Source organism: Oryctolagus cuniculus, chromosome 13, assembly GCF_964237555.1.
Source record: "Oryctolagus cuniculus chromosome 13, mOryCun1.1, whole genome shotgun sequence".
NCBI lineage: Eukaryota > Metazoa > Chordata > Mammalia > Lagomorpha > Leporidae > Oryctolagus > Oryctolagus cuniculus.
The window spans coordinates 17,118,760-17,239,823 of record NC_091444.1 but is presented as its reverse complement, the minus strand read 5'-3'; the positions used below and the strand labels follow the sequence as shown (position 1 = coordinate 17,239,823).

The 121,064-nt window shown below is 60.1% G+C and overlaps 3 protein-coding genes across 4 annotated transcripts; all 3 read left to right on the top strand.

Annotated features, from left to right (window-relative positions):
• Positions 1–25,036: 25,036 nt before the first annotated feature.
• Positions 25,037–41,166, top strand: TMEM9 (transmembrane protein 9). Of its 2 annotated transcripts, XM_070054930.1 has the most exons (7): positions 25,037–25,175; positions 25,566–25,671; positions 26,317–26,408; positions 31,218–31,326; positions 32,017–32,173; positions 33,080–33,211; positions 40,318–41,166. In XM_070054930.1, exons 2-6 carry the CDS (start codon positions 25,606–25,608, stop codon positions 33,181–33,183), a joined length of 528 nt encoding a protein of 175 aa, XP_069911031.1. In that variant the 5' UTR covers positions 25,037–25,175; positions 25,566–25,605; the 3' UTR covers positions 33,184–33,211; positions 40,318–41,166. The 2 variants fall into 2 exon arrangements, with proteins under 2 accessions (XP_069911031.1, XP_051677065.2); XM_051821105.2 differs by lacking the exon at positions 32,017–32,173.
• Positions 41,167–55,223: 14,057 nt separating this feature from the next.
• On the top strand, positions 55,224–55,951 carry ASCL5 (achaete-scute family bHLH transcription factor 5). Its single transcript, XM_008268746.4, has one exon. The coding sequence runs from the start codon at positions 55,378–55,380 to the stop codon at positions 55,894–55,896; it is 519 nt and encodes a 172-aa protein (XP_008266968.2). The 5' UTR covers positions 55,224–55,377; the 3' UTR covers positions 55,897–55,951.
• A 1,050-nt stretch (positions 55,952–57,001) lies between these two features.
• Positions 57,002–116,871, top strand: CACNA1S (calcium voltage-gated channel subunit alpha1 S; the record flags this gene model as incomplete). Its single annotated transcript, NM_001101720.1, is given in 44 exon segments — positions 57,002–57,364; positions 58,915–59,020; positions 71,720–71,859; positions 75,682–75,824; positions 75,983–76,135; positions 77,014–77,219; positions 78,604–78,707; positions 80,184–80,329; positions 81,360–81,441; positions 83,559–83,719; positions 86,363–86,588; positions 87,204–87,411; positions 87,666–87,786; positions 88,328–88,442; positions 89,424–89,517; positions 90,203–90,272; positions 91,936–92,068; positions 92,649–92,778; positions 94,881–94,940; positions 96,316–96,422; positions 96,756–96,843; positions 97,103–97,210; positions 98,304–98,356; positions 98,583–98,729; positions 99,059–99,260; positions 99,575–99,733; positions 101,250–101,360; positions 101,891–101,974; positions 105,262–105,318; positions 106,081–106,209; positions 106,371–106,436; positions 106,748–106,839; positions 107,366–107,525; positions 108,496–108,623; positions 109,726–109,822; positions 110,059–110,161; positions 110,907–111,008; positions 111,293–111,417; positions 112,925–113,053; positions 113,748–113,998; positions 115,107–115,192; positions 115,814–115,905; positions 116,132–116,275; positions 116,383–116,871. Coding segments are annotated over 44 exon segments (5,622 nt in total). The 3' UTR covers positions 116,635–116,871.
• Between the last annotated feature and the right edge of the window lie 4,193 nt (positions 116,872–121,064).

Below are 121,064 nucleotides of genomic sequence, written 5' to 3'. Positions count from 1 at the left end.
CATCACGTAGAGGCCCGCAGAGCCACAGGTGCGGCCTTCATGCAGTAACATCAGCTCCCACCAGGGGCGCCTCTGCTGTCGCCCCCGAATCGTACTTGGATCCCTGTCCCTGCGAGGAGACGGACATTTCATGCCTCCCAGAAACTGAGATGGGTCAAATGTTTTTCAGCCACACTTTATCCTCGATCAAATGTCACGCCCAGTAATATTTAGCCATTCCCGGCTGCCCAGCCATGAGCAGGAAGGTGAGAGTCTACAGCCGCGTGGAGGGCCTGTCCCACACACGGGTGGTGTTTCCCGGGACTGGCAGTTGGTAGGAAAGGGGGCGACAGCCCGGGCCCAGTCCCTTCTGGGACTTTCCCGGTTACCCTCAGGCCATGGAGCGTTCCGACTCTTCCCCACTGATCCGTCCCAGTGCACAGGTTTCAGCCAGCGGTGAAACGTCTCACTTCTCCCCACGGGAGAGCCTCTGTGTCGCGTCTCCCGATAGCAAGTCCCTGCTGTCACGGCTCAGGGAAACATTCAACTCACAAGGGCTCCGGGCAGGGGATTCGTGTCTATCATTCAGCCTCCCCATGCCCTGCAGAGAGAGCTCAGGGACTTTGGGTAGGGAAATGGCCACACTGCATTAACAGCTTCCTGTCCCCGCAGAGGGGACTGTATGGAGTGGCAGGTGCCAAGAGGCCCGGGTCTCAGAAGGGCCTCCCTCCTAGGGGCTTCTTGCTCCCGGTGGTGTGAGTTGGAACAGACAATCTTTGAGATCCTGGCCAGCTGTAGCATCCTGCGGACCCTGTGGGCTTGACAAATAGGGCAATACCATGAGACTCATGGGAGAGTTTGAGTTCAGGCGTGGGCTACCGCTGCCCCCGTGCCTTGGGGTAGAGGCGGTTCTGCCTCAGCTGGACAAGCCTCTGAAGATGTTCTCCAGGGGCCAGTGTCCTCCGTCTCCCCACTGGGGCCCAGGCAGATGGGTGGGGACAGCACGGTTCTAAGCAGAGACCTGTAGACACACACACACACAAACACACACACACACACACACACAACACTGCCAGCAACAAAGCTGGACTAGATTCAATGGCAGAAGCCCCCCTGTGGAGATGGCTTCAGGGGTCGGGGCCCATTCTTGGGCCTGGGGCTAGGGCTACAGACTTTACCCAGGGTGCTGCAGCTGTGAGCGCTGGGGACAGAAAACACCCTCCCTAGGGTCTCCCCACCGAGGTCCTCCTGGGCCACCACCAGGGCCATGTTCCCCTGGGCCTGCTCTCTTGAGCCGTGCACCCAACCTGGCCTGTCACCTCCTGTCTCCAGTCCAGCGTGTGGTCGTGTCTTTCTCTCCTCGCCTGCAGTGTAATGAGCCCCTGTAGCCTGGTGGGCGTGAAGAGACTTGGGAGACCCCAAGAACAATGTCATGCTTGCAAAGCTGGCTTTCAGGAACAGAGGGACCAGAGTTGGGGGTCAGCCCCCCAGTTCAGCAGGGCCCAGTGCAGCAGGCACAGCTGGCCTGAGGGCCTGAAGGGGTCCACTGGACCCATGGGGAGGAGAGGCTGCCGAGGCGTCTCCGCTCGTTTCCAAGAGAGATTAGGCCACCACAGGTGTCAATTTGTTGGGACCGTATAGACCCTCCTGGAAAGATCCGAGCTGGACAGGATCTTTAAGGTCATCTAACAACAGCACCAATAAAATTAGAACCACATACTTGACCTTTAGAGAGCTCTTGCTATGTGCTAGCCACTCTTCAGAGTCTTTAGCTGTTTCAACTCATTGAATGCCTCCCAAGAAAACCTTAACGTAGCATCCATCGCTGACCCTGTCTTGCAGAAGGGAAAATGGATTCGCAGAGAGGATCCACCTTGCCCAAGGTCACACGGTGAGCAGGTGGCAGAGCCAGGATGGAGACCAAAACCGTCTTCCCGCCCAGCGTTCTCGGGGTCTCGCGCGCCTCCTTTCCCCAGCAGCCTGCAGAAAGCACACGGGGGAGAGATGCGTCTCCTGGGCTCACCCCCCTGGCAAAGGTGTGCACCAGATCCCACATCATTCCGGGAAGCTGCGCCCGTCTGCAGGAGTCTGTCGGCTGCTGAGGGGGTGAACTAGCCACTCCTGCGACCCAAGGCGCAAGCCCTCTGTGCTGGCGAGGGCTGGTGCCCCGAGGTTGATGTGCCAAGGAGCACGCTCGTCCCACTGAACACGTTCCAGGCCCCAGGCCACCGTGCCACCCTGGGCTGCTTCATTTCGCCCACACAACACGCTGGGGAGTAGAAATTCATTATCTTTCCCCGACAGAGAAGGAAGCGAGGCAGCCATCAGACAAGGTCCCCGCTGTCCCCAGCTGGTACAGGGGAGGGCGGGACAGCAACGGGCAGCCGGAGTCCCTGCACTGCTGCCTGCTGGTCCAGAGACTCCCGAGTTTTTCAGAGCAGGCAGAGCCCAACACCAGGAAGCCTTTGCGGCTGTCTTCCTTTGGCCATGAACGTGAACCTTACCCCCAGAAGGAGAGGGCCTGGCAGAGGTTAGGAGTGCAGTTTTTCAGACTCCTTTTTTTTTGTTTGTTTGTTTTAATGAAGAAGAGAGGAGACAGGGCTAAGAAGTAGGTGATGGGTTTTCACTGGGGTTTCAACCACGCGCACATTGAAACTTTGCAATGTCATCGTGCAGCCCGGGACTACTGCAGGACTGGCCGGCGAGCCTCTGGTGCCCGCCCAGGAGCGTGATACGGGGACGGGCACTCTTGGTGGCTCAGGGCGGGAGACGAGGCTCCTCAGCTTTCGTGTCCAACAGGGGTTTTGCTCTGTGCGTGTGGATCACTCATTTGGAGATGACGTTGAGGCCCCTCGGCTCCCTCCCCACTCCAGGAGCGTCCAGAGGAGTCCAGAGGGGGCTCTGCCTCACCCCTCGCCAGACCCCACAGTCTCAGCCCAGGCGTCCTAGCTCGCCTTGTCCTTGGAAGCCTGGCCAGTGACAGCGTGGAGGGCGGAGGGAGGAGGTGGCAAGTCGACTGGAAGGAAAGCGCTTCCTATACACCTCGCCCAAGAACGGTGATGGGGGTTGGCGTGGTCCCCCCCCCCAACCATCTGAAGTAGCCACACTGTGTGCCCTCAGCCACTGTGGCGCTGCCACTACCACTGGTGGCACGGGCCTCCCCACGTGCAGTCCTCACCCATCTGCAGCTCAGTCACCACCCTGATGACTCTGGGAACCCGAGGCTGACAGCTGTCTTCTCGGCCGGGCAAGCCGCAGTGAGGCAGTCTGGAGGCGCTGGGAGAACTTTAGGGGACCCTGAAGCAGCCTGGGGTGGGGGAGCCAGGAGCCCCGAGTCCTGGGACTGGGCCTGGAAGCGCCAGCAGGCCGCCTGACTCTGACTCTCGTATTGGAAACTGACACCACCAGGGCTGGGCTCGCTGTGGAATCAGCTTCTGCCCGTGCAAGGAGGCTGCTTGCAACAAATTCAAAGTCTTCGTGGCACCCAAGCCGTCCCCCCAACCAACACCCCTCCCACCTGACTCCCCGCAGGTCCCCTGTGGCCCAGGCAAGCTGGCCTCTGTCCCCACTTCTTGCGCCTCCTGCCTGCAGTGCCCACCCTCCCACCCTCCAAGGATGCCCGCGTTAGGTAGCATCTCCGTGGGACGGCGTCCATTCCCCCTGGGTTTTTCCGTCTCCTTCCGAGTCCTGGGGATTTCCTAAGGGGAGAACGTGCCCCTCCTCCCGCCACACCTTCCCCCAGGCCGAGGTGCCCCAGGGCGGGGCTCTGCCGCGCCGGGCACAGCCTCATCACAGGGCAGCTTGGAAGCCGCTCAGAGGCCCTACCTATCCCTTCCCTGCCCCGCCCTGCAAGGAAGAGGCAAGCAAGGGGATCCTGGCTCAACACCTGCTCAGCAGGGACGCACACAGGGGCCTCACGCAGGCCATGTTCCCCGACGTGATGGGAGAGGGCCCTTCCCCAACAGCCTGCGGGCCTCCCAGGCATTTTTTGTGCCTTGGCCCAGAGTTTGGTGCTGATTTCGGAGTGGACGAGGGGGCGTGGGAGGTGTACACGTAGAGAAACAGCGTGTTTTTGCTGTGGAAGGAATCCTGGGGTGTTGCACAGTGGTTACACTGGAGTTGAAAGCAACATCTGAAGCTGAGACTTGTCTCCCCTATTTGACTGGCAGGCCCAAAGGGAGGGGCTGTGTCTCCCACATCAGACTGGGGGGCTCTCAACCTGTGTGCCTGAGCCCAGACGCACACGTGAGAAAAGCCAGGTGTTTGTGCTCTGATCCGTCTGAGTGGAGACTGAAGCCCAGGTGGGGCCCCGAAACATCCCTGGGAGCCCCCTCTCCCGCAGCCAGCCGCGCCCAGGACCCTGGGGCAGCGACCCTGTGATGCAACTCCCCTGTCTCCGCATGGCTCCTTCCCTGAGATCAGCTGTCCTCCCTCTGGCACCAACTTTGCAAATTCCCAGCAGCCTGGCCACATGCGGCTGGTGGTAAAGATCAGCCTGAAACCCCATCCCTGACCAGCGCCTGGCCCCGGGACGTGGTGCCAGTGCCGGGCACTGCACAGAGGGGCCAGTCACTGGCTGGGCAGGGAGCGGCCTGGGCCTGCCCCTCAGAAAGCCCAGCCATGGGAAGAAAGGTCTTTGCCTAAAACCGCAGGGGACAGGACCCTGCGCAGGGGGGAGAGGAGACAGTTCCTGCCCTCTGTGAAGGGGACACAGACTCCGCCTTCCATGTGCAAGGGCAGAGCAGGGAGCTCGTGTCTGATGGAGGGGCCGTAACCACACAACCTCCACGGTCAGGCCAACAGAAATGGAAACTGGCACTGCCATGGTCAGCTCGGGCAGCCATTCTGTCCAGGACAAGTGGAGGTGGAAACCAACATGTACCAAACATCGATAGTGGGCAGCTGTGCAAGGCACTGGGTATCGCTATCAACCTCCTTTCAGTCTCCGTGGACTTCAGGGGGAGGCTGGTGCACACCACAGCCCAACTGACTCATGTTCAGATTGGCTCAGGTTGGCCTTTGATGACCCAATGTGAAGTAACCAGCCCTTAGCGCCATCAAAGTTATCCTAATCCATCCTCAGGACATGGGTTTGTTTACTAACTCTCTCCCCCACTTCAATTTTTATTTATTTATTTGAAAGGCAGAAAGACAGAATGAGATGTAAAGAGAAGAGAGTGAGCTAGCTCCCGTCCACTGCTTTACTCCCCAATGCCCAAAGCAGCTGGGGCAGGCTAAAGTCAGGATCCCAGAACCCAGTCTGGGTCTCCCGCATGGGTAGCAGGGACCCAACTCCCTGAGTCATCACTTGCTGCCTCCCAGGGTCCCCACTGGCAGGAACCTGCACCGGTAGTGCTGGGACTTGAAGTAGGTATGAGATGCGGGTGTCCCAAGCGGCATCTTGACCTCTGCACCAAACGCCTGGCCCTGACCTTTGCCCTTGACCGGTCCACTTTTGCTTTGACAAGACCCCTTCCAGTTTTTCCTGGCCATGGCTTTGACTGTGCCCTGTCTTCAGGATCAGACGGATAAAGCCACGTTTCAACTCCGGTTAGAATTCTTGGAAGAAATGCTTCGAGATCTTGATGCCCTTGTTTAACATTCCCATTGCAAGCGCTGCTCTTGTCTGCAGCTGATCTGAGTGCAAAGGTTTTGGCATCCGTGGCGTCAAAGTTGGCTCAACATTAACGGTTCAGGCAGGCTCGTGTAAGCTGAACTGATTGAGATGTCCGTGTGCTGCTGTTGCTTCTGCCATTAGCAGCCGTCCTCTCCAATGGGGGAACGAACAAGGTGAACCTTTCTCTGGCAAACTGAAGAGATGGTGTGCGGCTGTGAGCTCCATCCTCGGCACCATCTCAATCTTTCCTAAAATGAGCTGCTGATTTGCAAACTGCTGATTTCTTTGGGGCACTGACCCATAAGCTTCCCACAAATGGTCATGATTCCACCATTCTCACACCCACACTTCACCATAGATGTGGAATTTGTTCTTGCTTCAATATGAGCAGAAGTCCTGTTGCTCCTGTGGGGCTGTACTCAAACTGAGGTCTTTTCTTTCCTAGTGCCTCCTCGGGAAAATGGAGAATCATGTTTTCCAATGACCATTTCATGCTGGTCGTAGACTTGTCCTTCCCGGTATCATTAAAAACAGAACATTCCATGGCACCTTCACAGGCCTGTTGCAAAACAGACCTCACTCATGCAGCCACACTCGGCACTGGGCTGGAGCAGGACAGACAGGAGGACGGGGTCCCCCAGGGCCCCCGGGGCCGGCCCCCTCTTCCCTCTCCATTTCAAACACGAGCCTGTGGGAAAGAGACGTTCTGACTCCTCTCTGACATGAGATAAGTGCTTGGCATTCATCGGTTGAATGAATAGCGACTGCGAGAATCTATTAATAGTTTAACCGGCACTCACTAGGTGGGGAAAGAACCATTTCTGCTACTTGACTTCAAGTCTGGGGGCGTTGGAGCCTCAGCTCCAGCTGGGATGTCAGCAAGGGAAGAAGGCGCCGTCACAGCTGTAGGGAACACCACTGGGAGGTTTACAGACAGAAATGGAGTTTCCAGTTACGCGGGAACACGGAGATGCCGAGAGGGAATGGGATTTGGGGGGATTTCACTCCTGGAACGCCAAGTCCTAGTTGAGAGCACAGTCAGTTGGTTGTAGCCACCAGGCCCGGGCTGGGGGTCAGAGGTCAGGCTGTAGGATTAACGGAGCACCTCTTTCTCACTCAGCCCTTTCTTTGCTTTACCAAAGAGTTGCACAGTCACCGACTGGCTGAGCAAAACCACACCTCCCAATTCCTGAGCGAAAGCGGAGAACCGGTTAACAAGCGAAAACCCAAAGGGAGCCATGACAGAGTTGAACCAACTTCTCTCCTTTTTGGTTTTGTTAGGTTTTTCTTTAAAAAAAAAAAAAAGATTTACTTATTTGAAAGGCAGAGTGATAGAGAAAGAGGGAGAGACTGAGAGAGAAAGAGATCTTCCATCCACTGGTTCACTCCCCAAATAGCTACAGTGGCCAGGGCTGGGCAATGACAAAGCCAGGAGCCTGGAACACCAACACGGGTGGTAGGGGTCCAAGTACTTGGGCCATCGTCTGGTTGCCTACCAGGGGGCATTAGCAGGGAGCTGATCAGAAATGGAGCAGCAGGGACTGGAACCAGCACTCCGATGTGGGATGCTGGTGTTACGAGGGGCGGCGTGAGGCCCTGCACCACAGTGCGGGCCCCTCTTTAGATCTGGGTTCAGAAACGGCAAGCAGGATGCAAGCCCCCAGCCAAAACTCTACCAAATCTTTCAAGATTCCTGGGCACGGATATCAAGTGGCAGAGGAATGCTGGGGGGCGGGCATCAGTCACTATGGAGCAGCAATGGGAATTCTGGGTGTGTTTGGTGCCACACACACATCGGAGTCCATGCAGGGAGGAGAGGCAAGCCCTGTGAGCTCTTATTGTCCTAAATCAGATCTTTTCATTGATTGCCCAAATATTCTCTTTCATTTAATTTCACAACCATGGCTCCACGTTTGGAATTTCTTTTCCAGGAATTAAGCCCAATGTTCCAGGAGGTATTTGCCGCTGCCAGAGCCCAGCGAATGCCAGAGAGGTCAAGTGCACATGAAGACCTCTGTGGGGACAGTGGCTTCAGGGTCACACTAGACTCTACAGCTATGGGCACCGTGTGAGGTGGGAATCCTGTGCCCATTCTGTAGATGGGAAGCCTGAGGCATTTGAGACGATCTGAGTGGGGGTGACAGAGCGGGCCCTGATGGACGCAGAGGCAAAGCCAGGAGGAAGCCAGACAGACACGTCTCTGCCTCTCCAGACTCGGGCCTCTCCATGCACCAAAGAAACGAGATCCGGACCTGCTGGACGGCAACCCTGCTCAGGTTCCCCAAGAATCAGGACAGAGAGCAGAGAAGTGGGGGAAGGAGGGAGGGAGGAGGAGAAGGAGGACGAGAGGGAGGGGCCCTGAGAGACAGGAGGAGGAGGAGAATTCCACGGAGGAATACTATTAGTGCCAGCCCGGGGTCCGTGTGTTTAGCTCTGCGAACCCTTTGGTGCAAACGCCCAGCCATCATCAGAAAATGACCTTGGGCACCCAGAGGGCACTGCTTCCCTGCTGTCCTTGCCTCCCACTTCCTAAAACTCCCGAGCCTCCCGCTCTCCCTGCAGTTAGTTTTGGAAAACACTCCAGGCAGTCCCTGGCTCACTCAGCGCACATCCCAGGGGGCCACCTGTCAGCCTAGGTCGTTAGATACTTGCTCCTGGGAGATTGACGGCAGCCGGCTGGATTGCATTAAGGCCTCAGCGGAAAAGGGCTTTGCTGCCTGGTGACTGATTGGCGCCCTGGGGGGACACGAGCGGAACCGCCTGACCACGTGCTAGCGCTGCAGCTTCGTGGACCTAAGCACCTGATGTCCATTCTTGGCCCAGCCTGTGTCTCTCCTGCAGCTAGAAACCCCAGTGGTGATCTCCAGGCTGGATCTCCCAGAGTTCTCTGGGGCCCTTGTTTCATGTGAGTGGAGGGACAGGGGAATAGTGCCCTGAGCCTCTTGGTCCTCCCAGTGCTGCCTTGTCCTCTGTGCGCCCCTGTGAGACCCCTCGTGGCACAATGAAGCCTTCTGTTGGCTTCTCCTGAGCTTGCAGGAGGCTGGGAGCAGACCCACCCCCTCCCCGGCTGCCACCCTCAACTGCGTTTACAGAAATTGTGGGCAGGAAAAAGCATCCTCTTGAGAATTTAAAGCAAGAGGAATGTGCCTTCCTGGTGGACTTTTTTTTTTTTTTTTTTTTTTTTTTTTTTTTTTGACAGGCAGAGTAGACAGTGAGAGAGAGAGAGACAGAGAGAAAGGTCTTCCTTTGCCGTTGGTTCACCCTCCAATGGCCGCCGTGGCCAGCGCGCTGCGACCAGCGCACCGCGCTGATCCGATGGCAGGAGCCAGGTGCTTATCCTGGTTTCCCATGGGGTGCAGGGCCCAAGCACATGGCCATCCTCCACTGCACTCCCGGGCCACAGCAGAGAGCTGGCCTGGAAGAGGGGCAACCGGGACAGAATCCGGCGCCCCGACCGGGACTAGAACCCGGTGTGCCGGCGCCGCAAGGCAGAGGATTAGCCTAGTGAGCCGCGGCGCCAGCGGTGGACTTTCTGAGATCAGTTTCAAGCAAACTTAGGACAAAGAAGAGCAAGACCACAAGCTAAGTGGAAATGAAGACTGAGGGTCTTGGGGGGTGGGGCGGAGAGTGACTGGAGCTGTCCACCTGCCTGGACATGGTCTGGAGAGACAACAGCCACAGCTCTTTGCAGAACGGCAGCCCTTGTCCTCTACCAGTGTCCCCCCAAGGCCTCCGTCCATTCACAGCCCCCCGGGGTGGGGGCAGGTGCCCCTGCTTCGCACGTCCAGCCAGCGGTATTACAGGAAGTGCCCACCCAGCCCACCCGGACTACCCGCCCGCAGGAGCCCTCAGGCCAGGTGGGGTCCACTTGTTTTCCTAAGCGAAGTTGTCTTGGGAACAGCCTGCGGCTTCAGGGATGTGGCAGCAGTGGCTGCTTGGGGGTCGCCCAGCGGAACTGAGTGCGGCTGGTGGAGAACGGTCAGTCTGACCGCAGGAGGAAACGTTGCAGACCCCCGGGGTGGGATGAAGGTGCGCTTTCACTGCCTGTAGGGATAGTCTACGAAAAAGCTGCCCCTAGAAACCCCAGCCCCCCAAATTCCGGGGTCCTGGAAACCGAGCGCTGAGAGCCTTCTGCGGGGATGCTCAGGAACAGCTCTGAGAAACGCCGCTCAGACACCGCGTCCCACATCCGGGCACCTGGGCTCAGGCCTGCACTCTGCTCCTGGCTCCAGCCTCCCGCTCATGCACACCCTGGGAGGCAGCAGGTGATGGCCCAAGTCCTTGGGTCCCTGCCACCCATGTGGGAGACCTGGATGGAGTTGCAGGCCCCAGCTGTTGTGGGCATTTGGGAAGCGAACCCGTCTATGAAAGCTCTTGGTCTGTGTGTGTGTGTGTCTTCAAATCAAATAAAAATAATTAAGTGTTTTTTTCCATGGAGGCCGCAGCTGGGCCCCGCGGAGGGAAGCGGACTCCGCCTCCTTGGCCTCTGTGCCAGCTGGCACGGACCGCGGAGGGAAGACTTGGAGGGGCTGGTGAAAGGCTGTGAGAACGTGCAGGCTCCCAGGACAGGGCCAGGTGGGCAAAGAAGGGCTGGGGCGCTGCGGGCGGAGCAGGAAGAGGGTGCCCGGCTGGGCCCTTGTGACTCGTGAAATGGAGAGGGCCTGTCCCGTGACCCTGTTTGCTGATGGCTGTCTCAGTGACATCCTTAATCCTGCAGGGTTTGCATACCCCTGCCTGCTCCCGCAGCGACAGCTGAGCTCAGTCGAGGAGGCCAGAGCGGCCCGTTGGGCGGCACAGAAGGAGAAGCAAGTTTAGTCTGATGGGGGAGGGGGCCCCCTCCCACCCCGGGGCCTCCTGCCCTCATCCTGAGCACCCCTTCTCAGGGAGGGCGGCACACCTCTGGCTGGCGGGGTCGGGGGGAGGGGGAAGTTCTTCCCGGGGGCCCGGTCCTTTCTGGGGGGCACAGGGTATGGACTTCGGAGGCAGATGGCCCCGGGATGAAACCGCCCTGCTCCTTTTTTCAGTCGGGTACTTGAACCCCTCTGCCTGCCTGTAAATGGGCACAGAAGGGGATCCACCCCGCAGGAGGCGAACGCTGGAGGAATGTGAAGAGTAGCAGGCAGATGGCAAATTCCCCACGCATGATCGCTGGTGACTCATTCAGATACCACATCCTTGCCCCTAACTTGGACTCACTTGCTCTTTTTTTTTTTTTAAAAAAAGTCACTGTCGCTCCCCGTCTTCGTGGAGGAACGACACAGGACCCTGCGCTGTTCTTTCGTCTGCTCGGCCCTCCCCGGGTTTGCTGCTGGTTCTTCCCGGGTTGGCTACCGTCCCTTCCACCTCCGTGGAAGGGCGGTTCCCCCTGCCACTTTCCCCACTTCCGCGGGGGAGCGGCACACCGCCGGCCGGCTCTCTCGGGGGCTGCACAGGTGTTCCTCTTAGATGTTCCCCTTAGATGTTCCTGGTGCATGTTGTCTCTCTCCTCCTTTATAGTCCTCTTCCGCCAATCCCAACTCTGCTACCCACACCCCGAGTACGCTGCTCTCCTCCAATCAGGAGCAGGTCCTGCAGCTTGTCAAGTTGGTGAGAGGCAGCTGGGTAGAAGCTGTTTGCTCCTCTCCCAGCGCCATATTGTGGGAGAGCAGATGTATAGAATAAGTCTTAATTCCAGTAACTTAGTCTAGTCCGAGTTGCCCCCAGTTGCTCCCCACAAGTCACCCTCTTTTTTTAAAAGAAAAAAATATTTATTATTTGAAAGGCAGAGCTACAGAGAGGCAGAGAGAGAGAGAGACAGAAAGAGAGAGAGAGAGAGAGAGAGAGAGAGAGAGAGAGAGAGAGAGGTCTTCCATCCACTGATTTACTCCCCAGATGGCCACAACGGCCAGAGTTGCTCTGATCCAAAGCCAGGAGCCAGGAGCTTTCTCCGGGTCTCCCACACAGGTGCAGGGGCCCAAGGGCTTGGCCATCTTCCACTGCTTTCCTAGGCCATCGCAGAGAGCTGGATCGGAAGTGGAGCAGCCGGGACTTGAGCTGGTGCCTGTAGGAGATGCCGGCACTGCAGACAGGGGCTTTCATCCACAGTGCTGGCCCCATGACGCACTGGCTCTCGCTCTAGGCTCACGGTCAACACTCACATAAGCAGTCAGCAGCAGACAACAGACACTTGTGTAGTTGGGACCTCAAGGGGCCAGACAGCATGTTGGGCCATGGTGGCTTGGTGTTTGGCTGTGAGGCTCTAACTGTGGCAGGTGGAACCTTCTAGACAGAGGGGCAGGCCTTCCTACCTCCTACCACATGGCCAGGATTTGCAAGGGTAGACGACCAGAGTCCTGGTCTTGATCCTATGAGATCCAAAAGGATCCAGGGTCTCCAGGTTGAGACACCGTGGACGAACAAGACTCAGAGCCCCGTGGAGCCCATCGGAGGCCACAGACAGAGCAGCAAGCTCTCAGAGGCAAAGCCAACATCTTGAGCCACAGACACGGCTACCGTGCCCACTGACCCACGCAGGGAAAGACTTGTCCCGGTGCCCAGTGCCAGCTTCCACAGCCTTGGGGCTGGGTCACACAGGCACTAGAAACCACCAAAACCCTCCCCTCCCTCCCAGCTGCTGTTTGGGTAAATATTCGCCAGACATTTAATGAATGTGGCCAGGCACTATAGTTGGCATTTTACTCACATTGGGACATCAGAGCGGGCTCAGTGGAGTGAACGAGGCACCAATGACATGCGCCAGCGTCCCTGTGTTGGGAGCCGCCCCTCCTGGGACTGACTGTCAGGCGTCAGGGGTAATTGTAGGAGGCCCCTCCCTGGGACGGCAGGGCCATCCCTGTCCAGGATCGAGCCAGCTGCAGTTGGCCGTGATTAATGGTCTCTATTAACAGCAAGCTGTAAACTGAGCAAGCACCGGAGCCCATGAAGGTCTCACCTCTGCTGAGCCCCACACAGCGGATCCACTTTAACCCCTGAAGCCCCTGCCTCCCTGGTCTGAGACACGCAGAATGGACTGGGGCATCCGCCCTGTTCACTCCCTAGGGAAAGGCTCTGCATCCAGGGCATGCGATGGGGAGGGGCCGAGCCTGGGGGTTGGGGGGGGGCTGGTTTCAACAACCTCTTGGGCCTCGGTCTCCTCCGCTGTTGAGAGAGGCTTGGCTGGAAGGGCTCGCAGCCTCCTGCTCCACTCAGCCGATTCACAACCGGCCCAGGTCACAGAGAAGTTCACCGAGTCACCGGGGGGCTGTGGGCCTCCCTCGCCTGCATCGCCCCCCCCAGCTGCACACAGAATCCCTGCAAATGAGCAGCCATTCCCCACACTGCACCCCCACCCCTCCACCTCCTGCCCTGATCTGACCAAGCCATTAGGTCAATGTCAGTACACGCTTTGTCCTCACTGAAATCCACAGTCCTGGGGGAGCAAACACACTGCCCCAGGACCTCTGCAGGCCTCTGTGGACTCTTGGCAGTCTCTCTCTTTTATCCTGAAAAGGCAGTGGGATGCACAGAGTCTCGCTGAACCCATTGAACAGGTGGGAAAACTGAGGGCCAGAAAGACGCCAGGAGAGACAGTGGGGAGGCGGGAACCCACTGGCTGTGAGGGCAGTCCCAACGCTCCTGGGAACATAAGCCTGTAAAACCGACAGATTCCTGCAGCCAGCGCCATTTCAGGTCGGTAATCTCTCCGTGTGAAGTGATTAAGTGTAAAAACAGCGGATTAGTGTCTCGGGGCTGCCCTGTCTCCTGGGATCAGCAGGAGGCACGCAGCACCCTCAGGGTGCAGTGAGCCGCCAGCCACTGCCTGCGACCTCGGTTGGTGCTCTCCGGGCCGGGGGCGGGAGGGTGGGCGGCCCGCATGAGGACGGATGCTCCGGGAGTTTTGTCACATATTTTCCCGGGGTTAATGACTTCGGGGAGGGAATCCGAGCTGCGCTTGTCTCGGGCACAACAAGCCTTGTCGCCTGGTGGGACAGGCTCAATCTTTCTTAGTGACAGCTGCTGGCCTCGGACAGAGCTGTCCTCACTCTGGGCTTCCACCTGCTCCACGCGGCCGTCCGGGCGCGGGGTGGAGCTTCCGCAGGGGATGGACTGGCCGGCTGCCCTGTGGGCGCGGGGGCCCTCGTGGGTGGGGCGAGGGTGGGCCCCAGCCCGCTGGGAGTCCCTCCGCGGCCAGCCCCACCCTGTTTGACCCCGACGCCGGGCGCTTGCCCTTTGCGTCCCGGCGGGGCAGATATTTAACCTTTCCATTTTGGCCCGGGCTTAGTGAGTCTCGGTGTCCGGCACAGGGCCTGGACCGGAGTGGGCACCCGATACCTGTTTGTTGAGTCCGTCGTCCTGTCTGTCGCCTAGCAGGTCGGGTTCTCAGGCTCGTGTGCGTTCCGGCGCGCAGCCATGTGGGGCCGTGCTGCTGCTGCTGCAAGCCGAGCACCCACAAGGGTCCTTTACTTGTCAGGGCAAATCCGAATGCTTTGAGGGCTACTTGTACCGCAGTGCAGCTCCCGCTGGGAGCTGAGGGGCTATCCTGGGGGTAGGGGGGCAGCGATGGGGGGGGGCGGCCCAGCTTGCTTGGCCCCTTCTAGTCATAGGAGGGGACTTAAAAAATCACAGAATGAAAAGGTATTACGTGCAAAATAGGTTCAAATCCACCCCCGGCTTGTTCATAAAATGCATTTTCCATGAACTTTCAGAAGTACACTCCCAACTCCTGGTTTAATCTCGGGACATGACCCGGAGCCAGCAGGTGGGTGTGAGACCAAGTGTGGTCATGGGCCTGCCTGTCTCTCCTGGACCCTGAAGGCTGAGACACGCCTTAAGGATGAGGGGACAGGCCAGCCATGCCACCCACACCACCCGAGGGGGCGCTCCAGCGTCTGCGTCAGTCTTCAGGTGCTTCTCAGGCTGTGTGAGGTCCCCACGACTTCCCAGCGAACCCCCATTTGCCTTGGGTTACAAGTCAGTCTGTTGCTTATCACCAAAGCCCCCCGCCTGCGAGCATCCCCGGGTTCGGCCGAGGCTGCTCACGGAGTCACATTCAACGTCAAAGCATCCGTGCGCACCTGCTCCTGTGGAGCATGGATGCGGTCCCAAGAAGTGAAGTGACTCTGTGAACTCACACAGCCAGACTCCCAGCATCTCAGAGGTAAAAGAGAACAAATCTTAAATCTTTCATCTGGTGCTTAAGTTTCCTTGCTTCAGCAAGTGTCCAGCCAAGAGGTGCGTGGACACCTCTGATGACCACACCAAGTCTCCCTGGGCAGCTCCTTCCTTCTTTGGACAACCTGGTTGAACATTCTTCTCGTCACAAACTGGAGTCCTCCCTCCCTGTGCACGTCGGCCTCTTGGACGCACGCCCTCCAGCTGCCGACCCTCTCTCTCAGGCCGCCAGTGCTGACCGCAGTGACACTTCCGACGCTCCTTTCCCGGGACAGGCTCTCGTGTCCTCGTGGGGCAGGGGTTGGAGGCCCTCACCGTCCTGCCCGCTGTCCTCTGGATGCATTCCTGGCTGTGCCCTCTGTGGTCTGTGTCCCCAGATGGAACGCAGCACCCAGCTGGGAGCTGCCCTGATTCTGGGTGGACTGAGTTCTGAGGTTCCGACATCTGCTAATTCAGTCTGCGGTCAAATTCGCGTGTTTGTTCAGGACAGTCACATGACACTGAGCTATCCACTAACATGTCCTCTGTCACCTTTGCTTATCCCGTCCCTCCCCCCACCCCCGTTTCTGATTTGTGTGAGTGGGAAGCCTGCATTCAGCCTCGTTACAACCTTGCGAGATCCCCTTGGATCCTGGCATTCCCTAGTCCTGCACGCTCCTCCACTCCCCGCCTCTTACACACACACAGCTTTGTGGGAGCCGCGATTTGCTAAACAGGCGCCCTGTCTCCATCTACGTCGGTCACCCAGATCTGTGCCCCCTAAGACCCTGCCTTCTACAGGAGGTTTGCCAGGACACTAAAAACCCCCTTTTTAGGCAGAAAATTCCTGCGAGAGTCTGAAAAGGTTCTGTTTCTCTCCCCCAAATGCACCTCGTGTATTCAGACAAGACTGCGTTATGAGAGCGCCGAGTACCCAGTAACTCAGCCGGTCCGTGCCCAGCCGTGAACCAGAGAGAGGAGTTAGCTGCTGTGTCCACGGCAGCCCACGCTGGAAGCAACCCAAACAGCCACCGGCAACAGAACCAGAACGGAGAAGCAAACCGTGATCCGCTCCCGCGATGCAATGCGCGATGTGGCAATGCCCGTGAACCAGCGACTGTTACGTGCAACAACGCACTGATTGAGTAGACAGTCCATGGCTGCCCCACGTGCCGTCAAGAAGAGGAAACAATCCATCTATGCTGATAAAACTCAGGGTGGTGCCACAGCTCTGGTTAGCTCTGGCCTTTCCTGGCCCCCCACCCCCCCCATGAAAAACAAGACCACAATAAGCAGAATCATTTGCAGATTGGCTACTTCTGCCTTATCTGTCTATCTGTTTATCTACTTACCTACCATCTATCTGCCTGCTTAACTGGCAGAGCAGCATCTGTCAGTTTGCCTACTTGGTCCGCCATTGGTCCTAATAGGGGTTAATGAGGGTGTCCCGCCTCCCTACAGAGGCTAGCCAATCAGAGTTACTTCCCAGCCTGGTTGAGGGATCATCATGTAACTCAAGCAAAGCCGGAGTCTTCTCTAAGATTGGTCACGCGGATGCTGTGAGAGACACAGAGTCACTTTTTCTTTGTTGTTGAGGTCGTTAGCAGCATCTTCCCACAAGTATGAAATGATCCTGTTTGAAAATCAAATCAATTCACCAGAGCCAAGAGACGGAGAGAATGAAAGCTCTCATGGGGCCGGCGCCGTGGCATAGCGGGTGAAGCCACCGCCTGCAGTGCCGACATCCTGTATGGGCACAGGTTCAAGTCCTGGCTGCTCCAGTTCCAATCCAGCTCTCTGCTGTGGCCTGGGAAAGCAGTGGTGGATGGCCCAAGTCCCTGGGCCCCTGCACCTACTTGGGAGACCCAGAAGAGGCTCCTGGCTCCCCGCTTCGGATTGGCACAGCTCTGGCCAGTGGATGAAAGACTCTCTCTCTCTCTCTAACTCTGACTTTCAAATAAACAAGCAAACAAACAAACAAAAAAAGCCCTGAGCTTGTACCATTTGATTCATGGGATCCAATGTGCCTGAAGCTCACTCTTTTCCCATTTTTTAAAGATTTATTTATTTATCTATTTTATTTGAGTTACAGAGAGAGTGGGAGAGACAGAGAGAGAGAGAGAGAGAGACTTCCATCTGCTGGTTCACTCCCCGAGATGACTGGGGGAGTGGCTGGGGCTGGGGCTGGGCCAGGCCAAAGTCAGGAGCCAAGAACTCCATCCAGATGTCCCATGTGAGTAGCAGGGGCCCAAGTACTTGGGCCATCTTCCACTGCTTTCCCAGCTGCACCAGGAGGGAGCTGGATCGGAAGTGGAGTAGCCAGGACTCGAACCAGTGCCCATACAGAATGCCAGCATCACAGGCAGCTGCTTAACCGGCTGTACCAGAACGCCGGCCCTAGGAAACTTGTTCTACAGTTGAGTTTCCCACTTATGTGAGCTATATATTCCCATTGCGTTAGGTTGAACTGTATGAAATCAGCATTTGGTAAGTCAAAAATAGTCAAATATGGACAATTCTATATGAGTCAGCCTAATTATTAAAGCAAATTTGAGTTGGACTTTGATTCTGGTAGGTTTTCAAAAACTAAGGATTTTAGTTTAAGATAGTCATAGGTTCACGTGTAGCTGTAAGACATAATATACAAGGATAACATCTGATAAAAAAAAATTGTAGGGTAGTAAAAGCAGGATATCCACATCTCCGTCACTACAAGGATCCCTGTGCCGCATTTTTTTTTAAGATTTATTTATTTATTTGAAAGTCAGAGTTACAGAGAGAGAAGGAGGCAGAGGGAGAGAGAGGTCTTCCATCTGCTGGTTCACTCCCCAAATGGCTGCATTTTCCACTACTTTCCCAGGCCATAGCAGAGAGCTGGACCGGAAATGGGACAGCCAGGACTTGAACCAGTGCCCATATGGGATGCCGGCACTGCAGCCGGTGGCTTTACCCGCTATACCACAGCACTGGCCCCTGCCACCATTTTTAGTCATATCTGCTGCCTCCACTCTGCCCCACAAACACCAGGAGACCACTAGTGTGCTCTCCATTTCTGTAACTTTGCCATTTCAAGACGGTTCCGTAGAGGGAATCCGACAGTGGGCAGCTGGGTGTGACTGTCGCTCAACCTTACCCTGTAGCAATGCATCAGGGTTGTTTCGTGTCCCTTCTGATCCCTGGGGACAGTCCGTGGTGTGGCTGTGCCAACGTTTGTTCAGGACATTTCCTATTTCTTGGCAATTCTGAATGAAGCACTACAAACATGCAAGGTCTAGGGCAACCGCAGGGTCCATCGCTGTAGGTTAAACGCCCAGCAGTGCGGTCGGCTACGGTAGCGTGGTATTTCCAGGTTTTGTTTTTGAAGAACCTGCCAAATTATTTTCCAGAGACACTGTACCATTGTACGTCTCCACTCGCTGTGGGTGAGTGATCTGATTGCTTCACACCCTCGCCGGTGTTTGGTGTTGTCAGTTCCTCTTCGTAACCATCCTGATTGGTGTGTGTCCTCTTCAGGAGCTGTCTCTCCTTGACTTTTGTCTACTCTCCGCATTGTTTTTACTCTTGAGTTGGGGACGTTCTTCATGTATTCCACCTACTAGTCCTCTGTCAGATACGTGGTTTGCAAATGTTTCCTATTCATCCTCTGATCAAGGTCCTTTGGGGAGCAAAAAGCTTTAATTTTGATGAAATCCAAATCATCCTTTAATGGATTGTGCTCCTGATGCCGCGGGTGAGACTTCTTGCCGGGGCCAGCATTGTGGCACAGCAGGTAAATACGCTGCTTGCAGCACCAGCATCCCATATGGGCACTGATTCGAGTCCCAGCTGCTCCGCTTCTGATCCAGCTCCCTGCTAATGCACCTGGGAAAGTAGCAGAAGCTGTCCCTAGTGCTTGGGCCCCTGCTACCCTCATGGGAGACCTGAATGAGGCTCCTGGCTTTGGCCTGGCCCAGTGCTGGATGTTTCGACCATCAGGAGAGTGAGCCAACAGGTGGAAGACCTCTCACTGTCTCTCCTTCTCTCTCTGTAACTCTGCCTTTCAATTAACTAACTAAATAAATCTATATAAAAAAAGAATTCTTGCCTCACCTAAGATTCCAATAATTTTCTTTTAAACTTTTAAAAGTAAAGTTTATAGTTTTAGCTTTTCCATGTAAGTCCCTGGCTCTTTTCTCAGCTACACATTTTATAAGATGGGAGACTTCAGTGGAGGTAATTTTTTTTTTTTTTTTTTTTTTTTTTGCCCATGGATGTCCAGTTGCTCCAGCACCACTTGTTAGAAAGGCCATGTCTATCATCCTTTTCATTGCTGTTGCATTTTTGTCAAAAATTGGCTGGTGTACATCCGTGTTGCTATCCCTGGGTTTTCTGTTCTGTTCCGTTGACTGATGCATCTCTGTCTCCACCAACACCACACACGCTTGATGACTGCACTTTTTTAAAAGCTTCCTGGCACGCAGTAGGTGCTCAACATATGGTAATTAGTATGCATTGCTTCAGATACATATATATCTAACCTGACTGCAGTTCTTATTTTTCTACTCAATTTTTAGCAAGCTGCAACTTATCCAGAGGCCAAACTGAGGTTCCTGTAGCCCTGAAATGACCATCATAAAGTCTGCATAAAATAATCCAAAATCATGCATGCAGAGCTTTAGGGAAAAGCTGACTTCGAATGATAGAATCTGCTATCGCTCAGGTGGAGACCCTAGGAGTCACGGGAACAGCAGTTTCTAAAGCACACTCCTTGGCACACTGGCCTTGAAATCTGGTCTTCGACAGAGAGTTTGTGGTCAAGACTGGGAAAACACCATACACAGGATGTATTGTAAGGGATTCACAGCGAATGTCGTCACACGGAGGCATCTGAAAGTCCTGCCCTAACATACGCCCTACTGGATTGTACTTTGATCTAAGGATCCCCAAACTGATGCATTCACAGACCCATATCCGGCAACACCCCGGGTCCTTATTCCTGGGAGCACACAACCTGAAGTGGGTTTTGAAAGCCACAAACATAGATAATCTCAGTAAGACCACAGAACGCCAAGATCTGGCACAAATTGTAGGGACTTCCAAACAGTTCTGAAGCCTGCCCTGAGAACCCCGCGGGTCCCCAAGACGCTCTCAGTAAATTCAGGAGAGTCCAGCCACGTTCCCAGCAACACTCAGATGCGCTTGCCTTTTCACTCCCATTCTCCCGCAAGCTCCTAGTGGGATTTTTCCAAAGGCAAGATGACATGTGATAGCACAGGGCAGAGGCAGGAGAATCCAGCTGTGAGAACCCAGCTGTCCTCTACTCAACCAGACATTAAGGGAATTTACCAAAAAATGTAAAACTGATGCCACTTTTCTTACGACATTTTTCCTTTTGGAAAATATAGAAAATGCCCGTGCATGCCATGGGGTTGTTGTGCAAATCTGTTCAAGCTGTTTTCTCAGTTTGAATTGTAATGCTGCACAAATGGATAGAACCCACATAAGTGAAAGCTCTCTGGGGCCCTCAGTAAGTTTTCAGGACGCCCAATCGTAACGTCTACAAGCTGCTATTCTAAACCAGCCTCTCCAGGGGAAAAGCGAGGCCCCTCCAAGGCCGGTGCTCTGTCGGGAGAGAGTTCCAACCAGATCCCAGCTCCTGTGAAATCTGGTCTCGGGAACTTCCTGCAACCCCACCCTGTAACACGCACTGCTCATTACCAGGAGCTGAGAAACAAACAAAACCCAAGGCATTTGATGTGGGTAAGAAAGCTGAAACCAAAAAGTGAGCTGTCATCCTAGACTCAGGCAGCTCCGTCCAGTCTGTGCCCAGAAGCACAAGTGCGAGGCAAGAAACACAGGGGAGGGAGCTCTGGCACCTGAGCACCTAGGGGTGCCTGGCACCCAGCGGAACCAGGATTTATTTATTTTTATATTTTTAAAGATTTTATTTATTTATTTGAGAGGTAGAGTTACAGACAGTGAGAGGGAGAGACAGAGAGAAAGGTCTTCCCTCCATTGACTCACTCCCCAGACGACCACAATGGGCAGAGCTGCGCCGATCCGAAGCCAGGAGCCAGGTGCCTCTTCCCGGTCTCCCTTGGGTGCAGAGGCCCAAGCACTTGGGCCACCCTCCACTGCCTTCCAGGCCACAGCAGAGAGCTGGACTGGAAGAGGGGCAGCCGGGACTAGAACCAGTGTCCATATGGTTTGCTGGCACCACAGGCGGAGGATTAACCTACTGCACCACGGAGCCGGCCCCTGGGCCCAGTATTTAAATTTAAACGTGTGTGCTACAGAAGTCTGTACCTGTAGACTCATGTACAAACAACTTAAAGCTAAGTTTCTTTTGGTGCAAAAAATGGCTGAAACCCATGCATAGTTTTTCCATGCTACGCATTTTCCATGAACATAAATGTGGAGGCCCCTGGTATGCATGGATTACATAGCTTTTGCATGACTAAGCCTGACTCCTAATTCCACTTCCCACAAATATTTTGATGCATTCATTCATATATGTATATATACACACATATCCGAGGCTGGGCAGATTTTATGTCATTTGTTAAACTTTAGATGGAAGGTATTAAACTTTTACTCCAAGTTCCGTCCAATAAAAATAGGACCCTTCTTTGGCTAAGTGTTGCTCGGCCCGTTGCGGGTGGGAGAGCAGTGGCTGCGAAAAGGCAAGGACAGAAAAGCGGTGACTCTGCAGGCCACGAGGGGACGGCGCTGTGTGGCCGGCACCGCAGCCCGCAGCCCAGTGGCCCGGTCCCCGCTGCCTGGGAAATCCTGCCGTGAACACTTCCCATGCTCAGGGTATCTGAGGACAGAGCCCTCCCCCACGCACCTGTGCGCACAGCAGCACCCTCCTCTACGAGGTGGGTCAAGGGCTCCTCTGGGTGCCAAGGTACTGCCCTTGAGAGTGTTACAAGTGTCGAGTGCTGTCAATGGGGCTTCTGGCTCTGATGAGGCTGGACAAGCTAAGGCATGGCAGCTGATGCAGGAATTCAGACGCGAAGCCTCTCCGAGGTGCCTGAGGCTACGACACACCGGGCAGATAAGCTCTGCTGGGGCCTCGAGGACAGGGCAGGGGCACAGGGTCGGTGCCCGGAGAGCAGGCTCCGTTTGGGGATGATGACCAACGTCCAGCCCTGGCACGGATGCCAAGTCCTGGCCTCATATGGCCAAACTGCTGTTAGGGTTTGTGGGGTGAAAGCAGGCCCAAGAGAGGGGAGCCATGGGCACAAGTTGGTCTCAGACCCACAACCTTAACCTTGGAACTAGACAGCAGGCGGACAGAATGAAGACTGATGACCCTGCCAGGAAAGAACAGAGGTGCCAGCAGAAAGGGCCTCATTCGGCCCCCTGGGCTGCAGAGGGCACATTCCCGCGGTTGCCTGGCCCCTGTCCCATCTGTGAGCCCCACGCCGGGGGCCCTGGCTCATTCCCTGGCTCACGTTCGACCGTGATGTCACCAGGGTCGGCCCCGGCTTGTCCTCCTGCTTCTTCCCAATCGCTCACCCTGGGTTCCAGCCAAGCAGAGCTGTCTGTTCTCCCCACACGCATTTCCTTGTATCTTCCCAGGGCTGTCTCTCTCTCCCCTCGAATGCCTTCCTCATCAGCGCCCTGAATTCTAGCCCAAATCTTGCCCACCCCTCTGTGGCTGCTGGAACAAATGGCCACAACCTTAGTGACTCAAACACTGTATTCTCTTACAGCACCGTGGCTCTGAAGGCTGACGCGGGTGTCAAGGTGACCGCAGGCTGTGCTCTGTTCAGAAGCTCTGGGGTGGGGGGACCCAGGCCCTTGCCCCACCAGCTGCTGGAGGCTCCCAGGTTCCTGGGCCGGTCCCCCTGCCTGTGCCCTCAAGGTTAGCCAGGAAGCATCTCTCTGACGCTGTGTCCATGGCAACAGCTCTTTCTCCGAGCCCAGCCAGAGAAGGCCCCCATCTGATTATACTGGGACCCCCTAGATGATGCAAGACAATCCCCCCCATTCCAAGGGCCTGCATTTAATCACATCCGAGAATCTTCCGCTATGTAAGACAACACACTCCGCGGGTTCCAGGGCCTCGAACATGGATCTCTGGGGATGGTAGCTTTGTGAGCCGCAAGGAGGGAAGGCCTACACTTCCGGGAATGGAGAGTCCCTACCTGTACTTCCAGGGAAGAAAAGTCCTTGTCAAGGTCCCAGCGGATGCCTAAAGGTCAACCAATGAGGATCAGAGCTGCCCCAACCTTTAACCCCCACGCCCTGTATCTATAAAAGAAGCCCTCCCAGCCTCTGACATGAGACTTCCCTGCCCCCCCCCCCCCACTCAGTTGGGACCGGGGAACCTCACCGGGGAGTGGAATCCCAATAAAAGCTTGTGAATTAATTGATTCGTCTGCCTGGGAAGATTTGTTATGCGCTGGACACCTTGCGGGGAGAGGGGGGACTGTCCTGTCTACCACACTGGCCCAGCTCAAGCAACCCCTCACTACCCTCACAGCCACCTCGCCACCACTCCGGGCTCCCCTGGCCCTTGGGTCAGCTGCCCCGAGAGCCTCTGCTGTCTCGCCCAGGCATAGCTCTTGCCACCTTGAATCCAGCTTGTGGACTGGTCGATTTCCTGCCATCCGCGTCAGGTTCTATAAGAGCAGGGACATGGACTGTCTTGTTCACCGATGCACCTCCATCATGCTCAGAAAATATTTATGGGGGAGGGAGGCTCCTCTGTGACACCGCACCGCCTACATTAAATTATATTCCGGGTGCATGGCTGGGCCTCTGCTATATGCCTTTGCACTTCTGGAAAGCAAGGCCTCGGACAGCCCTGGGGCACCCGGCTCGCCTTGGGAAACTGAACTGAACGAAGAGGTGCAGACTTCTCACTCCCTGGGCGCTGGGGGACCGTGGGGGCAAGCTGCACTGGGGCAGGTGGGGATACTTGGGAGAATCTCTCTGAAGGCAGACTTGAGAGGGATGACGGGTACCGATCGGCAGGTCTGAGGGGTGACAATATCCGACCAAGGACTGGTGCAAGCGGTCAGCGTGGGGACAGCAGGTGACGAGACTGGGCGGGGAGGGCGGCAGTGGTGGCCAGGGCTCGGATGTCCCGTGGCGGGGTCTGGAGTTGAAGCAGGGTTGCATCCGGGATTGTGCTGCACACAGGACGAGGGGTAGAGAGGTCGGGACTGGGAAGCCAGGGGAAGGAGTGTATTTGAAAACAGAGTGCTGGCTGTGGCTGGGCACAGGCAGGGCTGTGACAGCTGTCCCCGGGACCCCCAGAGGCAACAGGAGAGAGGGGAGCCAAAGATAATCTGACGCCACAGCCTGGGACCTGAGATGCAGGATGACACTGCTCTGAGAAAACTGGGGGGTCTTGCTTCTGCTTCACGGGGGACACGGGGACTCAGCCCTGGGTGTCTTCAGCCCGAGCTGCCCCCCCAAGCCACCCCTCTGACCCCCAGTTTCCGCAAGGAGCCCCCAGTTCGTGCCCGATGTTGTTCTGGGTGCTTTGCATGTACGGAATCATCATAGGCACACTGGAAGTCCTCCAGTGTGACCCCCATCTCGCCGATGTGACGACCAAGGCTCCCCAAAGGATAAACCAGCTACCCAAACTCACACAAGCAGGAAGGGGGTCCCGGGGCCCGTGCCCTGGACCCTCAGAGCCCCTGAGCGGGGCGTCACACCAGGTGCCTCTGGCCCCCTCCCCGACCAGGTTTAATCTGATTCTCAAGCACCCAGCAGGTGTCGGGGCCTGTGTCAGGAGGTGAGGCCACAAAGGCCCCAAGGGTGGACCACAGTCCACCTCCACTGAGACGGGCTTGAGCCCACCTGGGTGCAGCCCATCTGCTGGGTCTCTGAGCCTGGCGTCCTGGGCTCAGGCACTGTTGTCTCCTGCACAGCCCCTGAGAAGCTCACAACCGGCTGTTAGCATCACCGGACCCCTCTGCACCCCGCAGCCTGGACTTGCGCACCCTGTCAGGCGGGGGCAGGGCGCCCCCTGGCCCAATCCCCGCCGCTGCCGACCCTGGCTTCCTGCCGCTGAGGGATGCGGGCGGGCGGGGGGTGGACGCAGGGCCTACAAACCCGTCTGTGGCCCAAACGTGGGCCCCCGCACATTTCCGGGAGCGAGCCTCTGGCTCTCTTTGTATTCGTGCAGCGGCGGCTGGGTCTCGGCTTGCAAAGTGTGAAACAGCGGGGGGCGCTCAGGAGTTCTCCAGTACAGGGAAGGGCCGCTGGCCGCACCGAGGCCGGTCCCGCCGCGCTCCCCTTCGGCCAGGCTGACGGTCCCTTTTCTTGTTGGATCGAGTTTGAGAAATGCCCGCCCCTCCCTTGCGCGCGAGCCACCGCGCTGAGGCTAAGGCGGGTCCTGTTGCTAAGGCGACAGCGAGGTTGGGCTGAGTGGCTGCTGCAGCAACCAATACCGTCCTGCTTGGGGCGGAGCCGGCTGGGTCTTGTGCAGCTGCGGCGGGGCGTGCAGGTTTGTGGACGCGGCGTTGGGGGAGGGGCGCGGGGGTCGTGGGGGGCACTGGGGAGCGCTGGAGCCCTCGGAGCGGTGGGCGCCGGCCTTCGCCGGCGGATCAGACCGCTTAGACTCTGCCCCCGAAGTTCCCGGCGGGCCTGAGCGGGGAGGTGCGGCGGGGCGAGGGTCACCGCCCGGCCTCGCCTGGGGACCTGCGGGCCCCTCCAGGCCGTGGGCCCTGGACGCCCCCGCTGCCGGCTGCAGCACGTGATCCGTGGGGAGCCGGGAGGCCCTGGAACCGCAGCCCACCGCCCAGCCGCGAGCCCTGGTCCCGGCGCGAGTTTAAGGGGCCGCGCGAGCTGGCCGTGCCGCGGCCGCCCCCTGTCCCCGACTCCGTGTCTTTTCCAGGCGCCGGGACGCGCTGGCCTGGCAGGCAGGTGTGATAAGCATGAAGGTCTTGTCCTTGGTGGCCGTGGTCGTCTGCTTGCTGGCGCCCCCGGCTCAGGCCAACAAGGTGAGGGGGCCGAGCCCGCCCGCCCCTCAGCACGCACCCCGGGCTGTCCTCTGCGGGGTGTCGCCGCCGGCAGGCCCGAGGGAGGCGGGAGGGGCCGGACTTCCAGCAAGCAGGTGCAGGGCAGGTGCGTAAGTTCCTTCCCCGGTTCCTCGCACCTGCCCTTGCTCCGGGGTAAGACAGTGGCGGCGTCTGCCACCCCTCTAGGGGAAATCCACACGTGCCCTGCAAGTAAAGTCTGTGCAACTCGGGCTTTCTGTTAGTGACCGGGACCCCCGTGAAGTGGGGGTCCCAGTCCTGTAGGGGCGGGTGACCTGGGGTGTAGGTATCCACTTTCCCAAGTTAACCCCGCCTTTCCTCCCCCCTGGTCCTAGCCCAGGAGGTTGGAGGTGGAATTAGCCTAGTGCACAAAGGTGCACCCCACGTGGGGCCCCAGGCAGGGGGCTGCTGCCCGTCCTGCCACTTGTCCCCAGCGTCACCACACACGGAATGGCCACCCCCGGTAGCCCTCTGTGAGTGCTGCTGCCGTGGGGACCTGAAGCAGTCCTTGCTGGGCCTGGGGCTGGGGCGGGGCGCAGGAGTCAGGGCCTGGCGTGAGCCTGCCCCCAGGCGGGGCCCTGCCTGTTCCCTACGGCCCTTGTCTTGCAGAGTTCTGAAGATATCCGGTGCAAATGCATCTGCCCACCGTACAGAAACATCAGTGGGCACATTTACAACCAGAATGTGTCGCAGAAGGACTGGTAAGGCTCCGCGTGGGCTGGCCCTGCTGAGGGGCCCCGTTAGGGTTGTTGGACCTCTGGAGGGGAAGCCTGCTCTCCCAGTCCCTGGCGGAGCCTCGCGCAGAAATGACTGTCCTGGACCAGTTGTGGCTGTAACCCAGGTGTCTTGAATTCCAGCAAGGGGCGGGGGGGGGGGGGTCCTGGTCAGAGGCGTGGATTCTGTCGTCGGCTTTGAATTTGGGGCTTTATGGATGTGTGTGGTGTGCACAATGGCAGTGGAGAAGGTGGGAGAGGCAGGTGTGCTGGCCGCCTCCCGCGGGGTGCTCGGCGTTTCGGCGGAGCCGTGACGGCTGTCATTCTGTGCACGTCTCTGCACAGCCTTGTTAGTGGGTGGACGGGTAGTGTTCCCATTTCACACTTGTGGAGACTGAGGCCCAGAGAAGGAACGTAAATTGTTCTCCCAGTGTCTTGTATCCACTTCTGGGAGCCCCACTTTTCAAAGCAGAGAGATTTTCAGGAGTTTGTTCCGCTCGGTGAAGGGAAGCTGTGACGCGTGGTCCTGCAGGGAATGGCTGAAGGCAGTAGAGACGGCCTGAGAGGGCAGCACCCGGGTCACGCGGTGCCTGGCGAGCTGCAGCCCCTGGGAGCCGGGCTTGTGGGCTTCTGTTACGTTCTTTTTTTTTTTTTTTAAATAAAAGATTATTTATTTATTTATTTGAGAGGTAGAGTTACAGACAGTGAGAGTGAGAGACAGAAAAGTCTTCCTTCTGCTGGTTCACTCCCCAAATGGCTGCAACGGCTGGAGCTGTGCTGATCCAAAGCCAGGAGCTTCTTCCAGGTCTCCCACACGGGTGCAGGGACCCAAGGACTTGGCCCATCCACCACTGCTTTCCCAGGCAATAGCAGAGAGCTGGATTGGAACTGGAACAGCCGGGACTTGAACCTGCGCCCATATGGGATGCTGGCACTGCAGGTGGAGGATTAACCTGTGTGGTTTTGGGGCTGGTGGATGATGCTGCGTGGGCCGAGGGAGCTGGGAAGCCCCATGCTCGCAGGGGCAGACGTGTGAGGTCGTTGTCAAAAGGATTAGCTTCCAGTGGCAGATCTGGGTCAGCACTGTGGTTGCTCAGCCTGTGTTAGACAGCCAGGCATGCTCTGGGGAAGTACCACCCGGCCCCATGTTCTGATTCAGCAGGCCTGGGGCAGCGGGGCAGTAGCCTGTTAGAAAGTTCCTTAGGTGCCAATGAAGCCCTTAACCCAGCACAGCATCTGGGAGCTTTGAAGCCAGCGGAACGCGTCCAGCTCTGGGAAATGGTGATGCAGGCAGGGCCTCCGGAGCCAGCCTTCCTGGCCGCGGGTCGGGCTTTGCCGCCGGTCACTGTGTGAGCGGCTTGATAGCCAGTGTGCTCTGAGCTCCTTATGTGGGGGAGGGCAGCAGGATTCTGAGCATGCGTGTTTGTGCCTGTGCGCACGCATGGAAGCAAATGCGCATGCTCTCCGGCTTCCAGTGAGGTTGTGGCCCCTGGGCCTCTTACAGCCTGGATGTGTCGTTCGCTGAAAATGCGGTGGACACGCGTAACCCGCACTGCACCCTGCTTAGCGGGGCAGCCAGCACCTGGCGGCCTGTGAGTTGCTCGCCCTCACCCTGGCGGGGCTGCCTGGGAGCCGTGGCTCCCGCCCCTGCCCTCCCGCGGGAGAGACGGTCACGGGGCATGTTGCTAGTCTGGAGAAAGCTCAAAGTTCAAAACTGGAAATATACTTCTGCGTGGTCATAAAGATGGGAAATCAAAAGTCAAACCAAGCAAGTCCAGGCCGTGTGCACGGCACCTGACACATCGTGAGTGCTGCACAAACACCAGCCACTGTGTTACTACAGCCTGTCAGCGGGCGACGGCACAGTCATTGTAAGCTCACCCCAGGGCCCAGGAAAGCAGCGGCTGCTCCCAGAGCACCAGGCGGGTTCCCGCTGCTTCTGTCTGTCCTGGGGGACTCACGGTGCACGGAGACCTGAAGGCCTGGGCGCCTGGCGGCTCCCTGGGGCTCGTGGGGAATGGCTGGAAGGGCTGGCATGTCCCACTCCCCCGTGCATGCACCTGTGGCTGTCATAGCATTGTCTCTGGCTTGGAGAGAGGCTGGCCTGAAACCCCAGCGTGGTGGCCGCACCCTGTGTATCTCTTCCAGGCCGGACCTCATCCCCTGCTTCCCCTTAGAGGCCCGAATGTGGGGGCTGCCTGGTGGACAGGCCCACATCAGGAACCTCAAGACGGTCCCACTAGGGGTGATGATGGGTGGTGAGGCTTCAAGATTCCCGGAGCCAGCAGGGCTCCCCAGGCCTGGGAGTCCTCCCCCTGCTTGCCTAGGGCCCCTTAGGGGTAGGTGGGGCCTCCATACTGATCTTAGCATCTCAGTGCCAGGGCCACTGGGCCTCTTTGGGTTTTCAGGTCATGGCCACGTTGTCACTCCGGTGAGACATTTGGTCCCCTGCAAGACAGCACCGGCCCCTTCCCCCTGGGAGTATGGAGTGAAACCAGAAGCTGCATAGCCACAGTCCTGGGGAGCAGCGGCCAAGCCCCTGGTGGCCCTGTGTTGCTGGTGTCCTGCCATCTAGTGTTGGGAATTTATAACTACAGGTGTGGAGGAAGACAAACTGCTGCTTTTGCCCAGTTGTGGGCCTGGAGAGACACATGTTAGAGACAGTCCCAGCACGGGAAGGAGCTTTATAATTTGACAGTTCATCGCATTTCTAGCTTGTTAAAGTCGACCCCACCATGGGGCTGGCATTGTGGCACAGCAGGTTAAGCCGCCACTTGCAACGCCAGCATGCCATATAAGACCCATTCAAATCCTGGCTGCTCTGCTTCCGATCCAGCTCCCTGCTAATGTGACTGGGAAAGCAGCAGAAGACGACCCAAGTGCTTGGGCCCCTGCACCCACACGGGAGACCTGGAGGGGGTTCCAGGCTCCTGGCTTCAGCCTGGCCCAGCTCCAGCCGTTGTGGCCATTTGGGGAGTGAACCAGCAGATGGAGGATCTCTCTGTCTCTGGGTCACTCTGCCTTTGGAATAAATACATTTTTTTTTAAAAAGTTCATATTTGAAAGGCTGTTGGGATACAGCTTGGCGTGACGGCAGCCGTCTTGCCCCTGGGTGACCTGGAAGTCACCAGGCACTGTGGGGAAACCACACCTCGAAGAGAACCTACGGGCACCCTCTGAAGCACTTACCCGAGTGTGTCTTAGGAAAGTTACGGTTTCCTGGAAAAGTCCAAGGGATTTTTTCTTTAAATATTTATTTTATACATTTGAAAGGCAGTGTAACAGAGAGAGAGGGAAAGACAGATCTTCCACTGGCTGGTTTACTCACTAAATGGCCGCAACAGCCAGCGCTGGGCCAGGTCAAAGCCAGGGGTCTGGAGCTCTGTCCAGGTCCCCTTCGCGGGTGCAGGGGCCCAAGGACTTGGGCCATCTTGTGCTGCTTTCCCAGGCCACAGCGGTGAGCTGGATGGGAAGTGGAGCAGCCGGGACCAGAAATGAGCACTCCTGTGGGATGGCGGCATCACAGGTGGCAGCTTCACCTGCTGTGCCACAGACCTGGCCTCTAAATATTAAAGATGAAATAAAATGGACTCCTCTACAAACAGAATCTGCAGAGGAAACACAGACGTGCGAAAGACAAAACCGGATTCCCTCCCCCCACCCTCCTGCACGGGGGCCCGTGCCACCCCGCAGGGCACCTACCGCTTGAAAAGCGTGGAGCAAGGTCGGCCTGTGGGGTTCAATGCCTGTGGGGTTCAATGCGTGCCCTGCATTCAGAGTAGGAGGAGGGACCCGGAATTGACCAGCTCGTGTTTCTCTTTAGCCGCCTCCCTTCCTGTCTGCCCCTCCCGCCTTGGGACAACACTGATCCCCAGAGCCAGTGAAGGGAGACCCCCGGGAGGGTCCCACTGGCTCCTGGGAGAGCCGGAGACTCAGAAATGTTTCCGCTCCATCTTCCTGTCTCCTGACCCCGGGGAGCTTTCCCCTGGGAGAAACGGAACAGAAGAATGGGTTGGCGCTTCCCAGCTGGCCCACCACCATCCTCACACTGTGGCCTGGTGGGGAGTCTGCTGGCCCCCCTCCCCTCCTGCCCCAGCACCTGCCTGCATCACCTTCCAATCCTAGGGCCCGCTGGGGCTGGGGCGTGGCTGGAGGGGTCAGGAGTGCCGTGAGGGAGGTGGCAGGAAGAGCAGGTCAGTTCACCTGCCGGTTAGAGCTGGGGACTGATGGGACCAGGCTTCTGCGTCGGTGAGGTCCCTTGGCTGCCGTGTGCAGGTGGCATTGGCTGGGGGCAAACCGGAGGTGGGCGAGTGGCAGGAGGCTGGGTCGGCTGTCCCCAGGGAGAGCTGGTGCGGGCCTCCACTGAGATTGTGGGTGAGAGGCGTCCCTGGGTTTGACCGGTCAGCAGAGGGGTGCTCTGCCCTTGGGGACCCAGCCGCTGAGACTGCGGGACTAGGGACTGGATGGTGACGGGGGTGGGCACGGGGTTTGTGTTCCCTTTGGAACCCTCAGGTTGGACCCCGCAGGCCACTGGACTTATGTGAGGGTCAGCTCAGGAGGGCAGAGGGGCCTGGCAAGATTGTGAGCTGAGCCCCGCCCGCCTCTGAGCTGGAGCTCCAGGCGCCCACTGGCGAAAGCTTGGCGGGAGGGGAGCTGGTGGCCGGGGTCGGGGGTTGGACTGTGGGCTTCTGTGTGGCGCTTTGGAACCCCCTGCCCTCCCCGGAAGCAGCCTCACCTGGGCCGGCCCCTGCCCCGGCTCCCTGCTGCCCGCCCCATGGCCCTGTCTCTGTGTTGCAGCAACTGCCTGCACGTGGTGGAACCCATGCCGGTGCCGGGCCATGACGTGGAGGCCTACTGCCTGCTGTGCGAGTGCAAGTACGAGGAGCGCAGCACCACCACCATCAAGGTAGCCCCGGGCCCTGGCCTGCACCCCCACCCCAGCCCTGGCCTGCACCTCCCACCCTGCACCGGGGTCATGCTTTCTTCTGGAACGTTCCCAGACTGCTCTGCGTGGCTTCCAGGCTGGTCTGATACAGACACAGGGACCCACTTCCTGCACCCGGAGCTGACTCCCTCCGTGCAGTGAGCGCTGAGAGCCTGGGGGTAGGGGAGGGGGCTCCCTCTTCCCACCATCCCTTCCGCCCCCTCTTTTGGGTGCCTGGGCATGGCGAGGCCAGCCTCCGCCGCCCCCACCCCGAGCTCCCCATTTAATCCAGCTGCTGAGAGGAGGCTGATCTGCCCCTGGCGAAGCTGCTGAGTTGTGGACTGGGCCTGCCGGGGCCGGGGGCTAGGGGCCAGGGGCCAGGGGCCCGGCCCCGGCCCAGGGCACCAACACAGGTGCTTCCTTCTGTGTTCTCTCGAACTTTCTTCTCATGGATCCTTTGGGTGAATTCAGGAGAGCAGCAACAGGCAGGCTGACCACAAGCTCCTCGTCCATTCCTCCGCCTCTCACGGAGGCCATGACCTTGCCCTAGCAGAGGGTCAGGCTGCCCTGGCGCCCTGCGGTGCCTCTGTCCGGTGTCAGGTGCTGCCTGCTGGTTTCTGACACAAGCCCTTTCTCCGTTTGTTCGCTGCTTTCTGCTTGCTCTGGGAGTAGCATCAGAAAGTAACTCGTGAGCGGGGACGCGCAGCCATCGGCTTGTCCTCTGGAGGCCTGTGGCCGAGAGCTGGTCTTCCCTGCTGTCCCGCCCTGCCTGCTCCAGGGAGCCACGCCCCCTGCCCCGGCTGTCGCCTGCCCTGTATTCTCCACACAGGTGGGGAGCAGCTGCGTGTCCCCTGCCCTGCGCCCTGCCGCCTCCCCCACGCCTGCAGCTGTCTGTCCACTCTGAACTTGGTCCAGCAGCCCCACCCTCGGTGGCCAGACGCCAGAGCCCTTCAATTCAGTTCACAGACAGATGTCACCTCTCCCTGCTGGGCAGGGAAGCGGCTTCCTAATTGCCCAGGCCTCCCTCTCCCCCCAGCGCAGCCCCGTGCACCTGGGGTACACACTGAGCTCTGATAGTTCACCCTGCCCTAACCAAGGAGGAAGTTGGTCCAGTTGAACTTGGCTCTCGGCCAGCTGGGCACCTGTACCTTCTCAGTTAGGTGAATACGGCCCCTTCCCCCAGGGGCTCGTGGAGTGGTTCCACAACCGGGGTGCAGCACCGACGCCATCACACACACAGCCGATTGCTCAGAGGGCCCCTGCGATGCCCAGAGCACCTCAGGCATTGAACTTGGCCCGTTGGGTGGGTCTTTGCTGTAAGGCAGCCTGCGGGGCGCTGTGCGCACGAGAGGTGGGGATGTCCTGCTGCTGTGGCCTCAGCCGTCACGCGCCGTCTCTTGTTCAGCCTGGCAGCTGCCCTCCCACGGGCCGTGGGCCTGCGAGCCCAGACCCCCACTTCCTGGCCCATGTTTCCCCAGCTGCTTCCTCCCGCTCTGTCCTGGTTCCTGATGGCTTCCCCCGGGCTATCGGGCTGCGGGCTTCTTCCTTTGCCATCTTCCTGTTGCCCTGGGGGCTGCCATGTGCTCGCTGTTCTTGGGGACCCCCCCCTCCACCAGGCACCCTTCCCCTCCAGGCCCACGTCGCCTGCCAGTCCTTCCTCAGGGCGGCACTGGGGTCGCTGCCAGCAGGACACAGGTGGCATGCGCTGGAAAGGATTCCCGGGTCTCCTCCCCAGGTCATCATCGTCATCTACCTGTCCGTGGTGGGAGCCCTGCTGCTCTACATGGCCTTCCTGATGCTGGTGGACCCTCTGATCCGAAAGCCGGACGCGTACACTGAGCAGCTGCGCAACGAGGAGGAGAACGAGGTACCGTGGTGCCCCGGGCTGCAGCCCGTGGGCCACCCCTGTAGGCCCGGGTCCCCCACGTCACCCCAGCTCAGCTGGCTCTGAGTTTTCTGGATGGCCGGCGGCAGGCAGTAGCACTGCACAAACAGGGAGCCGTGTCTTCCTGTTAGGCGGCCACACACGCAGGGTGTCCTGCCTGCTCAGACCCCGGGGGCAGGTGGTGGTGGACTTCCGGTTGTGGGTTCAGTGATTGCACAAACATTGCGCTCCTGCTCGAGGCAAACACAGCCTTGGGGTCTTGAGGGCTAAGGAGGAGCCAGGTAAGTGTTGGGGGGGACTGGGGGGGCATCACCATGGGAACGTCCAGACTTCTGAGCATTGCACGGCTTGGGCAGGTGAGCAGGAGTAGTGATGGACGGAGCTGGCCAGTGAGCTCATCAGAGGCCTCGGATGTCGAGCCCCAGGCTTCTGGCTTTGTTGCATAAAGAAGGGAGAGACCTGCTGACTACAGACAGCCTGCAGGCCCCGCTGGAGTGCAGACGAGGCCGGGCAGCTGGTGGGGCTCACCCCGGGGCCCAGCACAACTCACGTTGCTTCCCACCCTCCACCACCATCCTGCTCAACAGTTGTGGTCGGTGCGGCCAGGATCCCCAAGCTGGGGCAGGAGGAGGGCCCCGGCGGAGTCCTTTGTGGCCGGGGAGGGCTGCGAGGGGCAGCATGCCCTCAGATGCCTGGGGGCCCCGGACAGTGGCGGCCTCCCAGCCCCCCATGCCCCCACCCTCCTGCTCACAGCAGCTGGCTGGGCACGTGAGACAGCCTCGGGGCGGGTCTGAGGCAGGGCGGGCTCACCTCCGCACCCGCCTTGGGGGACACACTGTGTCCCTGGGCTCTGTCCCAAGGGCCCCACCGCTGGAGGAAGCAGAGAGCAAGCTCGCGTGTGTCCAGGGTTTTGTAGGGGAGAGCCTGGCCTCACGGGGACCAGCAGAACCCATGGTAGGTGTCAAGGGGAGAGACTTCCTGCCGACAGTGCAGTCTGATGGTGGAGGGTAAACTCACGTGTGAGGTGGTGAGCTGGCCATCGCTAGAGGTAAGCAGGCCTAGGCTGCGCTGGCCCTGGGCAGTCAGAGTTCAGATCTTTAGTGGAGGTGAGAAAGGGCATGTGCCCCACCATAGAGGACCCAGGGGCTCAGGCCTGTGTGCATGTGCACACGCGTGTGTATGTGTGTGTGTGCACCCATATGCAGCCTCCGTGTGTCTGTGTATGTGTGTGCATGTGTGCACGCATATGAAGCTGCCATGTGTGGGCCGGCGGGAGCAGGGGCCAAGGACAGGGGAGGGAGGGAGGCCCTGCTGCCTCCCTGGGAGCGTGCCTGGGCCCTTCCCTGTCTGTCCCCAGCCTCCTGCGGACATCAGTTCGGCCAAGAGGTAGAGCAGAGGGTGTGAGCCGGGCCTTGGAGGCGGTGGCATTGGCAGTTGGGTGGTCTGCATGTGAGAGGGAAGCTCGCCTGCTACCTGGTTATTAATGTGGAGTAATAGCAGCTCAGATAGGGGAGGGGCGTCGGGAACAAGCGCGCGGCGATTAGGGCGCTGTGCTAATTGCAGCCCTGGCTGGGGGCTTCATTGAGAGCGATGATTACAAGCCCATGCTGCCATTTCGCTGGAATGCGTGGCTCTTGGGCACGGCCTCGTGGCTCCTGGCGTCCTGGGTGTGGAGCCAGCGGGAGGGCAGTCTGTCGTCTCCGCGGCTCAGCCTGAGCCTCCCGTCCCCTCGCGGGGCCTGGGGTGCTCCCCACCTGGAGTCTGACTGTGGAGGGGCCCTGGGGGAGAAAGGAGGGGTTGGATGCGCAGGCAGAAGCAGAAACAGAGGGTTTGGCTCAGTAGGTGGGAGGGTTATGGGGTGAGGGCACTGTCCAGCCACGCAGTGGGTGCCTGTGAGGGCGTGGGCCATCCCGGCAGACCCGAGCAGCACTGGCGACCCCAGGCTCCGTGCTCAGACACCCTCACCTCCCACCCCGGGGGCATGAAATGTCTCTTGGAGACCCTGACCCGACATGCAGCCAGCCCTGGAGGGTCCCACGCTTGTATGGGGCCAGAGGAAGGGCTGTCTGGGTCTCACCTGTCCACCGCTGGTCCCCAGGGTTCTGTCTGGGCTACAGGGCTTGTGTGTGGACGTGACACAGACTTTGCTGGGCTTCAGCCCCGAGTCAGCTGTCCATCACGCAGGGACCTCGGGGTCCTTCCTGTGTTAGCCTGATGGGCGAGGTTTCCTGGCAGGGGCGACTTCAGAGCGGTGCCTGCCAGCTGGCTGTCAGGAGGGTGGACAGGCCCTGGTCTTTTGTTTGTTTGTTTGTTTTTTAATATAAAGACTTATTTATTTGAAATAGTTAAACAGAGAGAAGGAAAGAGAGAGAGGTCATCCATCTGCTGGCTCACTCCCCAGATGGCCGCAACAGAGCCAGGAGCTTCTTCTGGGTCTCCCACGTGGGTGCAGGGAACCAAGCACTTGGGCCATCTTTTGCTGCTTTTCCCAGGCACATTAGCAGGGAGCTGGATTGGAAGTAGAGCAGCCGGGACTCGATCTGGTGCCCATATGGGATGCAGGCATTGTGGGCGGCTGCTTGACCCACTATACCACAGCGCCGGCCCCAGGCCCTGATCTTTACAAAACGCATGACCCCAGTTGGCAGGCGAGCAACAGTCTACTGGCCCACCCCTCTGAGCATGCACGGGAAAGGGGGCCTTGGGGAAGGGACAAGGACACCTGGGCTGGCAGGATTCAGCCTGCACCCCAAGAGGAAGAAAGGACGTGGCCTCCCAGGCTTCCCCGGGGCTCAGCCAGGCCTGTACTACTTGCCAACCTTAAGAGAACCCAGGGTCGGCGTTGCTGTGCAGTGGGTAAAGCCGCCGCCTGCGATGCCGGCCTCCCATACCGGAGCGTCTGTTTGAGTCCCGGCTGCTCCGCTTCTGATCCAGCTTCCTGCTAATGCATCTGGGAAGGCAACAGAGGGTGACCCGAGTGCTTGGGTCCCTGCACCCACGTGGGAGGCCCAGATGGAGTTCCAGACTCCTGGCTTTGGCCTGGCCCAGCACTGGCTGTTGTGGCCATTTGGGGAATGAACCAGCAGATGGAAGACCTCTGTCTCTGTCACTCTGCCTTTTAAGTCATCTCTTTTGTAAAAGAGAGAGCCCTGTAGGCTCCCAGGCTTCCAGGCCTGGCCCCTCTCCGCTCTCCGCTGGGACCAGGCCCAGTGGGATGCAGACGTCAGAGCACCTCTGGGCTTGCGGGCCTCCTGGCCCCAGCCCCCAGCCCCCAGCCCCTAAAGCCAAGAGCTGCCCTGCCCCAGGGCTGGAGGCCTGGAAGAGGAAGGGGCGGCCGCCCCGCCGCCTGAGCGGGGTCCGTGGCGGGGGATGAAAGCGTGCCGCGTTCGCTTTGAACGGCCTGGCAGCGCCTCCGTGGGCCTGGCTGCAGGCGCGGCCTCCTGGGATTCCAGCGGCATTAGGCCTAATCCCCGGGCTCAGACGCCCTTTGAAAGGAGGAAGCGGGCCTGTTTGCGAGGACAGAAACAGCAAACAGAGCTGTGTCAGATGTGCAGGGCTGGCCCTCTTTGAAGAGACGAGCAAGGGTTCCTGTGAGCCTCTGTGCGCCTCAGCTGCTCCCAGCGCGGCCCCTGGCCTCGGAAGGGGTCCTCGGGTTCTCAGCCCAGCTGGCCCCGCGGGGGAGGGGCGAGCAGGGCATCGAGCAGGGCGGTGATGGCGACGGGGGTGGGCAGTAGTGGGATTGGGGGAAGGAGCCATCCCCAGCCACCGGGGATGGGCAGGCAGCTGTGTACCAGGCACCAGCGGTGACACATGGAGAGGGCTCAGGACCATGAGGGCAGCCAGGTGGCCTCCATCCCCTGAGGACAGGCGTGGGAGTCAACATCCTTAGGGGCAGCCACTCCCGGTCGTCGAGATCGGGGCTTGGGACCCCTCCTGCTGCGTCAGGGGCCCAGCTCAGTCCCTCACCAGCCCGGGAGCTAAGCTTGTGCTTGGCCCGTCTCACTCCGGAGTAGACGGAACGGCTGCGTGAGCACCCCCCAGCGCATGTTCATCCCTCACCGTCTGGCCTGAGCGCGTGAGGGTGGCGGTTGCTGGAGGGAGGCTGTGGGCCCCATTGCAGAGCCCTGGAGAGCAGCCGCCGCTGGGGGTGGGGGGTGCTGAGCCCTGCACTGCAGCCCAGCCTCTAGGCCCCGGAGTGCCTGCTGACGAGTGCTGCACCTGTGGTCACCAGGCCAGGCTCTGGAGCAGCGTGATCTGATCTGGCAGGGAGGTGACTGACGGCGGCCCTGCACGCCACACACAGGTGCAGCGGCGAGGGTTGGGGTGAGCCCTGGGAAATGGAGAGTGGCTGTGCATGAGGGCCATCGCCTGCCCGCCTGGCTCTGCTCCCCTGCCCTGGATTGGAGAAGGTGGGGGAGGGGAAGCGAAAGAGGGACACCTCCGTCTACTTGTCCTCAGAACCCCGGCTCTGGCGGGCTGGCTGCAGAGGGTCCGCTTGGGCTGCTTTGATGGGCTCAGGCTTGGCCACACAGGTGTTGGGGCCCTCCCAGGGCTGGGGAGGAGGCTGCGCCTGGGGCCACAGTCCCTGGTCCCTCCCAGGCACTTTGCTCTCTCTCAGACCTGGGGGCAGTCCTGGCCCACTTGCTTTGTTTGGCCCTGTTGGCTCCCGCCTGGGTGAAACCAGCCAGCAGAGGGCGCTACAGAGCAGACGGGTGCGCATCCCGCTCTGCCCCGCGCTGCTGCATGGCCTTGGCCCGCGAGACCCCTGATCTGGCAGAGCGTCGGTTCCCTCATCTGTGAGATGAGAATGAAGCCGCCCACGTGCTGGAACAGAGAGCCAGGTGTGACCCGCACAGCGCCCAGCAGAGGGCCCGCCCCACGGCACCGCTAGTCGGCTCCTCGGGGGCCTCCTCCTCTCCTGTCCCCTGCACCACCCGAAGACCCAGCCTCAGCGGGGGTGGGGGATCGGGATCGGGAGTGGAGTCGGCGCTGAGGGGCCAGCACAGCTGGGCCGTCTCTGGGACAGAGCCGTCTCCGGCAGCAGCCTCCGGCTCAGGGCTGTGCGTGAGGGGAACAGCCGAGGCTGTGCCGTGGAGTGGGTTCCGCCTGCCCCTTAGTGCCTGCCCTTGGTTCCCCCCAGCTCCACTCTGCAAGACGCCGTCCCAGGGTACAGAGGGCTCGTGGAGGGAACGCCTGGCACCTGCACCCCTCACTGAGGCCCCAGAATCAGCACTGGCGCCGAGGGGCCCCCGTGGCCCTCAGAGCCGGGATGGCTGGGCCTCGAGGGCCCACCCGCAGCACTGCACACATCCAGGTGGCCCTGCGGGACTCGGGGGTGGGCTCGGGAGGTGGTGCCGCTGCCATGGACATTTTCCCAAGGCAGTGCGGCAGCCTGCCGCCTTCCTGACCCGGCCGGGGCCTGATGGTCGTTGGCGCTGCCGTGACCAGGTGCTGGGCGTGCCGGACCCTTCCCGCTCTGTGTCCCGTAAAGGAGTCGCTGTTTCCGCCTCCATCTCGGGATAGGGAAGTGGGTTCCGGGAAGGTGGCGACTGGCCCGGGGTCCCCTGTCCAGCAGGGGCAGAGCCAGGGTTGCTGACCCCAACCTCGTCTCAACTACTGTGCTGAGCTGCCTGGGGCGGGGGGTGGGGGGAGCAAGCGTCTCTCAAGCTCCTGCCCCCTGATGGCCGACGTACGGGGGCTCCGGGGCATCTGAGAAGTGGAACTGAGAGAGGTTTATCCTGGTGCAGAGAAGTTGGCAATCCTGTGTTTCCAGAGGTTGTGTCTCGTGAGCCTTCTGCCCATTCGTTAAACAATCAGCAGCCCGTGTTTTTTGGATTACAGCCCGTTAGGTCCTGAAATGAATTTTCTGAGTCAGGATCAGGGTGTTTAAAAAGTGACTTGGAAGAGAGCGCAGGACAGGAGGCTGCCTCGTGCCGTGTGTGTGTGTGTGTGTGTGTGTGTGTGTGTGTGTGCCGGGGGTGGGGGAGGGACTGGGTATTGGGGTGCGTGTCATCCTGCTGACTGCATTTATGAAGCTCAGTTTGAGGAGATGAAGTGCCTTGGCGAGTGCCGCACAGCGGAGGGGCTGAGGCCTAGCCTCCTTCCAGCTCCCACGGTGGGCCTGCGGGTACCACGCGCGGGCCCGGGGAGTCTGAGGCCGCAAGGGGCAGGCGCTCCCCTCGTCCCGGCGTAGAACCCAGGAGTCCTGCTGCGGGCTCGGTGCGCCCCCTGCCTGACGCTGCCGGCACCTGCCTCTGCAGCATTGCCCGATCCCGCAGCCTGGCAGAGGCCGCCTCAGGGGCCCTGGGCTTCCCCATCTCCCTCACCCTGGAGGTGAGCGGTCACAGGAGAATTACCTGGCGTTCCCCGCCGCCTCGCCTCTGGCCACCTCCGCAGCGCCAGCTCGCTCTGTGTCCTCCCTCCCCTCCCCCACGCGCCCCTCCCGGCCGCGCAGCCTGGCAGGTGTGTGGCGACAGAAGCTGCGCCAGCTCGGGGCATTAGAAGCAAAGTTGCATTTACTGGGCGGCTCCGGGCTTAGAGGGGCATGCTAATCCCTTAAGAGACGTATGGCAGGAGATGAGAGGCAGGGAGAGCCAGGGAGGAAATCCCCACGGGGGTGGGCCTGGCCCTCGGCTCTAATTCCCCCCAAAGATCAGGTTCGGGTCCTGCAGGAAACGCAGGTGCTAATTAGGGGGGATGCCTTTGACAACGACAGAAGCAGGTCTGAGAGCAAAGGGGAAGCGGGGAGCCTCTGCTGGGAGGCGGTGGGGTGGGGGGAAGGGGCCGAGCCAGACCGGGCCCTAAAATGCAAGTGCCGAGGTCCAGCTCCCTGCCAGACCCCCTGAGCAAGTGCCCCCCACCGGAGCAGGTCCTGTAGCCCCTCCCCCCTGGGCAGTGGCAGGCAGGGCCGTTCCCCAGCCCTGGGGGCCACGAGGGTGCATCTGCCAATGGCCAGTGGCACGGAGTCCGTTGCTGTCAGGTGGAAGTAGGCGTGCAGCCTGCGGGCCGGGGCCTGGCTGTGCCGTAGGAACAGGGCCTCTCCTGACCCTCGGCCAGGCCCTCAGGGGACCCCTTCTTTCCCGCTGCAGGACGCTCGCTCGCCGGCTGCAGTGGCCGCGTCCCTCGGGGGCCCCCGGGCGAACACGGTGCTGGAGCGCGTGGAGGGGGCCCAGCAGCGCTGGAAGCTGCAGGTGCAGGAGCAGCGGAAGACGGTGTTCGATCGGCACAAGATGCTCAGCTAGGAGGGCCGCCGGCGGCTCCGGGACGTGAGGCCGTGCTGTCCGCTGCTGCGGCCGCCGCCCAGACCGGTCCTCCCGGGCTTCCCTCCGCCAGCCCGCGGCGTTCTCCTCCTCCTCCCTCTCTTTAGAAATGTGGTGCTCAGCCGTCTCGACTGGGGTCTCCTCGGGTCTTCGGGGTTGAGGGGAGGGGGCAGGCAGGCCGGAAGCGCGTGGACACCTTGGCGCTGGCCTCGGGCTGGATGGACGTGCTCCTCGCCACCCTTCCAGCTCTGAGTCCTGGGAATGCGACGGCTTCAGAAGGCACGGGGGCGGCCAGGCCTCAGGGCTGGAGGAAGGTGGCCCGCATTCCGCCAGCACTCCCTCCTGCCCAGTCCCATCTCTCCCTCCCTCGCAGCCCTCAGGAGTGGCCCTGACCCCGCTGGCGTCTCCAGGGCACTCCTAGGGGCTTGGGCCCCCTCCCCCATGCCGCTCTTGCACGGTGCACGGCAGTGCCCATGTATTCCTGCCCAGTCTGCCACCTGCCCCCACCTGTCCCCAGTGCCTGCCCTGGCCGAGCCACACGGTTGCTGGGACCACGGGGCACAGGAGACTCACGTCCCTGAGTTGTACTGGACCAATGCATGGAGAGAGAGGTCTGTCTCTCACTGTCTTGGAGCTGTCTGTGAATGAAGGAAGCCATCATTAAAGCGTTGATCTCTCTCTCTCTGTGGAGAGGCACCCTGGGAAGGGTGGCGTCGGGAGGGGGCGGGAGAGCAGGGGCCCTGCCTGCCGGTGCTGCTGTTGAAGGTTCTTGACTGCGTGGAGCAGGCGGTGAGCGGGGGTTAGTCCTGTTTCCCCCCAGCAGGAGACGCCTCGAGACTCCACAGGTGCCTGACGTGCCCCTGCCGTCCCACAGACACGGGCAGTGGTGCTCACTGCACAACCCACGGGAAGCCAGCTGCCCGGGAGCCCAGTGCCGAGTGGGCTCCGCCCCAGGGTGTGCCGGGTGGGGCCGCATCCAGACCCCTCCAGAAACGAGGCTCTGATCTGTCCTTAAGGGTCAGCCAGATAAACGCACCGAGAAACCTCCTGCGGCTCCCCCGCGGGGGCCGTGGGCACCGCGTGGTAGCGTGGGTCTCAGCTTGCAGGGTTTCTGAAGTTCCAGGTGGAGGCTTGGGAACCAGCCTTGGCAGTGAGTGAGGGACACAGCCGAGAGGGAGCTGAGCTGACGGCGGGACCCCGGGCACGAGCGCATGGCCGCTGGGGCTGTGTGGTGGGGTCCCCAGGGGCTCATGGGTCGTTAGGTGCAGGGCGGGGATGGAGGGCCCTGTGTGACGCGACACCCAGTGGGGCCACGCGCTGCTCTGGGAGCCACTTGAGGGCTGTTTGTTTCTTTCACGCCGGGGGTGCTCAGGATGGAAGAGGCAGGTGCAGGAGGACTTGGCGATGGTGAGCAGGCGAGTAACCCACGAGAGCAACGGAGCCAGAAACGCAGCCGGCATGGCCAGGTCTGCCTGAGACCACACTGCCCGGGACACCTCTGAGTCCCGGGCGAGACCCGCACACCACCCGGCATGGCTCTGGTACTCCTGGGGCTCTGGTCCGAGTGGAACAACCACCGCTAACTCTAAACAAGCCCAGCGTATGGGAAGTCACTGTTTTACATAAGGATCCAACCTGCAACCAAGTGTCTGAGTGGTCTCGGCTTCGCACACTAAAACCCTGATGTCCAGATGCTTCCAGAATGCACTGGCCCCAGCCAGGGGCAAGGGAGCGGCCTGGTGGGTCAGCAGCGTCCGTCCCGCCTCCCGTGCTGTGGAAGGAGCAGGGTTTCCGTGCGGCTCGGCTGTCCCCCTCGCCCCCAGCCAGAGCAATGCCTGGTGGGTGTGGCCCTGGGCACAGCCAGAGAGGGGCACCTGTTCTTCAGTGGCCCAGTGGAGGGAGTAAGCCCGCCTCCTCGTGGCCCCGTCATTCCTCACCCAGGTGAGCTCCCTTGCACTGTTTCCTGGCGTCCATCCTCACCCGTCCGCCCACAAACCCCATCCCAGCCCTGCTTCCCTGCTCCCCCAGGGCCAGGGCAGGCAGCCACAGAGGCCGTGCAGGGCCTCCTCCCCCTTCCCCATGGGGGCCCGTGGCCCTTTCTGGAGGCTCCCTCTCGGGGCCACCCAGGAGCCTCACACTGACTGATTGGAGAAACCTGAGGCCAGCAGGTGCGACCTCGCGTCCCTTAGCCCCCTGCTGCCGAGCCGCATTTGCTTATGTCCACCTGGCACACCTTGGCTGTGGTACTGGGGGCAGCGTGTCGCTGCTCCTCCAAGCCAAGCCATCAGCCCCGCCTCCGAGAGCGCCATCATCTCCACCCTCACCCCATTCCCTGCCCCTCCTCAGCCTGTTGACCGGTCACCTCTCCTACCCTGAGAAGAACCTTCCAGAAGCTTTGTGCCCTGTCTGTGCCCTGTGCTGTCCACTCCTGGCCACTGGCCACTGGCCTTGTGCCCCATGCAGACCCACCCCACCCCATCTGCTTCACTGGAATAGTTCTCGCCGGGTCACAGGTGGCTCGGAACCTGCCAGGCCCAGGGGACGTCTTTGGCCCCGGCCTTTCTGAGCCTCTCTGCGGCACCTGACCCTGCTGACCCTGCAGAAAATCTCTGCTCGGCTTCTGGGGCCCGGCCCCGCTGCTCAGCCGACGGCCCCATCTGAACTGCCCCACCCGAGGACGCTCCCTGAAAGCTGGTTCTCTTCCATGGTTTCGTGGCTGACCCCTGAGCTCCACGCCTGCCCGCTTGGCCCTGCGACACTGGACCGTTCCCCACGGGTCTCAGATCCAGCTCAAGACCAGCGAGTCCAAGATTAACCCCTGTGTGTTCCAGGTTGGCCCCATCTGTTTATCGTACACGCGGTACCCACGCCCCACCCGGTTCAAGATTCCTGCCCTGTCTTGAGTCGCTCAAGGTTCCACCAGCTTTACCTCCTGAGAGTTCTGGAGTCTGGCCCCTCCCCGCCCCTCCTGCCGCTTTCCCAGGTCAAGCTCCCGTCAGCTCCCGTGAGACAGAGCGGTTCTTCCTAGGAGCCACCAGGACTGCATCACTTCCCTCCTGCACAGCCTCCTAAGACAAGCCCGGAACCAACTGGCAGGAGTACCTGGGCGGGCTCCGGCCAGCCCTTGGAAGTCCCATGGATCAGCGCTCGCCTGGGTGGCTCCCAGGCAGGCTAGTGGTCCCCAGCTGCCCTGCAAGACTGTGTCCTGGGCAGGGACTGTCCCAGGCTTCCCAGGGAGGAGCCGGGCTTGAAGAAGCGACTGCAGGGGTAGGAGAGGGGGGCCCACCCCGGCCGGCCGTGCTATCATCCCTGCATTGCAGCCGCCTGCTGCTCAGCCAGCTCCTCCCAAGCCCCAGGGGGACGGCAGGTGGAGCAGACACAGATTCCAGGCTGGGAGCCCAGCGCCCTGGCCCTGGCCTTGGCCCTGCTGCTGCTGCTTGCTGTGTGAGCTCGGGCAGGGCGGGCCTCCTCTCCGAGCCTCTGCTGGTCCAGGCACTGAGGCCGGTGAGGCCGGTGACTCTCCCACAGTGCCACGCACATGCGCCAGGCGATCTCAGGTAGTGCCGGAAGGCTACATTACTCGTGTCGTGTAATTATTTCAGTGTAGATCAGGGAAAACATAATTAGCACATACACTTCAGGGCTCGGTGGGTATTGATGCTAAGGACAAGAAAGGGGGTGGGGAATGAGCACGGGAGCTGTCAGCGGCGGAAGTTTTGGAGGCACTGTGAGCTGGTGCGGCTGGTTTGGGCCCCCGAGCCAGTGACAGCTGCGGTGCCTGCGGCGCTCCTGTCCAGGGCCTGCTTTGTCTCCTGCACTTCAGCCCCCCCCAGGGACGGAATGTGCTGGAAGAGTGCAGGTGCCAGGGAGGGTGTGAGCACAGCGCAAGCCCCGGATGGGTCCACACCTGTGGCCGCTGGACCCCTCCCCAGCCCGGAAGGGCCCTGTGGTACGGTGGCCAGGAGTGAGGGCACCAGAGGCAGACTGGGTTCTAACCCTAGCACGGGGCAGCTCCTTCTGTCTTCACTTCCTCGGCTAAGCAGCAGGAAGGGCTCAGTGGGGACACGCGGCTGTTTTGTGCAGCACACCTGTCCCTGTGGCAGGAAGGCTGGCTCCCGCTGGTGCCCAGAGAGGCCCCTGTCGACACCTCAGCCAGCGCCCCAGGCCCCTGCCTGTAGGGGACCAGCGTCGAAAGCCGTGTGGGGTTGAGGCTAGAACACAGCTCCGGCGGCTTGCTGCGTAAGCTCCTGCCCAGGGCAGCCACTCTCACCAGGCAGAGCTGGGCAGAAGCCTAGACCTGCTGGCTGTGTGTCTCTGGGCAAACCTCGTCCCTCTCTGGGCTCCGTTTGCTCAGCTAACCCCCGAGGCGGGTGGCCTGGGTGACGTCCACGGGCCCCTGCCGCTCTGGTTTTGGGCAGTTGCACAGATGGGCTGCCTGGCACCTTCCCAGCCCCTGCACCGTGTCCCCGGGAGCCACTGCTGTCCTTTTGGCTTCAGGAGGGCCCACTGACCACCCAACAGCCTCCAAGCCCCTAGCCATAGCGACTTCCGGCAGAGACTGGCGCGTGTTCCTGGCTCTCGCCCTGGACACTCACAAAGCCTTCCTGGGCTCTACCTCAAGTGCCTCCTGCAGTACAGATGTTCACTTGTGGGACTCTGAGTGGCCCTGCCCACGGTGCCATGTGCGTGGTCCCTGCCTTGACCCTGCACTGGTTAGGCCCGGAGGACAGCATCTCCCTCGTGCCTCGGCTCCAGCCCGAGGGAGCCGCCCGGGGTGCCTGTGGCCGGGACTCAGGGCAGCCAATCACAGGCAGCCAGGAGTGGCCCTGTCTCCTACTGGGAGCAGATCCCAGATCAGAGGAGCCCCCCACCCCTTCCCTCCCCTTCTGGGTGTGTCGCCGCTGTTTGAAGCTTAATCAGGTAAAGTGTACCTGGCTCCTGGTGCTGGCCGTGGCAGGGAAGCCGGGCCAGAAGCTGCCGGAGATACCCGGGGCAGACCACGCAGCAGCTGGATCCGAACGCCCCCCGAGAGGCCCGCGAGGCAGTGCCGGGACCGCAGCGCTGGAGCAGCCAAGGCCGGGACAGGTAACAGTGCAAAGTTGGCGGCTGAGAGGGGCGCATCCAAGCTCAGTGTTGAAACGGTGACGGCCCCAGCCGGCCTGGAGGGGGAGGCCCCCCTTCCCTGCCCAGAGGAAAGCCCAGCAGAGCCGGCCACCTGCTGGCAGTGGGCGCAGCCCCGCCTCGGAGGGGAGCAGGGGAGCTGAGCGGTGCTGCCAAGGGCGCTGCTCCGAGCCGGGGTTTCTCCGTGGACGGCAGAGCTCTCTGCCCCTGGGTCTGGCCCGGTGCCTGCAGCGTCTGCAGACGAAACTGTGGATGTTCGGGTTGAGACCAGCTCGGGGAGGCTTCCTGGGAAGAGAGCTCAAATGCAAAGGGTGTGGGCAGGAGAGAGCCTGAGCGTGGGAGGCAGTGGGCTGGAGCGGGTGTGGGGCAGGGTGCCGGGGTGCGGAGGCTTGTTCCTGCTGGGGGCCGTGTCGGGGTCTGTAACAGTATTCACAGGCCGTGCCAAACAACCACATTAAAAATGAGCCTGCTGTAGACTTAGGCACCTCAAGTCCCACCTGCGGTTCCCTTGGCAAGGCCAAACCACGTGATTTAGTGGGCTTCATACAGCCCACGGGCGGCACATTCCCCACCCCTGGATAAGGGCACCACCTCCGGAGCAGACTGCGCGGGCTCACGTTCTAGCTCCGTCACCGAGGTACTGTGTGACCACAGGACATTTGCTTCTCTGGGTCTCTATTCTATCAGCTGTCAATGGATTGATAACAACTTCTGCCTTACAGCTCTGTTGTGAGAATCAAATGAGCAAAGTATGTAGCTTAGATGCTGGCTATAAAGCTATTTTTGTTCTTAATCCTGCTGTTTATTAGAAATATAGATCTCCCTTAGGCTCACTCAAGTTCTCAGAGCTTCAGTTCACACATCTGGAAAATGGGATTGGGCCGGCGCTGTGGCTCACTAGGCTAATCCTCTGCCTTGCGGCGCCGGCACACCGGGTTCTAGTCCTGGTTGGGGTGCCGGATTATGTCCCGGTTGCTCCTCTTCCAGGCCAGCTCTCTGCTGTGGCCAGGGAGTACAGTGGAGGATGGCCCAGGTGCTTGGGCCCCTGCACCCCATGGGAGACCAGGAAAAGCACCTGGCTCCTGGCTTAGGATCGGCGCAGTGCGTCGGCCGTAGCAACCATTTGGGGGGTGAACCAATGGAAGGAAGACCTTTCTCTCTGTCTCTCTCTCTCACTAACTCTGCCTGTCAAATAAGTAAAAAAAAGAAAAGAAAGAAAGAAAATGGGATTGAAAGTCGAGGGGGATTGATCAGTTGATGGCACGTGGTAGGGTCACTCTCCCTGCGGCATGCGCCGAGTCTCTGCCCCTCCTGGAGACAACACACGCATTTCCTCCCGCTCATGCCTGCTCGCTCCACCCTGTTCCCAGAGGAAGCTGCTCGGATGGAGGAGTTTCATGCGTTCAGGTCCAGAGCCCCTGCCTTGTTGCTGCTGTGCCACAGGCGCTAGACAAGCTAAACGTGGCTGTGGGGACGCCTGCTTTGCCACGGCGAGGTACGGATCAGGGACAGGTGGGACCCGGTGGGTGCCGCTGGCTCCCTTGCACTTTAGGCTTCGTCCTGGGCACCTCCTGTGTCAGGCTCAGCGCCAGCCCTGAGATCCCTTAAGAAACTCTTTTTGCCTTGGGCAAGAGCAGGACACAAGTGTGCAGCCAGATGCCTGGCAAGGCGGGAGGACGGCCGGAGAGTGCCCTGCACCCTTCACAGTTAATGAGGCACCTCACGCCCCGGCTGCAAGGAGGGGAGAGGAGCAGGAGAGGGCGGAGAAGACTCCGCGGACACCGAGAGGCCCGCAGGCTCCGGGGGGGGGGGGAGGGGACCTGGGTGGGAGGAAGGGTGAGGGGCTGTGCTCCCGGCACAGTGCTCCATGCAAAGGCGGGAGCCGGGGCAGGATGGCAGACTGCTGGGGACCAAGCAGGCCAGGCGGGGGCCGCGGGCTGCGCAGAGCTGTCTGTTACCTATCTGGGCAGCGACAGGATTGAAGCAATGTTTTAGGGTCATGGACAGCCAGAGAATGAGGTGCGGGGGAGGGCAGGGCCACGGCGGAAACCAGCGCGCATCCCCAGCAACCGCACCTGCTGGCTGCCCAGCGCCGGCCCCACCCGGGGCAGGCGGCTCCTGGAGAGGTGTTCGGCCCCAAGCTCCTTGAACTTCGGAGTCACCCAGGCAGCAGCTGCTTTTGCTGTCTCCGTCCAGCAGAGGAGGACATGACTAAGGGGCATGCTGAGAAGTGGCAAAGCCAGCAGCCAGCCATCGAGGGCTGGCCCCAGCGTCCTGGGGCTTCCTCCCATGGAGTGTCTGCAGTCCCCTGCCTCGCCGGGACCCCGAGGGGGCAGACAAGGTCCTGCACTCCCCGCCCCGTCACGGCAGGCCAGGCAGGGAGCCACCAATCCGTTGCATCTGCGATGGAAGGCTGGCTGGTTCATCTTTTTGGAGAAACCTTGGACTTCTGTCGTGGCTCCCTGTGAAATGCCCGAGGACTCTTCCTTTTCCCTCTGCTCCCCTGCACTGGGACCCAGGGCAGGAGGCCCAGGGGCCGACAGCCACAGGGACAGGCAGGTAGCACCCTCGGGGCAGCCTCCCCTGGCTGCCTGGGGGGCTCAGCTTGAAGTCCTTCCCCGGGTCACCTGGTCCAGTCTGACCATGCCTACCTACGTGGTGTCTGTGGGGTGACCTCCCTTCCTTCGTCGGCCGTGGGTCGCAGGCACTGGAGCTCTGAGCATCTGCTCTGGGCAGGCAGCGGGCAGGACCGGGGTCACCGCGCGGGACAGCAGAACCCGAGCTCCAGCACAGGCTCCCAGGCGGGATTTCGGCCAGGGCCTGCCCTTTCCCTTCCGACCCCCAAACCTGCCCGCATGGAGGCTGGGGCTGCTCTCGGAAAGGCAGGGTATGGAGCGGTTTTGCCTTAGGGTAAGAGCTGGCCACTGAGGCACAGTAGCACTCACTGGTAGCTTTGAGACAGGAGTCCAGACACATGGGCTGGCTGCTAAGGCATGCCCCCCGCCCCCCCCCCCACCGCCAGCAGGTACAGCTCACGGCAGGGGGGAAAGGTGGAGTAGCGTATGGAGACAGGGAGACAGCCCCTCTCGCTCTCCTATTCCGGACAAGATGACGATACCCAGTGTATGCCGGTTTCTCCTGAATCCCAGCTTCAACTTCTGTCAGCTGTGTGGGCTTGCTGTGTCTCCTGCCTGTAAAACCTGTGTCATAGTGGGAATTCAGTGTGTGCCATCCTCTGCAATAGTGGCTGGTGTGGGAGGCAGCTTCCATCGGGGTTAGCTCCAATGCCGAGCGCTGGGTGCTGCTGAGCCCGCGGGTCAGGGTTGCTGAGGATAGACCCCTTAGTGATAAACAAGAAAGAAACTTTCCTGGCCAGCGCCTCTGTGGCTCACTAGGCTAATCCTCCGCCTTCGGTGCCAGCACCCCGGGTTCTAGTCCCGGTTGGGGTGCCAGATTCTGTCCTGGTTGCTACTCTTCCAGTCCAGCTCTCTGCTGTGGCCAGGGAGTGCAGTGGAGGATGGTCCAAGTGCTTGGGCCCTGCACCCCATGGGAGACCAGGAGGAAGCACCTGGCTCCTGACTTTAGATCGGCGCAGTGCGCCAGCTGTAGCAGCCATTTGGGGGATGAACCAACGGAAAAAGGAAGACCTGTCTCTCTCTCACTGTCTAACTCTGCCTGCCACAGTTCACTGCGGCTCAAATGGCTGATTGAAGAACTGTCCGATATTTTCTTTTCTTTTTTTTTAAATAATTATTTTATTTATTTGAGAGGCAGAGTTATAGAAAGAGAGAGGGAGAGAACGAGACAGAGAGAGAGAGAGATGTCTTCCATCTGCTGGTTCACTCCCCAAATGGCTGCAACTGCCAGAGCTGAGCCGATCTGAAGCCAGGAGCCAGGAGCCTCTTCCGGGTCTCCCACGCGGGTGCAGGGCCCCAGCACCCAGGGCATCCTCCATTGCCTTCTCGGGTGCGTCAGCAGAGAGCTGGATCAGAAATGGAGCCCCTGGGATTTGAACTGACACCCATATGGGATGCAGCCCCACAGGCGGAGGCCGAAGCCACTACGCCACAGCACCAGCCCCCCAGTATTTTCTATTTTCACTCTTCAAGAACGGAGGGAAGACAGCACCTGATGCGTGGCTGCTGCTTTTTAAATGGCTGAGAAATGAGGCTTTAATGCATAGAGTTCTTTAGGTTTCTGCCAGGGCAGGTGTGATGGCAGACCCTACTGGCTGTGGGCATCAGTGCTGTGTCCAGCTGCACTGGCTGGGGGTCGGGTGGGGGATTTGCAAAGCCACACCCAGGAGCCTTAGGGTTCCAGGAGCTCTTCCCAAGGTCACCCCTGCCTCCCTGGGCACTACCATTAATTCAGGTCCTACCGGGTGCCACACAGCACCTAATCTTCAGTAACCTGTAAGTAACCTGCATTATCGCCCCATTTTACAGATGAGAAAACAGAGGCTTATAAAAGCCAGTGACCAGGCTGAGGCTACTCAACCAGTGAAGGTGGAGCAAGGGTTCACCTGGCCCAGTTTTGCCCTAAAGCCCATGTTCTCCTGCAGGCCAGGCTGCGTGTCACCCGGGGCCTCCTGGGGACCTGAGGGGCTCTGTGGTCTTCCACCGGGCGTCCTGGGGAGGAGGGGGAGGCAGAGCCCGCCGTTCTTCCTGGAGAGGCGGCGGCTGCCTCCAGGAACGTGGTCCTGTGACTGCCAGCATTGCAAACACCAGGCTAAAGGCAGGGACCCAGGAAAGACCAAGGCCCTCCGCCCAGCCTGGCCTCCCAGGGGTCCTGGAACGATCATGACTCCCAGAAAAAAAAATCACGAGAACCCTGACCAGCCCAGAAGGTCGCTCTGAACCAACCCAGCCAGATCCTGGAGAGCTGGAACCGAGCTGTGCGCCCCTGGGCAGCCCTCTGAGGCCCCCACACCTCCACTTCCTCACCTGAGAGCGGAAACAGGGACACCCCCTCCTGTCAGCGGTGGGCAGGGCTGAGGGCGGCGGGGCACCACGCAAAGCACCTGCAGCGGCTTGCCTGCCTCTCTGCACCTCTCCCTCCAGATTCTCTGCAAAGCCGTGGGAGGGCGTGGCTCAGCCAGCCCCCCCCCCCGCCAGGGCTCAGCCACGCTTTTCTCCGGGTGAAAGGGGTTTCTGAAACCCGAGGCAGGAAGGAGGCGTGGAGGGCATGCGGGGGCTGAGCCCGAGGGTGGCGCTGCCTGCATCCGCAGGCCACGGGGCACATGAGGCTGACGTGCGAGGTGCATGAGCCCCGCAGCCACCCCAGGGAGGGAGCACCAGGGGCCACGTGGCTCATGGGGCCTGGCTGCCGCTTCTCCTTACTCCCGTCTCGTGGATGCAGATGCTGTCTCGCTGCAGGATTCTACGACAGCTGCTGAGGTCCGATCTGTATGCGGCAGGAGTGGCAAGGGTATCCGTCTAGACGTCTAGAAATGTTTGCAGGGCGAGAGGGGGAGAAGCCCCGCCCCAAGGGAGAGAGTGACAGCTCTTATGAAAAGTAAGTCTTGGGGCCTTAAAGGCAGAGTTTCCTGAAGCGTATTCTATGTTCTGAGGCTGGAAGCTAACGTGTAACACGCGCTCTGTGCTCCATCTGGGACTTGGTTTCCACGCGGGCTTCTCTCCTGTAGGGTGTGCTCTGGGACCTCCAAGGAGGCACACAGCACTGCAGACCTCAAACTATTTGGCCACGGAGTGCTTTTATTGGTGGCCTCCTTGCCCGGAGGCAGCGGATGGGGGAGAGGACGCCACAAGGCCAGGGGAACGGTCATGTTGAGTCTTCGATCTCCTTACAGATCTTGCACTTTTTGATGGGCAGGCTCTGGGCACAGCCTCCATGCTGCCATGAAAAAGCTCCGGCGTGGCCCCATGGAGTTCCCGGAAACTCTCAGAGCAGGCAAAGCAGCGGCTGAGAACTCCCCGTCCCCCCAGCCGCCCCAGAGCCCCCAGCTCCCTTTTGGACAGGACACGTCCTGCAGATCTGAGACCCTCCCCCCTTCTCCACCCCCAGCTCTGGCCACAGTTCTGGTGATGATGGTGGGAGGAGCCAGAGGGGGGCGCTCTGCTTCTGCCACTCCAGCCTGTGTGAGGCTCACAGCTGCCACCACTGTCAATCAACAAACATTTACTGAGCCTGTGCACTGTGTTTCAGAGATGGAGTGTCAGACGGGAGTTCTCACACTGGCAGTTTACAACCTGGCCCCGGGGGACAGGACCCTCAGGCTCCCTGTGGGCCACCAAGAGTCCATGGCCAGGAGAAAGGAGGGAGGGAGCCCTGCGAACACTGGCTCTGGGGAGAGAGCTGGGACAGGACAGGCAGCAGGGCAAATGGCCCCTGGGCAGCCAGGTTTGGGAATGCGCCATCCCAGGTGGGTGGATGGAGCGGCTGGCAGCACGGGACAGCAAGGGGCTGATGTGGGGCAAACTCTACCTGGTGCCGTTGGAAGCAGCAAGGCACCGGGGGGTATAGTGGGGAGACTATGGAGACCTCCACTGGCGACTTACCCTGTGGGTTGGAGGGTGACAGAGCTCTTTGCACAACATGGGGGGACAGTGGGACCTCCACAATGAGTGTTCAGGGCACGACTGTGAATGTATCCCCGACTCCAGGTAGCTTTAGGGAGGAAGTCCCGGTGCCTCTCGCCCAGCACATCCCCAGAGCCAATTAAGCTACAGTAGGGTGGGGCTGGTGAGGATGGGGCATGGCGGGGGGCGGGGCAAACAAGGACTTCCCCCAGGGCCCCTGCCAAAGGTGGACCCAGCTGCCTAGGGGCAGGAGGCCATGGCTCCCCAGGGCATGCGCCCTGACACCCTCAGGTGGGCACTTGCAGAGGGACAGCTGTTACGTACTGAGAGGACCTCATTTTTCCCAGTAAGTTTACTGATGCGATGTGCTGGCTGCTTTTGATGCAAAACGAATCACACGTCTAATTGTATGTATTTTACTCATCTATATTTGTAAGAAAGTTTAAGGAATGTGAATTCATTCAACAGTCTCGGGGATCCAAAACGATGTTGACAGACAGCCAGTAACTCTTCCTCTGGGTTCTCCTTGACCCTGAACTTCCTCCAAAGCCTTGGGGAGGGCAACAGGGAGTTGCAACTTCTACACCCTTGGGGTCAGAACTCGAAAGTCCCCATTGGCTCCTGCACTGCTTCTCACCACCACACTGTGGCACTGTTGACAACAGCTTCTGCCAGGTCCCTTGGGCTGGGCCCAGGGCAGATTTTCTGCGGTGGACAGATCCTTCCCCCCAGGGGCGTTTGCTCCACAGGTGCTTCCGTGGGGACTTAGCTGTGGTTTTCTTGGTTCAGGCAAAGACGCCCCTCGGGGACTCAGGGACTCAGGAGTCTTCCCAACAATACACTCCAAAGACCGCCCTCCCCAGTACATGCTCAGGGGACTGCCGCCTTGCCAAGGACGGCCGGTGGCCACAGTTCCTCTCTCCAGGGCAGGAGCTGCCTAGCAGCGCCGTGAGTGTAACCTGTGGGGGGAAGGAACCCCGGTGTAATGGGATCCTTTTATGACATCCACGCAAACCTCCCTGATTCTTTGGCCGGATGCAGAATACTGGGGGGCGGGCGTGGGAAGCTGGGGTGGCTGCTGAGTATTTATCTGCTTATGATTCCTGTCCGTGGGACCCTGGGCAAGCGACTTAATTAATCCTTTATGCACCTCAGGGCCGCACCTGCAGGGCTGGGTAACAGGAACAGCCGGGGCCGCACCTGCAGGGCTGGGTAACTGGAGCAGCCGGCTCACAGGCAGGGTGTGAGGACAAGGGACGCCGTGCCCCACACAGCAAAAGGAAGGCGCGACGGCCGGGATCCTCCCAAGGATTCCACGGCGTGGGTCTGCAGCCCTATCCCAGCCCCCCCAGGCTGAAGGCCCTCCGCGAACACAAGCTTTCCTTGAGCAGCTGTGGTGCCGCTTGATGACAGCGTGCCGCACCCTGGCAAGGCACAGGGGACTCAAACCGGACGCAAGTGCACGGGCAGGTGTGTTCCCTCCAATGCTGGACTAGAAGTTCTAGTCTCCAAGAAATTGAATAACTAAATAGGAATAGGTAGGAATCTTGAGACGGAGTAGTTTGGATGCCACACTGTTACAAAACAAGAGGTCTGTGAGGGAGAGATTTTCTAGAACGTTCAGGGCCCATGGAGAAGGGGAGGAGCAGGTGCATTTGCCCGGATGTCCTACAGGTCTGCTGCCCCTGGAGAGCGTGCCCAAGTCTCCGTGATGTCTACAGCCACTGATGATTGTTCTTGGCTCTCGTGGAGGACAAAGGCAGCTGGGAGCAGGGTCGGGGGCTGCATAAGGACAGAGCGAGAGGGTGCAGGGGGAGACACGCCTGGGACTGCCCCCGGCCAGGAGGGAGCCGGCCCTGGCTGCCCTCCTGTGGGCCACAGCGCCCTGCTCACTCACTCAGTGCACCTGAGCACCTTCCTTGGCGGGAACAGCGCTGGAGCCCTGAGTGCTGAGGTGTGGACCGCAGGAAGGGGGGCGTGGGGCAAGGGGACACCTACCTCGGCGTGATAACTGCTTGGTGGCACTTGGCTCAGCTCAAACCACTCATTTCTGAAATAACAGCTTCCGCGAGCCCGGGAAAGGCTCCGTGTAATTAAGTCCCACCCCAACGAGCCCAGCCTTCTGCCTAATCCTCCCTGTTATTTCACGGCGATCTGAGTGGCACCTCTCGCCTGCCAGGGGTGGGCTCCGGCTCTGGGCACACAGAAGGGAAGGAGTGAAAGTGCCATGCAGGAGAAACCCGGCACCCTCCACCCCATCCCGGGAGAGCGCAGATCCAGGACCACGATGGGCCAGGCCAGGCCTCCGCGGGCGTCTCTCCGCCAGGCGGCGCCCTGTGGCAGTTGGTAGCCCTCCCCAGCGCTATCCCCCTCAGGTGCTGCCGGGCGCTGACCTGGGGGCTCCTGAACCCCTTTGGAGGTCAGCCCCCGAGGATCCCCCGTTCTCAAAGGAAATGAATCGCCGGTCTTTTGTGAGCCTGCGGGAGGTGTTTGGGGCTGTTTCCACCTGATTCTCGTATGTAATTCACCTGCTGTGTAGGATGCTTTCCTGAGGGTCACCAAAGTAGCAAAGGGTGAAGGCACGATTCGAACCCCGATCTTGGCCTCTCCGGCAGTCACAGGGCCTCGGTCAGATGCTTCCAGCCCCACGGGGCAAGGGGGTAGCCCCTAGAAGCCCCTACTGTCCACCCTTCCTAACTGACATGTTCACTCTCCCCTCCTCCTCAGACACACCGGCCCTCCCCGGACGCTCTGTGCTGAGCCCCTGCCCTCGCGAGAGAAGAGCAGCCGCCAGCTCGTGACCCCTGGACAGCCTGGGGACCCCGAAAGCCTTGAGGATCAAGAACCTGCACTGGGGGAGAAGAGGCTGGGGGGACTCGGGGTTAGTGCCTGTAGAGGCGCCCGCGCCCCAGGAGGCAGGCAGCGTCGCGGGTCAGTCGCCTGCCCATGGGCGCCGAGGGCGAGGGCGCGGGCCCTCAGAGCTGCGCAGTGCTCCGTGCGGGATTGAAGAGGGGACCCGCTGAGCCCCCGTGCGGGGCCACACGCGTGCTGAGCCATGGCTCGCCTTAGGGAGTCCTGGGGAGCCTCCCCAAAGGGCGGGAAGAGGCATTAGCAAGCTCTGGGAGTGGCTGCTGACGATGTGACTGGTCCCCGTGGCCAGGACCCGGCAGAGCCCCAGCAGGTGCAGCCTGGTGAGGGTGTCACTCTGGGCCCCGCTCCACGCGGCACCATGAACAACAACTTCTGCCACGCCCTGGTGGACCGGAGGCCCATGGGGGCCCCCACCTGCATGCAGCTGGGCGTCGTGCCCCCGCCCCCGCAGGCGCCCCTGCCCCCCGCTGAGCCCCTGGGCCCCGCGCCTTTCCTGCTGTACCCGGGCCCCGCGGAGCCGCCCTATTGCGACGCCTACGCGGGGGTGTTCCCCTACGTGCCCTTCCCCGGGGCCTTCGGGGTCTACGACTACCCCTTCGAGCCCGCCTTCATCCAGAAGCGCAATGAGCGCGAGCGGCAGCGGGTCAAGTGCGTCAATGAGGGTTACGCGCGCCTGCGCGGGCACCTGCCGGGCGCCCTGGCCGAGAAGCGGCTGAGCAAGGTGGAGACACTGCGCGCCGCCATCCGCTACATCAAGCACCTGCAGGAGCTGCTGAGCGCCGCGCCCGACGGCCCGGCCTGCGCGCCGCCCCAGCCGGCCGACGCCTCCCGCTTCTCCTCCTCGCCTTTCTTAGAGAACGAGGAATCCAGCCAGTGACCCGGCCCGAGGCCGCAGACCCCGCCCGTGGCCACGACAGCCTCCCAACCCACCAGCTCCGGGCGGAGGGGCCGGGGCGGGGGGCGGCCAGCGCCGTAGAGACGGGAGGAGCCCCAAGGTCCCGGGAGGCGCCGGTGCGCGCTGTGCCGCCTCCACGATGCAGCGTGGCCACTAGGGACCCGCAGCGCCGCGTCCGGCTCCACCTCCGCTTCTGCCTCGGCCCGGGCTTGGGGAAGATCGGAGCCCAGCTGGCCCCGGTGGCTCTGTCCTCCGTGGCCGCAGGCCGCTCAGGCTCGCCCAGGCGAGCCGGAGTCTCGGAAGGGCCATGCCACCGCTCTCCACGGATGGCCTCAAATATTAGCGACCCCGCGAGAGAGGACCTCAGAGGGAGGGCGGGGCGGCCCAGGTGTGACTGACCGGCGTGGGAAGAGGCGAGGTGTGCGCGCTGGCGGCTGCGCTGGCTGCCTCCGAAGTCCTGCTCCTCCCACCCCGTCCTGAGGGCCTGTCCTGGTGCCCAGGTTGGATAAGGACTGCGGGTTTTGCCCGGAGACCGTAAGCGTCGGGGGACACACTGGTACCGTGTTTGCACCCAATAAAAGGACTGCTGAATTTGCGATTTCTGGGTCCCCCCTACCCTCACCGGCCCTGGTGCCCACACGTGGCCCCAAGAGCGCTAGGAGTGTGTGTGGGCGTCTCCTGTTGGTTCTAGCGTTCTCCTACTAGCTGCAAAGAGTTTAGCATATGCCAGGGAGTGTGCAGGAAGGGCCCCAGGGCCCAGAGATGAGACACTCAGCCCCTGCGCAGGTGGCGCAGTGCGTCACCGCAGTGTGCAGGCTCCAGGATGTCCCAGGAGCCTTCCTTCCACCCCATGGGAAGAGGGTCACCATGACCTCATGGGGGGCATGCATGGGTTGGGGTGAGCCTGGGCAGGCCTGAGATGGGTTAGGCCACCCAGCACCTGCCCTGCCTTGCACGCCCCCCCCCCCCCCAGGTTCTCACTGCCCCTGTCCATCTCAGGCTGTATGCGAGTTCCCCTCCCAACCCCCACCCCTCCCAGGGGCAGATTGGGATGTCACTGGCTGGGCTGGAAGGAGTGACAGCTGCCTGGCCTGGACAGCAGGGAGCCGAGGGGAGGCTAATTTTACTGCTGGGAGCAGCTAGCATAATCCTCCCGCCCCCACCCCGCTGGCTCAGCAGGGCAGGCTTCGCCCGGCAAGCTCAGCGGCCCAGTCCCCAAGGCGGGGAACACTGGGGACGCAGGGAAGAGAGGGCCGCGGGGTGGGGGAGCAGCAGGAAGCGCCGTGGCCAGGGAAGCCATGGAGCCATCCTCACCCCAGGATGAGGGCCTGAGGAAGAAACAGCCCAAGAAGCCCCTGCCTGAGGTCCTGCCCAGGCCGCCCCGGGCTCTGTTCTGCCTGACCCTGCAGAACCCGCTGAGGAAGGCGTGCATCAGCATCGTGGAATGGAAGTATCCTTCAGCCGGGCCCTGGGCAGCTCGTGCTACCGGGGAGGGGCATGGAGCGCACTCCGAGGGCCCCAGGGCACTGCCCGGGCTTACTTGGCGGAGTGGTGGGGGGAGGGAGAGGAGGAAGAATTGGTGGGATATCCTGGGGCCCCAGTGGGCAGCCCTAGTCCTGGGTGACAGCCCTGACCGTCGATGGCTGGGCCTGTTTCACAGGGACGCTTGCCAGCTGTGCCCAAATCTGCAGGACCGGGGGCACCACGGAGGTCTTGGCAGCAGCGGTTTCTTGGGGAGTGGAAAGGGGGCAGGAAAGGGAAGTGATGGCCTCTTGAGAAACCCCCCCCATCGAGGGGGTCTGATGGTGAAGGGGGTGGCACTGGGATGGCTGGAGGCCTGGGTTGTGGGGAGTTCCGCCCCCCACGGCTCCACGACGCAGGCCCAGCAAGCCGGGCTGATCTGGCTGAGACCCCACCCCGGGCAGGGACTGCAGATCCCCTTCGGTGTTTGCATGAGCTCCGGGGTGGTGGGGAGAGAATGATGAAAATGCCCAGGGTTATTTGGGGGGAGGGGTAAGGCGCTCCAGAGAGGAGGGGAGGCCTGTGCAGGGTGGGTGCTGAGGGCGCGTCAGGGGTATTTGAAATATTTCTGAAGGGCTCTGGAAGGCTGGGCTGCCACCAGCTGCTCCCTGGAAGAAAGGCAAATGCAGGGAGAGGGCCGAGATAGCAGAGGAGAGAGACAGCGTGGGGCCAGGGTCCACCCCGCTCCTGCAGCGCACAAGCCCGGAACCTCAGCACACTCACCTGGGCTCCCGGTCCTCCCCCTGCCTCCTGCCTTCCTGCTGCTCCTCTCTTGGCCTCCGCCCTGACTCTCCTCTCGGCTGCTGGAGGCTGCTGGAACAGAAGGGGCTTTTCCAATCCCACCCTGTGCAGGGTCTGCCTGCTGGCCGCTTCCCCAGACTGCACCCCAGCCACTCACACTCCCCCTCCCCTAACTTCTCCGGCACCTGCGCTGGCTGTCTAAGTCCAGAAAGCAGAATGGCAGGGCCGGGGGTGCCATGGCGGGGCAGGGGGTGCGATGTGTGAATGTGTGGCTGGGTGGGAGTATACACACCCCACCCGCCTCTGGGAACCAGCCTTTATCTGGCCATCCCCTCCCTTTCCCAGCCCTGCGTGTGGGTGCTGAGCCTGGGGCCTGCCTGTTTCTCTGGGGGAGCTCGTGCGGGTACGCTGGCCAGAATCCCAGAGTCATAGCTCCAAAGAGGAAGAGGAGGCGGCGGGACCAAGTGCGTGCACCTGGCGCGGAGCAGTGTTAGGGCCTCCGGCCCTGAAGGCAGTTAACCCAGAGCTGGGCACAGGGCCATTGCAGGCCCAGAGAGACGAAGAGGAAGTTCCCTGTTTCTGAGGAGTGGGGGTGGGCTGCAGAGTAGGGAGGGGGCAGTGGGAGGAGAGTCCCCAGGCGCTGCCCATAGCCTGGCACCGCCGTCCTGGTCCGCACGGACCTAACGCTCTCCCCGCCTCAACCCCGCAAACACCATGCCTCCTTAACCCCGACGCCAGACCCTTCGAGACCATCATCCTGCTCACCATCTTTGCCAACTGTGTGGCCCTGGCCGTGTACCTGCCCATGCCCGAGGATGACAACAACTCCCTGAACCTGGGCCTGGTAAGACGGGGCCTGCAGCCCCAGGCGGGGAGGCCCCCAGGGGCCCTGCTGGGCCGGGGGTGCAGCTGAGATGCACACAGACCTTGTCTTCCCAGTGGCCTGCAGGGCACAACGCCACCTGTGCGGGATCCTGGATTGTCACCAGCCAGCGCCCAGCGGCTGCCCCGGGGCCCAGGCACCTTCTAAGCACCTGTAGGAGTCAACTCATTTAATCTGCACAGCTTCCCTGGAAAGTAGCCCCTTTGACAGATGTGAAACTGAGGCTGATTGAGGCCTGCTGGCGAGCCACGCAGATCGAAGCCCGATTCCCCCTCCCTGGCTGTGCCCCAGGAAGCGCTCCTTCAGGGCGGAGGGTGATCTGGGGACGGAGGGAAGATTCTGGAATGTGTATAATACACGTATACATCTCCCCTCCCCACCAAACGTGCCTGAAAGCATGCAAGGCCAAAGTTGTAGGGACGTTCAAGCTGGGTTGTCCAACCTCCTCCTCACCTGAGAGAGGAACAGGCCCACACTCACCCAACAGCTGGATGGTAACGTAATGGTCAGCATTTATGATGCTGGTTCATAAGCATCAGGCTCTGTGCTAAATAGTTTACTGCATGACGTGAGCCCCGGGATTACTCCTGGGGGTAAGTTAACACTCTGGGAGGTGACATCATCAGGCCCATTTCAAAGATGAGGAGACTGAGGTCAGGGACCCTCGGTCCCTTTCCCAAGGCCCCTCACATCTTGTCTGTGGGAGGGTCTCACTCAGGTCTCAGCACCCCGTGCGACCAAGGGAAGCCCTCGGTGGGCTGGGAACGGCGGCGCCACCGTCACAGCAGGGCCTTGCCTGCCTACTGAACCTGCAGGCGCGAGGGAGGCCGGGAGCCTGCGCCCGGGCCCAGCACAGGGCGTTTGACTCTGCCTGTCTGTGTGCGGGTCTCTGTGCGGTCTGTCTCTGCGATTCTGAATGTGTGCTCGCTGTGAGCTCCAGCACAGGCAGGCAGAGCGGGGCTGACCAGGGCAGGGCCATGGCGCCCCCCCCCCCACCAGGCCCTCCTCACCCTGCACGGAGTCCCCCTTTCAAGGCCTCAGACCCAGGAGTTGAGGACTGGGACAAGTGGCCCAGGCCTCCGCGAAGGGTATCGGATTACACCTTAGCGGTTCCGCTTCTGGAGACAAAATGGCTGCCAGGGTGTGCCGGTGGCCCTGTGTGTGGCCCTCCAGGTTGTGGGCTGCAGTTGCCGTACCTCGGGTTAGGTCTAGAGCTCACAGACATGGGCCAAGGGTTTTCCGGAAGAGGGGACGTGCAGTTCGGTGGGACATGGTGACAAGGAGGGGCCGGGGCAGCACCGCCAGCCCCTCCCTGAGGCCCCTGCCAGCCAGTTGCTCATGGCGTGTTCTCTCCATAAAACTCCTAAGAGGGCAGGGGGAGGAGGGAGGACGGGAAGCGGGGAGCCCCCTTCCTCCGACCCGGGGGCTGCCTGGCGGGTTCTGAGAAAGGCTGGGGGTTTCCAAAGGAACCGTAGGTTTTAGGAAGCGAGGCCCTGGTGCTAACTCTGCACTGCCTTTCTCCGGCCTTTAGCAGATGCGTATCAAGTGCCCGTCGTAGCTTTGGCACCCACTGGGCACAGAACTCAGAACAAAGGCGACCTAGTCCCTGTCTTCACGCGACTTCGTCAAACCCACTGTCTAGGGAGTGACGGTCAAGCCGACTGATGAGAGGGACATGGGTGAGGCTGGGGGACACCGAGCAATCCTGGGCGAGCACCCAGGCTGGTCCTGGGGCCGGGGCGGGATGTCGAAGCTGAGACCTGGAGGAGGACAGGCCCCGTGCAGTGCCACAGAGCCCCGAGCTCGGGAGGGCCCACACTTGGGGTTGATGCTCCGTGGGCAGCGCGTTGAGATGTGACGTTCGTTTGGTCTTGGAAGCTCCGTTTTGTGAGTGAGGTCCATGGGACGGTGGCATCCACGCCGGGAGCTGGCCCGTGCGGCTCACCCGTGGTCCTGGCTTGCTACCGCATCCCTGCCTCAAAGGGTGGCGTCTCGGCTCGACTCCTGGCCCCCTGGCTCCCCGGGGTGCCTGGCAGGGGCCTGAAGGCGGGAGTAGGGCGGCTCGGGTGGGGTCTGTGGCCTTTGGTGTCTCAGCTGTCCGGGGGAAGGGCTTGTCCCTGAGTAGGCCGTGTCCCTACCACGGGCAAGGCTGCGCCTCCAGGCCTGACCCCACGTAGGTGCTCGGCGTCTCAGCTGTTGCCTTTCTGTGGTGGAGGTAGGCAGCGGGTCTGCGGGACGGGGGATGCCAGGGCCCAGGGTGTCAAGCTGTCAGAGGGGTAGGGGTGTGTGTGTGGGGGCGGGGCTGGGATGGTATGTATCTGTCTCCCACAACACTAAATCGCAGCCAAAAAACCCACCGTGACGGGCAGGGAACCAGTGTGAGCAGCCTTGCATTTTAGTACATTGATCAACACTTGTTCCCTATTTTTCGAAGGGAGTCCCGTGTGTTTATTTGCACTGTCCTCTCTCCTGCACAACTGTTGTGGGCCTCTCTAGGGAAAGGGGTCGGGGTGGGCCGGGCAGGAAGAGCAGGCAAGGGAGGGAGCCACCTGGGCCGGAGTCTGCAGGCCAGAGTCAGAGAGAAAAGTGTGACAGCCCAGGGCGAGAGGGGTGGAGGGAACAGGCAGTGAGAGAGAGACTGGCCCAGGCGGTCCAGATGGACGGGAGGCGGGGCTGAGGGAGGTCACAGGCAGGAGTGGAGGGGACAGGTTCCTGACTGCAGGCCCCGGACAGAAGCAGGGGACAGGAGAAGGCAAGGCTGACACCCCGGTTGCGGAGCGGGGGACCAAAGCCGAAGCGGTGTCGCTTCCCGAGGCGGCAGCACAGAGCCCTCAGGGAGAACGCTCAGCAGGTGTCTGGAGGGTCTGGCATCAGAAAACCTCCCCGTGGCTCAGGGCACAATGGCGGGGGCAGAGGTGGGCACACAAGGCTTCCTGCAGATACCGTGCGGTGCAAGCCAAGGTGGGGACATGGGCACCCTTGGTGGTGGGCGGGGCCCTGCTGCTGTGGGAGGGGCTTCCCTGCGAGGTCCCTCCGGGAGCCCCCGCCTGCCTGTCCACCCAGCAGCATTTTCTGGGGGTGAAGGACCTGCAGCCCTGGTTTCCCGGGGGCCCCAGGCACCCCCGAGTCTGCCTGTCCTGTGTCAACGGAAAAGCTTGGGGTCCTCCTGGAACACAGGAGGGCACTGAGGCCCAGAGGGGGCAAGGACACAGGGTCCCCCAGGCAGGATGGAGGCTCTGGCTGCTGGTGCCCTGGCCAGCTGCGTGGATCAGGGAGTGGGCTCTGAGCTCAGCGGGACGGGCGAGGCAGTGTGGCACGGTGGTTAGGAGAACGGGTTCTACAGCCCAGATGTGTGCTTTCCAGCTGGGGCCCACTCACGCACCAGCTGTGTGATCTCGGACAGTTATCTGACCTCTCTGGTTCCTCATTCATAGAGTAGGAGTGATGTATTCTTTAAAAAAAAAAAAAGATTTATTCATTTATTTTAAAGGGAGAGAGAAAGAGAGAGAGAGAGAGATCTTCCATCTGCTGGTTTACTCCCCAAATGGCCACAATGGCCAAGAGTGGTCCAGGCTGAAGCCAGGAGCCTGGAACTCCATCCTGGTCTCCCACATCGGTGACTGGGGCCCAAACACTTGGGCCATCTCCTGCTGCTTTCCCAGGCTTGCTTATTTATTTATTTATTTATTTATTTTGACAGGCAGAGTGGACAGTGAGAGAGAGAGAGACAGAGAGAAAGGTCTTCCTTTGCCGTTGGTTCACCCTCCAATGGCCGCCGCAGCTGGCATGCTGTGGCCAGCACACCGCACTGATCCGATGGCAGGAGCCAGGTGCTTCTCCTGGTCTCCCATGGGGTGCAGGGCCCAAGCACTTGGGCCATCCTCCACTGCACTCCCTGGCCACAGCAGAGAACTGGCCTGGAAGAGGGGCAACCGGGACAGAATCCGGCGCCCTGACCAGAACTAGAACCCGGTGTGCCGGCGCCTCAAGGCAGAGGATTAGCTTAGTGAGCCGCGGCGCCGGCCTTCCCAGGCTTATTAGTGGAGAGCTGGGTCAGAAGTGGAGCAGCTCGGGTTCAAAGCCAGCTCTCTGACAGGGGATGCCCAGGTCACAGGTGGTCCCTACTGCCGCCCCCGACATTGTGTTCCTGAGGGAAGTTTCTGGCTGAGCCAAGACCTTCTACCAAGCAGGTCCCCAGGGGCCTGGGCCTGGGCTGCCCAGCCAGGAAGCCATGGAGACCCCCAGCTATCCAAGGATTACTACAGATCAAAGCATCCCTCTCCCCTCCACCCCTGTCTCTCCACCCCGATTTCTTTAACCCTTCAATCTCTCCCCAAAACATCCAACTAGCTGGTGGGCTCCTGGCGCCCTACGCTGATACCCAGCGCCCCAGCAGGCTGTGCTCCCTGGCCTCCGTGCCCACAAGGCAGCTGCTGTTGTTGGGCCCATGTTACAGATGAGTAAACTGAGGTGCGGAGGAGTCAGCACTCAAGCGCATGGGCTGTGTCACGCCTGGGGCGGAGAGAGGAGGAGTCACCCCTGCCCCTTGGGGAGAGGCTCCCAGGGCCGGCCTGCTGCCATCTTCTTCCTCCAGGCCATGGAGTTGCCACCTGCCCCGGGGGGCCACAGCCAACACTCAGGGTGTCCAGCCCCGCCTCTCAGGAGCTGCCTGAGGCTTGGGGAGCCTGTGGTTAGCACAGGAGAGCGAAGGCTGCGGAAGGGGTCACACAGAGGCACCTGTGCCCGAGGAAGGGCAGAGAGACACCCAAACACAGGTGGGAGCCAAGACCAGGACCCGGGCCCTTCCAGACTCGGAGCCAGCTCCACCCCTTAGGTGCTGCCTGCTCCCAAGACCCAGAGCAGTTCTGCTTCCGTAGGGGGGCCCTGGGTGATTCCAGGGAGACATTCAAGGGCCACCACGCCAGCCCAGGCCAGCCCAGGGGGCCCCTGTGAGCCAGCATGGTGACAATGGGCGTCACTAGTTACCGGCCGTGGCCTGGAGACGGAAGCATAGGCTGCATCAGCTCCTGTCACTTCAGAGCAGTCCTGGGTCTTCCAGGAAGCCAGAACGTGGCTCCGAGTAAAGGACAGGAGGCGCCCGCATCCAGGACTGACCCCTCCTGAGGGAGCAGCAGTCTGGCAAAGCCAGCTGGAGGACAGCAGGGACACAGGGGGAAGAATGAGAAGCTAGGATCGCCCGGTGGGTGCCGAGCTGGTGAATGGCCCACCAGGCGAGGACACTGCCCACCAGGCTGCCCTCCCAGTGCCCCAGGGACTGAGGAGTGAGAATGCAATGAAGGTGCATTCCTGGAGGCCTGCCTGCCGCCAGCCTGGGACGGGGTGGGGGTGGGGGGGGTGGACACAGGGCAGTGTTTGGAATGCCAGAGGTGGGGCCAGCTGCCTCCCACCAGGGAGGATGATGGACCCCAATGTCAAAACCGCCCCAGAGAGTGAAGTCATCACTGGCCAGGCCTGTCCCCAAGTGTTCCAGCGCGACACGACAAGGGGACAGCGTCCTGCCTCAGCCTTATTTCCAAGCTCTGGACGGCTGCCCGCTGTGTCCAGCCCCTTCTGGGCTCCAGGGCGGGCACCGCCCCCTGCCGCATTCCTGGGGCTCAGGTTGCCGCTTGCTGCCGCTGGGAGGCTGCGGCCCAAGCCTCTGGCAACCAGGGCGGTGTCTTTATATAGGGTCAGGAATGTGCTGCCACCTCCTCCTGTGGCCACCGCCTGTCCCACCTGCTTGTGGGGCAGGCTGAGGCCTGGGAAGGACCCCCTAGCTCTGGCCTTGCCCTTCAGACACCCAGGACCCACAGGGCAGCCACGGGGAGCTGGAAACGAAAGGAAAACCTGACTGTCAGCCCAGCGAGGACCCCGCTCCCGCGTCTTGCACCTGGCACCCCCTCTGCCGTTCGCGCCCCCTCCCTGTGCCAGGGCAAGGAGCTGTGGATGCTGCAATAACTCAACAGCAAACACCTAGGGCCAAGCCCTGGCTCTGGCTCTGTGGCTCCGTGGATCATGGGAGAGCAATGGAGCCGTCAGGTCCGACCAACCTGCCTCCCAGCTGGGCCTTGAGGTTTTGTCCTGAGCGCTCAGCTCCTCTGTGGCCTCCCCTGGGCGAGGGGACCACTGTGTCCACCCTCTCCTGACTGTCAGACGCACTGACCTCACACTCCGTAAATGTGCATTCCATTCGCACTGACAGCCAAGGCCACTCACCTGGCAGTGAGAGACCGGGGACAAGGACCTGACAAATGCATTCGGATGTCCCAGGGCTGTGTTTCCCTCCTTCCTCAGCTTGGCTTGGGGGTTGAGCCCGCAGAGTGTGGATTCGAACTGTCTGGATACTTACAGGGTGCTGCCACTCGGTAGCAGTGTGCTCCTGGACCCCCTCTGTGCCTTGTTTTCCTCATCTGTAAGATGGGAGTGAGCCCGTTCGCACAGGGCTTGGGTGAGGGTTAAATGCAGTGTGTGTCTAGAATAGGGCCAGGTGCATCGGTGGCTGCTGCGAGAAGCTTGGGTGTTACCACCTGGCTCGTGCCTTCTCCCGGCTCCCTTTCCCCTCCCTGCGCCCCCTTGCCAGCCCCCCTAAGTGTGAGATGCTGGGCCAGGTGTCCAGGATGTGGCCACAGTGGAAAAACTGACTCTGCTCCCAGGTTGGGCAGGGGCCTCCTAGCCCTGGACCCCTCGCCTCCCCTGAGTCTCACTCTCATCTGTGAAAGACCAGAGGCCAGGTGATCAGGGCTGATCTTGGGTCTGCGACGGAGGTGTGCAAGAAACGTCCTGCCTCCCTCTGCAGCCGCTTGGTGTGGGGCTGGGGGATCTCGGGGTGGGCGTTCTGGGGGCTGTGATCATTCATAGTCAGATCTTCCGCCTGCACAATAAGGCAGGCTTCCCCGGCAAGGCTGGACCCTTCCTTGGGCTCCCAGAGCCCCCCGGGTCCTGCCACCCGCTCCGGAGCCCGTGAGCTGTACTTTTTTTTTTGTAGTTTTTTTTTTAACTTTTATTTAGTAAATATAAATTTCCAAAGTACGGCTTATGGATTACAATGGCTTTTTCTCCCCCATAACTTCCCTCCCACCTGCAACCCTCCATCTCCCGCTCCCTCTCCCATTCCATTCACATCAAGATTCATTTTCAATTATCTTTATATACAGAAGATCAATTTAGTATATATTAAGTAAAGATTTCAACAGTTTGCACCCACACAGAACATAAAGTGTAAAATACTGTTTCAGTACTAGTTATAGTATTAATTCACATTGAACAACACATTAAGGACAGAGATCCTACATGAGGAGTAAGTGCACAGTGACTCCTGTTGTTGACTTAACAAATTGACACTCTTGTTTATGGCGCCAGTAATCTCCCTAGGCTCTTGTCATGAGTTGCCAAGGCTATGGAAGCCTTTTGAGTTCGCGGACATCGATCTTATTTAGACAAGGTCATAGTCAAAGTGGAAGTTCTCTCCTCCCTTCAGAGAAAGATACCTCCTTCTTTGATGACCTGTTCTTTCTACTGGGATCTCACTTGCAGAGTAGTGTCTGCTAATACTAACTGATAGAATAAAAAAGGGAGAGAATGATCCAACATGGGAAGCAGGATACACAGCAGACTCATAGAATGAGAGATGTCCTAAACAGCACTCTGGCCTCAGAATCAGCCCTTAAGGCATTCAGATCTGGCTGAAGAGTCCAGGGAAAACCACGGGAAAACCAAAGACACTCTGGCAAAAAAAAAAAAAAAAAAAAAAAAAAAAAAAAAAAAAAAAAACCTAAGTGAGCTGTACTTTTGAGATCTCCCAGCTCTGGAATGAATCACAGACTTTAGCAAGCACACCCCAGGCTCCTGCTACGAACCTGCAGCAGCTTGAAGGAAGCGGGTGAGGGCAAGAACCTGGAAGGAAAGCAAGCATCAGTATGGGACAAGCATCTTGCAATGGCCAGACCTGCCCTGCCCACCTGGGTACTTGCTGGGAGGCCCCAGGAGTGGAAGGATGTGTAGGGGCCACGTTGAGTCTCCTCCCAGCCCAGGCACCCCCGCCCTGCCCCCTGTGTTCCTCCCCCTCCAACAAATCCGCTTCGCCTCCTTGAAGCAGGTGTTCCGCAAGGAGTGAGTCACACCAAGTCCAGTGTCTCCTGCACCCGCAGGATTTGTGAGGCCTTGACTCAAAGAAGGGCGATGTTCAGGCCCAGGGATGGGGGTGGGCAGGCCTGTGGTGCCAGACACCTGACCAGGGAGAAGTCGTTCTGATGTTTCGGCCTGATGCCCTTGCCTAACCCTCCAATCAGTCATTAATGCTCTGTCTGGGGGCTTGTATAGGCCCCAGAGCCCTCCACGGGGACACAGATGGCCTGGGAGACTGGTTCCAGACCAGGCCTCAGTGTTTGGGACAGAGATGCTGGGGAAAGAAGTGGCACAGGCCACAGACGGGGAGGTGGGCTGGGCAGGTTCCTGTGGAGGGCGGCCCAGCCAAATCCCGCCCCCCCCATCTTCCCACAAGCCCAAGGCATTCCAGGTGGGGCAGCAGCTAGGGCTGACCCTTGGGACGCAGGATTCAGCCTGAAATTGGAGGCAGTGGGATGGAGAGGGGGTGTGTGGTCCAAGCCCTGCTTTGTTCAGCTCAGGACTTGGGGAGTGCCAATGCCCCAGGAGCAGGTGCAAGGTCTGTGGTTCAAGGTCATGCACCAGGCCTACCTCCAGCCAAGTGTGGAGTGGGTGATGGGTACAAAAACCCTTGTAGGAGCTGGTGCCAATGCTCCCACCTTAAAAATGCAGGCAGGTGCACGGTGCTGGCCCGAGCTAGGAGGCCAGGGAGGCGGGAGAAGGTCCTGTCCCCTTGTGTGGTGGCAGGGACTGAGGTCTGCTATCTTCTTAGGAACAGAGACCCCAGGGTCGCACCTGCCCTTGAGTCATGTTGCAGTAGCCATCCCAGCTTCTCAGCATTCATTCCTTCAACAAGCATTGCTTGAACACCTACTATGCGCCCTGCAGCATGACGTGCTCTGAGACGCTCGGCGGGGAAAGGCCAGTCTGTTTGTGATTTCTAGTCATCCGTGGGCTGCCTCGTGGTCCTCCTGGCCTGGGGCCCTCACAGCTCACGCCACAGGGGACCCGCCTGGGACTGACTGGTCCGGCTTGATCTGCTGCTCACGCACAAGCGGGGAAGTTGCTGCAGATCACCATAAAACAGACCTAGTGCTGCTCAGAGCTTGCACCTACCTCGTCTCAGAGCGCAGCAGCAGCCGCCCACAGCCTGCCCCAGGGTGACCACACCGGGACGCTGGTTCCTTCAATCAGGCACACGGATCTGCAGGGCAGGCGCCGCCCCAGGTGTTGGCAAAGGAAACTCCCTGCTCCTAGGGACCAGGTCAGGAGAGGCAGCCTGAAGGGTTCGAGAATGCCCGGAAGGTCAAGTGCTGACCACTGCTACCGAGAGATGTACAGTGGGGTCAGAAGACGGAGGGAGGAGGGGCTTGGAGGGACATCCGGGTGATCTGGGAAGAGCATCTCACAGAGGGGACAACAGGGCTGAAGCCTTGAACCCCAAATTTCATCTGGGTGAAGGGACTTACACCTGGGGGTAAGATGTCAGGACCCCCGGTGGGGGAGATGGTGCTTGTTCAGACAAAATCCCTGCCTCAGCCACCATCGGGGTGATGGGTGCCTTGGCCCCTCTACCCAAATGCTATTGCAATGGGGAAAGACCTTGTCTGTCCTGCTCTTGGGGCCGAGAAGCCGCTGGGATTCCCGCACCGTTAGGGACACGCATGCGTACAGCGGGACCTGGAGGAGGCTGCAGCCCGCAGAGGTGGTGTCTAGGGGACAGGGAGGACACAGGGTTAAGGGGTGACAGGTCGGCCCACGTGACAGGTGGAGGGCCAGGATGGGCAGAGGCACCGAGGCTGGGGCGGCTGGGGGACATGGAGATCATCCCAGTGGGCCAGAGGTACAGCCAGTAGCCAGCAGTCACATGTCACAGCGGGCTCTGCCTGCCATGGAAAGCGCCAGCACGTGACCGGGAGCCATGGCAGACCCGCAGGCGAGGCAGTGAGACCCCTGTAGAGAAGGGGCTGGGGGTGGGCGAGCAGAAGGCAGGAGAGGGGAGCAGCAGGGGCGGGGCAGGATGCAGGGGACGTTAGGGGCCGGGGCCTGGTGCGCGGGAAGAGCGAGGCAGGGGGAGCCCAGAAAGAGCCTTCGGGGCCTGGCTTGGTGCTGTTGGGTGAGACAGGGGCATGGCGGGAGGGTAGGTTTGCTGGGGGAGGAGTCCAGTGTGGAACAAGTTGAGTTGAGTTCAAGGTGGGCCAAAGCAGAGCCCTGGTGAGCCCCGGCTGGCCTTCCGTGAAAGCCAGCAGGCCAGTGGGGAACTCTGCCCCCGCACCCTGCACCATGAGCATGGTGCAGGGTGCGGGGGGCAGAGTCACCCCATGGCCCGGTGTCAGAAGAGCCGTGCTCACGGGCTCCGCAGGGCGCCCAGCGATGCTGACACCAACAGCACACCATCCAATCCTCAAGATGACGCTTTTTCATTTTTAAAGATTTATTTATTTATTTATTTGAAAGAGAGAACCAGAGAGAGAGACAGAGAGAGGTCTTCCCTCTGCTGGTCTACTTCCCAAATGGCCACTATAGTCAAGTCTGGACCAGGCAGGAGCCAGGAACTCCATCAGATCTCCCACGCTCGGGCCATCCTCCACTGCTTTCCCAGGTGCATTAGCAGGGAGCGGGATTAGAAGCGAAGCAGCCGGGACTCGAACCGGCACCCACAGCGCCGGCCCTGAGATGAGTCTTTAGGGCAGTTGGTGCCCTCTTGGTTTTACAGGTGAGGGTCTGAGAGACCTGGGAACTTCCCCAAAGAAACAGAGTCCTGGGGTCAGACACGGGCTGCCTCCCTCCTGCCTGGGCAGACTCCTGGGATGCTGTAGGGTTGGTTAATGACTTTGATCTTGGGGAGACAGCCAGAGCTTGCCCAGGTTACCCGGCCCAGAGCTTAATAACTATCAGTGGAGTGAATACTCCAGTCCCCTGTGAAAGCCCAAGCCCGGGCTGGGGAGGCCTTGGGGCCAACCCAGGGTGACACTGGCGACCCTGCGCTCATGGTATAAGATTGAGCCTGGTCCTCCTCCAGCTCCTCCTGGGCCAGGCCCGAGCTGTGTGCACACCCAGAATTCCTGGGGTGGCGAGTTCTCAGTCCAGGCTCTCCAGGACAGGGCTGTGGGCAGGAGGGCAAGGAGAGCTGGGCCTTGGAGCCCTGGGCTGTGGGACCTGAGTGACCCCTTCTGAGGCCCGTGGCCCTGATGCGCCAGGCGATGGCTGGACAGACAGTGGCAGGTGCAGGCAGCTCTCCGGTGGTGCGCATGGCTGTCTGCCCGGCCTGTGAGCAGCACAGCTATTTTGGGTCCTGTTTTCCCTGCCCTCAACCTTACTCTGTCTGTGCCCTGGGGTGGAAATGACCTGGAAATTTAAATGCCGGCTGGACTGCACTCTCTTCCTATACACCTTTGCCTTACTGTGGCCTGACTCCCAGGGGACCTCCAACCGCGTCCAAAGAGACCGGAGACCCCACCCCCACCAGTGCCCCATTCCACTGCTCCCAGCAAGGCCGCTGTCGGGACCTCCCTCTGTGCTCTCCTTCCACGAAGCACTGGGCCCTGGATTCCCGCCTCGTGCTAGGCACAGAGCTGACCAACAGGCCCCTCAGGACGCGGCTCTGTTGCTTTCTGGGAGAAGGAAGCTTTGGGGTCCCAGATCAGCAGCAGGAATTGGGGTGAGGTCAAGGAAAGCAGGTCTGGCTCATACATGTCTCAGTTTAGGAGAAAGGCCGCTCTCAGGAAAACACCGTGCACACGAATGAGCCATCGGGAGCCTGCGTCCCACGCCGCACACACCTGCCCCTTGGAAGCAAATCAATGTCCTCAAGTCACGAACGGATGGGGCAGCCCGTTCCCATCTGGCTCTGCTTAGAGTAAAGGGGCTGGGAGCCCGCGGCGTGGCCCTGGCCCGGCAGTGGGTGTTGGTCCCTCGTGGTAATGGGGCCTGCACCGTGGGGCAGACTCGCGCGTGTACAACTGCAGGGGCCAGCAGTCACCTCTCTCTCTCTCTCTCTCTCTCTGTCTCTCTCTGTCTCTCTCCCCCCCCCCCCCTCTCTCTCTGTCTCTCTCTCTCTCATACACACACACCCCTCCGGGAGCTGTGCAGTGCTGCAGCCCGGCCCAGGCAGCAGGCTGGTCAACAGCTCCTTGGGAGGCTGGGTGGGCTTTGCTAGGGGCGACCCTGGGAGCTGCCCAACCAGGGACCAAGTGGCTGCAAGGAGAGCAGCACTAGCCTGGTGCCCTGTGCCTGACGTCTGAGGCAGGGAGCCCTCTCCTGGGCCGGAGGAGGGGGAGGGAGGGCAGCCAGCGGTGAGCATGCCGGGGGCCAGGCTGCAGGCCAGCAAGGCCTCGGTGAGAGGATGGCTTTGGGGTGAAGACCTGCAGGAAGTGTGGGCACTGGCGGGTGTAGGGGTGAGGTGAGGAGGGGACATTACAGGCAGAGGAAGTACAAGTGTCCTGGGGCAGGCAGGGGCTCACGGGCTAAAGGGGACAGAGAGGGGGGGGAGCAGGGGTGCCCTGGGGGTGTGTGGAGGACAGGTGTGACCAGCCCCCCCCCCCCCCCCCCGTCCAGGAGAAGCTGGAGTACTTCTTCCTCACCGTCTTCTCCATCGAAGCCGCCATGAAGATCATCGCCTACGGCTTCCTGTTCCACCAGGACGCCTACCTGCGCAGCGGCTGGAACGTGCTGGACTTCATCATCGTCTTCCTGGGGTGAGCCCAGCTCGGGGCGGGGGTGGGCAGAGGCTGGGCCTCTCTGCGGACACCGCCCCCCAGCACCAACACCCCGAGGCAGACGGAAGCACAGCACAGGCGGGGTGCAGTCAGTGACACACCGCCCGCCCTGCGCCCACCAGTCGCAGCCCCCTGCCCCACCAGGCGTTCCTCCATCCCTCAGCCCCTGGTGTCTGCTTGTTTATCTGGAAAACGAGCAGGACAGAGACAGGCAGAGAGAACTCCCGTTCACTAGGTCACTTCCCAAATGTCCAAATGTGGACAAGACCACAGCCGGGAGCTGATTCTCACCCCGGGTCTCCCCCTTGAGTATCCGGGACCCAGCTGCTTGAGTGTCCCTGCTGCCTCCCAGGGGCTGCACTCGCAGGACGAAGCCTGGGGACCCAGGTGTGGGGGCATCGCAGCCGCTGGGTCCAGCGTCCACCCCAAGAGGCTCAGTTCTTGACCGCGTGCTGCCCTTCAATCGGCACAGAGCACAGTGGGTGTCTGTGGCCGGCGCAGGGCTACTCTCCGTGAATCAGCCAAGACAGGCGAGTGCAGAGTGACAGTGTCAGAGCCCAGGGCCACAAGGGCCCCAGTGCTCTGCACGCAGAGAGGCCCAGAGGCTGGACTGGCAGAGGAGGACACAGAGGAAAAGTCTCTGGAGGTGGACAGAAGGGAGGAGACCTGGGGAGTCAGAGGGGGTGACAGGAGGAAGGCTGGGGGCAGTACAGCCTGGGGGGAGCTGGCTCTGGGCTTTCTGCTCCAGGCCACCACTGGGCAACCTACAGCCCACATGGAGTGTCCCCAGCCCCAGGCCAGGGACCCCAATGCTGCTGCAGCACCCAGAGCACACATGACAAATGGATCACAGCACTCTGCACCCACAGCACACATGGCTAATGGATCACAGCACTCTGCACCCACAGCACACATGACAAATGGATCACAGCACTCTGCACCCACAGCACACATGACAAATGGATCACAGCACTCTGCACCCACAGCACACATGGCTAATGGATCACAGCACTCTGAACCCACAGCACACATGGCTAATGGATCACAGCACTCTGCGCCCACAGCACACATGGCTAATGGATCACAGCACTCTGCGCCCACAGCACACATGGCTAATGGATCACAGCACTCTGCACCCACAGCACACATGGCTAATGGATCACAGCACTCTGCACCCACAGCACACATGGCTAATGGATCACAGCACTCTGCACCCACAGCACACATGGCTAATGGATCACAGCACTCTGCACCCACAGCACACATGGCTAATGGATCACAGCACTCTGCACCCACAGCACACGTGACAAATGGATCACAGCACTCTGCACCCACAGCACGCGTGACAAATGGATCACAGCACTCTGCACCCACAGCACACATGGCTAATGGATCACAGCACTCTGCACCCACAGCAGACATGGCTAATGGATCACAGCACTCTGCACCCACAGCAGACATGGCTAATGGATCACAGCACTCTGCACCCACAGCAGACATGGCTAATGGATCACAGCACTCTGCACCCACAGCACACATGGCTAATGGATCACAGCACTCTGCACCCACAGCAGACATGGCTAATGGATCACAGCACTCTGCACCCAGCGCAGACATGGCTAATGGATCACAGCACTCTGCACCCAGAGCAGACATGGCTAATGGATCACAGCACTCTGCACCCACAGCACACATGACAAATGGATCACAGCACTCTGCACCCAGAGCAGACATGGCTAATGGATCACAGCACTCTGCACCCAGCGCAGACATGGCTAATGGATCACAGCACTCTGCACCCACAGCACACATGGCTAATGGATCACAGCACTCTGCACCCACAGCACACATGGCTAATGGATCACAGCACTCTGCACCCACAGCACACATGGCTAATGGATCACAGCACTCTGCACCCACAGCACACATGGCTAATGGATCACAGCACTCTGCACCCACAGCACACGTGACAAATGGATCACAGCACTCTGCACCCACAGCACGCGTGACAAATGGATCACAGCACTCTGCACCCAGAGCAGACATGGCTAATGGATCACAGCACTCTGCACCCACAGCAGACATGGCTAATGGATCACAGCACTCTGCACCCACAGCAGACATGGCTAATGGATCACAGCACTCTGCACCCACAGCAGACATGGCTAATGGATCACAGCACTCTGCACCCACAGCACACATGGCTAATGGATCACAGCACTCTGCACCCACAGCACACATGACAAATGGATCACAGCACTCTGCACCCACAGCACACATGACAAATGGATCACAGCACTCTGTACCCACGGCACACATGGCTAATGGATCACAGCACTCTGCACCCAGCGCAGACATGGCTAATGGATCACAGCACTCTGCACCCACAGCACACATGACAAATGGATCACAGCACTCTGCACCCACAGCACACATGGCTAATGGATCACAGCACTCTGCACCCACAGCACACATGACAAATGGATCACAGCACTCTGCACCCACAGCACACATGACAAATGGATCACAGCACTCTGCACCCACAGCACACATGGCTAATGGATCACAGCACTCTGAACCCACAGCACACATGGCTAATGGATCACAGCACTCTGCACCCACAGCACACATGGCTAATGGATCACAGCACTCTGCACCCACAGCACACATGGCTAATGGATCACAGCACTCTGCACCCACAGCACACATGGCTAATGGATCACAGCACTCTGCACCCACAGCACACATGACAAATGGATCACAGCACTCTGCACCCACAGCACACATGACAAATGGATCACAGCACTCTGCACCCACAGCACACATGACAAATGGATCACAGCACTCTGCACCCACAGCAGACATGGCTAATGGATCACAGCACTCTGCACCCACAGCACACATGGCTAATGGATCACAGCACTCTGCACCCACAGCACACATGACAAATGGATCACAGCACTCTGCACCCAGAGCAGACATGGCTAATGGATCACAGCACTCTGCACCCAGCGCAGACATGGCTAATGGATCACAGCACTCTGCACCCACAGCACACATGACAAATGGATCACAGCACTCTGCACCCACAGCACACATGACAAATGGATCACAGCACTCTGCACCCACAGCACACATGACAAATGGATCACAGCACTCTGCACCCACAGCACACATGACAAATGGATCACAGCACTCTGCACCCACAGCACACATGGCTAATGGATCACAGCACTCTGCACCCACAGCAGACATGGCTAATGGATCACAGCACTCTGCACCCACAGCACACATGGCTAATGGATCACAGCACTCTGCACCCACAGCACACATGACAAATGGATCACAGCACTCTGCACCCACAGCACACATGACAAATGGATCACAGCACTCTGCACCCACAGCACACATGACAAATGGATCACAGCACTCTGCACCCACAGCACACATGGCTAATGGATCACAGCACTCTGCACCCACAGCACACATGACAAATGGATCACAGCACTCTGCACCCACAGCACACATGGCTAATGGATCACAGCACTCTGCACCCACAGCACACATGACAAATGGATCACAGCACTCTTCTCTGTTGGTCTCAGCATCCTTTCTAATAAAATACACTTCTCTCTCAGGCATTACCACATCAGCCAAGCTAGCAGGGGTGAATCCTATTCACCTTCTCTCCCTTGGGCCTTTCCACAGCCCCCTCCCCCAGTGGGGTGGGACACGGGGCCCCATGCCCCTGGGACAGTGGCCTCTCTGACCGGTGGCCTCTTCCCCTCCCCTGCACCCTAGGGTCTTCACGGCGATTCTGGAACAGGTCAACGTCATCCAGAGCAACACGGCCCCGATGAGCAGCAAAGGAGCCGGCCTGGACGTCAAGGCCCTGAGGGCCTTCCGTGTGCTCAGACCCCTCCGGCTGGTGTCGGGGGTGCCTAGTGGGTGGCAGGCCCCTCCCTCCTCTCCTCCCCTGGCCCCACGTCCTCAGTGCTGGGGCCCCCGCCCACCTTGGGGTCCCAGAGGCTTCCCAGATCTCCGGAGAGGGAGGGCAGGAGACCCAGTGGGAGGTGACTCCTCTCCCTCTGCCCCGCCCCAGGTTTGCAGGTGGTCCTCAACTCCATCTTCAAGGCCATGCTCCCCCTGTTCCACATCGCCCTGCTCGTCCTCTTCATGGTCATCATCTACGCCATCATCGGGCTGGAGCTCTTCAAGGGCAAGATGCACAAGACCTGCTACTACATCGGGACAGGTGAGCCCCCAGGGAGGGGGCTGCAGGGTGGGAGAGGCCCTGGGACCACTCTAGTGGGGCCACCTGGCCCGTGAAGAAGAACCGGGTAGGCCATCGCCTCCCGCACCTGCTGGCCTTGAGAATGGGCCCCTCCCGTGAAGGGGGAATTGGAGGGGTACAGCCCTGCAGGGTCAATGCCAGTCCCAAACCCAACTCAAGAGAGTCAACTGTGGCGGAGCCACCGGTGGTCCCGAGCCCACCCATGTCAGCCTCCGATCTGTATATGTAGATGGGGTCTTCACAAACAGAAACCCCTCTCCAGCTGGGGCTCCCGACTTTACGGGAGAGGGACCCCATCTGGCCATCAGCATCCTGGCCCCATCGTCAGGGCATTGGGCCTGCCCAGTAACCACAGGCAAGGCGGGACATCCTGCATCTGGGGAGCTAAGCTGCTGCGGGATGCAAAGGGGGACTGGACACAGGCCAGGACGAAAGGGGCGCCAGGTGTCACCAGCCCTGGGGACTTCAGAGACAGCAGCGGCAGCTCCCAGGGGAATGAGGCAGAATGCAGGCTGCGCGTGGGTGGGGACTCCCCTGAGAGTGGACCCTGCCCCGGAGCTGGGGCTCTCATACAGCCCAGCTCAGCACCCCAGGAACTTCTTCATCCTAGCGTCCAGGCAGGAAGGACCCCGTGCAGCCAGGCAGCTGCCCCCTCTTCTAAAGCTCTGTGGGTACCAACGGCGCTCGCGTTGCTCAGTGTCAGAGGTGGCACTTCGGAGCACCACACGCCCTAGAAGCAGAGCCCCAGCCAGGGCCCGGGGCCTCCGCCATGACTTCCCCTCATCTCTCCCCTGTGCTGTCCTCCCCTGCCGTCGCCTGGTGCCGCCCGCCCTCTGCAGACATCGTGGCCACAGTGGAGAATGAGAAGCCCTCGCCCTGCGCTAGGACGGGCTCGGGGCGCCCCTGCACCATCAACGGCAGCGAGTGCCGGGGCGGCTGGCCGGGGCCCAACCACGGCATCACGCACTTCGACAACTTCGGCTTCTCCATGCTCACCGTGTACCAGTGCATCACCATGGAGGGCTGGACAGATGTCCTCTACTGGGTGCGTCTGGGCCTGGGCCTCTCGGCCGCCTAGGGGAGAGGGTGGGGAGGCGGGCCGGTCACGGGCTGGTGTGCCTGCCGCTCCTTCTCCAGGCGTGCTTCCCAGCATCCTCTGGGGCAGTCCCCATGGTACAAAGTGTGTAGAAGTGCAGGACCCAAGGCGGGGTGGGGAAGGCGACTCAGCAGCCACCTGGGTTCCCCGGCCAGGCTGGGCCAGGCTGGGAGTGACTCGCTCCTGTGTCATTGTCTTCGCCCCCTTTCAAGGATGCTTGTCTGTAATATTAATCCCGCCCCCGTCACACAGCTATTGGAAAGAGCACCTGAATTCTGTGTCTGGCTCACGGCCAATGCTATGGGTGGGGTGTGTTTGTGATTATTAACGGGTAGGCCACACTTCTCATTCAATTCTGCAACTGCAAAAGGTGTGATTCCCACTTTACAGAGGAGGAAACCAGGCCCAGAGGGCTCCAGTAACTTGCCCGGGTCATGGATTTAGTGAGCTACCAGGCCAGGAGTGGACTCTATTTCCCATGGCTCCAGTCCAGAACTCGCTCTATTTTAAAAAAATATTTTATTTATGTAGAGAGGTAGATTTACAGACAGAGAGAGGGACAGAGCAGACAGAGAGAGGGACAGAGAGAGAAAGGTCTTCCATCTGCTGGTTCACTCCACAAATGGACCCAGCAGCTGGAGCTGGGCTGATCTGAAGCCAGGAGCCAGCAGCTTCCTCCAGGTCTCCCACATGGGTGCAGGGGCCCAAAGACTTGGGCCATCTTCTACTGCTTTCCCAGGCCACAGCAGAGAGCTGGATTGTAACTGGAACAGCCAGAACTCGAACCAGCACCCATATGGGATGTTGGCGCTGTAGGTGGAGGCTTTAGCCCGCTACACCACAGTGCCGCCCCTGATCCAGAACTCTTAATGATAACGTGCCTAGGGAGGGGACGCTGTGCAGAACTGCCGGATGTTTAGCAAATCTAAGGGATCAGGACGAATTTCTGAGCTCTCACACTAGGAGAATGAATTATCAAACATGTCAGAGGACTATGACCTCGGTCACAAGACTGGGAAGAGGGCGCCCTTATGGCTGTGCGTGTTAGACAGATGGGAGGACGCTCAGAGATGTGAGGGGGCCACTCCAGGGTACTCTTGGCTGCAAAGACAAGGCTGGAGATAGCGTCCATGAGGGGTGATGTCAGGGTGGTGCCTGGGAGATGCCCGTGGCTGGAGGGAAAACGGGTCAGCCTTGGCTGGCCAGGTGGACAGGCAGCAAGGCCCTTCCGGGAGATCCCTCCAGCCCGTAGCCCCTTTCCTGCCCCCCCCCGGGGGGGTTGGGACCAGAGCCACAGGTCAGAGGGCGGGACTCACATCTCTACCTGGGCCAGGTCAACGATGCCATCGGGAACGAGTGGCCCTGGATCTACTTTGTCACTCTCATCCTGCTGGGGTCCTTCTTCATCCTCAACCTGGTGCTGGGCGTCCTGAGTGGGTAAGCAGAGTCAGGGGCAGCTGGGCAGGGGAGGGGAGCAGGAGGAGATGGTGGGGGGAGAGGAGGAATGAGGGAGAAGACAGGAAGGGGGAGGGGGAGGGGGAGCCAGGGCACTGGTGGCTGCGACTTCCACTCATCCCCTTCCCCCATCCCCCAGAGCTGGGCCAAGAGCACTTCTTTCCTGGTTAGCAGGTACAGGCAGGAGCCCTCCCAAGTTCAGCTGTCCTCCCTCCTCCTCAAGCCCCTCCCACCCTCCGTCTCCCTCTGAGCAGAGCCCCCAGACCCTGGCCTCCTGCCACACGTGTGCACCCAGAGCCTGGGGCGCCTTCAGGCTCGGCCCCCAGCCCTGGAAGTACTGCCCACGTGTAACCCTTGCCCTGGCCCCAGCAGCGGTGTGGCCTCCCTGCCTGACCACCCAGCCCCTCTGGACTCAGCGCTCACGTCTGTCACAGTCCCCAGGACCTAGGCTGGCTGGGAGGAGGAAGTACTTAACACAAACACCAGAGTCATTGTTCATTCATCAAATCTGCCATTCTGCCCCCCACAACAGCCCTGCCGAGGTCCCTCTCCCCACCCCCGCCCCCCGGCACCCCCTCCCCCCAAAGCTTCCCTCCAGGGCGGTGAACTTGGCTGGAAGCCCTTCCCTTTACTTGCACGGCTCTGGTTGAAAGGTGGCATTCCCGGTCGTGACGGCTAACGGACCACAGCAGCGCTGGCAGAGGCCGGCGCTCGTCCTAACAGGAATCCCCGGCACGGAACCGCCACGTGGGTCACACCCATTACCCACTAGATCTTTCTAGCAGACGAGTTAATGAAGCCGTAGGCTGCTCTGTCACATTTTCTAAAGGTTACGAGCTGTATTGCAGTCGGTTCCTCTGTTATGCTGTGGTTTTGTCTTGTGCCTGAGTCCCCGCGGGCTCTGTTGATCACCAAAAGGGTCCACGGCACAGAGGGTCAAAGCTCTGCCCTGCCCCACCCTGCGGAGATGGGGGGGGGGGGGTACTTGTCCTATCCTGTGTGAGCCGGGCCGGGCCCATGGAGCCTCCCCCAGGCCCTGCCCAGTGGCGCAGGGCGCCCTCTGCTGGTCTGAGGCTCCCTTGCTGAGCCCTGGTCCTCTCCCTCCAACGTCGCAGCCTGGTTTCCCCTAGGCTGAGTTCCCTCCAGGCCTTAGGTCTGTCGACTGCATTGATGTTTCCAGGATAGTCTAGGGGTTGGCAGGCACGGCAAACCCGAGTCCCAGGCTCGCGCTGCCCTGTCGCTGTATCAGGGTGCACTACGGGTCACCCTGATACAAGATGGGGCCAGGAGAAAGAAAGAGGGGGCGGGGCTGAGCACTGCTCCACCGTGCTGGGGCAGGGGAGGGTGAAAGGGGCTGCCTCTCAGTGCCTGGAGGGGCCCAGGACCCCAGGCGACCCCCAGGGACAGAGGACAGGGCACGCCCGTCCCAGTCCCCCTCCCGTCCCTGTCTCATTTCAGGGAATTCACCAAGGAACGGGAGAAGGCCAAGTCCAGGGGAACCTTCCAGAAGCTGCGGGAGAAGCAGCAGCTGGAGGAGGACCTTCGGGGCTACATGAGCTGGATCACGCAGGGCGAGGTCATGGACGTGGAGGACCTGAGAGAAGGTCTGGGCCCAGAGGCCGTGGTCAGCGTCCCTGCCCCCCACATGGGTTCCCCACCCCCGAGCAGGTGTCTCATTGCCTGCCCAGGCCAAAGGCAGCCCAAAGCCTTCCACATTTACCTGTGCAATCCAGGCATGCGGGGGGCTTTTCCCAGAGTACGGGGCTGCCAGCTCTGTCAGCAGAGATGGGGGCGGGGAGGTGGGCTCTGGGCTTCCCGCAAGAATTCAGACGTGAGACAGCGAGGAGTGGTTGGCAAGGGAGCAAGGCTTATCCATCAGAACAGATGGGCACCTCTCCAGACGGAACCTGACAGAGAGAGAGAGAGAGAGAGAGCGAGCGAGAGAGAGAGAGAGAGAGCCCACCCGCCCAGACTGGGGAAGGCAAGGTTACGAGGTTCCATGGAGAGAACACACCTGGCAGGCCAGGCGGGGGCTCAGGGAGGAGCTGGGAGCTGAGCGCGCAGCTGTGTTGAGACTCGGGCTTACAGGGAATGGGATCCGGTTCTTCCCGCTGTTTCTCCTTCCCCTGGACAAGGGTTCGCTGGGTGTGAAATAGGTAAGATTCCTCCCAGGTCTCACTGCTCGGTGCCATCAGACTGGGGAGCCCACCTGGCCCGGGCGGAGGGGCTTCCCCCACGGTGCCTGCGGTGGGGGAAGGCCAGGAAGGTTTCCTCGCCGGGTGCTAATAGGCTGAACAACCCATCTGGGGCTGAGCAGAGAGGACTCTCCTGGGGAGCTTTCCTGGGGGCAGTCGTCAGGGGATGGACAGGACTCCTAGTGCCCAGTCCTGGGCTGCTTCCCAGGCGTTCCGCTGGGCTTCCGTGGATGCTCTGTCTGCCTTTGCTCCCCCCCCCCCCCCGCACAGGCTAACTTCTAACTTCCTACCCGACAACCCCTGCTGGCCGCTCCCCTGCAAACGAGGACTGTGCTCCTGGGTCTCAGGACAGCACAGAGGATCCAGTGCCGCCCCCGACCCCAGCTCAGTGGCCCTTTGCAAGGACCCCACCGTGTCTCTCTCTCTGTCATCGCCCCAGGAAAGCTGTCCTTGGAAGAGGGAGGCTCCGACACGGAAAGCCTGTACGAAATCGAGGGCTTGAACAAAATCATCCAGTTCATGTGAGTATCTGCCCACGGCCCCCGGGGTGCTCCAGGCCCCCAGCTCCCCGAGACCCCTGCCCTGAAGTCAGGGGCCATCCAGGGCCTTGGAGTCTCTTTCCTGAGCCCTTAGAAAGGTGGCCTGTCCCAGCCAACAGGGCCAGCTGGTCTGACGGCCCCAGCAATGACCTGTTTATGCTCCACGCCACGGGAGAAGACAGCGGTGCCCTCAGAGGCTTTGCTGGCCACCACTTCTGCTGGGTGCAGGCAGGGGAGGGGCCGGTGCAGGGTGCAGGGAAACCTCCCTGGGGGAAGCAGGAAGGTGTGGGAGCAGGAGGCAGCGGCAGCACAGGCAGCTTTCCAGGAAGGAGGCTGGCGCAGCCAGGGGCCACGCGAGGCTCCCTGGACGTGGACTTCAGGGCAGGTCCTGCCTTCTTGTTGGCTGGCTCCTTGCACCAACTCTTTGAAAGCTCAAACAACAGAGAGATACAGCTGAGGAAAGACAAGGTCCCCACCGCCCTGCCGAGAGGTAACCATGGAAACAGCTCCATCTGTGTCCCTCCTAGATCTTTTGTGTGCCTGCCTCTCTCCTACTCGTGCCTGGGATTTTCTGGTTTTGTTTAAATGATGGGGTTGTTTATGTTAACTTCCTGTTCCTACACAGTGGGGAGCCATGCCCAGCACGCAGGAGGTGTTAGTGCCAAATACTTGTTGAATAAGTGACTGTGATAGACATGTTACCTCACAGCTTACACGTTTAACTTATTTGTGAGGACGATTTGCACACCAGTACATGTGTGTATACATACATACATGTTTATGTGGGTGTCTAGACACACACCTTCTCTTAGTTATCTTTGCTTGTAAAGTATTCCACAGTACAGATATTCCATGCTGTATTTATTTTTAATAAAAATATTATTTTATTTGAAAGAGAGAGAGAGCGAGTGAGCGAAGTCTTTCATCTGCTGGTTCCCTCCCCAAATGGCCACAACAGCCTGAGCTGGGTCAGGCCAAAGCCAGGAGCCTAGATCTCCATCCGGGTCTCCCACGTGGGTGGCAGGGGCCCAGGGACTTGGGCCGTCTTCTGCTGCTTTCCCAGGCACATCAGTGGGGAGCTGGATTGGAAACAGAACAGCCGGGTGTCTGATCGCTGCTCTGACATGGGCTGCTGGGGTCACAGGCAGTGGCTTAACCACTGTGCAGTGCTGGCTCCCAGGACACATTTCGTGCATCTCCCCAGTCTAGGGCAATGCGAACAGTGCTGCAGGGAACAGCTGTGCACAGGTGTCACCCTTCTTCTGGGCAGACTCCCAGATGGTCAAATAGTTTTTAAACATTCGATAAGGGCCACCCAATCACTTACCACAAAGGCCACACTGACCGTGAACCTGCCCTTGCCCCACATCCTCCCCAGGGATTATTAATTTGTTAAAGGCGCGTTTTCATGATGGGCAAAATGTGGCATCTCCGTGTCGCTTTCGTTAAAATGGAAACTTTTGGTGACCTGTTCTGCCTGGCCTGGGCCAAGCATTTTGCTCACATGATCCCACGTAACAGCCCCAGAGCTGGCGTCACTGTCACTCTTGTTTGAAAGATGAAGAACCTTGCTGGTGAGCGACAAGGTTTTTTGCTTTTTTTTTTTTTATTTATTTATTTGAAAGGCAGAGTTACAGAGAGGCAGAGGCACAGGCAGGGGGAGAGATAAAGATAGAGAGAGAGGTCTTCCATCCGCTGGTTCACTCCCCAGATGGCTGCAAAGGCCAGAGCTGCACCAATCTGAAGCCAGGAGCCAGGAGCTTCTTCCGGGTCTCCCACATGCATGCAGGGGCCCAAGGACTTGGGCCATCTTCTACTGCTTTCCCAGGCCACAGCAGAGAGCTGGATCAGAAGTGGAGCAGTTGGGACTCGAACCAGCTCCCATATGGGATACCGGCACTGCAGGCAGCAGCTTTACCCATTAATCCTCAGCGCCGGCCCCAAGCAGCAAGGTTTTAAATCAGCCTGGCTCCCTGGCTCCTGCCCTTAGTACCCCTCATGTGGCCAGGGAGGGGACGGGTGGTCAGGCCACGTGTGGCTGGCACGGATGCAATGCAGGGCGCGAAATCTCCACCTCCCTCCCACTCTGCACCCCTCAGCCGACACTGGAGGCAGTGGAACCGTGTCTTTCGCTGGAAGTGCCATGACCTGGTGAAGTCGAGAGTCTTCTACTGGCTGGTCATCCTGATTGTGGCCCTCAACACCCTGTCCATCGCCTCGGAGCACCACAACCAGCCGCTCTGGCTGACCCACTTGCAAGGTGAGACTGTGCAGGTGAAGCCAGCCAGAGGGCAGGTGTGGCCTGGTCCAAAGCCACTAACGGCGCCACAGTGGGAAAATCAAATTAGATATCGCATCGTTTCCTGGAAATGATCGACTGTGGATGTTGGGTCATGTTTCTCACAGCTGGGAGACGGAGACGTCGAATGGTGTGGGGGCACCCCAGCTTGCTTCCTCGTGGCATCGTTAGTGACCAGGGCAGCAGCACAGGACAACCTCCCAGTGCCCGCCCAGGTGTCTGGGCAAAGTAATTCAATCACAGATCCTTGCACATTAGACAGCCAGTAACTGAGAGCTCGGAGCAGCCAAGTTCAACCCACGCCATAAAAACAGCCATCTCGCCCCAGCTGTTTATGGAGCTCCCCCCCGTGGAAGGCACAGAAGTCAGGATAGGAGGTAGCTGCTCCTGACTTGAAAGAGCTTGCTCAGCCAGAGGAGAAGACAGGCGTAAGTAAGCAAGCCCAAGTTCACAGAAGGAGGTCAAGGAGAGAGGTCAGAGGGGCACAGCGGGATGCGGTGGCACCGGCGCCTGGGGCCCGGGGCTCCATGGATCTTCGAGGATAAGGAGAGGAGCCCCGGGCGGGCAAGGAGAGGCGGAGCTCCCGCAGGAGAAGCAGCTGCACCAAGACGTGGTGCAGGGAGCGGCAGAGCTGTGCATGGGACCAAGAGAGTGCCAGGCACAAAGGAGGCCTTAGCCGGGAGGGCCCTTCAGAACGGAGCTAGACACTCAGTGCATTCTGGTGCATGGGGCATTGAAGTCCACGCACAGGAGTGGTCTTCCGAAAGCTCGCGGACCATGCGTGTTGTAAGACAGCTAAAGCGTTTTCCGTCTGGACCTAAACCCTAAAAGCTGGCAACTGGGTTCTGAATGCAACAGGGCCCTGGGCCTGCCTGAGGCCAGGAACTGGAACCAGCACACTGCGTGGAGCCAGGCAGGGCCTGTCCAGAAGTCCCAGTGCCCATCGGGGCAGGGAAAGAACACAGTAGCTGGTTCCCGCTGGAGACCCTGGGACAAGAGGAACATGTCTGGAGAGAACAGTCAGAATGCAGCCTGTGTCCTGTGTCAGCGCAGGGGCCCCAAGCTACGTCAGTAACCTGAAAAGCTAGCTGCAGGCAAGTGAAACCCTGGCACGCCCAGCAGACGAAGATTCAGCCCCTCAGGCTGCGCCTCGCTCCGAGGCGTATATACAGCTTGGAGAAAAGCTGATGGGACATTGCAGTAAACACTGAGTTTATTTGGGTGCCCCCAAATTGGAAACCCCACACAGTCTTTTTTATCATTTGCATTTTCCGTGAACTTTTTGAAGCACTCTTGTAGGCATGGATTTTAAAACGCTTCTGTATCAAAACCAACTTAAATTTTAATTGCATTTGCACGGACTTTTGGAAGCATTGTTGCAGAACTGTCAAAGGGCAAAGGGTGCCCTGAAGGTGAGCTCACAGTGGAAGCACTGGAAGCCAGGAGAGACTCTGTGTACAGAGATCAAAGACCTAAAAGGAGGAAAGGAGACGTCACAGCAGATCCTCCTTGCTGGCATTTGTCCATTCGCTACAACCAGAGTCCCAGGCATTGTCACCGCGTTACCCATGGTCAAACATGGAGACCACGTGAACACTCCCTCCCAAGGGGAGCCAGAGACGGGTTTGAGGGTCTGGCCCAGGCAGAAGACTGGGTGACGATGTCGCTCACTGAGACGGAGGAGAGAGCGAAGACCAGATGGTTTTTGTGGATGAGGGAGGAGGCCAGTCCCCATCAGGTTGGTCTTGGGCGTGTCGAGTTGGACAAGCCTTTGCGAGAGCCCAGTAGAGCTGTCAAGGAGGCAGGTGCAAAACTGGGCCTGGAACTGACGCAGAGATCTCCGTTCAGTCTGAGACTGCCGGCTTAGCTAACGGCACCAGACGGCCCGGGGCGAGTGCAGACTCAAGTGTAGGACCCAAGCCACGCATGCAGTGACCAGGTGGAGAGTGTCTCTGTGAAGGAGGCTTAGAGGAAGCCCGAGAAGCAGCGGAAACCAGGGACTCCAAGTGTGCAGCGTCACAGAAGCCGGGGGCTGGGGAGTGAGGATGGCTAACCGTGCCCGGTGCTGCTGGGAGCCCAGAAGAAGCAGGGCAGAAGCATCTGCAGGCTCTCGTCAGGTGGAGGTGGCTGCTGACCTGGTGGGATGGCCAGGGTAGATCCAGATGGGTGTGGGCTGAAGACAAATGGAGCAGAGCAAGGTGTGAAGAGGGCCGTGTGGGCCGCTCTTTGGAGAAGCCGGGCTGTGCCAGGGAGGCCAGAACTAGGACAGGGGACACAGGACAGCGGCCGCTTTGAAGAAGCCATCTGGGAGGGAGACAAGGGGAGAGAGGGGACTTCTGGCGGTGGGCTATCTGAGATGGGGGGCCTGCCAGGCAGGACGGGGGGGGGGTTCCCCCTCTGCCCCGAGTGAGGGAGGTATGTGAACACAAGTGAGCCCAGGTGGAGCAGGAATCACCAAACTCTCCCCATTACAGTGTGGTTTAGCTTGCTGAAAACCTGGGTGAGCACCCCTTCAACGGGTTGAATTGGGGGTGTCCCGGGTGGAGGCTCTCGGGCTCCACCTCTTGCGCTGAGGCTGTGCTACCCCCACCCCACCCCATGCAGACATCGCCAATCGAGTGCTACTGTCACTCTTCACCATCGAGATGCTGCTGAAGATGTACGGGCTGGGCCTGCGCCAGTACTTCATGTCCATCTTCAACCGCTTCGACTGCTTCGTGGTGTGCAGCGGCATCCTGGAGCTGCTGCTGGTGGAGTCGGGCGCCATGACGCCGCTGGGCATCTCCGTGTTGCGCTGCATCCGCCTCCTGAGGCTCTTCAAGATCACCAAGTGAGCGCAGGGCTCCCGGGCGGTGCCGCCCACCTGCCCAGCAGGGCTGGGTCCGCTCAGCTCCCCGGGAGCCCCTCGCCCAGGACCTCCCTCCAGGGAAGAGAAACCCCTTCTCCCCTCTGCTTTTTGCTTTTTCTCGCCATTGTCTCTGGCAGGGTAAGGCAGAGGTGGTGGAGGTGGAGAGAAGGAAGGGGGGCTGGGGAAGGGCTGGGATGGGGGAGGGGAGAACCAGAGGATACGGCATGGATGGTGGGGCGAGGGCAGGCGTGCATTTGTTGGTAGGTGTGCAGAGGGGCACGGGGCAGACCAGGGCACCGGAAGGCAAACTGGACCTTTCTCTCCTGGGGCTCCTGGTGCTAGGAACCAGAAACGAAGCAACGGTGCTGCCAAGTAGTGTGGCAGTGCCGACTGAGCCGAGGGCTCGCTGCAGGAAGGAGTGGGCCCCGGGCCACGAATCAGGGACCCCCAGTCCCCAGACAGCCCTTCCCACCCGGTGTGTGTCCCTTCAGTCCTGCGCCTCTCCTCCAGGCCCACGCACGCTACTGCGGGAGATGAGCCCCGCCACTGGGGTGGGGCTGCCTCCTCCTCCCCACCTCACGGCCCCTCCCCCGCCAGGTACTGGACGTCGCTCAGCAACCTGGTGGCCTCCCTGCTCAACTCCATCCGCTCCATCGCCTCGCTGCTGCTGCTGCTCTTCCTCTTCATCATCATCTTCGCCCTGCTGGGCATGCAGCTCTTCGGGGGGCGGTACGACTTCGAGGACACGGAAGTGCGACGCAGCAACTTCGACAACTTCCCCCAGGCCCTCATCAGCGTCTTCCAGGTAGGTGTCCCCCACCCCCACCCCGCTTCCTGGAAGCTGCCGTGGCAGGGAGCAGAACAGGGCGCGTGGCGACCCATGATCATATTCCTTGGTCCTGCTGGGCCTTGGCGGGATTTTAGGTCATTGGAAGAGGGGCCACGGGGAGCGCAGGGCCCCCGGATAAAGAGAGGAAAGGGCTGGGGAGCTGCAGGGCTGGGAGAAGCCCCTCGGCCGACGCGGCCCTGGGCTGTCCTCACAGCGCCCCCTCCCGCCAGGTGCTGACGGGTGAGGACTGGAACTCCGTGATGTACAACGGGATCATGGCCTACGGAGGCCCGTCCTACCCGGGCGTTCTCGTGTGCATCTATTTCATCATCCTTTTTGTCTGCGGCAACTGTATCCCCTTAGGGCTTGCGGGGGGGTCAAAGGTGACCCCTGCAAGGGGCCAAAAGCAGGGAAAGCTCTGGGGGACGTCCCTGCCCCGGGAAGGTCAGAGAGGCACAGGGGAGACCGGCTGCAGGTGGGAGGAAGTGACGCCAACAAGGTGAGCTGGAGCAGGGAGGAGGAGAGATGGGCTTAGCCGAGGGGCAGTGGAGAGTATAGGAGGAGCTGGCCGGTCTGTGCCTTGGGACCAAAACACTGAGCTGGGCCGCAGAGAGCTGGCATAAGCAGAGGTGGGGTGTGGAGGGCAGAGAGAGGTGGGCAGAGCCCGAGGGGTCTTGCTGCCTGCGTCACAGCATGTGATGCTTTGGGGAGGCACGGGCGCAGGGGACCCTTGTTCCCAAGCCCAGATGTGCCCGGCCCGGCTCCCCACACAGCCCCATATGGGAGGCGGGGTCCGTTCTGGGCCTGTGGGGCTCCAATTCCCACCAGCACAGGGTTTGGGTCAGGCAGGACAGGACCCCCGCCCACACAAGGTCCTTAGCTGGCGCCGCAGATATCCTGCTGAATGTCTTCCTGGCCATCGCCGTGGACAACCTGGCCGAGGCGGAGAGCCTGACTTCCGCGCAAAAGGCCAAGGCCGAGGAGAGGAAACGCAGGAAGATGTCCAGGTGGGTGCCGCCTCCTCCGTGGAGAGGACCAGGCCTGCTTGGCCGTGGCCCCCCAGCACTGGGCGGAGGTCTCCCTGGGGCTGGACGAGCAGGGCCCACGACACTGTGATGCTGGCTCTGGCCCCGTGGGCAGCTTCTGCAGGCAGGGTGTCAGGGATTACTCGAGTCTTTTAGGGTGTCCCTGCGGGCCCAACTGGAGGCAGCATGGCCATCCAGACAGGCCTCAAGAAGCAAAGAGCCAGGCCACCTGGGTGACAGGCTCCGGCTGTTGTCCACCCAGCCCTGCTCCCACTCATTGCGCCCCCTGAGGGGAGTCCTTGCTGAGCCCCGGGGCTCCCCTCATCTGTGAAGTTGGCCATGACTCCCCTGGCCCTTCCCAGTTCTCTCCACCTGTGATCTGTCTCTCAACTCCTTAGCCAGGGACGCCCTCCGGGGGTGGGAGCTGGACTGGCCCTCCATACGGGGCCTCTGAAACTCAGGCTGCCTGCAGGTCCCCCCCGGGCCCTATTAACAAGGTAGATTCTGACTCACCAGCTGGGGTTGGGCTCAGGGTCTGTGTTTCTGACCTGCAATCCAGCTGTGCCCGTGCTGCTGGCCATTGGGGGCCCATGCTCCGGGCAACCAGCTCCCAACACCTGTGCTGGCAGAAGCGGGTCCTGTGCCCCTGCAGGCAACATGAGAAGAGAGAGGGAGAGAGCAGCAGTGGAGTCCCGAGTTGGGCTTTGTCTTGGACAAACCAGGCGTCCACTACGAGACTTCTTTGTCAGTGGCCATTACGAGTGGCTGACCTGTGGGCCACAGGGAGCCACATATCCCAGGGAGAAAGGCGCGGGCAGGTGTACCCCCAACCCCACAAGATGGCCGATGCCACCCCTTCCTCCACAGAGGCCTGCCAGCCCTTGGTAGCAGACCCTTAAGCCAGGGCCCCAGGAACTTTCTGGGTGGGCTTCCACTTGGGTTTTCTTGGTTTTCCCAAATCAGGGGTCTCCCTGACAAGACAGAGGAGGAGAAGTCTGTGATGGCCAAGAAGCTGGAGCAGAAGCCCAAGGGGGAGGGCATCCCCACCACTGCCAAGGTGAGCCCCCCCACCACGGGGCAGTTAGGGCCAAGGATGGGGGGCCCCAGGGCCCCTGGACTCCCCTCCAAGCCTGATGCACTGGGGGGGGGGGGTGCGCCTGCCTGACCGTCAGCTGGGCAATGGCAGCTGCCTGCTCTCCGGCGGGGAAGAGCCAAGGGCCTCCTCTCCGGGGATTCCTGCACTGAGAGGCAAGGCCGGAGCCTGGGAACCAGACTCCCCAGAGTGCCAGCTTCCTGCAGCAGCACAAAATGACGTCCCCTCCCCACGACCCCACCCTGCCACGGAGAGGCCGGGTCTGGTTTCTGTCTCTGCCGGCCTCGGCCTGCTTCTTCCGCCTGGCTCTGCTCAGCAGTTCTGGAGATTCAGGAAGTGGACTCAGAGGGGCAGAGGGCTGGGCTCAGAGGGGCAGGGGGCTGGGCTCAGAGGGGCAGGGCTCTGTCTCCCGGAGCAGGGGTGCAGGGAAGACAGACAGGTCAAGGCCAGGGCTTTGCCCCATGCACCCTGGCTGGTTGTGAGGCCTTGCTGGGCCTGGCCTTGCCTTTGCAAAACAGGGAGGGTCTTAACCTGACCTCCCCCCGGCTGTGGGGAGGACGAGGTGAGCCGGAAGCCACCCTGGCGTGTGCTCGGTCCCTGGCAACTGCGGTTTGTCCCACCCTCCTCTTCCCTTCGTCCCTTCCTACAGCTCAAGGTCGATGAGTTCGAATCTAACGTCAACGAGGTGAAGGACCCCTACCCTTCAGCTGACTTCCCAGGTGAGGAGCCCAGAGCTTGGGCTGCAGCAGGTGCCGGGGCTAAGTGGGAGGAGCTGGGGCTGAAGGCGACCCACCGGCTGGCTGCTGTGTCCCCCTCTGGGACCCCCCACATGGAGGTCAGGACGCTGGAGGGCCAGGCCCCGCTAGGAGCTGTCTACCAGCCTGCCTCTCCCTCTGACACACGCTGGAGAACACCCTGCACATTTTATGTTCACGCCCCTCTACAAGGACTTACTGATGCCAGCTGTGTGCTTCCGGGCTGAGCACCGACCCAATTTTCTTGGTTTTTGTGTTTGATGTTTTTTTTTCTTTGAGATTTATTTTTATTTATTTGAAAGGTACAGTTACAGAGAGAGAGAGAGGTATTCCATCTGCTGGTTCACTGCTCAGATGGCCACAACAGCCGGGGCTGGGCCAGGCCAAAGCCAGGAGCCAGGAGCTTCCTCTGGGTCTCCCATGTGGGTGCAGGGGCCCAAGCACTTGGGCCATTCTCTGCTACTTTCCCAGGCCATTAGCAAGGAGATGGATCAGAAGTGGAGCAGCTGAGATGTAAAGTGGTGCCCATATGAGATGCCGGCACTGCAGGCAGTGGCTTTACTTTCTGCTGGTGTGTGCAGGTGCAAGGGGACAGGGGTAGGGCTGGAAGGCAGTGGGGTTGGCCTGTGGGCGGGGCAGCTGGCAGAGCCATCTTCCCAAGGGGCTTGATGTCTGTCCTGTTTCTTCCTCCACAAACTGGCTCAAAGCAGCAGCTGTATGACACAGTCACCAGGCACTGCTGGGGAAGTAAGAATGAGCGAGAAGGGGTGCAGATCTGGGGCTCTGAGAGCTAACGGTCTCCACAGCGGAGCGTAAACTGTGCCCCTGGGTCCACAGCTGCCTGGGCAAGCCCGGGGGGTCACATCAGAACCCTCCCCCGGCAGGTGGCTCTGATGGATGGGGTAGACTCTGACAGGTCTTGGCTCCCACCCTCCGCGGGGGTCTCTGCCAGGATCCTGCTGGGTGAGAGAACCCAGGGGGACCCTGACTGCATGCAGTGCCCCCAGTGTGGCTGCTGGAGCCTCCCTCCCAGTGAACACATCCGCCTCTGTGGCCTCTAGCCCAGCTCCACCCCCTGGGCCTGCCACAGCCCTGGAGCCCGGCTGAAGCTCAGGGAAACCCACTACTCTTTTCCTGCTGGCGGTTTCTCTCGGGGTCCTTATGCCAAGCCCAGCAGGGAACCTCGGAGTCTGTTTATTTCAACAACCTCCTGCACCTGGCCAGTTTCCCAGACTGGGGAGCTACTGCTCAGGAGGGGTCCAGAAGTGCCCAGCACTGGCCAGCAAGTGAGTGGCAGAGCCGGGACCAGAACTCCGGGCTCCTGAAGAGGGTCCTCCACCCGGCTCCCAGTTTGTGGGTGTTTAGGGCAGTGTGGGTCCAGCCTCGAGATAGAAGATACAGTGACAAGGTTCCTTGGCCTGGTGCCACTTCCGGAAGTTTCTGGGCCTCCCCAGCAGTCCCAGATGGTGCAAGCCCACTGGCCACAGAACAAGGAAGAGGCCCCAGCCAAATCCGCTCATGCCCTACTGTCGCACGCCGACAGGCTCCCACCGAGCTCTGAATGTGGACGCCAGGGGCGTGGCAGAGTGTGGGGAGCCACCTCTCATTTCTCACCCTCTTCCCACAGGGGATGATGAGGAGGACGAGCCTGAGATCCCAGTGAGCCCCCGACCGCGCCCGCTGGCCGAGCTGCAGCTCAAAGAGAAGGCAGTGCCCATCCCGGAAGCCAGCTCCTTCTTCATCTTCAGTCCCACCAATAAGTGGGTGGCCCCAGGGCTGCTGTGGGGACACTGATGGGGCCTGAGAGAGAGAGAGAGAGAGAGAGAGCCAGCGAGCTTGGGATTCTCCATGCCTGCAGGCCGTTAGCTTGAGGTCTTGCTAGTGTCTGGGAGAAGCGATGACTTCAACATCTAGGAGGGAGCGTGGCGATGCGTTCCCGTCTGAGAGCAGTTTCAGACAGGGCAAGGGGATGAGGGCTGGGGATTCGGGGGTTTCTGCCAGCTTCATAACTTGGCACCTTTAAAAGACCCTCAGCCTCTAGTCTTGGGGGATCTCAGGTCTGCCTGCCCCAGGGAGGGACCGCAGCGTGCCCCATTGCTCTAATGGGGAACCCTCGGATGGGGACTGAGGGAGCTGGTAGAGGGACGTGGGACTAAGGCTGCAGGAACGGAGTGGGGGCAGGGCCCCTGCATATCCAGCCGAGGACCACACAGAGGCAAGGTCGCACCTCCACGGACCCCCACCATGGGGAGTGGGCAGGAAGTAGATGCGGTGTCTCTCACGGGACACCCTGGGGAAGCTGAGTTCCAGCTCACAGCTCACCTGTCCCCCGCTGCCCAGGGTCCGTGTCCTGTGTCACCGCATCGTCAACGCCACCTGGTTCACCAACTTCATCCTGCTCTTCATCCTGCTCAGCAGTGCTGCGCTGGCCGCCGAGGACCCCATCCGGGCGGAGTCCGTGAGGAATCAGGTGACGGCGGCCCCTCCGCTGGCCTTGCACCCCTCCCCCACTCCACCTCAGCCACCCGCACCTCACTGGCGCCCAGGGTGCAGCTGCATCCTCTTTATATCCGGGTTCCTGAGGTTTTTAAGTTCCCTGGATGGCCAGGACTGCCCAATGCACGCTTGCTGCCTGCTTTTAATGATGGTGGTGGTGGTGATGGTGATGATGATGGTGGTGGTGATGATGATGGTGCTGGTGGTGGTGATGATGATGGTGGTGGTGTTGATGATAATGATGGTGGTGATGGTGGTAACAGTGATGATAGGGATGGGATGGTGATAATGATGGTGATGATGATGGTGATGATGATGGTGATGGTGATGATGGTGATGATGATGGTGGCGATGGTGAGGATAATGATGGTGCTGGTGGTAACAGTGATGATAGGGATGGGATGGTGATAATGGTGGTGATGATGATGGTGATGGTGATGATGGTAGTGGTGGCGATGGTGAGGATGATGATGGTGGTGGTGGTGACAGTGATGATAGGGGTGGGATGGTGATAATGGTGGCAATGGTGGTGACAGTGATGGTGATGATAGTGATGGTGATGATGGTGGTGATGGTGATGGTGATAATGGTGGTGATGATGATGGTTGTGATGGTAATGATGATGATGGTGGTGGTGGTGATGGTGACAGTGATGGTGATGATGGTGATGATAATGATGATGGTGGTGATGATGGTGACGATGGTGATGATGATGATGGTGGTGGTGTGGTGGTGATAGTGATAGTGATGATGATGATGGTGATGGTAATGATGGTGATCATGATGGTGGTAATGGTGATAATGGCGATGATGGTGATGATGGTGATGATGGTAATGATGGTAATGATGGTGATCATGATGGTGGTGGTGGTGGTGATGACAGTGATGGTGATGATAATGATGATGGTAGTGATGGTAATGGTGATAATGGTGATGATGGTGACGATGGTGGTGGTGGTGGTGGTGATGATGATGGTGCTGGTGATGATAGTGATGGTGATGATGGTGGTGACAGTGATGGTGATGATGGTGGTGACAGTGATGGTGATGATGATGGTTGTGATGGTAATGATGATGATGGTGATGATGATGATGGTGGTGGTGCTGGTGGTGCTGGTGACAGTGATGGTGATGACAGTGATGTTGACAGTGATGATGGTGGTGGTGGTGGTGAGTGGTGATGGTGACAGTGATGGTGATGATGGTGATCATGATGGTGGTGATGGTGATGGTGGTGATGGTGATAGTGACAGTGATGGTGATGATGGTGATGATAATGATGATGGTAGTGATGGTAATGGTGATAATGGTGGTGCTGATGATGGTGATGATGATGGTTGTGATGGTAACGGTTATGACGGTGGTGATGGTGGTGCTGATGATAGTAATAGTGATGATGATGATGACGATGGTGATGGTGATGATGATGGTGGTGCTGGTGGTGCTGGTGATAGTGATAGTGATGATGATGATGGTGATGGTAATGATGGTGATCATGATGGTGGTGATGGTGATGATGGTGATGATGATGATGATAGTGATGGTAATGGTGATGATGACAGTGATGGTGATCATGATGGTGGTGGTGGTGATGATGACAGGGGTGGTGAAGACAGTGATGGTGATGATGGTGATCATGATGGTGGTGGTGGTGATGGTGACAGTGATGGTGATGAAGGTGATGATAATGATGATGGTGGTGATGGTAATGGTGATAATGGCGATGATGGTGATGATGATGGTTGTGATGGTGATGGTGGTGATGGTAATGGTGATGATGGTGATGATGATGGTTGTGATGATAATGGTCATGATGGTGGTGATGGTAGTGCTGATGATAGTAATAGTGATGATGATGATGACAATGGTGATGGTGATGATGATGGTGGTGGTAGTGACGGTGGAGATGATAATGGTCATGATGGTGGTGATGGTAGTGCTGATGATAGTAATAGTGATGATGATGATGACAATGGTGATGGTGATGATGATGGTGGTGGTAGTGACGGTGGAGATGATGATACCATTTGCTCCACTCCTCTCACTTGGCTGCTTCCCTTCCTGTCCCATCCCCAGATCCTTGGATATTTTGATATTGCCTTCACCTCTGTCTTCACTGTGGAGATTGTCCTCAAGGTGAGTGAAGGCCCGGGACAGACCGCCCACGCGTGGGCCTCTCTGGGCCAGGGAATGGCAACCTCCCTGCTGTGACTCCAATCTGTACAAGCTGAACTCTCTCAGGGCTGGGCTAAGGGACGGGAGAGGAGCAGGACTGACTCACAGGATGCAGAACAGGGCACAGGGCGTCAGCTCCTGAGTCGGGTCAGTGGGTGAGCAGGTGGCCGCACGGAAGGCTGGAGGCGTGAAGCGTACCTGGCCCAGGGCCTGCCACCCGGTTAGCAATCAACACTTCCCTGCCACACTGAAAGCCCTTTTAGCTTAGGAGCAGGCCTGGGGAGCCATGATTTGTTCCTAGACCTGTTGTAGGAGTCCCTAGAGAAGTACCCTGCCCCAGACTGGATTTCTGGCAGCTCTTTTGATGCCTCATCTGCACATCACTGCTTGCCCACTCTCGGGGTGCCCTAGGCTGAAGCCATCATGGGGTGGTGGCCGGGCTCTGGGGGGCAGAGGGTGCACCCATCTGTGCCTGACACCCAGCAGCCCCAACCTCACGTTCATGAACATGAAGGGGAGAGGGCCAGGCCCAGAGCAGGCTGTGGGATGGCATCAGGACTGTCCCTTAGGTCAGCGCTCCACTGTCGAGGGAGTGGAGCTGGGGGAGGTGGCGGCTTCCCCAAGGTCAGGGAGATGAGCTGTGGGGTGGGGAGTGGGAGCTGGCCCTCCAAGTTGGACAGGACTGTATCAGAGAGAGGTAGCTGGGGCAGCCTAGAAGGAGTCGCCAGGGCCATGCTCAGAGAGGACAGAGGGGGCCCCTTTGGGCTGGGCTGTAGCACAGGGGCAGGCCTGGGTTTATGGGGCTGGGAAGGCAAATTGAGATAGAATCCCATAGGGCCTTGAATCCCAGGGAAGGCTTCAGCCCTAACGGGCTTTAAGGGCATAATGTGCTTGTGCCAAGGGCCTGGGAGACGTCGAGAGGACGGATGAAAGGAGCTGGGACATGATCAAGAAGGCAGAGGGTGCAAGGGGGAGAGGCAGGGCCCGGGATCCAGGCTGTGCAGGCTGACTCCACAATCCCAGGGAGCTCTCTGGGGAGGAGGAGAAACTGTGTCATGTCCTGTGGGACAGGGGCGGGCCTGGGCCTCCCATTGTGTGGCTCCAGGGGCCAGGAGCCCGGGACTCCCTATGGCACATGAAGAGAGACACTTGCCCTCCGAGAGCAAAGTCTCCTGGAAGAAGCCCACATGCTTCAGCCACAAGCAGGCAGGGCGGGCAGCAGGAGCCGAGTGAGGTGTAGAGACAGCGCCGAAGGCTGCTGCCCAGCCATGCGCCGAGGGAGACAGGGCTGCCCCCACGCTCCGCCCCAGCCAGGACGCTGCCTGTCCCCTCCCAGATGACGACCTACGGCGCCTTCCTGCACAAGGGCTCCTTCTGCCGCAACTACTTCAACATCCTGGACCTGCTGGTGGTGGCTGTGTCTCTCATCTCCATGGGTCTCGAGTGAGCAGGGGCGGGGGCCAGCCCCAGGGTGGACACTTCCCCCCTACACGCCTTGTGCAGGAGTCCTGCCCACTGCTGGTTGGTGGGAACCGTGGACACGGCATGGCCTGGAGGCCGCGAGGCGATGCAGAGGGGAGGTGGCAGGCACCCAGCTGCCTGCCTTCAGACTGCCCCCATAGCAGAAGCGTTCTGCTGCATCACCCACTAGGGGGCGCTTTACCCTGGGGGTGCAGAGAGCTGTGGCAGCAGGCCGCTGTGAGCCCCCGGGGGTTGGGGGGAGACCTGTCTGTCTGGAGCGGCTGCCCCCAGCCCTGTGCCCCTGTGACCTCCCAGGTCCAGCACCATCTCCGTGGTAAAGATCCTGAGAGTGCTAAGGGTGCTCCGGCCCCTGCGAGCCATCAACAGAGCCAAAGGGTTGAAGGTGAGAGGGGGCCTGGGCGGGGCCCCGGGAGGGGCAGGGGAGGCTGCGAGGCTCAGAGCCCAGACCCCTGAGCCCCGGCGGCCCCAGCGTGGCTGGGGGAGAGGGATGAGGCCGGGACAGGATGAGGTGGGCAACCAGGCTGCCCGCTTGCCTCCTGCTCGCTGGGAGCCAGCAAGTCTTGCCCTCGGGCATTCCCTGGGCTGGGCTAGTGGGGCTGCAGCTGGCGCAGACCCGGCCGCACGGACCTCTCTGTCCCCAGCACGTGGTCCAGTGCGTGTTCGTGGCCATCCGCACCATCGGGAACATCGTCCTGGTCACCACGCTCCTGCAGTTCATGTTCGCCTGCATTGGTGTCCAGCTCTTCAAGGTGAGGCTCAGCACCGCCCCCAGTACCCCCCCCGGTCCTGGGCCAGCTCTCAGGCCTCTGTGAGGGCCTCCCGCAAGCAAAGGGAGCCCCGGGCTGTGAAAACTGAGGTTCCTGACTGCTCAGTCTCAATGCCCAGGTGGCACAAGACCCGGGTCCTGGGTGATGACAGTGGCTGGCTTTGCTGTCCACTCCCTCCCGTGGGTCTGGAAGCCACCCCTCCCTCCTCCCACCTCACCCACACCCTCCTGACCAAATCGCGTGCACCCCAGACCCGTGCCCTGCCGTTGCCCGGGTTCCTGCTGGGATGTGTGACGTTGTCCCTCTCCGCTCCCACTCTCCTGGGAGAGCATGGCTGTCTAGGGATCGGCCCTGCAAGGGTGGCCCCTCCCACAGAGCCCTGACTCCCGGGACTCTGCTGTCAGATCATCTGCAGGGCACAGGGTCATGCTTAAGGACCACCGACGTGCAGATGCCTCCTGTCATGACCCAAAGCACCGTCTTCCAAAGTCGTGTGTGTGTGTAACCTCAGTTAGTCTAGACAGGCAATGGCCTCCTCTTACAATCGTTCATTCACTCAACAAGCACATAAGACTGGAGCATTTTCTCTACGCATGGACCAGGGTCCTTGCTGGGGCTAAGGGGTCACAAACCCAGCAAGGCCCTCCCTGAGGGCAGGACACAGGCTGTGGGGGGACGCAGGCAGGGTGGGCTCCCACAGGCCTCAGAGGGGACTCCTGCTGGTCCTGCCTTGCCCTGTTGTAGTGGGGAGACCGTGAGGGCTTCCTGGCACTGTGGTGCGGGCCCGGAGGCGCAGGTCCAGGATGTCCACACGTTCCCCCAGCTCAGCTGGGCACTCAGCAAATGCCGGGCAAAGGCCCTGGGGTGCTCAGCCTGGAAAGCTGTGGAGCAGCCCTGGGAGTACTTGGTGGTGAAGGGAAGAGAGGATTCTGGGCCCTGCCCGTGGGGCGAGGCCATGCCTCCGGGAGGAAGAGTCGGGCTCCTTGCAGGCGCTGCCTCGCCTTCTCCCGGCTGCCGCGCCTGGACCACTCCGCTGTCCCCTGTCCGTGACAGCTGTCTCCCTCTCCTGGTGCAGGGCAAGTTCTTCAGCTGCAACGACCTATCCAAGATGACAGAAGAGGAGTGCAGGTGCAGCAGGCTCTGCTGGCCCAGTGCACCATGGGAGGGGCCACCTGGCGCAGCCGTCACGTGGGGGGAGGGGTCCCACCCCAGGGAGGTTCACAGACGCCGCTGAGGGGAGGGAGTTGCCCAGTGGAGTCCCCTCTGGTCACTTCCTCTGCACCCCCCTGCCCAGGGCCTAGAGGCTGTGGGGGGTGGGGGTCTCTGTGCAGTGACTGTCCCATCCCCCCACCAGGGGCTACTACTATGTGTACAAGGACGGGGACCCCACGCAGATGGAGCTGCGCCCCCGCCAGTGGATACACAATGACTTCCACTTTGACAACGTGCTGTCGGCCATGATGTCGCTCTTCACGGTGTCCACCTTCGAGGGATGGCCCCAGTGAGTGAGCCTGGGGCAGGGCTGAGCCAGGGAGCCAGCTGGCCCCTCGGCAGCCCCGAACCAGGGGCCCCGCGGACCCCTCCAGCTCGCTCGTGGTGTGTAGGACCGGAGTGGTCCCTGGTCACTCCAAAGTGAGCCTGACCAGGGCTCTGACAAATGTCCTTGGGGCACCAGTGTGTGAGCGCCTCTCTGCCCACAAGGAAACCACTGACTGGGTGGGGCCGGCCAGGGGACCCCGTGGAAAGGCAGGGCCCTCCTAGGATCCGTCAACCTCTCTCCCGTCACCCGACCGCCCTGCCGGCCTGTCCTCCCTGCTCTGCCCGCCCCAGGCTGCTGTACAGGGCCATAGACTCCAACGAGGAGGACATGGGCCCCGTTTACAACAACCGAGTGGAGATGGCCATCTTCTTCATCATCTACATCATCCTCATTGCCTTCTTCATGATGAACATCTTTGTGGGCTTTGTCATCGTCACCTTCCAGGAGCAGGGGGAGACAGAGTACAAGAACTGCGAGCTGGACAAGAACCAGGTGCCCGGGCCGCCTGCTGGCGCTGGGGTGGGAGCCTCCTGCCGGCCCTCACACCTGCCCTCTCTCCTCTCTCCAACCGGAAACAGCTGGGGAGTGGGCAGTGTTCTCACGGAAGCCCCGTGGTGCCCACAGAGAGGAGGCCCTTCAGAGCCCCTGGGCGAGGCCAGAGCCGTGGGTAACTCAAGAGGACTTGGGGCACAGAGGGGTTCTTTCTCCATACAGCTCCTGGGGTCCCTGAGCCACAGGCTCCTGGCCTGCAGTGGGTGTGGGCGGGGCCTCACGGTGCTGACCTGTCCTATCACGTTGTACCCCAGCGCCAGTGTGTGCAGTATGCCCTGAAGGCCCGCCCACTTCGGTGCTACATCCCCAAGAACCCATACCAGTACCAGGTGTGGTACGTCGTCACCTCCTCCTACTTTGAATACCTGATGTTCGCCCTCATCATGCTCAACACCATCTGCCTGGGCATGCAGGTAAGGGGTTCCGGGCTCGAGGACTCCCCGGTTCTCCCTGGCAGCCATTTCCCGGCACCTGCTCTGCGCCGGGCACTCGGGTTTATTAAGGAGTCAGTTCAAGCACACAGGTAGGGTGGGAACTCTCCTCCCTAGGGGGAGGAAGAACGTGCTGTCCGATTTTCTTCTGTTGGTGCAAGTCTGGATGACTGAGTTGCTTGGGACCTTGGCTCTGGTCCCAAGAAACCTGGGTTTAACGGATTCCCAGTCCAGGTGTCTCTCGTAGGAGCTGTGCGTCCTCTGTAGACAGTATCTTCATGGGCAGCATCATGATCATGCTTTAAGTAAGCACCTGACCCCTTGAGCCTGTAGAGACGGACTCGTATGGCTAGCTGCCCTGCCCCCTTGGAGTCCAAGACACGCCCAACCACAAGACCACACTGTCCAGGTCACAAGGAGATGGGGAGAGCATGGCGGAGCCAGTGGGCCCAGACTGTACCCGGGATGATGACGATGGCTTGTCTTGGGCTGAGTCAGGCAACAGAAAGCAGCAGCCACCAGCCCCTTCTGAACAGCCTGGGGGGGCGGGGTGTGGAGGAGGCAGGCCTTGTATCAACCTTCTGACAAGAGTGTGAGAAACCCCAGGAAAGTGTATGGGGATGCCGTTTAAGGAGGACCCCAGCAGCAGGCCCGGGGGTCCAGGTCATTGCCTTTACTGCCTCCCGGCACGGGGGGCAGCAGGTAGACGGGGTGGGCTTGGTGAGCTCCATGATGCCACCAACCACAGAAGCTGGGTCTTCTCTCCCCACCCTGTGCCCAGATGACTAGCTGAGACCTGCCGTGGCCCTGCTGGGGAACCGCCCATCCTGAACGTCCCAAAGCAGATCTGTCAGTGAGCTCTGGCCTGGCATCCCTGTGCTTAGATACCCCCCCCCGGGGGGGGGCACTGTGGCAGAGCACGTTACGCCACGGCCTGCAACGCCAGCATCCCATCTACTTCCGACCCAGCTCGCTGCCAATGGCCTGGGAAAGCAGCATAGAATAGCCCAACTGCTGGGGCCCCTGCACCCTCATGAGAGACACAGAAGAAGCTCCTGGCTCCTGGCTTCAGATCAGCCCAGCTCCAGCTGTTGCGGCCATTTAAGGGAGTGAAGCAGCGGATGGATGATCTCTTTGTCTCTCCCTCTCTGTAACTCTTGAAAATAAAAATAAATAAATCTAAAAGAAAGAAGGAAAAGAAGGAAGGAAGGAGGAGAAAGGCTGATCACACAAAGCCTTTCAAAGCTTCAAAAAAAAAAAAAAAGAACTAAAAAAAAGAAGCTCCCCAGCGGGACTTGGAATGGGGGCACAACTCATCTCCCCCTCCTCTCACTGCCCCTCTTGTGGTGGTGCTGGGGGGCCGGGGGTATCCATAGGATTTGCTAAGCAGCCCCTGGTTTCCTGGCAGGGGTGGGGTCATCCAGGGAGAGGAGGGGCTCTGGGAAGGCCGTGTGCAGGACGGATGAGGCAGGCACTCCCTCCCACTTCCCCTCCACAGCACTACCACCAGTCGGAGGAGATGAACCACATCTCAGACATCCTCAACGTGGCCTTCACCATCATCTTCACACTGGAGATGATCCTCAAGCTCTTGGCGTTCAAGGCCAGGGTGAGCGCTGCCACAGGCCATCCCCCTGCATCCCCTCCTCCTGCAGTTCCTCTGCTCCCAACCTGCTCACCATATCCACCTGCACAGGCAGGGCAGGTGCCAGACGGACTGAGGTCAAAGAGGTGACCGGCACCTCGTCCCTGCCGGCTTCTTTGCACCTGCCTTGCACCCAGTCCCCAGCTTCCTTGAATCTGCTGAAGAACAGGCTTGGGCCGGGGTGGGGCATCTTTCCCTGTTTCTTCCAAGGCCATTCCCTCAGTTCTCACTGCCTGTCAATTCTGTGTGATCAGTTTCTGGGCAGGGCATTCAGTGGGGATCCAGAGACCCCAATCCTGAATGTCCAGCACCCTCCCCCAGCCTTCTACCTTATGCTCAGGAGGAAGGGCCGTGGTCGCACCAGCGGGAAGTGCAGCCCTGGGCACCCGCACCCCGCACCTGGTCCCACAGATCTGCGTCACCCCCAGTGGGACCCTGGGCTCTGCTGGCCTCCCCAGGCTCACCCATGGCTCCCCCGTCTCTTCCCTTCCTAGGGCTATTTCGGAGACCCCTGGAATGTGTTCGACTTCCTGATCGTCATCGGCAGCATCATTGACGTCATCCTCAGCGAGATCGACGTGAGTATCAGGGGGTGGAGTCTCGCTGGGCTGGTGGGGGGAGCACTTGCTCCGTCTACAGATCCTCGAGGGGTGCCCACGGGTGTGCCACAGGGCGTAGCTGTGGTCTCTGCCCGCCACCTGCCACTGTCCTGGGGAGCAGAGAGGACTTGGCTGCCGGCAGAGGCCGTGGCAGGCAGGGGGTGGTGGGCATGTGAGTGGGAGGGTGCGGCCAGGATGGAAGGCCTGGTGGAGCCAGTGCTCTCTGCCAGGACCAGGGCAAAGGATTAGCGCCCACTTCTAAGAAGTTAACCCGGGGATGAGGGGCAGGAAGTGAGAATGAGCGGAAATAGGGACCCAGTTACAAGAGTGGTCCTTGGTGCTAGCGATACCACAGTGAGGTGGGGAAAACCAACAATGAACACCGATAATGTAACAGGGGTGACAAGTACATGTCAGGGAGAAACTGAAGGCAGTGAAGGAATCGGAGTGGAAGAGAAAGGGGAGACTGGAACGAGCTGGCTTTGAAGCAGTGGCAAGGGAGGGGGCCGTACAGGTACAGGAGACAGCGTGTGTGCAAAGGCCCTGCGGCAGGAGCAGGAGATGAGGTCGGGGGGAGAAGGCAGAGGTCAGCTCATCAGTCCCTTGAAGGCCATGGTTATGATATTGAAAAGTCAAGGTTTTATTCTGAGAGAGCCGAGAGCCTTTGGAGGGTTTAAGCACGGTGAGGCTTCGGCTGTAACGGGGCCTCCCTGGCTGCCGTGTGCCATGTGCCGTGCGCCGTGCGCCGTGCTCCTGGGGAGCAGCGGGAGGCCGTGGGAGGTGACGGCGGCCAGAGTGGGCGCAGTGGGAGGGGTCTCCTTCTGGGTCTGTTTCGAAGGTTGAGCTGACAGGATGGCGAATGTCCCCACGAGCTGGACAGAGACACTCAGCTTGAGGGGAGCCAGGGAAGCAGAGGCGGGGTCTGTGCTGCGAGCGGGAGGGTGGGGTGAGGTCCAGGCCGGAGGGGGGCTGCAGGCTGGAGGAGGGGCCGGGGAGGGCCAGGGAGGGGCCTCCAAGAGCCGGAGGCTGAAATGCAGCAACAGCTTCCCTCTGGGCAAGTGCCAGCAGTGGGCGGCGTCCTGGGGCCAAGAGGGAGGCAGGGCTGGGAGGAGAAGGGCGACCCTAGCCACGGCCAGGGGACTGGCTGACCTGGCCACGGGGACCCAGGTGGGCCACGAGCTCCCCAGCCCAGGGACTCACGTGTATGTAGGGCAACCTCCGACCACTCGGTGAAAAGGACTTTGGGCCGCACCGATCATGGGGCGAGCCTTTTGATGTGTGGGGGTGGGAGCAGGGAATCAGCACTGGGGGCGCCTGGGGACGGGGATGAGGGCAGCAGTGGGGGATGAGTCTGGAGTCTGAGGAGGGGCCTGGGCTGAGGGTCCTACAGGCCGAGCCCTGGAGGGGAGTGGCATCCTCTGGGGACTTGGCTGCCGGCCAGCCAGCTGGACCGTGGGCTGGGGTCTGGAACCATGTGCACCTTCCTCCCTGCCACCCCCGTGCTCAGATCAGACAGGGACAGGCAGCTCAGGGCCTGTGAGGAGTAGAGCGCTCTCTGGACAAAAAAGCCCTCAGGACATGAGTGTGTATGCCTGGATGCCTGTGTCTGTGTGTGTGCATCTGTGTGTGTGCCTGTATGCCTGTGTCTGTGTGCATCTGTGTAAGTGTGTGCCTGTGTGTGTGGATGTGTAGGTGTGTGTGCATTTGTGCATTTGTGTAATGCATATGTACATGTGTTTGAGTGCCTGTGTGTCTTCTGTGTGTGCATGCTTGTGTGTATATGTGTCTGCAAGTGTGCATGTGTCTGTGTGCACACATGTGTGTGCATCTGTGTGTATGGGTGTGAACATGTGTATATGAGTGCATGTGTGTGCGTGAGTGTGTAGATGTGTGTGCACATGTACACATGTGTGTGCCTGTATGTGCATGTGTGTGCCATCTATGTCCGTCCACACTGTTGTTGCTGGGAAGAGAGCCTCCCTCGGGGCCCATGATCTGAGAGCAGCACTTCACATAGCACGGAGGAGCGAATTCTCAACCACACAGCAAGCAGCCCACATTAGGTGTCGCTGCTTCTTGAAGTCTGAGGTCTGCGGAGGGGAGGCCTGGATAAACCACGGCGGGTTTTGGGTGGTGAAGACGAGAGGGTGTCAGTAGCCACTATCTGGTTTCTGGGGCCAGCCGACGTCCCTTACCAGTAACACTTGCTTGGAGTCATGTTGAGATTGATTTTCCTTCCTAATGCACACACCAGGGAAAGGTCTATGGCAGTGTGTCGGTTAGAACGTTCTGGAATGATAGACATGCCCCATCCAGTGTGGTTGCCTCTAGCCATGTGTCTGTGGGCACTGGAAATGTGGCTGGTGAGTGGCCAGCAGCTGACCCGTGGACAGCAGGGGTCTGAGACCTGCTTGTCCTCCTGTTGTGTGTGACAGTCAGCGGGGGTGCATCCAAAGCCCCCCTCCCTTAGGCGCCGACTTAACTGGCCTGGGTGACACGTATGTTTTTAATGGTCTGCCTGTGACCCACACACAGTCAGGACTGAGAGCAGTGGTCCAGAGAAAAGCTGCTGAGGCAGACGGGGCACAGTAATGGGAAGACAGTAACTCTGCCCGCAGTAACGGGAAGCCAGGGCAGTGACTTGGCCCAGGGCTTTGGAACGAGGGCTTCTTATAAAACGGAGCCCAAGGGAGAGATGGAATGAGCAGCGAAACCTGTGGCTCCCACACACGCAGCCACCTGCTCTTTAAGAGCCCGACCCCTACAGGTGCGCCTTGACCTCTGCTGTAGCGAGGTCCGCGTCCCCAGAGGAGCTCTGTGCCTGGAAGGTGGCCCTTCCCTCGGGGCCTCAACCTGGCCTCCAGGTGACAGGGGCTTGAATCCACTTGCGGTGACAAGCGCTGCACCTGTCAGGGGCGTCCCCAGCATCACACAACCCAGACACAGGGAGGACCCGAGCCCTTGTGCCCTGTAGATGCATCGTGGAGCTGAGAGGGGCCTGTCCGCGTCCAGTCCCCACCCCCTCCCGGCTCCCTTGCCCCAGCCTCCCGCCTCACTGCCCCCACAGAGCTTCGTCCGTCCGTCCTCACTCCCACCCACCCCTGCCCCCGACTGCAACCACGTGGGGCCGGCACCTGCCTCTCTGTCTTTTTCTCTCTCTAACTCGTCCGCGTCCGTCCCTTCTGACACTTCTCTTCACCTCCCTCCCTCGTGTCCCTCCTCCTCTGCCCTCTCCCCTCCCCTCCCCTCGTCTCTTTTCTCCACAGACTTTCCTGGCCTCCAGCGGGGGACTGTATTGCCTGGGTGGCGGCTGCGGGAACGTTGTAATTCCGAGCTGCATGAGGCTGCCAGCGCCCCGCCCTGCAGCTGCGCAACTGCATGGGGTGCACCTGCTTGCACGCAGGGCTCCTTCCCTGGGGCAGGCTGCCTGCGGGCCCCAGCTTAGGGTGGCGGGGGCACTGTGGTCAAGCGTGCATGGACGCAGCGGCTTCCTGGAGCCCTGGGAAGGGAGAGTCCTCTTGGGCACCCTGTGCGCAGATGGGAACACACAGGGCTGCGACTGTGGGCGCTGGACTTTAGTGACTGCTCATCGGGGACACTGGGAGCAGAGCAGGCAGGGCTGGCTCTTCCAGGGCAGAGGCTTGTCTGGCTGGGGCGAGGGTAGGGAGGGCGGAGGGGGCAGCCATGTTGAATTTATGGCAACAGAGCAGCCAAGCTTTTGGAACTTTTGCATTGGGAGGACACCAGGAGGGGAGCCACCAGGGTCCTCAGCTCAGTGGCAGTTTGAGGGGGAAGTGAGAAGAGCAGGAGGCCCCAGAGAGGCTGGCAGCGGCCTCACCCCCCGCGGAATCCCTGCTGCTGCCCCGAGCATGGGCTCAGCGCACGGCTTGGTGCCCCACGTCCACCCCGGCTCCCAGCTGATCAGCCCCCGAGCGCTCACCCCAAGGATGGCCCAGAGCTAGTGGACGGCTGGGGCCGTCCTCCTGCCAACCGACACGCCCCCACGCACAAGGCGCCTTGCCCGCCCTGCCCCTGCCCCCCGGAGGAACGCCCCCAGACTGACCTCTGGGGCTGCCGCCCCGCAGGACCCAGACGAGAGCGCCCGCATCTCCAGTGCCTTCTTCCGCCTGTTCCGGGTCATGAGGCTGATCAAGCTGCTGAGTCGGGCCGAGGGCGTGCGCACGCTGCTGTGGACGTTCATCAAGTCCTTCCAGGTGCTGGCCGGCGCGGACTCTGCACACACAGGCCCCCGGGACCATCCTCCTCCTCCTGGGGGTGGCTCCCTGGGGACCAGGGCAGGGGAGAGGACCCTGGCGAACTGAAGGGGGGCCGCTGGGTGGAGCCTTGGCGCTGACGCCGCCTCCTGACCCCACAGGCCCTGCCCTACGTGGCCCTGCTCATCGTCATGCTGTTCTTCATCTACGCCGTCATCGGCATGCAGGTGAGTGGGGGCGGGAGGGGCTGGGTGGCCTGGATCCACTCCCGTCTGAGAGTCCTGACACTGGTGGCCTGCTTGCTCCTGGGAACACGGCTGTGCTGCACGCACAGAAACTCAAGAACTTCCCACACCCCAGACGCGAATCCCGGGTGTCTGCCTCCACGGCTGATGTGGCCGGAAAGGCGGGGGAGGTTCTGGGGAGGTAGGGCTGAAGGGAGGTGGGGGGGCGGAGCAGGCGGGAGAGGGCCACAGGAGGGGCGCCCAGGGGCTGCTTTTGTCCAGGTCACAGCGCCAGGGTGCTTTGTGCCTCACAGATGTTTGGAAAGATCGCCCTGGTGGACGGGACCCAGATCAACCGCAACAACAACTTCCAGACCTTCCCGCAGGCCGTGCTGCTGCTCTTCAGGCAAGAGCCGCACGCCCCGCGTCCCCTGCACGCAGGGCCTGGGCCCGGAGGGGTCCCTGCTCGGCTTACCGCTCAGCTGTCACCGTCTCAAAGGCTTTAAGTGTTCCTGAGCCGGGGCCCCACTTCCTCACTCTGCTCTGGGCCCCTGCGGCCACTTATCCCTCCAACCTGGACCCCTGCAGCAGGACAGGGGTCAAGTGTCCCTCCCGAGGTGGCCTCGGGGCCCCCCGACCCTGCCTCACCTGGGACAGCACAGGGCTTTCTCTTGCTGTTCCCTCCATGGATGGATTTTTCCCCTCCGGCCAACCAGCCCCTTGGCTATAAGTCAGCTCCTACGTGTAGCACCTGTGGGGACGGAGCAGTGGGGCTGCAGTGCAAAGGGGAAACTGAGGCCAAGCTTCACGGTGAACTTGGCCATCTGACCTCTCTCCTCCTGCCTCCGGCTGCCTGTGGCCCACGCCCTACCACTGCCCCGCTGGCCTCCTGTAGGGCCCAGCCGGAGCAGACTGGAGCCTGTCTCTTGCAGGTGTGCGACAGGGGAGGCGTGGCAAGAGATCCTGCTGGCCTGCAGCTACGGGAAGTTGTGCGACCCAGAGTCAGACTACGCCCCGGGCGAGGAGTACACGTGTGGCACCAACTTCGCCTACTACTACTTCATCAGCTTCTACATGCTCTGCGCCTTCCTGGTGAGAAGCCGGGGTGGGGGTGGGGGGCCTGCCGCCTGGGGAGGAGCCTGCCTTCTCTCCGCCGCCGGCTGTGTCCCAGGAACGCGGGAGATTCTGGTTAGATTGCCCCTCGTTCTGCTCATCCCGGGTGCAGCTGTGCTTTGTGGGTGCTTTTTCATGCTCCAGGGAGATTGCGAAAAGTTTCCCGTCTGCCTCCCTGTATTTGATTAGCAGTCAGTGACAGTGATCAGAGGAGCTGTATGAGGCTCCGTCCTAAGTGGGCAGGGGCTTCCTACAAAGCCGCATCACCTAGGCAGACCACAGAAGACAAGGAGGAGGCTGGGACTCTGGCACTGGGGTACCAGAAGGGGTCCTCAGTGCGGTTAGTGACATAGCCCAGGTCTTGTAGACTCCAGGGCAGCTGTCTTTGCCCAGGAAGGCATCCAGTGGACCCTCACTCCTTCACTCTTTTTTCTTTCTTATATTTGCTCAAAACCACGGTCTGAGTGTCCGAGGCATGCCAGGCCCTGGGCTGGGTGTGGGGGATGCAAAGAGGAACATGACCCAGTCCTGGCCTGCAGGAACTCGTGGGGTGCAAGGGGAATCTGTGTATGAGCAAACCTTGCAATCCTAAGGGGTGCCCGGTGTTGGGAGGCAAGGCAAACACAAGAACGGGGCATGGACCAGGGGGCCCAAGGAGGGGGGAGCCCCTTTCTAGCTGGAGTTGGGTGGGAGGCAGAGACTCGAGCAGCTTCCCGTGAGATGCTTGAGGTGGGATGAAACCCTGCAGCTGCACCGGGCGGAGGGCCCTGCCTGTGTGTGAGCATGGGGGCTTGGCGCAGCGCTGCCTGCACTGGGAACGGGGTCATGAAGAACTGGAATGTAGACCCCAGAGAAGGAGAGGCTCTGGCCCCACTCCCAGGGCACCGCTCCCGCACCCCCATCCTGTCCCTGTGTCGCCTGCCTTCCTGCCACGCTTCTCCACCTGCAGATCATCAACCTCTTCGTGGCTGTCATCATGGACAACTTTGACTACCTGACACGCGACTGGTCCATCCTGGGCCCTCACCACCTGGACGAGTTCAAGGCCATCTGGGCAGAGTATGACCCAGAGGCCAAGTGAGTACAGCCTCAAGGCTCTGTGCTGAGCCCTCCCCAAACCGTCACCGCTGTGTCCTAACCCCTGTCCTACTCTCCCTTAGGGAGCCACTGTCCCCTCCCTTCCTCTGTCCAAGCCCCCTCCCCCCAGTCAGAGACTTAGAGCCTCAGGGCAGAAAGACCCCTGACTTCCTTGGGAAATGGTAGCCAGCTTCTGCTTGGACACTCCTGGGAGTGGGCAACCCAGTACCTGACCAGACACTGTGGGCTACAAGAGCTGCGCTTGTGGAAAATGCAGAGTCCCAGGCACCATCTGCATTGCCATGAACCCGATCCTCCGGGCAGACGCCTGCACGTTAAAGCTGGCTCCCTCGCATTCTTCCTAGAAAGGGGAGTAGGCCACATTCGGGGACGGGGTCCTGGGTGCCAGGCCCTGTGCTTAGCTAGCACCACCGGTATCCTGTCATTTCATCCTTACAACCACCTCCTACGTTCTCAGTCCCCTGGAGAGGGAAACCCAGGCTCAGAGAGGTGGAATAAGCTGCCTTAGGTCACACAGCTGGACAGGGATGATGCCGAGGTCCAGCACATCTTCCCAGTGCCCTTGGCACCTGTGTCCCCGGCCTGCCTCCCCCAGGAAATGCTTCATCCCTTTCAGAGAAAAGAGGAAGTCGTCCGGACCTTCCCAAGCTGCTTGTCCCCAAGGACCCACGCCTGCCCCTCTGACCTGCCGGGTCGCTCAGCTCTGTGGTTTCCGGCCCTGGCCCAGCTCTGGAAGGGGGCTTCCACCTCCCTTGATCCATACCCTCTACTCCTGTTAGCACAGCCTCAGAGCCCCCTACCAGAATGGCCACAACCTAAGGGAGGTCTAGCCATGGGGAAGAGGGAGCCCCAGATTCCAGGCCTACAGATTCCTCCATCTGAGGGCACCCCATTTCTGGTGGGGAGCCCCCACACTGCGGCTTCTTTGGAAAGGCAGCTGGGCTTCCAGCACCCAGATGGCTGGGTGGACAGGGCGTGTTGTTCCCTGTCCCCAGCTCCCTGCCCCTTCGCCCAGCCTTGGAGCAGGGCCGCAGGTCTGGGTGGCACTGCCCCGTGTCCAAGTCTCTGTGTCCTCCTGCAGGGGGCGAATCAAGCACCTGGACGTGGTGACCCTGCTGAGAAGGATCCAGCCCCCTCTGGGCTTCGGGAAGTTCTGTCCACACCGGGTGGCCTGTAAGGTGAGTGGGCAGCTGGGGAGGCGTGGTCCTGGGGGAGGAGGAGGGGCCGGTGCCCTGGGCAGGGCAGCCTGCTGGGTAAGTCACTTTAGAGCAGTGATACCCTGGGGAGCCAAGTGCCTCCCTGAGTCCCCAGAGCCTCATCACTCCAGCTCCTCATGCAGGGTGTCCTGGTCAGCCTGCACCCATCCGCCCAGGCCGGGTCACAGCCCAACAGCAAGCCCCCGTCTCCCCCACAGCGCCTGGTGGGCATGAACATGCCCCTGAACAGTGACGGCACGGTCACCTTCAATGCCACGCTCTTTGCCCTGGTGCGCACGGCCCTCAAGATCAAGACAGAAGGTGAGGGCCTTCCCGGGGAGGGGGCACACTCCCTTGTCCCAGGGGATGTTTTCCGGCCCAGCCTCTGCCAGGTCCGCAGAGCTAAAGGCTGGAACCAAGAGCAAGAAAGATACAGAGGCAGGACCCCAGGCTGTGGCCAGAGTCCTCGCATCCCTCGTGGCTCAGAGAGAGCCTGAGAATTCTCTGCAGGGCAAGAGAGCTGCCCCCAGCTCCTCCCACTGTATCTGTGGTCAGCGAGGGGTGGGGTGCCCTGCGGTTGGTTCTCGGCGGGAGCAGAGGACGCAGGGGGCAGTGGGCAAGCTGATGGGCTAAGCCTGCAGGTCTTGTGGTGAGAGCAAGGGGGCGGAGTCAGGGTAAGCTCTCCGTGTTGGACTCAGGCCATCCTTGGAGGGGAGGGGGAGGAGGATGGGGTAGGGAGCTGCAGGAAGGCTGTGGAGGAATACTGGGCGCAGGGAGTTGAAGGTTTGGGGGAGGAGAGCAGGTGTGACAGCCTCCAAAGCCCGCCCCTCTGAGCCCCGGAGTAAGTACAGGGGGAAGAAGTGCGTGATCTGAGGGCCAGGCTGCCTCGGAGAGGCAGTGAGGTCTTTCCCCCCGTTTCCAGTGCTCAGCCCAGCAGGTGTTGCGAAAGAAAACTCAGCTGGTGCCTGCTGAGTGTGTGGCTGGCTCTGAGAGAGGTTCAGCCCGTGCCGGGGCAGGCGGCTCGGCCCGATGACTCTGAGGCTGCTCTCGCTTTCCCCTGCCCCAGGTAACTTCGAGCAGGCCAACGAGGAGCTGAGGGCCATCATCAAGAAGATCTGGAAGAGAACCAGCATGAAGCTACTGGACCAGGTCATCCCTCCCATAGGAGGCAGGTGCTGCTCTGGGAGACCAGGGTCCAGGAGCCATCACGGAGGCGGGCAAGGAGCTGCATGGGATTCTGGGAATAGCTCCAACCCTCTGTAAACACCTTAGGTAGACCATGTGGGCATCCAGCAGGGCCTCCCCCAGCCTCAGGGTGGAAAGTGCCCGCTGACCACGTTGGAAGACAAGGGACGGCCTGGGGGCTGGGCCCAGCACCACCTGGCTCCTACCCTGAATCCAGCGTCAGAGTCCCGTTGGTCCTCAGGACGTTTCTTGTTGGCTGCTCTGCAGATGACGAGGTGACCGTGGGGAAGTTCTACGCCACATTCCTCATCCAGGAGCACTTCCGGAAGTTCATGAAGCGCCAGGAGGAATATTATGGGTATCGGCCCAAGAAGGACACCGTGCAGATCCAGGTGAGCCCAATCCAGGTCAAGTCCAAGGGACTCCCCCTCCCTGCAGTGAGCCAGTTCTCCCGCCTCTAGTTTCCTGTCTGTGACCTTGAGGGCCCGGGGAGGAGGCATAGAGGGCAGAAGAGAGCCCCCAGGAGCGAGGAAAGGGGTGGGGGCAGTTCTGAATGGCCCCCGGTGGAAGGGGCTCAGATGCAAGAGAAGAACCAGAGCCCCTTGTGTCCAGCAGGTGGGACCACAGACAGTAGGATTCGTGCAAAGGAGAGACAAGTTAGATAAGAGCGGTGGTCTCCAAAGAAGGGAGATCCCCCCAGGCACTGCTTAAAACACTCCTTTGAGTGTGGAAAGAAAACTTCGGAACTTTGTTTTAATCTCACCAGTTTTTTTTTTTTATTTCTATTTTTCACGTTCACTGGTAAGCACACAATTTGTAAGCTGAAAAGTGGACTTGCATTTGGACCACGTGTCTAAACATTGACTTCAACTTTTTTTAAGGTTTATTTACTTGAGAGGTAGAGTTACAGAGGGTGGGGGGAGGGAGGGAAGTGTCTTCCATCTACTGGTTCACTCCCCAATTGGCCGCAATCTCTGGAGCTGTGCCAATCTGAAGCCAGGAGCCAGGAGCTTCTTCCAGGTCTCCCACGTGGTGCAGGAGCCTAAGGACTTAGGCCATCCTATGCTGCTTTCCCAGGCCATAGCAGAGAGCTGGATCGGAAGTGGAGCAGCCGGGTCTCGAACCGGTGCCAAATGGGATGCTGGCACTGCAGGCGGAGGCTTAGCCCACTTTGCCACAGCACCGGCCCCTCAATTTACTTTTACTTTTAACAATTTACATTGACGTCAACTGCTCTTCTGATGCCGGAGCTCTTTGTCCTTTCACAAGCCGCGCACTTTTCTGGACCGCGTGAAAGGAGTTACAACGTGATGTTCCACCCACCCGCCTGCACGTGGGTGTTCCCCTGCACAACCACACTGCAACCTCCCAAATCAGGAAATGACCACAGATACGTGACTGCCATCTGATGCCCGGACTTCATCCGGGTTTCACCAGGAGTGTCCTTCCTGGCAAATCCAGAGTAGGAATAGCGCAGAAATCACTGTGTTCCCATTGCAAACCCTCGGGGACACCGATGTTGCTCCGTCCCACAGCTGGTGATAGGAACGTTGATCAGCTCCCAAATACACACTAATGGCACTCGCAACGCAGGACTCACTGAGTACAAGGATTTCTCAGCCTGGTGGCCTGGGAAGGGTCTGTGAAGTCTCTGCCTAGGGGCTCAAGAGAAGAATCCTTGAGGACCAACAGGGCGTGGACTGTCTGAGAGGCCAGAGCAGAGCCCAGTGGCCTCACAGGACCCTGGGACAGTGAAGGAGCCAGGAGGGAGAGTGGGGCCTGCACGGGGGCCCTTAGCAGAGCCCCTCGGGCAGGGATGGGAAGTGAGTGAGGCCATGAGAAGTGGGTCCAGTCTCCTCCCTTGGACTGAGGGGTCCCGGGCTGCTTTGCCATCCCCAGGCTGGGCTGCGGACCATAGAGGAGGAGGCGGCCCCTGAGATCCGCCGCACCATCTCAGGAGACCTGACCGCCGAGGAGGAGCTGGAGAGAGCCATGGTGGAGGCTGCGATGGAGGAGAGGATCTTCCGGGTGAGTGAGGGCCGCGACCACTCCTGGTGGTCCTGGCAGCGAGAGGCCGTAACCCCCAGGGAAGAGGAGCCCGTCGGGGAAGAGGAGGTCCCCGTCCACTGCCTCTCCCAGGACTCGGGGTCAGAGACAAAGCCGCCTCCGCGAGGTGCCAAACACAGAACACCTTCCACCCACCCTACCCCCGCCAGGCCCCTCCCCATCTTCTCCCCACAAGCCCCAGCCAACCAGCCACGGCCCGAGGCCCTCCATGGTCAAGTGCACCCCCTGCTTGCAGTCTCCATCCCCTGGCTCTGTCCGGGGTTTCTCAGCACATCAGAGCTGGAAGGCCCTCCGTGGCCACCTCGGGAAACCTTCTTGGAAATGGGGGCCCAAAGAGATGGCGTGGGATGCTAATATGCATAGTAAGTTAGTCTCAGAGGGGAGCCGGGAGCCGGCTCTGCACACTGCCGTTCAGTGCTCCCTCCATCCATTTCCCCATCTGGATGGCTGTGTCCCTGGCAGGGTCCCTTAGGTGTATCCAGCCTGGAGTATCAGATCAAGGACTTCCTGGGTGTCAGGATTCCCTCCTGCTCTCACTGCCCCGTCCGATCTCCTCCAACCTCGCGGGCTTGTTCCCAGGCAACAGCCCCGGTGCAGCCCCTGCTCTCAGCCCTGGCCCTGGTGTCCTCTCCTACCACTGTTCTCCTTGCCCTAGAGGACCGGAGGCCTGTTTGGCCAGGTGGACACCTTCCTGGAAAGGACCAACTCCCTGCCCCCGGTGATGGCCAACCAAAGACCGCTCCAGTTTGCTGAGATAGAAATGGAAGAGCTTGAGTCGCCTGTCTTCTTGGAGGACTTCCCTCAAGACGCAAGAACCAACCCTCTCGCTCGTGCCAATACCAACAACGCCAATGCCAATGTTGCCTATGGCAACAGCAACCATAGCAACAACCAGATGTTTTCCAGGTAGTGGTGGCGACTGCCAGCCCTCAGTGTAGGACTACTGGGACAGCACTGGGAGGACAAATTTCGAGGGTTGCAAGTTGACTTGGAAGGAGCACCCCAATATTGTCAGACATCTTCTGTGGCCCTTGGGATCCAGCCCGCACCTCAACGCCAGAGGCCAGCTGGGCTGCTGAGATGCCTTTGGCCAGCAGGTGGCAGCCTCATGTCGTTGGCCCCCTGCTGTGTGGGTCTGGGGTTTTTGTCCTGCAGCACATACCCCCAAAACCTGTGGACAACAAGGCTCAGTTACTGCATTCGGGGTTCAGAAAGACCGTGCTGGGGGTGGTGCCCGTCTCAGGCTAAAGCTGACCTGTGAAAGGCAGGCTGGGAGCTGGCTCCAGGCAGACCTTCTGTTCTGGACGGGAGGCCGGCTGCTGGGAGGTCCCCCAGCCTGGAAAGGCCAAGTCCCAGGCGTCAGGAACGGGAACACAGGGAGAGGCCAGGCGAGCAGCTGCTGGCTGAGGCCAGAGCTGCCTGCTGTCCCTGGAGTCAGAGGGACCCCTTGAGTTCAGCCCACATGCCCGCTTTGGGTCACCATGGTGCCGGCTCCACGGAGAGACAGCAGCAGCAGGCCTGGGCTGCTTTTGAAGGGATAGGCTATGTGTGTTACAACAGTGGCCACACAATCGCAGAGGTTAGGGGTCCTGGTCATACAGGGGGGTCCCAGCCACCAGAGCTGCTAAGACCCAGCACGGTTCTCAGCCTCTGCTGCACGAGGTACACATCGGGGCTGGGGGTGGGGCTCTCAACAGTCCCAACGCCTAGGCCCTGCGCAGCCCCTGGAGCAGGGACACAGCTGCCGCTTGTCCAGGACGGGTGCCCAGCGGTGAGGCTGCAGGTGGTCTGGGAAGATGACCAGGGCACAGGAAGGATCGGGAAGGAGGCAGGCATGCCTTTGGCTTCTCTCCCAAGAGTCAGGGCTGGCTGGGGCCCCGGGGTGCGAGTGACAGCCCTGGAGCCACTGCGTGCTGATGGGTGCAGACTCCCGAGGAGAGGGGTGTTTGTGGCCTCGGGGGTTCAGGAGAGCCGGCAGGCTGCTCCGCTTCACCCGGCCTTGCTTCCATTTCAGCGTCCACTGTGAAAGGGAGTTCCCGGGAGAGGCGGAGACACCGGCTGCCGGACGAGGAGCCCTCAGCCACTCCCACAGGGCCCTGGGTCAGTCCTCCCTGTGCACCCAAGCAGCTGAGACTTCTCCCAGAGGGTGCTGCTCTTAGATTCTGGGAGGGAAGCAGCTGGGCTCCTGCAATGGGAAAGCTGTCAGAGCCCGCTCTTCGTGCAGGTGGAGAAGCGGCCAATGGCCGAGCGAGGTGGGGGAGGGTAGCATGTGCATATTAGAAGGGCTTCCAGAGGCCTGCTGGGAAACTTGCCTCCACCCCCTTCACCAGCCTAGTGTGGGAGGCCCCTTCCCTCTGACACCCCAGAGGGGCAGCTCCTGGGCACACTGACAGCAGATGGGCTGGCAGTCCCCCAGACTGCTGTGTGACAATGGGAGCCCTAAGGATGCTGGGGTTCACCAGCAATAAAGGTACCTCCCCCGGCCCCCCCACATACATGCACTTCCACACATGCGTCCACAGACGCACCGGACAGCTCGGCCCCTCCCAACCCCACGAGGACAGAAGCAGGAGAGTCGGGGCAGTTCTGCCTGGCCTGGAGCTGGTGGGGGCCCGTGACACGACTGCTCTCTGCAACCCCTGAGGCTCTGTGGGCTCTGTGGGCTGGGGGGCTCCTGGCAGGAGTCACAGCCCCCTCGTCCTGGCCCCATCTTGCCCACAGGACCTCACAGCAAGCCCTGTGCTGGAAAACTGAATGGGCAGCTGGTCCAGCCGGGAATGCCCATCAACCAGGCACCTCCTGCCCCCTGCCAGGTAACGGGGCCAAGGCCTGGGAGGGGGCTCCACACAGAGACCCCGAGCTGTGGCAGGGGTGGGACCTGGCAGCAACTTGCCCATCAATCATGCAGTGATCGGTGTTCCTGGGTCCCTCTTTTCTGTGGGTGTGGGCTGAGGCTCCCTCAGATAAGCTGGAATTTCACAGGACCTGTGGGCTCCAGCATTCCTCTTGGGGTCTTTGCTTTTGTGCACTTGTGAACAGCAGCCTAGCACAGATCCCCCAGAGCGCGGGCAGAGGAGGACCTCCCTGACAGGGTCTCTGCAAGACGAAGCACCCCAGAGGAGGAGCTCCGAGGGGAGCACCCCCAGGCGCCCGGCTCCTGCTACAGCTCTGCTGATCCAAGAGGTGAGACAGGGCTGGGTCGGAGCAGGGGCTGCGTTGAGGTTAGCCCTGGGACAGCCTGGCCTGGAGGGCATGGCCCAGCCCCACCCGGCCCCCTGTCCTCCCTGCAGGCTCTGGTTCGAGGGGGCCTGGACACCTTGGCAGCTGATGCTGGCTTCGTCATGGCAACAAGCCAGGCCCTGGTAGACGCCTGTCAGATGGAACCGGAGGAAGTAGAGGTCGCAGCCACAGAGCTACTGAAAGAGCGAGAGTCCGTCCAGGGCATGGCCAGTGTCCCGGGAAGCCTGAGCCGCAGGTCCTCCCTGGGCAGCCTTGACCAGGTCCAGGGCTCCCAGGAAACCCTTATTCCTCCCAGGCCGTGATGGCTGTGCAGTGTCCACATGACCAAGGCGAGGGGGACAGTGCGTGCAGAAGCTCAGCCCTGCATGGCAGCCTCCCTCTGTCTCAGCCCTCCTGCTGAGCTGGGGCGGTCTGGAACCGCACCAGGAAGCCAGGAGCCTCCCCTGGCCAGCAAGAGGCATGATTCTAAAGCATCCAGAAAGGCCTGGTCAGTGCCACTCCCCAGCAGGACATTAAAGTCTCTAGGTCTGTGGCACTGGCACGTGCCCTCTGCTTGTCTTCTTTGTGGGTTCCTCTGTCCTCACTCTTCCCCTCCCCAGGAGCCCTGCCCACCGGCCACGTGGGGTCTTCCACTGTGCGAGACAGAGGGCGACCTACTGTGCAGGGCACGGGCTCTCCTGGAAGCCCACGGCCAGGTCCACTGGCAGAGCCGAGCAGCCCTGGTCCCATCGGGATCATACCATATGTAGCGTTATTAGAAGCTGGGGCTGTGAGTCATTGGCCAGAGTCCGCTGCTAGCACAGCCCTCAGAGCCCTCAGCTGCCGTCTGCTCGTGGTTCTGGGTATCAAAGACCTGTGGGCTCCACGGCTCCTCGCGTCCCCACAGCGTTCCCATGAGTAACTGTGCTGCCTCCAGGGAGCCGGCTGCACACGTGATGCGGGCTCTTCACTCGTACTTATGTCACACCCAAACCTTGGGAGGCCTCATGGGCTCCGTGTTCAAGACGAGGAAATGGAAGCACAGAAGCCAGGGAGAGGCAACGTGGGGCCCCAGGGCCCCCACCTCACTGGATTCTCTCTCCTCCTCCCCCGGCCACTACTTGGCTCTGTGGCCGTTGCTGTGGTAACCAGGATGGCCTCTGGCTTCTTGGCTTCTGGGCCCTGCCCCAGGCTGCAAGTCAGAGCACAGGGACACTCACACTCTGAGAGCCCTGCACAGCCGGGTCCCCTCCCCCACCTGGGCCCCAGAGCTCCCTGGTCCCATCCGTGTAGCTGCGTCAACCCCATCTCCTCTCAGACCTCAACACCAGCAGCTCACCTTGCTCCTCCCTCTCAGAGAAACGAAGCAGCAGAAGGCCCTCCCACAGCTCACAGCTCCTCCCACCACACAGATGCACCTGCCTGCCTCTGCTCTCTCGCCGCTCCTTCCCTCCTGGCCAGTGGAAGCCAGGTCTTTCCTCCCCCAGCTCCCTCTCTCTCTCTCTCTCCCTCTCTCTCTCTCTCTCTCTCTCTCTCTCTCTCTCTGATTTATTTATTTATTGGAAAGGCAGAGTTACAGAGAGAGACAGAGACAGAGAGATCTTCCATCCGCTGCTTCGCTCTCCAAATGATCACAACGGCTGGGGCCGGGCCAGGCTGAAACCAGGAGCCAGGAGCTTCCTCTGGGTCGCCCGTGTGGGTACAGGAGCCCAAGGACCTGGTCCATCTTCCACTGAATTGCCATGTGCATTAGCAGGGAGCTGGATTGGAAGTGGAGCAACCAGTACTCAAACTGGCACCCATATGGGATGCTTGCACTGCAGACAGCGGCTTAACATTCTGCACCACAGTGCCAGCCCAGCTCCTCAAATTCTGCTCCAATCAGTACACCCTTGTCCCTGTCCTGGCTCCTTGTATGTGCACATAACACATTCCAGCTACTTCCATCTTAGTAGCATAACCCTGCCACCTCTCTATCTATCCATCCATCCATCTTCCTCACCCATCCATCTAAAATCTGTGTGTTATAATCAGTCTAGCTACCCATCATCTCTCACCTAGCCATTATCCATCCATCTATACTGTCTCCATTCACCCATACCATCATCTATGCATCCATCTATAATCTGTCTCTATATTTCTCTATTTCGATCTCTCTGATCTATATATCCACCCATGAACAATCTGTCATCTATCATCTCTCTGTTACCAAGGACCAGATTTCTTCCCTGAGTGTCTACACTTCTATTTCTGCTTCCTGCCTCTCATCTCCGTGCAGTCTGCCTTCTGCTCCACTGCTTTTCTGAAATCATGCTGGCCAACATCACAGTCTTGCTGCCCTTTAAATCCCGCCTTGCTTGACTTCTAAGCAGTATTGGGCACAGTTTGTGCCCCGCCCCTCGTGAAATTCTCCCCAAGTCTCTGACCTCCTGAGTTTCCTCGTAGCTCTCAAGGGCTCTGCTTGAAGCTTCCCTGTGAGTCCTCCGGGGCCTCCCTGCCACTCAGGAGCATTCTGTCTCCTTGACCCTGTCTTCTCACTCGGTGACTCCCACTGGCTGACCTTGGCCATGCTCATCTCTCCATTGCAGTCATGTGCTGATAATTCTCCAATTCCTATCTCCAGTCTGAATCTTGCCTGAACTCCAAAGCTCCGTGTCCTACCCTTCGTAGCCAACTCTGCCTACACACCCCACCTGCCTCCAGTTCACTTGTCCACATGTGAACTTGCTTTCTTTCCCTACAGCTGCTACTCCTCTGGATTGCTGGTCTTAGGGAAGCCCACTCTTCATCAAACCAGAGGTCAGAGTGTTGGCCTTGACCATGTCCCTCACCGAGCCCCTCCTGAAGACTGCGCACATCTACCTCCCCTCCCCTCCTCTCACCTCACAGCCACTCACCTGACACACTGCTGCAGCAGTCTCTGACCTGGCCTGCCAGCCCCCTCCTCTGTTTTCTTTCTAGCCTGTCTCCAATCTTTGGAGAAATCTATGCCCTTATTTTCTTGCTTAAAACCCTTAAAGTGTGTGAGTGTGTGCATATATGTGTGTGCACATGTGTGCACGTGTGTGTGTGTACACATGTGAGTGTATGCATGCGTGTGCATGAGTGTGTGTGCATTTGGGGGGCAGGGGGTGTTTGGTATGGTGGTTAGGATGCTACTCGAGTTGCCCACCTTCCATATCTAAGAGCTGCTTTGGGTCCCAACTCCTCTGCTTCCAGTCCAGCTTCCTGCTCACATGTACCCTGGGGAGCAGCAAGTGACAGCTCAAATACTCCGATACCTGCCACCCACATGGAAGACCCAGATGGAGTCCTGGACTCCGGGTCAGGGCCTGGCTTAATCCTGACTGTTGTGTGCATTTGAGGAGCAAATCAGTGTCTGGAAGATCTGTGTGTGTATGTGCCTTTCAAATCAACTGAATATAAATAAATAAAAATTAAATAGAAACCTTACAGATACCCCAAGCCCTCAGAGCAGCGGACAAGCCCTGCCTCTGTTCACAGGCCTCCTCCAGCTCCACCCTAGGCTCACCCGAGATGAAGGGAGCTGTTCCCAGTGCTGAGCGGAAACGTGTGGTTCCCTCTGGAAACTTCTGAGCCTCTCCTGCACAGCTGCACACTCCCTGCAGCCTGGCCCGGGAGTCTGTGCTCCATGTCACCCATGACCGCAGGGGTGTGACCACGCTGTCCCTGCTGGCCAGCTGGCCCTGAGTGCCGTGAGAACAGGAGCTGTCCACCTTGTCCACAGTTGTCCCTCCAGCCTGAGTACCGTTCAGCTCTCCTTGGGGACTCAGTAACTGCTCATTAAAAAAAAAAATTTTTATTCATTAATTTGAAAGAGTTACAAAGAGGGAAAGACAGAGGGAGAGAGATCTTCCATCCAAATGGCTGCAGCAGCCAGGGCTGGGCCAGGCTGAAGCCTGGAACCTGAACTCCATCATTCGGGTCCCCTACATGGGTGACAGGGGCCTGAGCACTCAGGCCGTCTTCCGCTGCTTTCCCAGGCTGTTATCAGGGAGCTGGATCAGAAGTATAACAGTCGTACTGGAACTGGCACCCATATTGGGTGACTTACCCCACTGCGCCGCAACGCTGGCCCCAGTAACTGCTTGGGAAAGCAGTAACAAGTAACACACTTGGGAAAGAGATCAAAGGCGTGGACCCTGCCCGCAGCAGGCTCAGCACCCAGCTTCATCGGTTCAGCTCTGAGGCCTCTGCCACCCTGGCTGTGCATCTGGGTCAAAGGGAAGCAGGAGGAGGAGGTCTGCCTCTGGACACCACAGCTGTCACCTGCAGCCACTCACACTGTCACCCACCCACTAGACTCACCCCCACGGAGGTGAGATGATGTGGGACTTAGGTGAAAGTGCTTCCTCGTCTGTGAGGTTCTAACAAGGGTGTCTCAACTCCCAAGAGGGGCCTGAGCATCTTATGTTAACACCTATCGCGTATAAAGTGCTAACCTATGGCAGTTCCTGCTCCAAGGGGTTGGCGCACACAGCTCCCTGCAAGGTGGCCGGAGCAGAGCCCTGGGAGCCACGCGCTGTGGGTCTGAACCCCAGGCTCTGCCTCCACGCTGAGCGACACTCCACGAGTCACCGGAGCCTCCTGGGTTTGTGTTCCTCCTGCTGTAAAATGGGGGGACGATGCCCACTTCTATCGCTATGGAAAGAAGTGAGGCAACAATGTAAGGGCCCGTCATTTGGTCAAGGTCAAGTTGATTTGTGTTGTCAGACACTAGCTGGTGAGGGTC

Excerpts from the sequence above, each read along its gene's own strand:
- TMEM9 (XM_051821105.2), top strand. The coding sequence starts at position 25,606 with ATGAAGGTCTTGTCCTTGGTGGCCGTGGTCGTCTGCTTGCTGGCGCCC. Across the intron at positions 25,672-26,316 it reads CCCCGGCTCAGGCCAACAAG|AGTTCTGAAGATATCCGGTG; the intron begins GTGAGGGGGCCG and ends CTTGTCTTGCAG. Across the intron at positions 33,212-40,317 it reads GCAACGAGGAGGAGAACGAG|GACGCTCGCTCGCCGGCTGC; the intron begins GTACCGTGGTGC and ends TTCCCGCTGCAG.
- ASCL5 (XM_008268746.4), top strand. The coding sequence starts at position 55,378 with ATGAACAACAACTTCTGCCACGCCCTGGTGGACCGGAGGCCCATGGGG.